Below are 120,675 nucleotides of genomic sequence, written 5' to 3' on the forward strand. Positions count from 1 at the left end.
GCAGCCCCAGGGCGCTGGGAATCACAGCTCACAGCAGTGGGGGAAGTCTCCTGAGCTTTGCCCCGGGAGCACCGGGCACAAAGTGGGGGAACAGCGGGGACCTCTGCCAGAGCGAGCATGTGAAGCCCAGCCCTCAAGGCACACAGCAAACAGCAGTCAGCACAGCCCAGATCCTGAAACAGAAGCAGGCGGAGTCAGTAAGCAGGAGCCCCCAGGACATGAGCCCATTGGGCTGAGGGAGGGGAGTGAAGAGAGTCTGCAGAGCTCTGTCCTCTGCCCCTGGAACAGGACTCTGGGGCTCTGACCACATTCAGTTCCTGATCCCAGTCTAGGCCCCCCCATAGAACAACAGGGCCCCCCCACCTTGGCCCCATGGCAGAGGGGGGTGCTTATGGTCATTCACAGACCAGGAGGGAGGACAGAGCCTCACACACTGAGACCCTTGTGGGAGTGTCCCAAAAGCTCAGGAAGTACTCCCAAAACAGGCTTAGGCTGGGAAAATGAGCAAGCAGAGAAACAAGAGGAACACCATTGAGAAATATTTTGCAAATGAACCCAAGAAGGATCAAATTACTCAGTCTGAAGATGAGGAAGTACAAGCTCCTGCATCTAAAGACTCCAAGAAAAACAGAAATTGGGCTCAGGCTATGAGAGAGCTCAAAAAAGACTTTGAAAATCAAATGAGGGCATTGGAAGAAAAAGTGGGAAAAGAAAGGAGAGAGATGCAGGAAAAACATGAAAATGAAGTCAGCAGCCTAGTCAAGGAAATCCAAAAAAAATGCTGAAGAAAATAGCATGCTAAAAACCAGCTTAGGTCAAATGGATAAAACAGTTCAAAAAAGTTATTGAGGAGAAGAATGCTTTAAAAAGCAAAATTGGCCAGATGGAAAAAGAGATAAGAAAACTCTCTGAGGAGAACAAATCCTTCAGACAAAGAAGAGAATTCAGGGAGATTGATGAATTTACCAGAAATCAGGAATCAATACTTCAAATCCAAAAAAATGAAAAATTAGAAGAAAATGTGAAATATTTCCTTGAAAAAACAACTGATATGGAAAACAGACTTAGGAAAGATAATTTAAAAATTATTGGAATACCTGAAAGTCATGATCAGGAAAAGAGCCTTGACATCATTTTCAAAGAATTACTACAGGAAAATTGCCCTGATATTCTAGAAGCAGAGGGCAAAATAGAAATGGAGAGAATCCACCTATCCCCCCAAGAAAGAGAACCCAAAAAACCAACCCCCAGGAATATGATAGCCAAGTTCCAGAACTCCCAAGTCAAAGAGAAAATATTACAAGCAGCCAGAAGGACACAGTTCAAATATAGTGGAGCTGCAGTCAGGATCACACAGGACTTAGCAGCAACTACATTGGAAGCTCGTAGGGCTTGGAATATAATATACCGGAAGGCAAAAGAGCTTAGAATGCAGCCAAGAATGAACTACCCAGCAAGGCTGAATGTCCTCTCCCAGGGAAAAAGATGGACTTTCAATGAACCAGGGTTATTTCAAATGTTCCTGTTGGAATGGCCAGAGCTGAATAGAAGGTTTGATCTTCAGATACAGGATTCGGGTGAAGCATAGAGATTGGAGAAGGGGAAAATATGAGGGACTTAATGATGATGAACTGCATGTATTCCTGTATAGAAAAATGACACTGATAATACTCATATGAACCTTCTTAATTAACAGAGCAGGTAGAAGGAGCTTTTATAGTTAAAGCACAGGAGAAAGCTGAATTTGAAGATAAAATATGGTGTAAAAATGGAGTCAATAGAAAAAAAGGGAAATGTAATGGGAGAAAGAAAAAGGAGAGGGGGAATAGGCCAAGATATTTCATATAATAAGATTTTTCTTTATTACAATGAGCTATTGCAATGATATGAAGGGGGGGAAGGTAAGGGGGAATGAGGGAAACTTCATTGTTATCAGAGGTGATTAGAAGAGGACACAGCATATATACTCAATGGGGTATAGGCATTTGGAGTAAGAAGGAGAGAGAGGGGACAGGGGGAAGGGGGGGTTATGAGTGATGGAGGAGAGGATGGACCATGGAGGGGAGAGTGGTCAGATATAACACATTTTCTTTCTTACTTCTTTCAAGGGGCTGGGATTGGATGGCCTGTCTGGGACCATAGGGCCAGGTGGATGCTGGACCTAAGGGGTGGTAGGGGGGCTTGGGGCCTCTTGGCCCCAGGGCCAGGGATCTGTCTGCTGCACCACTCAGATACCCTACAGCAGAGTCAGTGAAAGGAGAGAGAAAATATAGTACATGGTAGTGGAGAAATAAGAAAGGAGGGAGTTGCAATCAGCAATGGCAATGGTGGAAAAATATGGAAGCAACTTTTGCGATGGACTTATCATAAAGAATGTGATCCACCCATGACAGAGTTTTTGGTGTTGAAACAAAGACTGAAGCACGTTTTTTATTATTATTATTATTTTTTGGGGGGTGCAGGGCAAATGGGGATGCCTGGGGCCACATAGCAGGGTGATTGTTGCGTGTCTGAGGCTGAATTTGGACCTAGGTGCTCCTGGCTCAAGGGCCAATGCTCTGTCCACCTCCCAGCCTACCCTATTATTATTACTATTTTATTTTATTTTGGGTCTTTTTTTTCTGTTTTTTTTTTTTGTTTTTTTTTTGGTTTTTGCAGGGCAGTGAGGTTCAGGTGGCTTGCATGTCACACGGCTGGGTGACTGTTGGGTGTATGGGGCCAAATATGGGCTTGGGTGCTCGTGGCTCCAGGGCTGGTGCTCCATCCATTGCGCCACCTGGCCATACCTACAATTATTACTATTATTTTTTTAATTTTAATTTTTTTCTCTCCCCTTTACTTTATCGCTCAAGCAAGTCCATATTTATGGGAGGGATAGAAAACTCTTATAAATGAGAGCATTGAGAAGTTAGAATTGTACTGATAAAGATAAGAATTTGCAAACTTTTTAGACTTTTGAAAGGAAAATAATTTAAAGCTAATTTGAATATGACTTTTGGAATTTAAGAGAAGTATGAAGAAAATCTTATAGTCATAAGAAGGGATTTTTTAGCAACAATTGGTCTTAATTCTTTGTATTTTAAAATTTTAGGGAGTAAAGAAAACATACATGTGATTGAAATATGCTGGGTACAATTAGTAAATTTTGTATAAGAACAATTTAAGCTATACCTTTTTTGAGATTTCAAAATTGTTTTGTAATAAATTATGAATTGAAGTTTCATCTATCACATTTGTAAAGATTTGGTTATAAGAAAAAAAATAGAGGATACCTTGCCAATGGGTTATAGTTCTCAAGGTCTTTTGTGAAAGGCTTTTTCACCTCATTTTTATGAAAGGGAATATTGATATGTGAGATCAATATAGCTTATTTATTATCTGTCAAAAAGAGGAAATTATACATATAACTGTAACACTGTCATGGGTAATAAGTGTACATTGGGCTTTTGAAATTATTATATAAAACTAACTTTGATAGATTATCTTATTTTCTTTGAAAATAGAAGTGTATTTGAAAGAAGAGATAAAATAAATTATAAAGCAAAAGTTCAGAAGAAGTTTGCATGTAGAAGATACTTAATTGAAAGGTTAACTTTAAGAGAACCTGTTGTTTTAGGTTGCTTTAAGAGAATGAGATGTCAGAATGTCATGTTTCATGTAGGTTAAGAATTTAATGTTTACATTATATCTTAACTGCAAGATACCCTTTCCAATGATATTGAATAAATCTGAGGGGCTTTGGAAAATTAGGAAATTAGGAAATTAAAATTATGTAACCCTATTTAGATGATTTATCAATAAGTAAAATTGAGGGGTGTTATCAAACATGTGATCTGCTTTTGGAAATATGGACTATTTTAATATAATGATGTCAAAGCTGGAATTAATGATTGTTAATGAGGGAAATTATCAAAGCATGACCCTCTGGGTTTCCTGAAATTTTAAATGATGTGTTGGACCTTGCTCTAGATCCATAGGTCCAGGTATAAATTTAATAATGGAAAGATTATTTTGTGAAATCTAGTTCTTAATGTGTTGCACTTATTACTATTTTGTTAAATTTAGAGACCTCAGCCCCTGAATTTCCAAACCCCATCCTTCACTTGTCACCAGGTCCTGTCTGTTCTCCCTTGTAAGATTCCTTCACTAGATCAAAATGGGGAATACAAGAGCAAGGAAGGTAATGAACATTCCCAGATGGAAAAATCCTGTTCTGTCTCCCCTTCTCCCTGAACCAGCCTACCCCCACCTCGTAAGATTCCTTTGCTGAATAAAAAGGGGAGAAGAAGATAGCAGAAGAATGGTGGGAAACTGGAAGAAAAATTCTTATCTCAAAAACAATAGAAAAAGAGACAGTAAAAACTCCTGTAGTAGTTTTGAGTATCTCTTGGTTTTTGTTGACACATTTTCAGAGTGGGTAGAAGCTAATGAAACAGCCTTGGAAGTAGTTTAAAATTTCTAAATGGGCCCCTCCCAGATTTGATCTCCTGTTAGGAATCAGGTCAGACAATGGCCCTGCCTTTACAGCTAAAAATCTTTCAAGGAATAATCCAGATCCTGGGAGAACTTGACTGCTTTTGAATGTTTAGAAAGTAACCCTATTTAATGTATTCTGATGACAGGGACACTCAGAGTACATATATATGTAAGGAAGGGAGCTGATTGATTATGACCCCCCCCCCAATCTAAATCATGAAGTGGATTCACTTGGAGATCTAATTAGGTAAAACAACTATTTTAGATCACGGGACTTTTAATCAACTTTCTTTTTATATCAGATACCAGGATGGTCATCAAAAGGAAATGCTATTGGGTAAATGTCATGTTCTTGCAGCCAAGGAAGCCAAGATGTTGGGTGACTGGGATGGGCAGCCAAAGGGGCGATATCTCAGTATGGCTGAGGTTGGACCCTTTTGATTTGATTTCCCCAAAATTTGGATAATACCTCACCTGGAAGAATAAAGCTGGCCTAAGACATTTCACTTACCCATGTGACCTCTACCTGGACACTGACATTCAATACTTGTCAGTAAAGGAATTTTCCTTTAATGTCCTGGATCTTTATAGTTAGTTACTAAGCAAACTAGAAAAAGAAATTTTAGGTGAATTGGATCTAATAGCAGAGATAGGTTAGGTACGTTAGGTGTGTGGCTCTGACACCTGCTAACAGCTACATGTTAAGATAGGAATTAAGTTTCTTTAATTTTTAGAAGGGATATTTAGGTAAGAAGAAGAAGAATGGGAAATTCTTAGGATAATTACATTTTTAAGACCTAGCTTAAGGAAAGGAATGTGAGTCAGATAAGTCTATCAGGAAAAGGAAAATCAATGGTATATCTGAGAATATTTTGAAAAATTTCATTTTGGTTAAGGATGTTTGAGCCATTATTGTAATAAGAGCAAAGACTAAGGTTGTTTTATTTTTAAACCATACACTGGATACTCTGAACTAAGATGATTGTTGAACGTATGTTACAAGCTTAAGACGGTATGACACTTCTCATTGGGAGTTTGCTCATATAGTAAAACACTAATGAAAGTTTATTGTGTTAAAGTTAAGTATGTGCATCAATATGGCAATAAGGCAAAATGTAAATTGCAATAAGCTCCAAAATAGCATTGTCTTGTGATGAAAGTATGTGTTTTGATCTGAGTAAAATGTTAAGCAGTTTCTTTACCAGAAGACAAAGTCTCAAGTAGTCACCTGAGCTGGAGAGGACTTTTTGGAACAGATTCAGAAGATGCATAAGGACATCAGAGGTCTCCAGGAGAGAAGAGAAGGAGGAGAGGCAGGGTGCAGATGTTCTCCATTGAAAGAAAAGGAGGGAGACTATTGGGTTGTATGTTTATGTCCTATTTAAGGAGAGTCTTATCTCTGATTTAGCTGGCCTGTACAATTTAAAGAGATAGGTGGATTGAGATGTAATGATGGTACCTGGATCCCTTATAAAGATGCACAAAAAGGGGACTTATTAAGGGAAACAATGACTATGAGTTAATATGGACTTGCAAGGAAAATGAGAATGATGATCAGATGGACCAGCAATGTGAGTCTATATTACAGATATTTGAAGAAATCTCATCAAAATAAAGAGGAGGTATTGAATGGGATAAAATCTGAGATTTCTTCAATAGAATATTATAGATTAGAAATAGTTAAAGCTGTGTGTTATATCCCTTCTGCTCCTCCTCCCCTGACAAGCAATTAAATGTTACCTTGACAGAACGTAAAGAGTAAACTGACCTTGTCTTATCTGGACGGAAGTCCAGATGGTTCTACATTCCTTGTCCTGGAGGGGGAGAATCTGTCTCTGTTTGAATGATATACTTATTCTTTAGAATAATTTGCATGTATAGATTATGAAGACCACATGATCTCACTAGGATAAATGGCTCTTGGATTTCCTGCTCTTTACCCCCTTTTCTCTCTCCATGTTTAAGATGGAGCAAGGAGGTCCAATTCTCGAGAATTGAATAAAAATTTCTCTTCATACCTTGAGAAATATCCAAGTTTTATTTAAGTGGGTAAACTCATCCCACACATTATGTCCTCTCCAACATTTATTATTTTACTTTTCTGCCATACAAGCCAATCTGATAGGTTACTAAATGAAAGGTCAAAATTGTTTTAATTTACATTTTTCTAACTGTAGTGATTTAGATAATTTTTATATGATTATAGATAATTTTAATTTCTTCATCTGAAAACTACCTGTTCATTATCCTTTAATCATATATCAGTTGGAGAATGACTTGTATTCTTATAAATTTGGAACCATTTTCTATATATTTCAGAAATAAGGCCTTTATCAGAGATACTTGCTGTAAAAATTGTTTCCCCTCCTGTCTTGGTTGTATTGTTTTTGTTTGTTCAAATCATTTTTATCTTAATATAATCAAAATTATCATTTTATATCTAGTCATGTTCTCTATTTCTTTTTTAGTCCTAACTTCTTCCCTTATTCATAGATCTGATAGGTAAACTATTCCATGTTCTCTTAATTTTTTTATGGCATCACCCTGTCAAATCCTGTACCCATTTTGGTCTTATTTTGGTATACAGTGGAAAATATCGGTCTATACCTAGTTTCTGCCATATTTTTCCATTTTTTCTCCAGCAATTATTTTTTTCAAATAATGAGTTTTTGACTGAAAAGCTGAGTTTATCAAACACTAGATTACTGTTGTCTGTATCTAAGCTATTCCACTTATCACTACTCTATTTTTTAGCCAGTACTAAGTAGTTTTGATGATTACGACGTTATAATGCAGTTTGAGATCTAGCACAGCTAGGTCACTTTCCTTCACATTTGTTGTGATTAATTCTCTTCATATTTTTGATCTTTTATTATTCTAGATGAATTGTTATGATTTTTCCCCAACTCTATAAAATAGTTTTTTGGTAGTTTGGTATGGCAGCAAATAAGTAAATCAATTTAGGCAGAATTGCCATTTTTATTTACATTTTCTGAATTGTTTCAAATTGATTTTGTGTGAAAAGCAATCGTAATTTTTTCATGTAATTACTGACTCTCTCTTTGCAAGTAGACTCGTTATTTTTAAAAGTAATTTCTTTCTTTGTTAAACATAATTATTACTGTATCTTGATCTGAAAAGTATACATTTACCATTTCTGCCTTTTAATATTTCACTGTGAGATTTTTATGCCTAAAACATCAATTTTGTGTAGGGTCCATGTACCAATGAGAAAAGGCATATTTCTTTTTTTCTATTCAATTTTCTATTAAACTATATATTAGAAGACTATTAAATTTTCTAAAACTATACTCTTTTAACATCTTTCCTGTTTATTTTGTAGTTAAATTTATCTAGTTCTGACTTCCGGCCAAGATGGCAGAGAGAAGACAGGTACAGTTCTAAAGTCCCCTGATTTTTCCCCATCTATCATATGAAACAAACCCAATTTAAATTTATTTTTATTAAAGATATTATTTGAGTTTTACATTTTTCCCCCAATCTTGCTTCCCTCCCCCCATTCCCCAAAGAAAGCACTCTGTCAATCTTTAATTTGTTTCCATGTTGTACCTTGATCCAAATTGGGTGTGATGAGAAAGAAATCATATCCTTAAAGAGAAGTCTAAGAGGTAACAAGATCAGACAATAAGCTATCTGTTTTTTTTCTAAATTAAAGGGAATAGTCCTTGCACTTTGTTCAAACTCCACAATTTTCTATGTGGATACAGATGGCACTCTCCTTTTCAGACAGCCCAAAATTGCTCCCGATTGTTGCACTGATGGAATGAGCAAGTCCTTCAAGGTTGAACATCACTCCCATGTTGCTGTTAGGGTGTACAGTGTTTTTCTGGTTCTGCTAATCTCAATGAGCATCAGTTCATGCAAATCCCTCCAGGTTTCCCTGAAATCCCATCCTTCCAGGTTTCTAATAGAACAATAGTGTTCCATGACATACATATACCACAGTTTGCTAAGCCATTCCCCAATTGAAGGACATTTACTGGATTTCCAATTCTTTGCCACCACAAACAGGGCTGCTATAAATACTTTTGTACAAGTAATGTTTTTACCCTTTTTCCTCATCTCTTCAGGGTATAGACCCAGTAGTGGTATTGCTGGGTCAAAGGGTATGCACATTTTTGTTGCCCTTTGGGCATAGTTCCAAATAGCTCTCCAGAAGAGTTGGATGAGTTCACAGCTCCACCAACAGTGTAATAGTGTCCCAGATTTCCCACATCCCTTCCAACAATGATCATTATCCTTCCTGGTCATACTGTCCAATCTGAGAGGTGTGAGGTGGTACCTCAGTGAAGTTTTAATTTGCATTTCTCTAATAATTAATGATTTAGAGCATTTTTTCATATGGCTATGGATTGCTTTGATCTCCTCATCTGTAAATTGCCTTTGCATATCCTTTGACCATTTGTCAATTGGGGAATGGGTTTTTGTTTTAAAAATATGACTCAGTTCTCTGTATATTTTAGAAATGAGTCCTTTGTCAGAATCATTAGTTGTAAAGATTGCTTCCCAATTTACTACATTTCTTTTGATCTTGATTACATTGCTTTTATCTGTGCAAAAACTTTTTAATTTAATGTAATTGAAATCATCTAATTGGTTTTTGGTGATGTTCTCCAACTCTTCCTTAGTCATAAACTGTTCCCCTTTCCATAGATCTGACAGGTAGACTAGTCCTTGATCTTCTAATTTGCTTATAGTATTGTTTTTTATGTCTATGTCCTGTAACCATTTGGATCTTATCTTGGTAAAGGGTGTGAGGTGTTGGTCTAATCTAAGTTTCTTCCATACTAACTTCCAATTATCCCAGCAGTTTTTATCAAAGAGGGAGTTTTTATCCCAGTGGCCTGACTCTTTGGGTTAATCAAACAGCAAGATTACTATAATCCTCTCCTGCTTTTACACCTAGTCTATTCCACTGGTCCACCACTCTATTTCTTAGCCAATACCAAACAGTTTTGATGACTGATGCTTTATAATATAATATTAGGTCAGGTAGGGCTAAGCCTCCTTATTTTGCACCTTTTTTCATTAAGTTCCTGGAAATTCTTGACTTTTTATTTCTCCATATGAATTTACTTACAATTTTTTCTAGCTCATTAAAGTAATTTTTTGGAATTTTGATTGGTAGGGCACTAAACAGATAGTTTAGTTTTGATAGAATTGTCATTTTTATTATCTTAGCTCTCCCTATCCATGAGCAGTTGATATTTGCCCAGTTATTTAAATCTGATTTAATTTGTGTGAGAAGTGTTTTATAATTGTTTTCAAAAAGATGCTGAATCTGTCTTGGCAAATAGACTCCCAAGTATTTTACACTTTCTGAGGTTACTTTGAATGGGATTTCTCTTTCTAGCTCTTCCTGCTGTTTCTTGCTAGACATATATAGAAAAGTTGAGGATTTATGAGGGTTTATTTTATAACCTGCAACTTTGCTAAAATAGCTAATTGTTTCCAGTAGTTTCTTAGATGATTTCTTGGGATTCTCTAGGTAGACCATCATGTCATCTGCAAAGAGTGAGAGTTTTGTCTCTTCCTTCCCAATTCTAATTCCTTTAATTTCTTTTTCTTCTCTAATTGCTGAAACTAACATTTCCCCCTGCAGGGGACAATTATAGTAATCTGCTGTTTGAGAAACCCAAAGAGTCCAGCTATTAGGATCAAAACCCTCTCTTAAACTGGAAGTTAATATGGAAGAATCTTAGATTAGACCAACACCTAATACCCTTTAACAACATACAATCCAAATGGTTACAGGGTTTAGACATAAAATACAATACTATAAGCAAATTAGAAGATCAAGGACTAGTTTACCTGTCAGATCTATGGAAAGGGGAGCAGTTTATGACTAAGGAAGGGTTGGAGAACATCACCAAAAACCAACTAGATGATTTCGATTACATTAAATTAAAAAGCTTTTGCACAGATAAAACCACTGTAACCAAGATCAAAAGAAATGTAGTAAATTGGGAAACAATCTTTACAGGTAATGATTCTGACAAAGGACTCATTTCTAAAATATACAGAGAACTGAGTCATATTTTTAAAACAAAAAGCCATTCCCCAATTGACAAATGGTCAAAGGATATACAAAGGCAGTTTACAGATGAGGAGATCAAAACAATCCATAGCCATATGACTTTTCGCTCTAAATCATTAATTATTAGAGAAAAGAAAATTAAAACTTCCCTGAGTTACCACCTCATACCTCTCAGACTGGACAATATGACCAGAAAGGATGACTATCATTGTTGGAAGGGTTGTGGGAAATCTGGAACACTATTACACTGTTGGTGGAGCTGTGAACTCATCCAACCTTTCTGGAGAGAAATTTGGAACTATGCCCAAAAGGCAACAAAAACGAGCATACCCGTTTGACCCAGAAATACCATTACTGGGTCCTTACCCTTAAGAAATGATAAAAAAGTGTAAAAACATCAGTTGTACAAAAATACTCATAGCAGCTCTGTTTGTGGTGGCAAAGAATTAGAAATCAAGTAAATGTCCTTCAGTTGGGAATGGCTTAGCAAGCTGTGGTATATGTATGTCATGGAACATTATTGTTCTATTAGAAACCAGGAGGTATGGGAATTCAGGGAAGCCTGGAAGGATTTGCATGAACTAATGCTGAGTGAGATGAGCAAAACCAGAAAAACACTGTATACCCTACCAGCAACATGGAGGTGATATTCAACCTTGAAGGACTCGCTCATTCCATCAGTGCAACAATTGGGAACAATTTTGGTTCTGACTGCAATGGAGAGTGCCATCTGTATACAGATAAAGAGTGGTGGAGTTTGACCGAAGTTCAAGGACTATTTCCTTTAATGTTGAAAAAAAGAAAACAGATATCTTATTGTCTGATCTTGTTATCTCTTAGAATTTTTGTCTCTTCCTTAAGGATATGATTTCTTTCTCATCACACTCAATTTGGATCAGTGTACAACATGGAAACAAAGACTGACAGATTGCTTTCTTTGGGGGAGGGAAGTAAGATGGGGGGAAATTGTGAAACTCAAATAATCTTTTTTTTTTAGATTTTTTTCAAGGCAATGGGGTTAAGTGGTTTGCCCAAGGCCACATAGCTAGATAATTATTATTAAGTGTCTGAGGTTGGATTTGAACCCAGGTACTCCTGATTCTAAGGCTGGTGCTCTATTCACTGTACCACCTAGCCGTCCCTCAAATAATATCTTTAATAAAAAATATTTATCTAGTTCTACAAGGGGAAATTTAAGGTTGCCCACTAATATAATATTACTGTGTATTTTCTCTGTGATTCTTTTCTCATTTAAAAATAGGAATGCTTATTTGTAATTACACCCAAAGGGCAATAAAAATGTGTATATCCTTTGATCCAGCAATATTTCTACTGGATCTATACCCTGAAGAGATCATAAAAAAGGGTAAAAGCATCACTTGTACAAAAATGTTCATAGCAGCTCTGTTTGTGGTAGCATAGAATTGGAAATCAAGGGGATGCTCATCAAGTGGGGAATGGCTGAACAAATTGTGGTATATGGAACACTATTATTCTATTAGAAATTAGGAGGGATGGGATTTCAGAGAAGCCTGGAAGGACTTGCATGAACTGATGCTGAGTGAAATGAGCAGAGCCAGAAGAACATTATACACCATAACAACAACCTTGGGTGATGATATACCTTAATGGATTTGCTCATTCCATCAGTGCAATCATAAGGAACAATTTTAGGGTATCTGCAATGGAGAATACCAACAGTATCCAGAGAAAGAACTGTTTAAACAAAGTTTAAACAAAGCCAAAGAAGGTTATAACCTTCAACTTTTTAAAAAAAAAGTTGTCTTATGTACTATATAATTTTGCCATTTCTAATACTTTACTTTTTTCCTCAAGGATATGATTTTTCTCTCAACACTTTCAATTTTGATCAAGGTACAAATGTAAAGATTATCAGACTGCCTTCTGTCAGGGGGTGGAGGGAGGGAAAAGAGGATGGGGGAAAAATTGTAAAATTTAAAACCTTACTGAAAATGATAGGTAGGAAACTCCTATTGTATATGGGAAAACAAATAAAATATTTTCATAAAAAATAAAAATATGGACGCTATACTATTTGGAATACTTATTTTCATTATTGATATTACTTCATTGTCTATGGTACCTTTTAGCAAGATGTTTCTTTCCTTATCTTTTTAAACTAAATCTATTTTTGGTTTTGCTTTGTTTGAGATAACTTAGTACTGAATTTTTTTTTTTACTTCAGCTGAAGTGCCATACAATCTGCTGAAGCCTTTTATCTTAACTCTGTGTGTGATTCTCTGTTTCAAATATGTTTATTGTAAATAATATATTGTAGGATTGAAGTTTTCAATTCATTCTGCTATTTGTTTCCATTTTACATGTGAGTTCATTCTGTTTCTATTCCCAATTATGATAATTGTGTATTTTCCTCCATCCTATTTTACCCAGTTATACTTTTCTCTCTCTTTCCCTTGTCATCCTATGCCTCCCTCAACAGTGTTTTGCTTCTGATCACTGCCTCTCTCAATCTGCCCTCCCCCATTCTTGTTCTCTTCCCTCTTCTAATTCCCTATAAGGAAAATAGATTTCCATACTCAACAGAATGGTGCATTTTATTCTCTTTGAGTCATATTTGATGAGAGTAATTCCTTGTCTCAAGATCTAAGAATGATTAGTTATATCATGGCTCAGCCCTGTATGTCTTATAGACAGGTCTTATACACCTTCTTTTGGTGCAGAATGTTAAACTCTCCTTTTTAGAGGTATGGAGTGGCTTCTCTCTGCAGGGGGTCACTTTCCTTACTCTGAAATTAATTAAACTTCTATTTGTGTCCTGATTCTCTTGTCTGTAGTCTGCCTCCAGCCATCCCCAGGATAGAAGCCAGTTCCAGCAGAGTTGATCAGGGAAATGCATAGTTAGTAATTATAACTGTGAATGTGAGTAGGATAAGCTCACCCATAAAATGAAAGTGAAAAGAAGAATGAATTAGAAACAAGAACCCAATGATATATTATTTCAAAGAAACACACATGAAACAGAAAGACATACACAGAGTTAAAATAAGGGACTGGAGCAGAACCAATTCTTCTTTAGCTGAAGTGAAAAAAAGTGGTGTTAGGAATCATGATCTCAGAAAAAGTAAATAAAATAGTTGATCTAATTAAAAGAAATGAATAGAAAAACAAAAGTAGGAGTTCTTAAGAGGAACCACAGACAACAAAATAATATTAATACTAAATATATATACCCAGTGACAAAGCATCCAAATTCTTAAAAAAGAGGGAGTAAGAGAAAGAAATATTCATTAATGTTATGATAGTGGGGAACCTCAAACTTTTCCCTTTCAGAGCTAGATAAATCTAACCACAAAATAAATATGGAAGCAGTCAAGGAGATGAATAGATTTAGATATAATGGTCCTCTGGAGAAAACCAAATGGATATAGAAAGGACTACATCTATTTCTCGGGCATATTTTTCAGCACCTGTATAAAAATTTACCATGTTTTAAGGTATAAAAACCGCTTTAAAAACATAAATTATTAATTTACCCCTTTCAGGCCATAATGCAATAAAAATTACATTCAAGAAAGGACTTTTGAAACATAGGTTAAAAACTGATTTGAAACTAAATAGTTTAGTCATAAAGAGGTTCAAAGAAAAAATCACAGAAACAGCTAATGAGTTTATTGAAGAGAATGACAACATATAAAACAACATATGAAAATTTGTGGAATGTAGCTAAGTACTTAAAGGACAGTTTATATCTACAAACATGTATATCAATAAAAGTGAGAAAGCAAATACATGCATTGGGCAGGCAACTAAAAAAACTAGAAAGAGAATAAATTTTAAAATCTCAATTAAATTCTAAAATCGAAATTCTGAAAATCAAAGATGCTATTAGTAAAATTGAAAATAAAAAATAATTGAACAAATGAATAAAAATAATTAAATATAATAATATATAATATATAATAATAATAAAATTAATTTTAGGGGGGAAATAAATATATAAACAACTAAATAATTTGATTTTAAAAAGACCAAATTATCTCTATCAAAAATTAAGAGTAAATGCACCATCAATGAAAAAATTAAAGAATATTAGAAATTATTTTGCCCAATTATATACTAGTAAAATTGACAATCTCAATGAAATGGATGTATACACACACACACACACACACACACACACACACACACACACACACATACATATATGTTTTAGGTTTTTGGAAGGTAAATGGAGTTAAATGGCTTGCAATTATTAAGTGTCTGAGGCCAGATTTAAACTCAGGCACTCCTGATTCCAGGGCCAGTGCTCTATCTACTGTGCCACCTAGCCACCCCATGAATTTATTTTTTAATAAAGATTTTATTTATTTTGAGTTTTACAATTTTTCCCCTATTCTTGCTTCAATCCCCCTACCCCAGAAGGCAGTGTTATCTTTACATTGTTTCCATGGTATACATTGATCTGAGTTGAATGTGATGAGAGAGAAATCATATCCTCAAGGAAGAAAAATTAAGTATAAGAAAGCAAAATCACATAAGATAACGGTTTTTTTCCCTAAATTGAAGTTTATAGTCTTTGGTCTTTGTTCAAACCCCACAATTCTTTCTCTGGATACAGCTGGTATTCTCCATTGCAGAGAGCCCAAAATTGTCCCTGATTGTTGCACTGATAGAATGAGCAAGTCTATCAAGGTTGATCATCAACCCCATGTTGCAGTTAGGGTGTACGATGTTTTTTCTGGTTCTGCTCATCTTGCTCAACATCAGTTCATGCACACCTTTCCATGCTTCCCTGAATTCCCATCCCTCCTGGTTTCTAACAGAATAATAGTGTTCCATTACATACATAGCCCACAGTTTGTCAAGCCATTCCCCAATTGAAGGACATTCACTTAATTTCCAATTCTTTGTCACCCAAATAGGGCTGCTATGAATATTTTTGTAAAAGTGACGTTTTTACCCTTTTTTTCATAATCTCTTCAGGGTATAAGCCCAGTAGGGGTATTGCTGGATCAAAGGATATGCATATTTTTGTTGCCCTTTGGGCATAATTCCAAATTGCTCTCCAGAAAGGTTGGATAAGGCCACAGCTACACCAACACTAGCCCCAGGAAATGGATGAATATTTATAAAAATATAAATTGCCCTGATTAGTAGAAGAGAAATAGAACACTGAAATAACCCTGTCTTAGGAAAAAAACAATTGAATATGCCATCATTGAATTGCCTGAGGAAAAAAAATCCTCAGGAAAAGATGGATTTACAAGTCAATTTTATCAAACATTTAAAGGGGAAAAAATAATTCCAACATTATTTTAAAAGCTATTTGAAAAAATAGATAAAGAAGGAATTCTAATATCTTTGTTTTATGATACAAAAATAGTTTTTTTACCCAGGAAGAACAAAATAAAGAAAACTATACAGAATGATTTCCCTAATGAATATTTATTCAAAATTCTAAATGTAATACTATCAAGGAGATTATAGTAATATATCACAAAAGTCATATGGTCACTATGACCAGTTGGTATTTATACCAAGAATGCAGGGTTGGTTGAGTATAGGGAAAACTATCAGCAGAATTGACTATATCAATAAGAAAAACAACAAAAATAGTATGATCATATTAATAGATTCAGAAAAAACCTTTAGACAAAATACAAAGCGTATTCCTATTAAAAACACTTGAAAGCATAAAAAATAAATGGAGCCTTTCCTAAAATGATAAGAAGTATCTATCTAAAACCAAGAACAAGCATTTTCATAATTGGGATAAGCTAGATATTTTCCCAATAAGATCAGGAGTGAAGCAAAGATATCCATTATCACCAATATTGTTAAAGAGTACATTAGAAATGCTAGCTATAAGACAAGAAGAAGTAATTAAAGGAATAGAAATAGTCAATGAGGAAATAAAACTATCACTCTTTGAAGATATGATAATATACTTAGAGATTCTAAAAAGTCAGCTGATAAATTAGTTGAAACAGTTAACAACTTTAGCAAAACTGTTCAGTCCTTCAGACATGTCTGATTGACTGTTATCCCATTTAGCATTTTTTGGTAAAGATATTGGAGCGGTTTATGCTTTCCTTCTCTAGCTCATTTTTATAAATGAAATACTGAGGAAAAGAAGATTAAATGACTTGCCTTACATGCCTTGTAAATATCTGAGGCCAGATTTGAACTCAGTAAGTTGTTCACTTTATCAATTATCTGCCCTTAGAAAAGCTATAGTTTCTAAAATAAACCCACACAAATCATCAGTATCTCTCTCTCTCTCTCTCTCTCTCTCTGTATATATATATATATATATATATATATATATATATATATATATATATATATATATATATATATATCACCAACAAGACCGAGCTGGAAAAGATAGGAGATTAGGAGATAGGAGAAATTACATTTAACTGCAGATAGGGATTATATGAACACAATTATGAAACACTTTTCACATAAAGACAGATCTTAAATATTAATTGCTCATGGGTACACTGTCAGTATAACAAAAATGACAATTCTACCTAAATTAATTTATATATTCAGTGCCATACCAAACTATTAAAGAATTATTTTTATAGAGCTAGAAAAAATAATAACACAATTCATGTGGAAGAACAAAAGGCCATGATATCAAGAGATTCTATTAAAAAAAGCATGAAGGGGGCGGAGCCAAGATGGCCACAAGAAGTGATCCAGTCTTAGGCTCTCTCTGATAAAACTTGAAACTAAGGACTCTAACTAAACTTTCAAGAGACAGAACCCACAAAGGGACCCAGTGAGGCAGTTCTCCTACTCAAGGTAACCTGGAAAAGAGCAGAAAGGCTCTGCTCCCAGGGGTCGGAGGGGCAGCTCGCCAGAGGGGTGGCCCGATAAGAGGGAAAGAACTTCAGCCTCCCGGAAGCAGCCCCAGGACTCTGGAAGCCAGGCTCCCAGCAGTGGGGGAGTCTCCTGAGCTGCACCCCGGGGAGCATCGGGCACAAAGTGGGGAAACAGTGGGGGACCTCTGCCAGAGCGAGCATGTGGAGCCCAGCCCTCAGGGCACACAGCAAGCAGCTTGGTCTTTTGGCAGCCCAGATCCAGAAACAGAAGCAGGCGGTGCTGTAAGCAGGAGCCTCCAGGGCATGAGCCCATTGAGCTGAGGGAGGGGAGTGAAGAGAGACTGCAGAGCTCTGTCCTCTGCCTCTGGAACAGGACTCTGGGGCTCTGACCACATTCAGATCCTGATCACAGTCTAGGCCCCCCCATAGAACAGCAGGCCCCCCCCCCCCCACCTCAGCCCCGTGGCAGAGCGGGGCGCTTATGGTCATTCACAGACCACAGATAAAAAGATGGATTTACAAGTGAATCCTACCAAACACTAAAGGAACAATTAATTCCTATTCTACATATACTATTTTTAAAAAAAGGAGAGGGAATTCTGCCAAATTTCTTTTATGATACCAATATGTTGCTGATACCTAAATTAGGAATAACCAAAACAGACAAAGAAAATTATAGATCAGTCTCCCTAATGAACATTGATGCAAAAATCTTAAACAAAAATTTAGCAAAAAAAGATTACAACATATTATTACTAGAATAATATAAACCATGTTCAGATAAGATTTATAACAGGTGGGAAAGGATGATTCAGTATTAGGAAAACACTCATATAGTTGAACATATCAATAGCAAAACCAACAGAAATCATATAATCATCTCAATTGATGCTGAAGAAATCTTTGATAAAATACATCTATTCCTATTAAAAATACTACAAAAGTACAGGAATAAATGGAATTTTCCTTAAAATAATAAGTATATCTAAAATCATCAACAAATATTTTACATAATGGGTATAAACTTGGAGCATTTCCAATAAGATCAGGGAAACAAGGATTCCTATTATCACCATCGCTATTCACTGTAGCATTAGAAATGTTAGTGTTAGCAATAGGAGAAGAAAAAGAAATTGAAGAAATCCATGTTGGCATTGAAGAAGCAAAGCTTTCACTCTTTGCTGATGATATGATGGTATACTTAGAGAATCCAAGAAAATCATTTAAAAACTACTTGAAACAATTAACAAATTCAGCAAAGTAGCAGGATATAAAGTAAACCCACATAAATTATCAGCATTTCTCTATATATGAGCAACAAAGATCAAGAGTTAGATATAGAAAGAGAAATTCCATTTAAAGTAACTGTAGACAAAATTAAATACTTGGGAATACACCTTCCAAGACAAATCCAGAAACTGTATGAATATACCTATGAAGTAGTTCTCATCCAAATAAAGTCATATTTAAATAATTGGAAAAATGTCAGTAGCTCATAGTTAGGCAGAGCTAATATGATAAAAATGGCAATTCTACCCAATTTAAATTACCCATTCAGTGTCAATATTGATCAAACTACCACATAATTATTTTACCAATCTAGAAAAAATAGTAACAAAATTCATCTTGAGCAAAAAAAAGATCAAGAATATCAAGGGAACTGATGAAAAGAAAATGTAGAGGAAGGTGACCTAGCTCTCACAGATCTAAAACTATATTATAAAGTGGTAGTCATCAAAACTGCTTGGAACTGCTTAAGAAACAGAATAGTGGGGGGGGGGGGGCGCAGCTGGGTGGTACAGTGGATAAAGCACCGGCCCTGGAGTCAGGAATACCTGAGTTCAAATAAGGTCTCTGACACTTAATAATTACCTAGCTGTGTGGCTTTGGGCAAGCCACTTAACCCCATTTGCCTTGCAAAAAAAAAAAAAAAGAGAGAAAAGAAATAGAATAGTGGGGGCAGCTAATAAAGCACCAGCTCTGGAGTCAGGAGGACATGAGCTCAAATCCAATCTCAGACACACCTAGCTGTGTAACCTTGTCCAAGTCACTTAACCCTATTGTCTTACCAAAAATAAAAAGAAAAAGGAAATAAGAAATAGAGTAATGGATCAATGGATTAGGACAGCTTAAAAAAAAAAGTACTAAATGAAGACTAATCTTTTGTTTGATAAACCCAAAGACATTTGCTTCTGGGTTAAGAACTTACTATTTGAAAACTGTTGGAAAAACTTGAAAATGGTATGGCAAAAATTAAGCATGGACCCACATCTCACACCCTATAACAAAATAAGGTCTAAATGAGTACCAGGATTTAGACATAAAGAGCAACACCATAGATAAATTAATAGACCAAGAAATACTCTATTCATCAAATCTATGGAAAAGGGAGAAATTTATGACCAAGCAGAGTACAGTATAAATTGCAAAATGTCTGATTTTGACTATATTAAATTTAAAAGGTTTTACACTAATAAAACTAAAGCTTCCAAAATTAGAAGAAACAAAATTGGAAACAATTTTCATAGCTAGGGGGTCTGATAAAAAAACTTTTAAATATGGAGAATAAATCAAATTTATAAGGTTACAAGTTATTCCTCAATTGATAAATCTCATGTATTTCTTTCCCTTAATCCTAATTCCTCATATGGAAAATGACTAATCTGTAAACATGTTTAACACAAATATATATGTATAATATTCACCTCTGACTGTTCACCTCTGAGGGAAGGGGGGAATCTAAGGAGATTATGTAATTTAAAAATATGTGTATGAATATGGACAAATGTTGAAAAATTTTTATAACATATATCGGGAAAAATAAACTATCATTTAAGAAAAAAAAAGCAATGAGACTGTTTTAAAGGCCTTAACTGATCCAGGGAAATAAGGTTAGAATTATTGATGTCACTTCTTGTAACTATATATATATAAAACATTTAAGTTTAGTGCATAAGGAGACAGGGCTCTTCAAGCCTAAAATGTCCAGCTGCCTGGGCACTCCACCGTGCTCCACTTATTTAATGTTTTACCTTTGTTGAATATTTTTTCCATGTTATTAAACAAGTATTTTGTTAAATGTTTGATTGTTTATGAGAGGCTCATTTCCTTCTAGTTCTGAGTCTGAATCACAGAACAAGCCTGAGTTAGATCTCAGCCAAGAAAACAAGAATTTTTGTCACAGAATAGATCTCTGATCTCCTGACCAATGTAGAGGAAAGGGAATCCCTGGTATGTTCTCTGATGTTGGGAGCCTTACATGCTGGGGCTGGCTTGCTTTTGTCTGCCCATAAATTCTCTCAGTGGGCCTGGAAGTTCCCACAGATTCAGTGAGATTAAGAAGAAACTACCTGTGCATTTGTTATTAGAAAGAAATGCGAATGTTCTCTGGATCTGTGTGATAAAAGTAAAAAAAAAAATTGGTTGAATTTGCCTAATTTTGTATTTGGAAAGATTGTGATCTCCAGACCTTGTAAGGTAGATTAAAAAAAAAAGTTCAGCTTGGGCCCTCCTTGAAAATGAGTTTTGAGATTATCTAAGAATTATGCTGAATGGACCCTTTGGGACTCTTTATAGGACATGTAAGAGACCATTAAAAACTGTACCATGTAGACTTCGGTCCCAGTCTGTAATTCAGGTGCTGGGGAGGAACTTGAAGCAGTAGCCCAGAGAACTTTGCAGATTATTCAGCTTTTATCTGCAACCTCTCTAACTGCTTTTTGGGGAGAAAATATTAGCAAACCTTTGGAGCTGGTGGAATTATCTTGGGAAGAAGATAAAAACATAAAACATTTATTGGTAAAAGACCATTTCATCCTTTACTCTATATGCATATGTTTTATCAAATAAATATCAAAGGGCTTTTACAAATATCAAGGTATATCTGTATCCAGAGAAAGAACTGTGGGGTTTGAACAAAGACCAAGGACTATTACCTTTAATTTAGAAAAATAAAATTTATATCTTATTGTCTGATCTTGCTATCTCTTATACTTTGTTTCTTCCTTAAGAAATTTAGATCAGTGTATACCATGGAAACAATGAAGGGACTGACAGGTTGCCTTCTGTGGGGGTGGGGGAGTGGAAGTAAGATTGGGGGAAAAATTGTAAAAATTGCAAAACTCAAAATAAATAAATAAACAAACAAATAAATAAAATTGTAAAACTCAAAATAAATAAATAAACAAATAAAATAAATAAATAATAAATAAATAAAATCTTTATAATTCAAAACAAAATCAAGGTATTATGGGAGAAATGGTTTTCTGTGTATTCTAATTCTGATCAGAGTTGGGGTTTTTTGAGAACTTAAAGTGATGCTCAAGATGATAGAAATAAAGGCTCAGAATCAGAAAACTTTGTATCTATTCTCAACAGTCTGATCTCTTCACACCTCTTTTTTCCCCCTTAATATTAACTTTTGCCTCCCTTGCCAGCCTCCTATCAATCTGTGTTAGCACTCCTGATACTTATTACAAGGTTATTCTACATTGTTGTATTCTTCCTTTATTATCTGCCTTTTCTTCCATCTTTTCTACATATATTTTAAAAATTCACATTGAAGAATTCCCTCTTTAGAAAACCCCGTCATATGATTTTTACTGAGCTTGTTTTTTAATCTGCATTACAAGAGAGATCTTATTAAGTAAGGGAGGGTAAGGAGAGGGATTCATTCAGAGCTGTTTGGTGCTTCCTATCTCTAATCCTGCTAAGGGGAAGGCTAAGGCTGGTACGGCTTTTGAGTTCATGTTCTGAGCTGTAGGATGGCTAAAGTTGATTGAGGTGCCAATATGAAGAACTCCAGGAGCAGGGGTAGTGGTGATGGGTAAAGGCATGAAGATATAAGGTTGCCTAAAGTGTGTGGGGGGGTGTTGCAAACTGCTTTAGGTCAGAAACAATGTGGCCAAAGCTGTTGCACTTCCAACCAGGGTGAGAAAGGGAAAGAAAGAATGGGGGTAAAAAAAAGAGAGGAAGGGAAGGAAGAAGAAAAGGTAAGTAAAGGCATCATTTAAAGAAAATTTCTCTTCCCTATTAGAACTTGTTTCCAGCTTCTCGAACTTCCTGGAGTTTTATTTTTAAAAATTTATTTAAGGCAATGAGATTAAGTGACCTGCCTAAGGGGGCTTAATTTTTTTTTTTTTTTTTTACAGATTTTTAGTCCACGGTATCTCTTTATTTCCTTTGAAACCTTTAATATCTGCTCTCCTAAGAGCTAGGTTGTTCTGCTGATGAGCTCATCTACTTTCATGGTTTAATCACCTAGGTTTATTTCTAAATCTATATATCCATTGACATATCTTGAATCCTTCCTCCTCACTCCCTTAAATGCAGTATGTGATCCAGCCAAATTGGTCTAATTGTTTTGTATGTGACATTCCATATTCTTCCCCCAAGCTTTTGTGGTGGTGATCTACTGTTCACTCCACTCCTCTTCCTTTTGTAACTCTAACTTCCTTTAAAACACCTCATTACCCTAGCTGTTTATAACCCTTCCCCTGAACCTACTTTGCATTGATAATTCTGAATATGCTATATCATCAGCAGAAAATTTACCATTATTTCAATTACTAAAAAAAAACCCAAGAGGAGATTTATAGGCATTATCAGACTGCCAAAGGGGTCTGTGACAAAAAAAAATATTTTAGGGCTATTAAGACTCTTCAGCCTGGCATTTAACACCTTCTGAAATCTAGCTCCAAAGTATCTTTCAATATTTACATAACAGAAGCAGTATGGGGAAATGGATGAGTTTCTTCTGATGAACATCAAGGAGGCCAGTGTCATTGGATTATAGGGTATGTGGGGGTTGAAGTATCTATAGTATAAGAAGTCTGGAAAGTCAGGAGCATGGGTTATGAAGGGCTTTGAACAACAAGAGATTGTATATTTAATCCTGAAGATAAAAGGGGGGCAGGGTGGTGCAGTGGATCGAGCACTGGCCCCCGGATCAGGACCACCTGAGTTCAAATCCCACCTCAGACACTTAGTAATTATCTATCTGTATGGCCTTGAGCAAGCCACTAAACCCCATTGAGTTGCAAAAACTAAAAAACCCAAAAAAACTAAAAAAAAAAACCCCAAAGATAAAAGGGAATCAACAGTTTGAATTGTGTATATTGTATAGGGTAGGGATGAAAGGGGGTGGTTGGGGGTGGGGTAGGGCTAACCTGGGCTTTTAGGAAAATCATTTTAGTGATTGGAGCACTGATTGGAGTGGGGAAAAGACCTGGGGCATGCAGTCTATAGCTGGTGGCAGTCACCAAAGTGCAATCTTCTGAATTGGATCAGACAAGGGGGTAGGGTAGAGCATGTTCGGCCTTTTCCTTAAACATCTTGTATTCATTCGGTGCAAACTAAGGGAGAATCCTCTAGGAAGGACGCATTTTTATGGTAGAAAAGTATCGTACTTTTCTTAAACAAATGTGGTTTGTATATATTCAAATATATACTTTATTATATTATCTAATTAATATAATATTTATATATTTATGTATATATCACTTAATACACACATACACATGTATTTACTTACACAACTTTTCTCCACTAATACATTCGCAGTTTCTCATTCATCTACAAAAGATTTATTCTTTTTTTTTTTTTTAGTTTATGCAAGGCAATGGGGTGAAGAGGCTTGCCCAAGGCCACACAGCTAGGTCATTATTAAGGGCAGACTCAGGGATTCCACACTCCAGGGACTCCACCTAGCCGCCCCCCAAACAGCTTTATTTTCGATAACACACACACACACACACACACACACACACACACACACACACTTTGTCCTACGTCGCCATACAAAGTTTCTCCCCTCTTTCATTCGCATTCATTTGCACAAAAGCCTTCAAAAAACAAATTCTCCTTTAAAGCAGACAAACTTTCTCAGGCCCTTAAGACCTTCTCCCGGCTAATACTTAAAACGCTTTCCTGACGTCACCGCCTCTCACAGAAGCTAACAGCACTCCACCCGCAGCTTGGCTGTTTTGTCTCTGGGGGTTAAGGACAACAAAAACAACTAACAACCCAGACGTCACAGTTGGGCGGATCTAACCGCGGCAAATCAGCCAATGGCAGCCGAGCCGACTGTTGCACGCTCCAATCCGAGCCCGGGCTCGCCGGGTGGGCGCGGTTAAGGCGCTCCGCTTCTCTCCCGGAGGAGGCGGAGTCTTCTCTCTGCCCGGTAAGTTTCTTCCGGGACTGGGAAGAGCCAGCCCGAGTTGGCTTCGGCGCATGCGCGTCCAATTTTCAAAGTCTCGCGCCCCCCTCCCCCTTCCTTTCCCGCCTGGCCTCGGGGTCGGCCGTTAGACGGGGAGGGCTCCGGGGGTGCCTGCGGCGCGCCCTCCCCGGCCCCCCGGGAGCACCCGGAGACGCGCCTTGTGCCTCTCGGGGTGTGGGCCGGGCCGCGCCGTTCCCGCACCCCCGCGTCGCCCCCTCCCCACCACGGACTCGGGCGGAGGAAACAGCAGCAGTGCGGCGGCCATGGCGTCCCCGGGCCTGGTAAGTCGGCCCCGGCGGTCGCGGGAACTACGGCGAGAGGAAGAAAGGAACGGTGGGCGCCGCGGCCCGGCAGGGGCGCCCGCTGCGCTTCCTCGAGCCTCACTTCCTGCCTCCCCACCCTGCGGTCCGGATGGACGGAGGAGGCAGGGAGCGCGGGCCTGAGGGCCGGGGTGGGGGGATCGGGAAGCGGCGCGAGCCCGCCTCGCGCGTATCCGGGGCTGTGCGCGCTGGGTGGTGCTGCCCCAGCCAATCAGCGCCCGAGAAGCTCCCCGCTGCGCCGGGGACGCCTGAACACGGATGTCATTCTGTGAAGTGGGAGCGGCCCGCGGATGTTGACCCCCTTGCTGTTTCTGTGCTTGTTTTAGATGAACTGTTTTCTTTCATTTTTATTTTATATATTTCATTTTTATTTCATTTATTTACTTACCTTATTTCATTTTTTATTTTATGTATTCATTTTATTTTGTTTCATTATTTACATTTTGTTTCATTATTTCATGTTTATTTTATTCATTTCATTATTTCATTTTATTATGTTATTTATTTCATTTCATTTATTTATTTTACCTAATTCATTTCATTTCATTTATATCATTTTTATTTCATTTCATATTTATTTTATTTATTTCATTTGGTTAAATTATTTATTCCATTTTCTTTCATTGTTTCTTTCATTTTTATTTTATTTACTTATTCATTTCATTATTTAATTTTTATTATATTTTTATTTCATTGTATTTCATTTTTATTTATTTCATTATTTATTCATTTTATTTATTTCATTTTGTTTTATTTATAATTTTGTTTCATTATTTCATTTTATTGTATTTTTTATTTCATTTCATTTTATTTATCATTTTATTTCATTTCATTTTATTATATTTTTATTCATTTCGTTTTATTTCATTTGTCATTTTGTTTCATTATTTCATTTTATTGTATTTTTTATTTATTTCATTATTTCATTTCATTATATTTTTATTCATTTCGTTTTATTTCATTTATCATTTTGTTTCATTTCATTTTATTGTATTTTTTATTTATTTCATTTTATTTCATTTATAATTTTATTTCATTATTCATTTCATTATATTTTTATTCATTTCGTTTTATTTCATTTATCATTTTGTTTCATTATTTCATTTTATTGTATTTTTTATTTATTTCATTTTATTTCATTTATAATTTTATTTCATTATTTCATTTCATTATATTTTTATTCATTTCGTTTTATTTCATTTATCATTTTGTTTCATTATTTCATTTTATTGTATTTTTTATTTCATTTTATTTCATTTGTCATTTTGTTTCATTATTTCATTTTATTATATTTTTATTTATTTCGTTTTATTTCATTTATCATTTTGTTTCATTATTTCATTTCATTTTATTTATTTCATTTTATTTTATTTATCATTTTGTTTCATTATTTTATTTTTTATTTTTTATTTCATTTTTATTGCATAATTTATTTCATTTTATTTCATTTATATTTTATTTATTTCATTTTATTTCATTTATTTATTTCATTTTATTTCATTATTTCACTCTATCACATCATTTATTTAATTTCATGTTTATTCCATTATTTATTTATTTCATTTTATTTCACTCTTTTTGTGTGTAGAATTTTGCAATCATTTAACTGCTTTCATTTAAAAAAAATTTTTTTAATCAAAGATGTTATTTGAGTTTTACAATCTCTCCCCCAATCCTACTTCCCTCCACCCCACCACGGAAAGCAATCTGTCAGGCTTTACTTTGTTTCCATGTTGTACATTGATGCAATGAGAAAAAAATCATATCCTTAAGGAACAAACAAAGTCTAAGAGATAACAAGATCAGGCAATAAGCTATCTGCCCGCTCCCCCCCCAAATTAAAAGGAATAATCTTTGAACTTTGTTCAAACTCCATGGCTCTTTATCTGGAGTCAGATGGCATTCTCCATTGCAGACAGTCCCCAAATTGTCCCTGATTGTTGCACTGATAGAATGAGTGAGTCCATCAAGGTTGAACATCATCCTCATGTTGCTTTTGGGGTGTACAGTGTTTTTCTGGTTCTGCTCATCTCACTCAGCATCAGTTCATACAAATCCCTCCAGGCTTCCCTGAATTCCCATCCCTCCTGGTTTCTAATAGAACAATAGTGTTCCATGACATACATATACCACAGTTTGCTAAGCTATTGCCCAGCTGAAGGACATTCACTTGATTTCCAATTCTTTGCTACCACAAACAGGGCTGATATGAATATTTTTGTACAACTGATGTTTTTACACTTTTTTATCATCTCTTCACCCAGTAATGGTATTTCTGGGTCAAAGGGTATGCTCATTTTTGTTGCCCTTTGGGCATAGTTCCAAATTTCTCTCCAGAAAGGTTGGATGAGTTCACAGCTCCAACAATGTAATAGTGTCCCAGATTTCCCACAACCCTTACAACAATGATCATTATCCTTTCTGGTCATATTGTCCAGTCTGAGAGGTGTGAGGTGGTACCTCAGTGAAGTTTCAATTTTCATTTCTCTAATAATTAATGATTTAGAGCAATTTTTGATATGGCTATGGATTGCTTTGATCTCCTCATCTGTAAATTGCCTTTGCATATACTTTGACCATTTGTCAATTGGGGAATAGCTTTTTGTTTTTAAAACATGACTCAGTTGTTTGTATATTTTAGAAATGAGTCCTTTGTCAGAATCATTAGTTGTAAAGATTGTTTCCCAATTTACTACATTTCTTTTGATCTTGGTTACAGTGGTTTTATCTGTGCAAAAGCTTTTTAATTTAATGTAATCGAAATCATCTAGTTGGTTTTTGGTGATGTTCTCCATCTCTTCCTTAGTCATAAACTACTCCCCTTTCCATAGATCTGACAGGTAAACTGTAGTCCTTGATCTTCTAATTTGCTTATATTATTGTATTTTATGTCTTAATTCTGTAACCATTTGGATCTTATCTTGGTAAAGGGCCTGAGGTGTTTGTCTAATCTAAGTTTCTTCCATACTAACTTCTAACTTAAGAGAGAGTTTTGATCCCAATAGCTGGACTCTTTGGGTTTATCAAACAGCAGATTACTATAATCATTTCCTACTAATGCACCTAGTCTATTCCACTGGTCCACCACTCTATTTCTTAACCAGTACCAAATAGTTTTAATGACTGATGCTTTATAATATAATTTTGGTCAGGTAGGGCTAAGCTCCCTTCTTTTGCACTTTTTTCATTAAATTCCTGGAAATTGACTTTTTTATTTCTCCATATGAGTTTACTTACAACTTTTTCTAACTCATTAATTTTTTAGAATTTTGATTGGTAGGACACTAAACAGGTAGTTTAGTTTTGGTAGAATTGTCATTTTTATTATCTTAGCTCTACCTATCCATGAGCAGTTGATATTTGCCCAGTTATTTAAACTTGATTTAATTTGTGTGGGAAGTGTTTTAGAATTATTTTCAAAAAGTTTCTGAGTTTGTCTTGGCAAATAGACTCCCAGGTATTTTATATTGTCTGAGGTTACCTTGAATGGGATTTCTCTTTCTAGCTCTTCCTGCTGCACCTTGCTAGGCATATATAGAAAAGTTGAGGATTTGTGAGGGTTTATTTTATAGCCTGCAACTTTGCTAAAATTGCTCATTGTTTCTAGTAGGTTTTTGGATGACTTCTTGGGATTCTCTAGGTAGACCATCATGTCATCTGCAAAGAGTGAGAGCTTTGTCTCTTCCCAATTCTAAGTCCTTCAATTTCTTTTTCTTTTCTAATTGTTGAAGCTAACATTTCTAAAATGATATTGAATAGTAGTGGTGATAATGGGCATCCTTGTTTCATCCCTGATCTTATTGGGAATGCCTCTAGCCTCTCCCCATTGAATATAATGCTTGTTGATGGTTTCAGATAGATACTGCTAATTATTTTAAGGAACAATCCATTTATTCCTACACTCTTTCTACTGTTTTTAATAGGAATGGATGCTGTATTTTGTGTGTTTACCCTCCTATATCACCCCCTCCCCTTTCTTTCCCCTTTCCCATTTTACCTTTACCCTTCCCTTCCTTTTGTTAGTTCCCCTTTCCCCCTCCCACTCCCTTTCTCCGTCCCTCCTCCCCTTTTCCCCTTTTAATAATACTTGAAAGGTTAGATTTTTTTAAGTTAACTGAGTATGTGTGTAAGTTTACTTTAACCCAGGGCTGATGAGAAGATTCAGGTGTTTCTCATCTCCTCCCTTCTCCCCCCCCCCATTACCATAGGTATTTTGTACCTCTTAGTGTAATGAGATTTACCCCATTCAATCCCCTCCCTCCTCCTATCTCCTTCCTGTCCCCCTTTTTAAGGAAGTAGTGTTTTTAAAATCAATGTATCTGAGTCATAGAATATTCTCAGTATCCATCACTTCTAGCTATGTACATACATTCTATCTAATAGAGTTAAAATTCTTGATAGTTTATTAGAGTCTTTCTCCCAAGTGGGTTTATAGCCAGTTTCCTCCTATTGGATAGCCATCTCATGGATAAGTCCTGAATGTCCATCACTTCTGGCTAGGTATATTGTCTCTGTTAGAATTACAATTCTCAAGAGTTATGAGAATCTTTTTCCCCATGCTGGGATATAGCCCGTTTCAAATTGTTGTACAGCAGTTTTTTTCTTTTACTGCTCCCCCCCCCCTTTTTAAATCTTTTAATGTGTCTCTTGAAACTCCTGTTTGATGTCCAAATTTTCTATTTAGCTCTGGTATTTTCATCAGGAATTACTGGAATTCTTCCATTTCATTAAATTTCTATCTTTTTCCTGGAAGGGAAGGCTCAGCTTTGCAGGATAGTGGATTCTTGGCTGTATTCCAAGCTCCCTTGCTCTTCGAAATATCTCATTCCAGGCCCTTAGATCCCTTAATTTTGTTGCAGTCAGGTCCTGTGTAATCCTTATTGTGGCTCCTTGATATTTAAGTTGTTTCTTTCTAGTTGCTTGCAGGATTTTCTCTTTTATCTGGTAGTTCTGGAATTTGGCCACAACATTCCTTGGTGTTTTCATTTTGGAATCTTTTCCTGGAGGAGATCAATGTATTCTTTCAATAACTACTTTGCCCTCTGCTTCCATGATATCAGGGCTGTTTTCCATCACTAGATCCTATAATATTAAGTCCAGGCTTTTTTTTCCCTCTTCATTGTTTTCAGGAAGTCCAATAATTTTCAGGTTGCCCCTCTTTGACCTATTCTCAAGGTCAGTGGTTTTGCTGATGAGGTATTTTACATTTTCTTCTATTTTTTCAATTTTTTGATTTTGTTTAACAGGTTCTTGCTGTCTCATGAAGTCATTAGTTTCTGCAGACTCCATTCTTTTTTTGGGGAGTTTTCTTCATTTGCCTTTTGCAACTCCTTTTCCAATCGGTCAATTCTGCTTTTGAAAGAGCTTTGCATTTGGTCAACTGAGGTTTTAAGAGAATTATTTTCAGTTTGCATTTGCCCAATTGATGATCTGAGAGATTTATTCTCATTTTGTATTTGTCTAATTGAGGATCTGAGAGATTTTTTCATTTTGCATTTGACCAATTGTATTTTCTAATGATTTGTTTTCTTGTTGCAAGGTATTGTTTCTCCCAAATTTTCCAGTTGATTTTTAAACTCCTTCCTTATTTCTTCAAGGAAGTCTTTCTGTGCTGGAGCCCAGATCATATTCTCCTTAGAGATTCTAGGTGTCCCTGAGTTAGGGTCTTTTCCTTCCAAGAATTTTTCTATGGATCCACCTTTTTGCTGACCTTTCTTCATTTTGCTAAGACCTTAGGTTGGGGAGGGGCTGGTTCACAGTAATTTGGTGTTGGGATCCCTAGAGGCTTTATTCACTGAGTGCAATTTCTCTGGCTGGTCAGTAGGAGGTGCTTATTGCTTTCTCTGGAGTATCTGACCTTGATTGAGGCCTTCTCTCTTGCTTGAAGGGAGAGATTGAAGCTGTTGAATCCTTTTGTCTTCAATCAATGGTGGGTGAATTCTTCCCTCTCCCTGTTGTCAGCAGGTCTGGTTCTTCTGTTCACACTCCTGTGCCTGAGGCAGAAGTAGTCTTGTCATTGTATTTGGTCTGGGAAGAGGCCTCTGTAGCAATGGAGGCATGGACTCCTCAGAGCAGGGGAGGCCAGGGATGGTGTCCGCAGCTCTCCTGCACTGGAACTGGAACTCTCCCCCCCCAGCCCTGTTTGCAAGCTCTAGAGAATCAGTGCTAACAGCTGTGTCTCTGCTCCCTAGTTGGCTGAAGCCCCTGCAGTGTAGCCCCTTAGCTGATCCAGCAGGTCCGTCTCTTGGGCCCTCAGGCTCCCCTGCTCCAATTCAGCCATTCACCTGCCTGCACTCACCCACTGCCGTGGAAGACAAATCCTGAGGGAGATGTTCTTTCTCCTGGCTTTTCTTTCTGGGTTTTGTGGATCAGGTTTCTGTTAAGAGGTTTGTTTCATATCATAGATGGGGAAAAATCAGGATACTTTAGAACTGCGCCTGTCTTCTCTCTGCCATCTCAGCTGGAAGAAGTGCTTTTATTAATATGCCAGTCACCTCTATGCGCTTGGGGCTACACCCCAAGCTCCTTAGAGGATAAACTGGAGGTAATTATCCCTCTTTGCCCGGCCTGAGGATAAAGGGGTAGGGGAATAAATACCCCATTTCTATTGACTTGACCTCCTCTTCCGTTGAGTTGTCCCAGATACACTGTTCCCCTACCATTCCCTGCTTCATTAACAAAGTCTTCCCTTCATCTTAAGATCTGGAGATCATAGATTTAGCCCTGGAAGTGACTCTAGAAGTCATGTGGATTTTATAAATAAGGAAACTAAGACTCGGAAAGCTTTCAGTGACTTTACCATTTGGAAGAAGTTCAGATCTTCCAAACTCCAAGCACAGCACTTTCTTTTGGGCACCTCATTGCTCCTTACTTTTCTTTCTCTTGTGCCATAATGCAGACTCCGCTGAATTCCTGATCATTACCTCTCTCCCTCTACACCAATACTGAGACTTTTCATTGATAGTCCCCTTTTTTTGCTTTTTCACTGGTATTTCCCTGTTTTGCTTTCTTCAACAGATGCATGCTCCTTTATCAGTCTATCCAGGTCTATATTGTTCCCAGGTCAATCAAGTCAACAAAATATTAAATGCCTCCTGAGTATATGTCAGGTATTGTTTTAGATTCTGGAACTATTAAAATAAAAAAAAGTTCATTGAGGGGGGCAGAGGAAAGATGGCAGCAGCACAGGAATACAGCCTCTCTTTGGTGCTCTTTCCAAAATATTTCAAAAACCTTAAAATTCTGACTCTAACTAAAATATGGAGAGACAGAACCCACAGAAAGATTCAGTGAGGCAATTCTTCAGCCAAAGGCAACCTGGCAAATAGTGGGAAGACTCTGTTCCACCGGGTTGGAGGGGTAGATCATGCGGGAGTGAAGGAACTCCAGCCTCTCAGTAACAGCCCCAGGTGCCTGGGAGCATCAGTTTTGGGCAGTAGAAGCAGTTTCTGACCTGCACCCCAGGGAGCACGAAGCACAACTTGGAAGATCAGCTGGGACGCTCTCAGCAAAGCCCAGATCTCAGGAAATGGATGCAGGACTGTGGAGCCACTCAGCCAGATCCTCCAGGCAGCTGTGACTGGAAGTAAGGGAGTGGAGGGAGACTGTCAAGGTCTGTCTGCTGTCCCTGGAACAGGACTCTGGGGCTTTGACCACATTCAGACCTTGGTTGCAGTCTGGGGCCCCAGATGGGTGAGTTGTGGCCATTCAACAGATCAGGAGAGCAGTGAGAGCCTCACACACTGAGGTCCTTGTTGGGGGGGGGGGTCAGAAGCTCAGGAAGTACCCCCAAACAGAAAAAGCAACCTGACCATAGACAATTACTTTGGTCCAATGGAGGACCAAAGTACACAATAAGAAGATGAGAAAGTCCAAACTTCTGCATCTAAAGACTCCAAGAAATATAGAAGTTGGGCTTAGGCTATGACTGCTCAGAAAAGATTTTGAAAATCAAGTAAAGGAGAGAGGAAAAATTGGGAAGAGAATTGAGAGAGATGCAGAAAAAAACATGAAAACAAAGTCAGCAGCTAAGTCAAGGTGGTATTAAAAAAATGCTGAAGAAAATAACATGTTAAAACCCAGCTTAGGTCAAATGGATAAAACAGTCAAAAAAGTATTGAGAAGAATGCTTTAAAAAGCAGAATTGGCCAGATGGAAAAGGAGATAAGAAAGCTCTCTGAGGAAAACAAATACTTCAGATGTAGAGTGGAGCTAAAGGAAACTGATGACTTCATTTTTAAAGAATTTCTACAGGAAAATTACCCCAATATCCTAAAAGCAGAGGACAAAATAGAAATTGAGAATCCACCCCACCTCCCCCAGAAAGAGATTTAAAAAAAAAAACAGACCCCAGGAATATTATAGCCAAGTTCTAGAATTTCCAAGTCAAAGAGAAAATACTACAAGCAGTCAGAAGGACACAATTCAAATTTCATGGAGCTGCAGTCAGGATCACATAAGACTTAGTAGCAACTACATTAAGGGCTTGTAGGGCCTGGAATATAATATTCAGGAAGGCAAGAAGAGCTTGGAATGCAATTGAGAATCAACTGCCCAGCAAAACTGAACATTCTCTTCCAGAGGAAAAGATGGACTTTCATTGAAATGGGAATTTCAGATGTTCCTGTTGAAAACGACCAAAGCTGAACAGAAAGATTGATCTTCAAGGACAGGACTCAGGTGAAGCATAGAGAGGGTAGACAAGAAGGGTAAATTATGAGGGTTTTTTTAAAAGTAAATATAACATGATATAGGATCTACAACTTTCTTGCATCTGAGCCTTTTTTTCTGCTTTTTATGATTTTTTAAAAATTTTTATTAAAGATATTATTTGAGTTTTACAGTTTTCCCCCAATCTTCCTTCCCTCCCCCCACCCCCACCCCATAGATAGCACTCCATCAGTCTTTACTTTGTTTCCATGTTGTACCTCGATCCAAATTGGTTGTGATGAGAGAGAAATCATATCCTTAAAGAGAACAGAATTCTCAGAGGTAACCAGATCAAATGATAAGACATCTGGTTTTTTTTTCCAAATTAAAGGGAATAGTCCTTGCACTTTGTTCATACTCCACAGCTCCTTATCTGGATACATTTGGTACTCTCCTTTGCAGACAGCCAAAAATTGTTCCCAATTGTTGCGCTGATGGAATGAGCAAGTCCTTCAAAGTTGAACATCACTCCCATGTTGCTGTTAGGGTATACAGTGTTTTTCTGGTTCTGCTCATCTCACTGAGCATCAGTTCATGCAAATCCCTCCAGGTTTCCCTGAAATCCCATCCCTCCTGGTTTCTAATAGAACAATAGTGTTCCATGACATACATATACCACAGTTTGCTAAGCCATTCCCCAATTGAAGGACATTTACTGGATTTCCAATTCTTTGCCACCACAAACAGGGCTGCTATAAATATTTTTGTACAAGTAATGTTTTTACCCTTTTTCCTCATCTCTTCAGGGTATAGACCCAGTAGTGGTATTGCTGGGTCAAAGGGTATGCACATTTTTGTTGCCCTTTGGGCATAGTTCCAAATAGCTCTCCAGAAGGGTTGGATGAGTTCACAGCTCCACCAACAGTGTAATAGTGTCCCAGATTTCTCACATCCCTTCCAACAATGATCATTATCCTTCCTGGTCATACTGTCCAATCTGAGAGGTGTGAGGTGGTACCTCAGGGAAGCTTTAATTTGCATTTCTCTAATAATTAATGATTTAGAGCATTTTTTCATATGGCTATGGATTGCTTTGATCTCCTCATCTGTAAATTGCCTTTGCATATCCTTTGACCATTTGTCAATTGGGGAATGGCTTTTTGTTTTAAAAATATGACTCAGTTCTCTGTATATTTTAGAAATGAGTCCTTTGTCAGAATCATTAGTTGTAAAGATTGTTTCCCAATTTACTACATTTCTTTTGATCTTGATTACATTGGTTTTATCTGTGCAAAAACTTTTTAATTTAATGTAATCGAAATCATCTAATTGGTTTTTGGTGATGTTCTCCAACTCTTCCTTAGTCATAAACTGTTCCCCTTTCCATAGATCTGACAGGTAGACTAGTCCTTGATCTTCTAATTTGCTTATAGTATTGTTTTTTATGTCTGTGTCCTGTAACCATTTGGATCTTCTCTTGGTAAAGGGTGTGAGGTGTTGGTCTAATCTAAGTTTCTTCCATACTAACTTCCAATTATCCCAGCAGTTTTTATCAAAGAGGGAGTTTTTATCCCAGTGGCCTGACTCTTTGGGTTAATCAAACAGCAAGATTACTATAATCCTCTCCTGCTTTTACACCTAGTCTATTCCACTGGTCCACCACTCTATTTCTTAGCCAATACCAAACAGTTTTGATGACTGATGCATTATAATATAATTTTAGATCGGGTACTGCTAAGCCACCTTTGTTTGCATTTTTTTCATTAAGCTCCTGGCTATTCTTGACTATTTATTTCTCCATATGAATTTACTTACAGTTTTTTCTAGCTCATTAAAGTAATTTTTTGGAATTTTGATTGGTAGGGCACTAAACAGATAGTTTAGTTTTGGTAGAATTGTCATTTTTATTATATTAGCTCTCCCTATCCATGAGCAGTTGATATTTGCCCAGTTATTTAAATCTGATTTAATTTGTGTGAGAAGTGTTTTATAATTGTTTTCAAAAAGATTCTGAGTCTGTCTTGGCAAATAGACTCCCAAGTATTTTATACTGTCTGAATGGAATTTCTCTTTCTAGCTCTTCCTGCTGTTCCTTGCTAGTCATATATAGGAAAGTTGAGGATTTATGGGGGTTAATTTTATAACCTGCAACATTGCTAAAATTGCTAATTGTTTCCCAGTAGTTTTTTAGATGATTTCTTGGGATTCTCTAAGTAGACCATCATGTCATCTGCGAATAGTGAGAGTTTTGTCTCTTCCTTCCCAATTCTAATTCCTTTAATTTCTTTTTCTTCTCTAATTGCTGATGCTAACATTTCTAATACAATATTGAATAGTAGTGGTGATAATGGGCATCCTTGTTTAACCCCTGATCTTATTGGGAATGCCTCTAGCCTCTCCCCATTGAGTATAATGCTTGTTGATGGTTTCAGATAGATACTGCTAATTATTTTAAGGAACAGTCCATTTATTCCTACACTCTTTCTACTGTTTTTAATAGGAATGGATGCTGTATTTTGTCAAAAGCTTTTTCAGCATCTATTGATATGATCATATGGTTTCTGATAGGTTTGTTATTGATATAATTGAGTATACTAACAGCTTTCCTAATATTGAACCAACCCTGCATTCCTGGAATAAATCCTACTTGATCATAATGTATTATCCTAGTGATGACTTGTTGTAGTCGTTTTGCTAAGATTTTATTTAGGATTTTTGCATCTATATTCATCAGGAAAATAGGTCTGTAATTTTCTTTCTCTGTTTTAACTCTTCCTGGCTTAGGTAGCAGTACCATGTTGGTTTCATAGAAAGAGTTAGGCAGAGTTCAATCTTTCCCTATTTTTCCAAAGAGTTTATATAGGATTCGAACCAATTGTTCCTTAAATGTTTGGTAGAATTCACTTGTGAATCCATCAGGCCCTGGAGATTTTTTTTTTAGGGAGTTCAGTAATGGCTTGTTGAATTTCTTTTTCTGAGATAGGGTTGTTCAGGTATTTAATCTCTTCTTCATTTAACCTGGGCAACTTATATTTTTGTAAATATTCATCCATTTCACTTAGATTATCAAATTTATTGGCATAAAGTTGGGCAAACTAATTTCGAATTATTACTTTAATTTCCTCCTCATTGGTGGTGAATTCACCTTTTTCATTTATAATACTAGCGATTTGGTTTTCTTCTTTCCTTTTTTTAAATCAAATTGACCAGAGGTTTATCAATTTTATTGTTTTTTTCATAATACCAACTTTTGGTTTTATTTATTAATTCAATAGTTTTTTTGCTTTCAATTTTCTTAATTTCTCCTTTGATTTTTAAAATTTCTAATTTGGTATTTGATTGGGGATTTTTGATTTGTTCTTTCTCCAATTTTTTTAGTTGCATGTTTAGTTCATTGATTTCCTCTTTCTCCAATTTATTCATATAAGCATTTAGAGCTATAATATATCCCCTGAGAGTTGCTTTGAATGAATCCCATAGGTTTTGGTATGTTGTTTCATTATCATTATCTAGGATAAAACGGTTAATTCTTTCTATAATTTGTTTTTTGGTCCACTTACTTTATAAGATGAGGTTATTCAGTTTCCAATTTGCTCTGGGTCTATATCTCCTTGGCCCAGTATTGCATACGACTTTTATTGCATTGTGATCTGAGAAAGATGTATTCACTATTTCTGCCTTTCTGCAGTTGATCATTAGGTTTTTATGTCCTAGTACATGGTCAATTTTTGTATAAGTTCCATGTAGTGCAGAGAAAAAGGTATATTCCTTCCTATCCCCATTCAGTTTCCTCCATAGGTCTACCATATCTAATTTTTCTAACAATTTATTTACCTCCCTAATTTCTTTCTTGTTTTGTTTTATGATTTGATTTATCTAGATCTGATAACGGGAGGTTGAGGTCTCCTACTAGTAGAGTTTTGCTGTCTATGTCTTCCTGTAATTCTTTCAGCTTCTCCTCTAAGAATTTGGGTGCTGTCCCACTGGGTGCATATGTATATTCAATATTGAAATGACTTTATTGTCTATGGTACCTTTTAGGAGGATAAAGTTTCCTTCCTTATCTCTTTTAAGGCTATCTATTTTTGCTGCTGCTTTGTCTGAGATAAGGCTTGCTACCCCTCCTTTTTTTACTTCAGCTGAAGCAAAATATATTTTGCTCCAACCTTTTACCTTTACTCTATATGTATCTCTCTGCTTCAAATGAGTTTCTTGTAAGCAGCATATTGTAGGATTCTTGTTTTTAATCCACTCTGCTATTTGCTTATGTTTTAAGGGAGAGTTCATCCCATTCACATTCAAGGTTATGATTACTAATTCTTTATTGCCCTCTGTGCTATCTTCCCTCTGTTTGTATTTTCCCCCTTTTCCCCCCCTTTTTTCCATATTCCCCAGTATTTTGTTTTTGAATACCACCCCCTTCAGTGTGTTTGCCCTCCTATATCACACCCTCCCCTTTCTTTCCCCTTTCCCTTCCTTTTGTTATTTCCCCTTATTTCCTCCACTCCCCTTCCCTTTCTTTGTACCCCCCTCCCCTTTTCCCCTTTTATTTCTTGAAAGATTAGATGTTTTATAAGTTAACTGAGTATGTGTAGGTTGACTTTAAGGCAAGACTGATGAGAAGAAGATTCAGGTGTTTCTCCTCTACTCCCTTCTTCCCCTCTATTACCATAGGTTTTTTGTACCTCTTAGTGTAATGAGATTTGTCCCATTCAGTCCCCTCACTCCTCCCGTCCCTTTCCTGTCCCCCTTTTTAGGGAGGTAGTGTATTTTTTTTTAGATCATTCTATCTAAGTCATAGAAAATTCTGAGTGTCTGTCCCTTCTAGTTCAGTATATACTGTTGAATAGAGTCCAAATTCCTGAGAGTTATTAGAGTCTTTCTCCCCAGTGGAGTTAAATCCAGTTACATCCCATTAGATATCAGTCTCATGGATAGGTCATGGATGTCCATCATTTCTGGCTAGGTATATTCTCTCTGTTAGAGTTACATTTCTCAGGATTTATGAGAATCTCTACTGGCCCCCCCCCCCCCCCCCCCCCCCCCCCCAGTGCTGGGATATAGCCAGTTTCAACTTGCTGGATTGCATTTTTTTCCTTTTACTGCCCCCCCCTTTAACCTTTTTGTGTGTCTCTTGAACCTCCTGTTTGATATGCAAATTTTCTGTTTAGCTCTGGTCTTTTCATCAGAAATTTTTGGAATTCTTCCATTTTGTTAAATGTCCATCTTTTTCCCTGGAAGAGAAGGCTCAGCTTTGCAGGAAAGTAGATTCTTGGCTGCATTCCAAGCTCCCATGCTCTTCGAAATATCTAGTTCCAGGCCCTTCGATCCCCTTAAAGTTGATGCAGCCAGGTCCTGGGTGATCCTTACTGTGGCTCCTTGATATTTAAATTGTTTCTTTATGGCTGCTTTCAGGATTTTCTCTTTTATCTGATAGTTCTGGAGTTTGGCCACAGCATTCCTTGGTGTTTTCCTTTTAGGATCTTTTTTCAGGTGGGGATCGATGTACTCGTTAACTACTTTGCCCTCCGATTCCATGATGTCAGGGCAGTTTTCCATCACTAGATCCTGTAATATTAAGTCAAGGCTTTTTTTCTCTTCAATGTTTTCAGGAAGTCCTATAATTTTCAGGTTTCCCCTCCTCGATCTATTCTTGAGGTCAGTGGTTTTGTTGATGAGGTATTTCACATTTGCTTCTATTTTTTCTATTTTTTGATTTTGTTTAACTGACTCTTGCTGTCTCGTGGAGTCATTAGTTTCTGTAGACTCCATTATTTTTGGGGGGAGGAGTTTTCTTCATTAACATTTTCCAATTGGTCAATTCTACTTTTGAAAGAGCTTCCCATTTGACCAATTGAGGTTTTGAGAGAATTAATTTCTTTTTGCATTTCCTCATTTGAGGATCTGAGAGAATTGTTCTCATTTTGTAGTTGTCCAATTCTACTTTTTTTGTTTTCTTGTTGCAAGGTATTAATTGTCTACCCCAAATTTTCCAGTTGATTTTTAAACTCCTTCCTTATTTCTTCAAGGAAGTCTTTAAGTGCTAGAGACCAGATTGTATTCTCCTCAGAGGTTCCAGGTCTCTCTGGGTTGGGGTCTTTCCCTTCCAGGAATTTTTCTATGCATCCACCTTTCTGCTGACCCTTCTTCATTAGGCTAAGACCTTGAGTTTGGGGGGGGGGGGCTGGTTCACCTGGGCTTGGGATCTCTAAAGGCTTTACTGAGTGCAGTTTCTCTGGCTGGCCAGTAGGAGGTGCTGGTTGCCCTCTCTGGGGTGTCTGTGACCTTGGTTGTGAGGCCTTCTCCCTTTGCTTGAGGGAGTTATTGGAGCTATTGAATTCTTTTGCCTTCAATCAGTGGTGGGCTTTACCCTGGCCTGAGGTCATTCCTCAGCTGGGCTGGTTCTTCTGCTCACACACCTGGCCTGAGGCAGAAATAATTTGCATTTGTTTGGGAGGAGACCTCAGTGCAATGGAGGTACTGGCTCAGAGTTTCTCAGACCTGAGGAGCCCAAGCATGGTGTCCGCAGCTCTCCTGCACCAGACCTCTCCCCGCAGCCCCTTCCCCAAGCTCCAGCGGGACAGCACCAACACCAGCGCCTCTGCTTCCCCACGGACCCAAGCCCCTTTCGTCCAGTCCCACCGCTGATCCAGCAGGTCTGGCTCTCGGGCCCTCAGACTCCCGGTTCCGATTCAGCTGTTGGTCTGGCTGATCTTCCCTGGGAGCTCAGACTCACCTGCCAGTACTCAGCCAAGGCTGCTGCGGGAGACGAATCCTGAGGTAGATTTTCCTCTCCTGGCTTTTCTTTCTGGGTTTCCTGGTTCGGATTTCTTTTAAGAGGTTTGTTTCATGTGATAGATGGGGAAGAGATCAGGAGACTTTAGAACTGTGTCTGTCTTCTCTCCGCCATCTTGGCCGGAAGTCTTACGATTTTTTTAAAATAAAGTTTTTATTTATCTTTTTTTTTACATTGGTTAAATTTTTAACCTTTTGTCCTCAAAGAGAGCCATCTTTTTTAACAGAATTATTTTTAGAAAAAAGAAAATCTGAAAAACCCATACTACATATTGAAAAATTTGACATTGTATTCAGTGTCCCAGACCAAAGCATTCTCATTTCTGCAAAGGATTTGGGGGAGGTGTCTTTTCATGTCTCTGATAAAAAGTCCCAATAGATTGTTGATGATGTGGGATCAAAGACCAAGACTGCGTTTCCAGATCTTGGCATCATCTTCTAGTCAATCTGGAGAGTTAAGAGATAGACCAAAAAAAGTGGGGCTTAAAAAAGTCTTGCAATTCATCCACAGTTATGGGATAGAATATCGCTAATAATCCATTTGACCTTTTTCTTTTTTCATGGCCTTATATTTTCCTGTTTTCTTAGTCAGTCAGTCTTAATCTTATTTACCTCTCTGCTTTCTCCTTACCCACTGGCTAACATCCCTGCTGCCTACAAGTATAGCCAAGTATTTCCACCTGTTAAAAACAAAACAAAAAGTCATCCCCTCATCTTTTGTATCTTTTCCCTCTTCAGCAGCCAAACAAGGAAAAAATTCTTTTTACTGCTTTGCCTCTACTTCCGTTCTATTATTTCACTTTGTTAATCCTTTGTAGTTTTGCTTCTGACCTCACCCACTTGGAATGTTCTTTCTAAGGTTTCCAATATTCTCTTAAATTGATAAATTGATGACTTTTTCGTTTTCCTTGTGTTTGACATGAGTTTTCATGATACTGTATTTTCTTGGTTCTCCTATCTGTCTGACTTAAGCATTCTCAGTTTCCTTTGTTAGATCTTCAGCCCTTTGTATGGATAAATCCCCTACAGCTGTTTCTTCAGCCTTCATCTCTTCTCTTTCTCTCAATGATCTATGCAATCAGCTCCCACAGATTCAATTATCTCTATGCATATGATTCCCAGATCTATACACCTTGTGCTCATGATTTTTTTTTATAAAGCCATGAAGACAGGAAATAGTTTCTCTTCTGAGCTTCAGGCCTGCTTTACCAACTGGCTTGTCCCTTAGGAATCTTGGACTCAATGGGTATGTAATGGAGTGCATTGTCTTTCCCTAACCCCCATTTTTTGACAAAACTTCTCTGTTTCTTCCTGACACTCAACTTTATCTTAGACTCATCCCTTTATCCTCAGTTTCTTGTCCCTGTCTCAATCACTCGTCTTCTATTTGTTCATCTGTTGTTCCCTTTCCTCCACATAAGAACACTGTCCTACTTAATGAATGCCTTTCAACCAAATTATCAGTTTGACCTCTCAACTTTTAGTCTCTCTAAACAACCTGTCCAAATAATTTTCAGAAAACACAAGATCGATCTTTTCAAATTCTTACTTAAAACTGTTTCAGTGTTCCTTACCACTACCAGAATAAAATACAAACCTAGGTATTATCTCTAATGTTTTTTTTACAGTCTGGTTCTAGACTTATATCACATTATTTCCCTTACTGCATAGTATGTTTCACCCAAATTGTCCTTATTACCATTCCATGAACTCTGAGTGCCATCTGAGTGCCTTTATAAAGGCATATGTCTGTGTCTGGAATTCACTTCTTCACCTTTGTCTCATTTACTTCAAGGCTCAACTCATGTTACTTCTCAAGGGAAGCCTTCCCTGTTTTCTTTACTGTGGATGCTTGCTTTTTTTTTCAGGTAATGTTGTATGAGAATTCTTTGGGGAACTTGGTATAGGAAAAAGTACATATTCTTTGTTATTAATATGAAAAGAATTTCAGTGGAATTTTATCTTTTAAAAACCTGAAAAAGTGAGAATATTTTATTTAGTAATTTGTCAAATCCTAAAACTATGCTAATTTAAGAGCAAAGAATGTTAGAATGAGTGAACTCAAATGGATTTTTAGGTACAGGTTTTTTTGAAGAAATCCTGATTGCGTAGTAGGATTTTACTTATTTTAATTTTTTTCTACCACTTTCATAGTAGTTATAAAAATGGATCATTATTACTTAAATATGCTAGAGCTTCATCATCATCATCTGGGCTTTATATTTAAGACCTCTCTTAATTCTTTGATTTTTTTTTTGAAATCATTCTCTTTTGAAAACCTTTTGAAGAATCATTAATTGACAGAGACGTTGACTGGATAAATGCTAGGAATAACCACTTGTCTCATAAGAGGGAGATGAATGTTTTGAAGAGAACCTAACTTTTTTGGTCATTTCTTTAGTGATTTATCTTTATGGTTTGAGGCTTTTACTTTCCTTAGAAAACCTTAAAATATTTTTAGGCAGTAGTAGATAGAGAGCTAGACATAAAGAGTTTTAACTTATGACTCTGACAGAGCAAGTTACTTAAACTCTCAGTATCAGTAGTCAGACAACTTTTTAAGATTTACTTTTTTTTTTTAGGTTTTTGCAAGGCAAAATGGGGTTAAGTGGCTTGCCCAAGGCCACACAGCTAGGTAATTATTAAGTGTTTGAAACCGGATTTGAACCCAGGTGTTCCTGACTCCAGGCCTGTGCTTTATCCACTGCGCCACCTAGCCACCCCTAAGATTTACTTTTGAAAGGGGGGGGGGAGAATTCAGGTAATGAATATTCTGACAACATGATCTCCTGATATATCTGTGTTCCTGCATATTCATGCATTAAAATGTAAACTTCTTGTATTCAGATTTGGGTGCCACAGTTTAGTGAGGACTCTGATAAAATAGACAAATCTAGAGGATTGCATCCAGTCTGATTCCATGTCATATGAACGTCAGCTGAAAGATGAAGGGGGGGGGGCAGCTAGGCGGCGAAGTAGATAGAGCACCAGCCCTGGAGTCAGGAGTACCTGTGTTCAAATGCACCTCAGACACTTGATAATTACTGAGCTGTGTGGCCTTGGGCAAGCCACTTAATCCCATTTACCTTGCAAAAACTAAAAAAAAAAAAAAAAAAAAAAAAAAAAAAGGAAAGTTTAATGTGGAGAAAAGAACACTCTTCAAATAACATTCAATAACTGACTTCTAGTATACAAATTAATGTTTGGTTACAGAGGGCAGGACCAGGAGCAAAGGGATAAATTTAGGCTTATTATAAACTTTTAGGAATAAATAATTAAAATAATAAATAGTATCTATCTAAAATCATCATCAAATATTACATTTAATAAGAATAAACTTGGAGCATTTCCAATAAAATTAAGGGTAGAACAAGGATGCCCATTATCATCAGTCCTATTCAATATAGTATTAGAAATGCTAGCAGTAGCAATAGGAGAAGAAAAAGTGAAGGAATCAGAATTGGCAGTGAGGAAGCAAAACTTTTGCTCTTGGCAGATATGATGGTATATCTAGAGAATCCAAGAAAATTGTCTAAAAAAACTCCTTGAAATTAACAAAATCAGCAAAGTAACAGGTATAAGATAAAGCCACATAAATCATCAGCATTTCAATATATGAACAATAAAGCCCAAGCGCATGAGATAAAGAGAAATTCCATTTAAAATAACTATAGACAACATTAAATACCTGCCAAGACAAACCTAGAAACACTGTGAACACAGTTATAAAGCATTTCTCACTCAAAGTCAGATTTAAATAATTGGAAAAATGTCAAATGCTCATGGTTATGTTGAGCTAATATAAAAATGACAATTCTACCCAAATTAAATTGTTCAATGCCTAACTAATCAAACTGCCAAGTAACTACTTTACCAAACTAGAAAAAGTAGTAGCAGAATTCATCTTGAGCAACAAAAGGGTAAGAATAGCAAGGGAATTGAAGGAAAGAAGTAAAGGAAAGTGGCCTAGCCCTACCAGATCTAAAACTACACTGTAAAGCAGCTATCATCAAAACTCCCTGATACTGGATAAGAAATAGAGTAATGAATCATTGGATTAGGATAGGTTCTAAAGAAGTTGCAGTAAATGACTGCAGCAATCTGTTTGACAAACCCAAAGACATCAGCTTCTGGGATAAGAACTCTCTATGTGACAAAACTGGAAAATAGTTTGGCAAAAACTAGCTATAGATCCACATCTCACACCCTATACCAAAATAAGGTCAAAATGGGTACAGGATTTAGACATAAAGAGTGACACCACAGATAAATTAACAGACCAAGAAATACTCTTATCAGATCTATGGAAAGGGGCTAAATTTATGACCAAACAAGAATTAGAACACATGATAAACTACAAAAGAATGATTTTGATTATATTAAATCAAAAAGGTTTTACACTAATAAGATCATTGCTCCCAAAATTAGAAGGAAAGCAGAAAGCTGGGAAACCATCTTCACAACTTGGAGTTCTGATAAAGGTCTCATTTTTAAAATATAGAATTGCATCAAATCTGTAAGATCACAAGTCATTCCACAACTGATAAATGGTCAGAGGATATGAACAAATAGTTTTCAAATGAAGAAATTAAAGATATATATATATATATATATACATATGAAAAATAATCCAATCACTATTGATTAGAGAAATTCAGATTAAAACAACAATGAAGTATCATTTTCACCTATTAGGTTGGTCAAGATGAGAAAAAGGGAAAATGATCAATGTTGGAGAGGTTGTGGGAGGATTAGGACATTAATTCTTGCTGATGGAGTCGTGAAAGAATCCAACCTTTCTGGAGAGCAATATGGAACTTTGCCCAAAAAGCAGTAAAACTGGTCATACCCTTTTTTGACCCAACAATTCCAATTCTTGGTCTATATCCAGAAGAAATTATAGAAAAAGGGAAAAGTCCTACATGTTCCAAAATATTCATAGCTCTTTTTGAAATGGCAAAGAATTGGAAATTGAGGGAATGCCCATCAATTGGGGAATGGCTAAACAAATTATGGACATAAACACTATGGAATACTATATTGTTCTATAAGAAACCATACATCCATAGTCAGACCCTAGAGAAGTATGGAATGATGTATCGGATCTGATGCTAAGTGAAGAGAGTAGAACCAAGAGAGCAATGTACACATCAACAACATGGTGAGATGAGAAACCTTGATGGAAGCAACTCTTTTCAGCACTCCTTTTACAACTGTATTTGACTGGCTATGGACTATGTTATCTACATCCAGGGGAAGATAAAAAAATTTTCAAAAATAAAAAACAGCTCTTCAGAATCTGAACACTTTATAAAAGTTATCTCTTATGCATCTTTTTTCTTTAATCCTAATTCCTCATACTGAAAATAACCAATCTGTAAACATGTTTATCAAAAATATTTAGGTATAATGCTAACCTGAAGGGAGGAGGGTGGGAAGGGAGGGTGAAAGGAAATTTTGTAACTTAAAAATGTACATGTGTATATTAATGAAAATAAATAAATTTAAAAAATAGAAAGTTTTTTTTTTTTAATAATTGGAGCTGTCCAAAAATGGAATAGTCAACCTTAGGAACTAATGGCTTCCCTTCCCTTACATTGAAAATCTTTTGAAAAAGATCTGGATGACCACTTGTCAATTATTATAATGAAGGATTCCTTTCAGATGTTGGTTACATTAAGTGACAGCTAAAGTGTCTTCTCATTCTCAGATCCTGTGAATTCTGGTTTTCCAACCCAAGTTCAGCTCTTAGAACTTCATCATCTAGATCTTAGATTCTAGGACCTCTCTTAATTCTTTGATACTGAAACATTCTTTTTTGAAGATCTTTTGGATAATCAGTGATTGACAAAGATATTTGACTGGATGGATATAGGGATAGTCGCTGGTCTTATGGGTGGTTACTAAGGGATAGCCACTGGTCTTAAGAGGGAGATGAATGCTTGAAGAGGGACTATTTATCTTTATTTTTGGTATTGGAAAATCTAATAGCCCTGTTTAGTTAGAAAATAGAGTGTATTAAGGAGTCTTATTGTGAAATAAGACCACAACTTCAGATTGGTGTTTCTGACAGATTTGGAATAGAGAGAAGACATGAGGGAGATTATTTTGGCAGCTAAATGGAAATTTGGAGAAGGGGAGGGGGACCAATTAGGAAGACCAGTTCCAGTAATTGCCCCGAGGAGAAGTAATGAGACCTTGAACTAGAGTAGTTTGTGAACTAGAAGAGTGACTATAATGAGTGGAAGAAGAAGGGAACTGATGTTTGAGCTATTGTGGAGGTAAACTTGACATATTATGGGTATTATGAGTATGGGAACTGAGGGGAGAATCTTTAGGATAGATATTCTTAGCCTTTTTGGTATCATGGATCTCTTTGGCTATCTTACAAAGCTAAATTTCTTTGGAGGGTAATGTTTTTAAATTTATAAAATTAAATATATAGGATGACAAAGGAAACTAGTTAAATAATTTTAAAAGTACATAGACTGTGGCTCTATTATGACTCCCAGGTTATATATTAGGATGACTGAGAAGATTACACAACAAAAATAAGAATGTTTGAAGATGAGGGTTTAGAGGAGACAGCAAGGAGAAAAATCTTTGAAACTTGTCATAGGTGATAAAATTAAATATTTATAATTCAGCTGTATTTTAAAACATAATTCAGATATTAAATTTAAGTAAGTAAATTTCTTTTTCTTTTTTTCCTCCCAGGATCATCTGAAAATTAACTACAGAACAAGATTTTGCTGTACTTCTAGGTGATTTTTACAAAAGCTTTTAAAAACTTTATTTTTATATTAGTTTAATGAATAAACTCATTTGCTTTACTGAAGGAAGAAATATATTGTAGAAGTGTTTAATTTGTATAAAATTTTAACATTTTAGTGATGACTAGAAAAATGCTTTTAACTTAAGACAGAATCAGGTCTCAGTTAACAACACCAATAAAAGGGAATGTTATCCTCCTAAGTACTCTTCTACTCAGTTAAGTATTTATTTATTTGTACAGTTTCTAGTGATCATGGGTTGAAATATCTTGACCCAGCCACAATCTCCTTACATACCTCATTGGTTTTCTTATTGTTTATATAAAAAGTTGAATTAGATGACTTTCTGAAGCCCCTTTTAGCTCTCTGATTCTATTAAATACTTTTAGTTCCTGTCAGAAATGCAAATTAAGATTCTTCCTTCCCTAATTTCTTAAGACCCCATACAGTTATGGGTTTGTCGATTTTAGTTGTGTTTTTAATTTTTTTTATTTTTTTTTAGGTTTTTGCAAGGCAATGGTGTTAAGTGGCTTGCCAAAAGCCACACACACAGCTAGGTGTGTGTCTAAGGTGGAATTTGAATTCAGATACTCCTGACTACAGGGCCAGTGCTCTATCCACTGCGCCACCTAGCTACCCCTCTGTTTTATTTTAAATGAAAGTTTTAGTAAATATCAGAAATATTTTCCTTTAATGATACATGCCTTCACTCAAATAATTTAATATTTATTTCTGGATTTAGTACTTCAGACCGTGAAGCACTTTTTTTTTTGAGTATTCATGAAAAATGTCAATGTCTTTCTAATTGAATTTATTTAAGAGTTTTAAAGTAGAGTGATGGAATCTAGACTATAAACAATAATTTAAGTGTCTTAAGCATTTGATGAAAATAGATTTTTTAATTTTTTTTAACCCTCTCATGTCTTTTATTTTACTGTAGGGTTCCTGATACTGATCTATGGCAAGGTCAGAACATACTGGAAAATATACAAGATTGTTTTGAAGAAAAAAGTAAGTTTGCGTTTATTTTTTTTGTGGAGATGGTTGAAACAAATGATTTAATTTGTTTTACTATTAAAAATAAAATGTTTAAATGAACAATTTGTAAAAATGTATTTCTTCAGTTTAAAAATATAATCTGAAATCATTTATTTTGGCAGTTGATGTTTGTGCTTTTCACAAAGTACCTATTGAATGGGGATGATTTTTGTACTTGAATTTCCCCTCCAAGTACTTAATCCTAGTATTTAACTATTTTTGAAGATTAAGAGTTAAGTTGATAATAAAGCAGTTGAGGAAAAACAGAAGCAAAAGTTTTATTTTTAAAGCTTACAAAAGATATTCCTTTTATCACTGACATCTGTTCTGCTACCTTTTTTTTTTGTTTTGTTTTTATAAGGCATTGGAGTTAAGTGACCTTGTCCAAGGTCACACAGCTGGGTAATAAAGGTCTGAGGCTGTATTTGAACTCAGGTCCTTCTGACTCCAGGATTGGTACTCTATCCTATGCTACCTAGCTGCCCCTCTGCTTCCTTTCTGACTTTCTGATTCTCTCACCACAGCCAACATCAGGAAAAAGTGATATAACAGAAATTATTTGCTGGTTTTTCTTTGGAAAGATACTACAGGTCATTATGATAATGTATCTGACAACTATTAAAAAACTTTATATTCACTCTTTTAATGTTTTTTATAAATGTGCATACATGTTCACATTAGATTTATATTAAGTTGTATGCATAATCTCCAAGATTACTTAAGTACTTGAATTTGTTTAACTCTTAGTTCATAGAGATTGCTAAATTATATGAATCAAAAAGACTTTTGTATTTTAATCATTTACATAGTATTTTAAGTTCTAAATTTTAGGCTTTTTTTTTTTAAGGTTCTGACACTGGCTTTAATACTAATCCTGGAAGTCCAACTCTTTGTTCAACTCCTTGCAAATTAAATGATTCTTATTCATCACTAGACAAAGAGGTACGTTAAAAAGGTAATCAGTTAAAAAGGTAATCAATTTTAAGGATTTGACCTATGCTCCAGCAGAATTTCATGACTTATTTTTGCAAAATTATTCTGACTTTAACATTGACTTCTTGATAAATTCTGTGTATTTTATCAGGGTATAGGAGCATACATTCTGCATGCTTCAATTGTACATTACATACGTGGAAATTATATAAGATGCAAGAAAGCTTATAGTGAGAGCAGATTTTTTTTTTTAGAGAGGAGTAGGGATAATGAGATGTTGGTAATATTGGAAGGTCATATACAGCTCTGAGGTCAACCTGAGGGTACCACTTAAAATCAGCTTAATAAGACATCAGAGTTAATTTCCAGTTTTAAAAATGTTATTAATATTTTTTTACATTGTCTTAATTTCTCTGAGTCTTTTTTACTCCCTCTCACAGAAAGTTATCCCATATAAAAATGTTTTTTAAAAGTTGCAAACAAAAGAAAATATCATTGTGACATCTCTCTCTCTCTCTCTCTCTCTCTATATATATATATATATATATAGTTATATATTTATACATATGTACAAATCTGATATTATATGCAGATGTTTCATGATTGTAGACCTCTTAAGGACTGTAAAAGGGTTGGGTGGAGGTCCCTTCTCACACTTCTTTGGGTAATTTTATTAGTTGTAATTTTGTAGTACTTTTTATTTTTTAGTGGTTCTTTCCATTTACATTGTTATAGTCATACAGTCATGTAGACTACATGAAGTCATGTAGCTTTATATTTATGTGTATGTTGTTTTCTTGACTCTTATATTTCTTACAGCTTGGTTATATTCTATTTCATTCATGTGCCATATATTGTTTTTTCATTTCCTCATTTCATAGTTATCTGATGGGAGCACTGAATATTCCTTTAATTAAATTTATTTCTTTAAGGAGTATTTTGTAATTGAATTTACACAACTATTTCTGAGCTTTGGTAGATTGAATTGAATATCTTAAACATTTTGTAATTAGTGTGATTGATTTCCCTTTCTATTGTTGTCTATTAGATTTTATTGATATAATATGTAATATTGTATTAAGGTGTATTTATTATACATATTAAGGCACTATTGGAGCTATGAATTGTTCCACAAATTCTGGACGAAAATTTAGAACTGTACCTCAAAGGTCTCTTAAACTGTATATACCCTTTGAAACAGGCCTACCCTAACTAGTCCTATAACCCAAAGAGATCGAAAAGCAAAGGGACCTATTTGTATAAAAACATTTGTAGTAGCTCTTCTTTGTAGTGGCAAAATACTGTAACCACTGGAATGCCTGAAAAAATTTTAATATATAAATGGAATGGAATATTATTGTGATAACAAATAAACCATGAAGACATATAAACTGATGCAAAATGAATTATGTAGATCAAGGAGAATAACAACATTGAAAAGATAAACAACTTTGAAAAACAGTAATAGTTCTTATCAGTTCATCAATCAACCATGTTTCCAGGAGATCAGTGATAAAGCATGATATTCATTGCCTAACAGAATGGTGATGATGTGAAATGAGAAATATGTTTTTGGATATAGCCAGTTAGGGGAGTTTGTTTTGATGATTCATAGTCACAAAATTTTGTTTTTCTTTTTCTTTTTTTTTTTTATTGGAAGTGATGGTGATGGGTGTGGTGATGGTGGTGCTAACAGTATTAGAAAATTAAATCTTTTAGAAACAAGTTATTTGGAGATGTAGAAATGATCCCTCCCCCCTTGTTCTATAAAAATGATTACTTTTTTTGGTATTTATTATAGAATTAAAACAATAAAATTAAAAGTTTCTGACTTATTTTGGGGGTGGACCCTCTATAGGAGTCAAGAATGAGAAGGCGTGGATAGTAATCAGTCTCTTTTGGTGGAAGTTATGCCACACTGATGAGAGCAGAGATACATCCAAATGTTCTGTCTATCTATGAATCAGATATTTAGAACTTTACAGTTATATACTTGTAAAGTTTTATATATATGTATATATATAAAACTTTACAAGTTAAAGTCACCATATAAACTTTTAATATATATGTATACATATCTCTATATATAAAATTAATAATTTATTACTGTACTTATATTTTTAATTTATTTTAACTTTATTTAAGTAACTTAACTTCTCAGGATAAAATAACATTTAAAATAAAATCTTGAAGGGACTCTTAACCTGGAGTCCATGAACTTAAAAACAGTTTTAGTAATACTTTCAATATTAGTTTTTATAATCCTATGTATTTTATTTTGTGGATTTAAAAACATTATTTTGGGGCAGCTAGGTGGTACAGTGGATAGAGCACCAGCCCTGGAGTCAGGAGTAACTGGGTTCAAATCTGGCCTCAGACACCTAGCTGTGTGACCTTGGGCAAGCCACTTAACTCCATTGCCTTGCAAAAAACCCCCCCAAAACCCAAAAATATTATTCTGAGAAGATAGTATTGATTCATCAGATAGAGATGAGTCCATAACATACAAAAAGGTTAAGAAACTGGTTCAGAATTAGCGGTCTACTTTTCATAATGATAAATGTTAGGAAACTTGTTTGTCAAAATTGGCTATTTAATTCAGATTTTAAATATTGTTTTGAAATTGATTGAAATTTTCTTAATGTGATTTTTTTTCTATTCCTATGCAGTGCACGATATCACCTTCAAATTCTAAAAGGATTTCTTCAGTGAAAAAAAAAACTAAAGCCTCAGCCTTTTCACAGCAAACTTTTAAGTTACAAAAGGAGTCAAATAACATTTCAGGTTGGTAATGATTACACAGATTAGGAAGGGGTGGGGTGCATTATTTGAAGCAGGCTCTGAATTCAGGATTGACACTAGGCAAAATTTTGAATAAGCCAACATTTATTTTAATTCCAGGTTCTCTATTTGAAACCTTCCTTACTCCTTTGCATCTCCTCTGTTATTTGTTCTATTTTTGCTTTGGGTGACTGTTAACCTGCAAAAATGTTAATGATTTTAAGTGTCTTAAAGGCTCTTCGGGAGCCTATCCTGATTTTTTTTTTCTTTCTGACTTTTTGTACTCCAGAGCAAAAAGTTTAAAGGGTCATTCTCTTTGGAGCCCTCTGCTGAGATGGGTTCATGTGATGTTTTGTCAAATTTTAAAGGAAGAGAGACATAGGGAGATAACTTTTGGGTAGTCATTGTTCCTGAGTAAGTAGATAAAAAATGAAAGTGTTAGTATTCTACTTCTGAAAAGTTGCTGATCTATGACTATGTAGATTTAGTAATAATTTTTAAGGGATATAATGATGGGAATTAAGTCTCTAAATTCAAACTTAACAAACTAAAAGAATGCTTCATTTTATATATAGGTTGGAGAATCTAATTAAGGAAGCAGTTTTCTTTAAAACAGGCATTTTTAAAGTTTTTATATATAAATCTTTTGAATATTCTATATTGAGTTTTACTTTATTTTTACTATACTAAAGTTTTTTTCTTAGTTGATCATTTGTTCTTAGCCCTATCCTCTGAGATTCCTCAGAAATTATTACAAGATGATTTAATTGGTTTGAAGAATACATCAAATTTAAAATATGCTTCAAGTGAAGTTGAAGAATTTAATGAAATTCCTAATGAAGTTGTGGAAGAATTTTACTTAACAGTTGGATCACCTCGTCTTTTGGCCAAGGAAATGAAGATATTACCATTACCTCAGCAAGCTACTCCAACTACCCAACTTAGACGAAACCATGTATTTGGAAATTCAGTCATCCAACAATCTTTGCTTCCCAAATCAAATCTTAAAGCTAAAAAGAGGTAACCTTTTTGCACTTCTCAGATAATATTTTTATTTCCACAGGTTTTTTTATAATAATAGCTTTTGAGGGAAAAAAATTATACTTATGTATTGGCACCTGTATAGAACTCTGCAGTAGGAAGAAAGAACTTGGAATGAAAATAACTAGAACTTGGGGCAGCTAGGTGGCACAGTGGATAGAGCACTGGCTCTGGAGTCAGGAGGACCTGAGTTCAAATCTAGCCTCAGACACTTCATAATTAATTACCTAGCTGTGTGGCCTTGGGCAAGTCACTTCACCCCATTGCCTTAAATTTTTTAAAAAAAGGAAGAAAATAACTGGAACTTAAAGTTGTGGTACAAAAGAAAAGAATTGTGACATTTTGACTGCATATGTTAGCAAAAGCTTGAAAATTTAAAAAATATTTATTATAACCTTTAGTAATTGGATTACAGTGTAGTTGAGAGAGAATCAGTATTCAGAGGAGATCTGAAGTGAAATTTGTGATATTACCTAAAATTCTGATCTTTGTTTTTGAATATTCACCTAGGCATATATATTTCACAAGTTATACACATATCTTCATGTTTTATTTTTTTTTGTAATCCAAAGCTTAAACTGTGAAGATACAGCAGTTTGCTCTGCTGTGAAGAAAGCAGAAAAAGATGCTAGAGTGTCAGAAGAACGACAAAAAAGGAAACAATCAGAGTCTTCTGAGCAAATAACTCAAAATCCAACACAGAAAATTCAACAAAAAACTGAAACAAGATTTTCAACATTACTTTTAGAAGCAGCAAAAAGAAACTGTAGAAACAGGTAACTTAGCAATTACGTTTTGAGATAAGAAATAAATATATTTTATTTAAATTTCTATAATCATTTCTATAGTTATATTAGCATAAAATTAATGTTTCCCTGAAAAAATATGTGTATTAAGTAAATACATTTATTAAAGAAATATTAAGTGTTAAAGTATTAGGTTATTCCTCTGCCTTGGTGTAGCTTGCAGTTTCTTGGGGTAATGAGATGTCTTTATAAATATGTAGAACCAAGTGAACAAAGAACTTTGAATGAATAAAGTCATTTTGACTATTATAAATCTATAAATTAACTAAAAGAGTAGATGATGACTCTATCTACATCTAGATAAAGAACTGATAAATAGAAATATGTTTATAATGATTATATATATGTGTATGTATGTGTTTGTGTATGTTTGTAAATATACATATATATTAAAACTATAAAATCTGTGTCCAATAGTAACCATGTCTAGGGTAGCATAGGGAAGGGAGGAGAAAAATAGTTACATGATAACTTTCATTTATTTTAAAAGAATAGCAAGTTGTACATAGCAGGCTTCCAGTTTAATGTATAAACATTTTAAAAAATTATTCAGTGTTTTGGGAATTTTATTTATCTTGTATATTAAAAATAAATAAATAAAAATAAAATGAACATAGGAAATAGTCAGGTAAAGGGGAATCTATTCTGTTGAAGGCTTCGTGGAATTGGTGGCATTTCTGTTGAATCTTGAGAATTGATAGGGTACCATAAAGGCAGAAATGAGGATGTCATTTAAAAAAGAGATGGAGGAAAAATGTCTTTCTGACTATTCTTTGGACGTCAGGCATGAGATTCCCCTCTGACCAACTAATCTTTCAGTTCCATTGTGATGCTTATTTTTGGAAAAAGAAAACCTCTGGTTTTTTAGTTACATGTAATAGAGCATTCAGTCTTGAATCTGAAACTCACTCTCTTTTTTGCTCAGTGTTGTCCATAGATAAAGCCAAACAAATTCCCTTACTGGCTACATTTGAAAATATATATCTCATTCTGCAACTTGAGTCCATTGCTTTTTTATTGGGTGTGTAATATTTTTCATCATTGGGTGTGGTTGGTCATTATGTTGCTTCAAAGGTCTTGTGTCTTTGGATGTTTGTTCTTACAGTGTTGTTACTAATTGTGTTCATTTCACTCTGCATCAGTTCTTGTAAATCCTTTCAGTTTCTCTCAAAACTTTGCTTTTTTTCATTTCTTGTGGCATAGTACCATAATTTGTCCAACCATTCCTCAATTGATGACCATCATAATTTTTATTTCTTTGATCCTGAAAAAAATTTCTCTAAATAATTTTGTTCATGTTCTTTTCCTCTTTCTATGTGATGCAATTATAGAGTTCTGGAAAACCTGAGTTCAAAGTTTAAATCATCTCAGATATTTAATTAGCTTCTGATCCTGGGCAAGTTACTTTCAGAATCTGAAGAGTGGAGTTACAGTATCTACCTCACAGAGTTAAGGCATAAATGTGATGCCATGCAGATTACTATGTAAATCCTAGTTATCATCATCACCTTTATGGTCATCAGCATCACATTATTATTTCATTGATCCTTTGGGGGCATACAGTTGGTAGTTGTATCACTGGGTCAAGAGTTTACATAGTTGGGCAGCTAGGTGGTGCAGTGGATAGAACACTGGCCCTGGAGTCAGTAGGACCGGAGTTCCAATATGACTTCAGAACACTTAATTACCTAGTTGTGTGACCATGGGCAAGTCACTTAACCCCATTGCCTTGCAACCCCTCCCCCAAAGAAAAGTTCGCATAGTTAAATAATTTGGGGGGGCACACATCTAAATTGCTTTCCAGAATGACTGGACCAATTTGCATTTCCTTCAACAGTATACTGTGCCTATTTTTCTTTCTCTTTTCTTTTTTGCCAAGTTTGCTAATTAACTGACTAGGAAGTAGAACTTCAGAGTTGCTTTCATTTGTTTTTATGTAATTACCAGTCATCTGTCTTTTGACTGAGAAGGAAGAGAAGGGTATTTGATTTATTTGTTCTTTGGAGCCATTAGTTTTCCATTATATAGGATTCAGCCATCTTTTAGCAGTTTTTTAAATTTACATTGTTGTAGTCATTTTACATTTTGTTCTTTTGGTTCCATTTTTAAAATTTTCGATTTGACAAACATTAGTAAATATGAACATTTTCATATGCAAAAAATAAAGAATGAAGATTGTGTATGAAATGTTGAATCTCAGTTATGTATAGTTTTTTTTTTTCTAACCGATAGTATCAGCATTGTCTTGTTTGTGTGCTTTTCTCTTGGGAACTTCATCCTCTATTCTGTGTATTTTAAAAAATTTCATATGTCTATTTTAAATGTTTGTTGTCTGTCTTTTTTGCATCTGTGGTATTCTCTCTTTCATAACTTCATACATTATCGTCTTTGGAAATGTATGTCTATAGTTCATCATTTCTCTGCCAATAAATGAACTTCTTCTGAAGTTATGAACAGTCATTGTATTGATCAGATTTGAAAAACTTTTTTTACAGTTTTTTTAATCATTGCATAAATTATTCATCTATTTTTTTTCTGTTGTTTCCGCATAAGTCTTCATCTTTTCCATTGTCTCAAATCTGCCCTTTTCACCATTTTTTTTATGGTACAACAATGTTCCATTGTTGAATTTTCTGTCAAGGAATCTCATCTTTCTCTTAACCTTTTGAAATTTGTGCTCTTAAAATCTAGAATTCATGTCAAATTGTGTCTGAGTTCTCTGTCAACCTTTATTAAGATGGAATGGTTACTTCCCATTCAAGGTTTTCATTATTTTATTATTTTAACCTAGCAAACCAATTTTTCATTGTTGAGAATCAGATCTATAGTAGAATTTCCTCATGCTTGATAAGTTCCATCTTTCAGAGGATGAAACATTCATTAAAACACAGCAGGAAATTATTAGCAGCTCTTCTTTTGTCAGAGGACTCTCAAATGTCTAGATAATTGAATGATTCCTTTCATTATGGGTTGGGGAGAGGAATGCATAAAAAAAAAGCCACATGTATTGTAACCCTCTAGTTAGCCTCTAGTTTTTTTTCTTTCCACATTTCATAAGCCACCAATTGTTTTTCTTAAAAGTATGACAGCCATTTCTCTGTTTAAGAAACTTCAATGGTTACCTGTTGCCTTTAGGATAAAATACATCTTTTGCATTTAAAAACTTTTGTAGTTTGCTTTTAGCCTATTTTTCCAAATTAGTTTCACATTCTACCTCATATGCTCTTCATTTCACCTGAACTGCCCTACTTGCTTACATTACATGTTACATGTCTTTACCCACCTCTTTTCCCCTTTGTGCAGGCTTGTCCTATGTCGGGGATGTCTTCCTTTTTTACTCTTTACTTCTTGGAACTCCTATCTTCAAAACTCAACTTAAGTGCCACCTTCTTTACAAGCTTTTTCTAGATTATCCTCTCACTTGTATTATAATTCAGAACAATGTATGAGTGCATAAAAGATGTTAAAAATGCTTTCTCAGAACTGAAGAAGAGAAAACTATTTTTGATGAGGGAGGTTGTAGTAATGGAGAGGATGATGTGAGAAAGTATTGTGTGAAAGGTAATCTTTATTCTGAACCTAAAATAGGGTAAATTTTGTGTTTTGGATATGTAATCTTTCTGATGTAGTTTAATGTTCTTTTTTGTCTTTAAATTTTTTAATGTGACACAGTATTCCCTATTAGTTCTGTTCTTAGGCATGTGTCATCACCACAGATCCGTTCTCCTTCTCCTCTTAACTTAGAATCATCAAATGATGAATTTATAATTGATGAATCAGATTGCTCTTTCTCTCAAGATTGGATTTTAATACCTAAAAAGAACAGCAAATCTGTGAAACAGAGCAAGACAACCTCAGTGAAGAACTCCCAGAACCCAGAAAGAAAAAACTTAAGGATAGAGAAGCAACAAGGAGAAAAATGCACCTTAGCGAGTGATAAATACCCTGATACAGAGAATGGAATTTCAGATGTTATTAGTGGAGAGAAGACCTCACAATCCATAAAACATAAAGCTCGAGCTGTAGAGAAATCACAGTCCTCTAAGAGAAAAAAATTAGTCAATTTATCTGGTGAAATGGGACATGCTTCTAAATCCACAAGGCATGGAATATATACTGAAGAATCAGATCAATTTTTGGAAAATAAAAGGGCTATTGTGCAGCGTCAGAGTGAAAAATGTGAGACCCAAATAGATAATAGACAATCTAATGAAAGTCCAGGTAATTTTGCTGAAGAAAACCAAGACAGTTTCCACAGTGAGCAGGATATTGCCAAAGTAGATACTGCCTTCAAACCTATTAAATCCCAAACTATCTCAGTAGAGAAATCACAACCTCCAGAAAGAAGAAAGTTGAGGAAATGCCAGAAAAGGGATTACAAGCCCAAAGTAGGTGTGGAGCAGCATGACATGGAGCAGACCAAGAAGAAAAGACTTTGTGTATCACAAACAAATCAAGAAAAGCTACAAAAGGAGTCACACAGAAGTTTGGGACAACAGGAAGAAAGAGCAGAGTCTTGTCCCTCTGCAGAGCAAACACTGACTGCTACCGGTAAGTGTTTGACTGCCCAGGGTAGGGAAAATACAAAGATAAAAGTCTGCTGGGTATACTTTGTCACCTGGGATTGTATTAGAGACTAGAAAAATACCCAATAAAGCCTTCTCAGTGTGAATGAGAGGTGCAGTGGAGGTCTTGTGTTAAAGTCCCAACTCTGTCACTTATTCCTTATGGGTTTCTGGGCCAAGTCACTTAAACTTCCCTGGACCTCCTGACAGCTGTTTTTTTTAAATTTTGGTTGAAAGTTTTCAGTTTACCTAACTTTTCAGCTTTATAATACATTCTTCTCCTTAGTGCATTCTATAATACAACTGAGCAGACCTTACCTGGGACTTTTTTTTTATCTCCTGTCTACTTGACTTTATACTGGTTCTCCATCTTTTCTGGAATGCATTTCCTCATTGACCTCATCTGTTAGAACTTCTAGTTCTTTAAAGCTTAACTAATGTTATTCTTGTACATGAAGGTTTTCTATGACTCCCTTCTGCTGCTAGTTTTAATGTCCTCCCCTCCCCATCATATATTTATTTTACGTATACTTTATATATGCTTATTTGTTTTCTTCACTTGTGGTAAGTAAACTTCCTGAGGGCAGGGGGTTTCAATTTTTGTTTTTGTTACCCTATTATCTAGCTCAGTGTCTTGTAAATAGTAGATACTTCCTGTTGTTTTTTTGTTGGATTGTTTTGGCCTTGACTGAAGTACAGTTATTTTGCCTCTCTAACTTGTTATATGATCTTGGGCAAGTCACTTGACCTCTTCACCTTAGTTTTCCCATTCATAAAATTTCAGCTACATGATCAGTAATGTCTCTTCTAGCTCTAAATTTGTGATAGAATGATTTTCTGTTGACTGAAAATTTCCTATGCCTTTCCATCCTCTTTGACATCGGAGATTCTCATTTGTCTTTTGTTGCTTCCAGTCCTTCTGGTACTAGTTTAGTCTTTTGAAGAGTTAATTAGTTCAGTAATTTGATATCTTTGTTAATTGTTTTAGGCTTTCCTTGTTTGTCATCCCTACTTTTATCTGAGTCAGCTCCATCTAATGTACTGTGAATTATGTTCCTGCCAAGGTCCTAAGGCAAGCAGTGATCCTGAGCTATCTTTTCCATCTTGGCTCAACCATTCTTCATCTGTGTGAGAATGTCTCTTATGTCTTCTCTGTCTTAGATCTACCTTGTTCTTAAGCTACTTAAAGTTGTGATCTGAAGTGACATCCTTAAATTTCTTTTGCATCAGAGATCGCATTCCTTTCTGCATTGTTATCTGAGTGGATCTGTGGAGACACTAATTTTGTTCATAATCAGTAAATGTTTAAACTTCTGCTATGTACTTTTAAATGCTGGGAGTGGGGTGGGGTGGGCTAGTGTACAAAAAGAGGCAAAAAGAGAGTCCCTGCTTCAAGGAGCTCATAGTCTAATGGTCATACATTGATACATATTTTCACCCAAAATCCAGTATTTCCATTTTCTAGACTGTCTTCTTTTTATGATTTTTAAAAACTCTTCTCTACATATTTGATTAATATTTTCCTTGACTTATTTCAGTCATAATTTTTATTGAGTTTTTTGATTATTTAATGGTTATGTATAGCTTCAGTATTCAGGGCAGAATTTGTGGATTCCACAAGCTATTCTAAGCCATAGGGAAGAGAAAAAAACACTGAATAAAGGTAATTTGGGAATTAAAAAGGGATTAGGGAGAAAGATGAGAAAAGAAAAAATTAAAAAAATGAAGTAGCCCCTATTAGGGAATAGTAGTACTGTAACATCTTTAATGGATTCACTTGCTACTGTTCAGTGACAGCCCTATCAAAAATAACTTACCCTTGATTTAGAGCTCTGGGTTTTCCCCTTCCCCTTCAATAATTTTTTTGAAAGAGATTTTTCATCTCCATTGTTTCTCTGTGACTTTTCACTTGTTGTTCTGCTGGTAGACCTATATTAATTATTAGTTTTGGCTACCTACTTCAAGATGAATGTGTAAAAGATACTTTTGACCTAGTTTTACATATCATTAAAAGGAAGTACTTTTTATTATTTTTTGGACAGTTTGAATTAATTATTTGAATTAATCATTCAAAGTTTTATGAAGTTCTATAGCTTCATAACAGAGAATTGTAGAAAGACTAAAGGAGTCAGGAGAGATCTTGAGAAAATAAAATCCTACAGAATCCTTTCCCTCCCAATTTCATTGCTTTTAGGTAGATTAACAACACAAGGTGTAGGTAGTTATTTTTTCTGTTCACTTTTTCTCGCTAAATAATAGCCATATATTAACTGCTCATTAAATACTTAAAACTTATTTTTGGTTTATTTTTATATTATTACAATCTCTCCCTCCCCAAAAGATGAGAAACCTCAAGAAAAAGCGTGTACTTCAGTCTGTGTTCAGATTCCAATGACTCTGTCTCTGGGATGAATTGCCTTCTTTATCATAAGTCCACCAGAGAAACTTCAATATTTTTCCCATAGTTACTGTTACTGGCTATATTTCCCTCCATTCTATTCCTCCCCACTGTCACTTGAAAAATTTTTTGGAGGGAAATTCTTTCTTTTAACTGTCCAAATTTATTTGCCCATGAGTCTTGTTTTTTCATTTTATATATAGATTCTAGATTATCGGTGAATTTTGAAATAGAATGATCTTTGCTTCTTTCTCTTATTTTTGGTTTTATCAGCTAAAATAATACAGTTGAAAATCATCTTTTTCTTTACTAGTTGGTTTTGTATCCATCACTTCTTTAAAGTACTTCTTTAATTGTCCTTTGCATCAGGAGTGGATTTTTTTTAATTAGTTGATTTTAAACCTTTATAACTATTCTATTTACTTTGCTTTACTTTATTTAAATTGTATCATTCTTCTTTGATCTCTCTTAGTCTGTAGGTGGTGTCTCTTTATGAATGAAAAAGAATTTAATTATTTATGGATAAAGTACTGAGTTAAACACTGAGCATACATAAAGAAACATAAATGCACGTTGGAAAAATCACTTCACATTTCATCTACCTGAAGTTGAAAAAACTTTTTTTTAAAAAAAAGATTATTAATTTATATTGTAATAATGGGAAAAAACTCATATATTTCTTCTTTGCTCCTAAGAAAAAATATTGCATATATATGAATAGAAAGAGAGAAAATATTGATTATCAGTATTTTTTTTTGTAAGTATGAAGCATAACATTTTGGTAATTGGAAATTTTACAGAAAATTTAGTTCTCTTTTATGAAGACAAAATCAAAACTTAAGGGTGGGATTTTAGAAAGTTTCTCAGGGGCTGCTAGGTGGTGCAGTGGATAGAGTATCATCAGCCCTGGAGTCAAGAGAACCCGAATTCAAATGTGGCCTCAGACACTTAATAATTACCTAGCTGTGTGAACTTGGGTAAGTCATTATCCCCATTGCCTTGGGAAAAAAAAATTCAACTTCTTTTGTTGTATGTCCTGAGTGGCTTATGTCTTTTCTCTACTTTCTGAAAAATCCCATGTTGAATAAAGTAGGAATTATTTTTTGCATGTTTCTTAATTTCAGGAAAAGGAAAAAAAAATGAAGCTTCTCAGCAAATTCAGAAAAAAGGACATTTAAGTAAGACAACATCTACACAACAGATGTCTAAGAAGAGAGAAATTATATTGAAACAAAATGAAACTCAAACGTTTACTATTACTCGAAGTCAAAGAATTTCTAAACGTCCAGCTAATTGGTGGATAATTTCAACTGAAGAGAGTAAGTATTCCCATTTAATAATGAATGCAGTTTCTTCTATTCTGTGTTTTTCCTTTCATGCTTCTTTCATCTACTTGTACTTCTACAGACTTGGTTTCCTGCATATGAACTTGCATCCCTGGCCATCTTCTCCAACTTAAACTACATTGTTTCTTAGACAGACTAATCTTAGAGGAGATATAATCCTTCTTGTTCCTAATTGCCAGTGCCATACTTTCCCTTTCAGCATTACTTAGCATCTTCTCCCCTGAATTTATATCACCATTTTTCATTTTATTCATTCTTTTTTTTTTTCAGCATATTATTTTCTAACTCACTCCCCCCCCCCCCTCCTCCCCAGCTCTTGGCTTTGTTCAGAAGACTCTGGTTGCTCCATTTGTCCTTTAGGTTCGAATATAAAATTCTCTTGCATTCCAAGTCCTTTAGTCTCTCCCTCATTCCCCCTCCCCTTCTTTGACTCCCTTTCCAGTCTGCTAGCTATTTATCTTGATACTCAATTTCTCCTGGGAGCCTTTCTTGCTATCTCTTGGTTATTGGTTTCCAATTTATGTTGCATAGGACTTCTTTGTACTTAATTTGCTTACTGTTTATCCCATTACATTGTGAACTCTTCAAGAGCTGGAGCTATCTTTTATCTTTCTTTGTTTTTCCAGTGCTTAGCTCAGTGCCTGGCACATTTTTGTTGTTCAGTTGTGTTTGACTCATTATTACTCCATGGATCAAAGCATGTCAGGTCCTTGTTGGAAAAAAATATTCTTCAATAAAGAGAAACTAAGGCACAAAATTCCAAACCTGATCATGTTGTTATTATTAGCAAGCTTGGTAAATGCCAATAAATGAGATCCAGGGCTCCACTGCTAGCTTGGGGTCATAGCCATTGCTTCTTCCATGACATTATCCATCTCCTCTTCTGCTGTCCCTTTCCCTTTTTAGCTTCAGGTTTTCCTAGTATCAGAAATTTTCCCAATGAATCCTGTATTATTTGTCCAAAGCATTTCAATTTCAATTTCATTCAGTATTTGTCCTTTCAGTGAGTAGTCAAGAGTTAATTTCCTTAGGTACTGACTGATTTGAGCTCCTTGCTTGTCCAAGGGACACTCAAAAGTCTTCCCCAGCACCACAGTTTGAAAGTATTGATTTTATGACTCTCAGCTTTACTAATATAAACCAACTCTCATAGTCATAGTGCTACTGGAAAAACCATAGCTTTGACCATATGGAAGTCTATTGGCAAAGTGATGGGTCTATTTTTTTTTTTTAGCATTCTGACCAGCTTTGCCATGGCCTTACTTCCAAAGAGCAAGGCATCTCTTAATTTCATGGCTGCAGTCAATGGGCTATAGTGATCCTTGAAACTGAGAATAGAAAATCTGAGAGGGCTTCCATTTCTTCTCCCTCTATTTTCTAGGAAGTGATGGGACTGATAAAGTTTCAAACCAGTTTTCACACACCCCTTTTTCACTCTCATCAAAAAACTTCTTAATTCTTTTTCACTTTGTGCAACCAGAGTGTTATTATCTATGTTTCTAAGATTGTGGATATTTTCCCCAGCAACCTTAATTCTGACTTTTGATTCATCCAGCCTGGCTTTTTGCATGACATACTCTGTATATAAGTTTAATACATAAGGCGAGAGCGTACAACCCTACTATGCACCTTCCTTAATCTTGGACCAATCAGATGTTCTGTTTTGAATTCTGTTACATTTGGGGCTCATCTAGGTTTCTTAGGAGACTAGTAAAATAATCTAGCACTCCCATCTTTTTGAGGACTTGGCACATTTTGTTATGATCTACACAGTCAAAGGCTTTTAAAGTGTAGTCAGTGAAGCAGAAGGAGATGTTTTTCTGGAGCAAATTGTTTTCTCCATATCCTAATGAATGTTGGTAATTTGGTCTCTCTCTTTTTTTAAGGTTTTTGCAAGGCAATGGGGTTAAGTGACTTGCCTAAGGTCACACAGCTAGGTAATTAGTAAATGGCTGAGGTCAGATTTGAACTCAGGACCTCCTGACTCCAGGGCTGGTGTTCTATCCACTGTGCTGCCCCATAATTTGATCTTTAATTTCTCTGCCTTTTTGAAACCTGTTTTCACTTTTGGTGATTTTTGATTCACATATTGATGAAGGCTAGCTTTGAAGAATCTTAATTATAACCTAGTAAGGATGGGAAATGAGTGCAATGAATTGTTTGATAGTTTTAACAATCTTTGGCAATACTCTTTTTTTAGGATTGGAATGTAAACTGACCATTTCTAATCCAGTCACCACTGTTGATTTCTAAAATTCCAAATTTCCAAATTTGTTGGCATTTGAGTTGTTAAAACATTAACAATATTATCTTTTAGGATTGTAAATAATTCAGTTGGAATTCTATCTTCTATTAACCCCTGTTGTTAATATCTTCCTAAGACTCACTTTACTTCACTTTCTGTATGGTTCTGAGTCAATAACTACACTATAGTTATCAGTGTTGTAAAGATCTTTCATAAATAGTTCTTCTATCTATTCTTGCCACCTCTTCTTACCCTCTTCTACTTCTGTTAAGTCTTTACCATTTTTTGCAGACAACATTCCCTTTATCTCCAATTTTCTTGAAGACAAAAGTCTTTCTCATTCATTATATTTTTTCTTCTATTTTTTGCACTGATCATTTGACTCTTAGGTGTTATGTAGAATATAAAAAAGAATAAGACAGTTCTTATTGCTGAAATAGTATTTAGTTCAGAGAGAGGATATAACTACATGAAAATTCAGTAATCAGAATTGTTATCTTCAAAAACTTATTAGTTGCCTAGTTTTATTAATTTTTATCTAAAATAACTAGGAAAGACAAAAACATTATGTGATATGAAGATACGATGTATATTATAATGGCCAGATATACAAGTTTATCTGGAGTAGGTTGAATATAACTTCTAGACAGGAATATAACATTTGATTCAGAATTAATAACAGGTTGTCATTTGTAACTATCTACTTTGAAACTGAGTAATATTAAATACTGGAGAAGGGGAATTCTTATTTTTTTCTATTGTAAATGAAAACCTCCTTTTTTTGGTAGGTTCATTTTCTTTCTTTCTTTTTTTAATTTTTAAGGCAAATGGGGCTAAGTGACTTGCCCAAGGTCACAAACTAGGCAATTATTAAGTATCTGAGACCGGATTTGAACTCAGGTCCTCCTGACTCCAGGACCGGTGCTCTATCTACTGTGCCACCTAACTGCCCCCTGGTAGGTTCATTTTCATACCCTAAATTTCCTAAAAAAATTTTTTTCCAAGGCACTTGGGTAAATACAAACAATACTGAAGTTGTAACAATAATAGCCCTTGGAGTAATCCCCCCCCCCCCCCTTTTTTCCCTGATTGAGACTTTTTTTTTTTTTAGGTTTTTGCAAGGCAAATGGGGTTAAGTGGCTTGCCCAAGGCCACACAGCTAGGTAATTATTAAATGTCTGAGACCGGATTTGAACTCAGGTACTCCTGACTCCAGGTGTGGTGTGGTGCTCTATCCACTGTACCACCTAGCGAGACTTTGTTTTAAAGGTTCATAATGACAAAAAAAATTAAAGTGATGTGTTTTTTATAATTTTTTAAACTTTTATTGCTGAGTAATAGTAGATCAAGCAATTAACGAAAGCCTAGTTTATCACAGTTCTCTGCATCCAAATGTTTTGAATTAAATGTCACATTTGGATAGTATTCTATTTTCAGAGTGCTTTTCACATTCATTTGATCCATACAGCTATCAGGTAAGGTAGGTAATAGCATTTCCAATAACACATAATGATGAAATTAAGGTTCCTAAATAGTGAGTTGTCCAACTGCATATAACTAGGAGACAGCACAATTGGAACTTTTACCAATGGCTTCAGAATCATTATCCCATTATCCATTGCTTTTTCCTCAAGAACTGATTTGCAATGTAGAGTACTACAGATACTGTGAAGTTCTGCATAAATGTAAAAATCATTCTTGTTAATGTTGACAATTGTCATTAAATTTTTTTTTAGGTAATATGTCTTACAGTTCTACTTTAGAGTTACCAGCAAATGAATTAAAAAAGCTCAGACCATCTAAAGGAACAAAAAAGATACCTAGCAAGACTTTGGATAAAGGAACTATTCCACCTAAAAAGCAGAAAGCACTCATTTGTGACAAACCAAAAGAAGCATCTCTTCCAAAAAGGCCAAAAAGAAAGAAATTAACATATTCAAGTGTTGAAAATTGTGATACGGCCCTCCCAGTTCCCAAATTGGATGAACAAGAAGATTTATTGAATGAAACTCCAAGACAGAAAAATGTTGCCTTTTCTAGGTAATATCAGTGTTTCTTATCCTATGCAATTTGAACATTTTTCTTCTTGCAGCAAAAAGTACTTTTCTTAGTTGATAATATAATTTTAAAGTGTTTTGAAAACTCAGATATTTTCTATCTAGCATTTTTAAATATATTAAAAATTAGGCATTTTGTTTGATGTTATGACAATTTGTGACTTCAGTAGTATAGGTATTATTTTGTGATAAGAGTCCAAGGTCAAGACAGGTTAAAGAATTTACTTTTTGGCAAATTAAACCAAAGTTGCAATTATGACCTAGATATCCTCATGTTTTTGCTATTAGTTGTAATCCTATAATATATACATAAGAAATACTCCTTTTAAATGTTTTTTTTTCTGTTTAAGATCATAGATTCATAGATTTAGAATTTAGAACTTTAAGTTCTAGTCAAGGAACTTTATTTTACAGATGAAGAACTGAGGCCTATATTGGTTAAGTGACATGCCCAAGGTTCATATGTAATAAATGTCATGAGTGGAATTTGTACCATGGTGTTAGTCTACTAGAGCAGTTGATGATTTTACTTCTGAGTTATTTAAAAATTATATCTGACTTTAGAAGTAGTCAAACATTGAAGCCTAGTCTATGACTTGTCTATGTTCATATAACATGTTACTGGCTTTGGCAGCTTTAGAATCCATGTCTCTTGACTCTTAGTTTCCTTCCACTTAATATGACACAATTATGAAATCATCAGACTATGAATAACATCAGTATGGTTATGGATATGTATGAAACATTTTCTTATATTTTCTTGCAAGAACAACTTTCACTAAAAGCAAGAGATGTTCTTTATGTATATTCTTTGTATTGGACTTCACCCCAAACTCATAACTATTTTATTTGGAAAAGCTTATAAATGCTTTTGTTTTTAATCCAAGTTACAGTTAAGACTAATGCAGCATTTTACATATGCTTTAGCAGTTTTTGACAGTGTTGCTTTTAAGCGTACTAAAGGACTAGAACAAAAAATTAATACATTAAAATACTTTATGTGGTAGAACACCCAAAAATCAAAGACTGAAAGGTGTTTTATATATATATATATGTATGTATATGTGCATATATATGTGTAAAATCAAAATATAACAGCACCTATAAAACTGATTTACCGATTGTAACTTGAGATTGAAAGACACCTAAGAGAAAAAAAAATTGGTAAGAGTTTTTTTTAAAAAAAATTAAAATGAGTTTTGACTGAGATACTATTAAAAATATACTAAGACACGGGGAGACTAGGTGGCACAATGGATAGAGCACTGGCCCTGGAGTCAGGAGTACCTGAGTTCAAATCTGGCCTCAGACACTTAATAATTACCTAGCTGTGTGGCCTTGGGCAAGCCGCTTAACCCAATTACCTTGCAAAAACTTAAAAAAAAAAAAAGGCAAAACACTGAGACAACTAAATACATATATTTTCTTGAAATTAATATACTAATTCTCAAGGTTATAATGGATAGAAATTAAAATAACACTGTCTTTAAAACTATATTCAAATTAGTCATCTAGCTTTCTGTAAAATTCTGGGATAAACTGAATCCCAGTAGTTCAGAAATCCTATAATGGTCATTATACTATGAATCCTATGATTCTAGTTTCAGCTCTGCCATTTAACTAGCTGAAAGAAGAGGAAAGGTCACTTTCCCTTTCTGAACCTGTTCAAAAATGGAGTTTAGTTTCAGTTCTTCAACAGCAAAAGATGGAAGGCTCACTTAGTTACACACTCCCTTCATGTAACTTCTGCCAACCTGACTAAAAAGGATGGCAAATAATGCTATTAGAAAAATATTTCATAAATAATTTCAGTAGAATTTTTAGATGACTGGAAAGGCTTTCCATATGAGCCAGGGAGAGAGATTGTGTCTACTAGGAAAAGCTTAACTAATAGCCTATCTTAGGAATTAGACTCAATACCAGTTTGGCCAGAGAAGAACAAACAGAATACACACACACACACACACACACAAACACACACACACACGTATTTATGTATATATATGCACAGTTAATCACATGCAACACACATATATATAAACACATAAATATATAGACATTTTCCACCATAAAAATATTTTTATTATATGCATTCACACAAAGTTTATTCTTTCAAAACATAGCACTTGAGTGATCATTCCTTAGGCAATGAACTTTAGGAAAGAGGATGTGTTTTGAGGGTTTGAATATTAACCATGGACTTTATCCCAACTTGTTCTTTTCTTCCTTATGTTTTCTTAAAACAAACACACTATCAGAAGTTTCTGGTTTTTTGCTTCTTTTCCTTCCATCTGTCTGTCTGTCCATCACATATTGTGTACACTCTGTAGGCTCTGAGCTTGAAAGCAGGGGCTATATTTTTCATTTTTGTGCCCTATTCCTTAGCACATTGCTTTGCTTATTGTAGGAACTAAATTGAATTTCTCTGTAAAAAACATTTCACATAATGGGCCTTGGAGCATTTCCTACCTGTGTAAGTTAGTTCTAGTATCACAATATTCATTTCTCACCAGATCCTGGTTGAAATCAAATCTCTAAATATTCCTACTGTTTTGAAGATTCTGAGATCAATGCTGATCTTTAAAACTAGAGCAGAGCACCCATCATAAAGTTACTGAACATTTGTTGCCAGCAAGGAAAGGAATGGTAAGATGACATTTGTTTGGTTTTGTATGTACGAACTATTTAAATTTTTTATATTCACAGTCCTGCAGAATCCCCTAAGGAATGTGTCAATGATGTTCCAAATGGTATTCAGACTCCAGCAATGCGTGCATCAGATTCTAAAACCTTTATAACTTCAGTCATGGAAGAAAGGTATTGGCCACTAGAAAATTAGCCTCTCCTTTGATATTCAATAGTATGTCTTGTCTCTGATTTAGTGAATTAAAGTTATTGCTTCATTTTTAAGTGCTTTAGTTCAGGGCTGTCCAAAATATGGCCTGCAGGCTGCATATAGCAGGCAGTTAGATTTTTTGGTAGCCCTTATGGGTTTACTTAAATGTGAGCTACTGCAGAATTCTCACTGAAATGGCAAATCAAAATATATTGTCTGTTGCTTCAATAAAAAATTTTAAAAGTAAGGTTGGACAGCCTTTTTTTAATTTTTTTTATAGATCAATCCAATCAATACTTTTATTTACAACTTCAGAATCCTTTTAAGTTTTCTTTGCTTCTTGACAAACCTAATGTCTAATCACACTCCTGATTTCTCACTCTTTTTTTCTTCTTCAACCCTAAATCTTTTTTCTTTTTTTAATTTATTTTTTATTCTCATTTTGTACAAATGTTTTTTACATTAATAAAATATTCTTGTTTACAAGTAAACAAAATACCCCTCCTCCCCCATGAATATAGATAGACTTGCTGGCGAAAAAAGTAAAGGGGAGAGAAAAAAATTAAAATAAAAAAAATAATAGTAATAATTGTAGGTATGGCCAGGTGGTGCAATGGACAAAGCACCAGCCCTGGAGCCACAAGCACCCCCTCGTAAACCCAACAATCACCCAGTCGTGTGACATGCAAGCCACCCAATCCCCACTGCTCTGCAAAAACCAAAATAAAAGAAAAAAAAGACCCAAAATAAAATAAAATAGTAATAATAGTAGGGGTGGCTGGGTGGCAGACAGAGCATTGGCCCTTGAGCCAGGAGCACCTGGGACCAAATCCGGCCCCAGACACCCAAAGATCACCCTGCTATGTGGCCCCAGGCAGGCCATCCAGCCCCACTTGCCCTGCACCCTCCCCCAAATAATAATAACAAAAAATGCGCTTGAGTCTTTGTTCCAACACCAACAACTCTGTCATGGGTGGATCTCATTCTTTATGATAAGTCCATCACAAAAGTTACTTCCATATTTTTCCACCATTGCCATTGCTGATCACAACTCCCTCCTTTCTTATTTCTCCACTACCATGTACTCTATTTTCTCTCTCCTTTCACTCTGACTCTGCTGTAGGGTAGCTGAGTGGTGCAGCAGACAGATCCCTGGTCCTGGGGCCAAGAAGCCCTGAGCCCCCCTACCACCCCTTAGGCCCAGAGTCCACCTGGCCCCATGGTCCTGGGCAGGCCTTCCAATCCCAGCCCCTTGCAAGAAGTAAGAAAGAAAATGTGTTATATCTGGCCACTCTCCCCCTATGGTCCATCCTCTGCTCCTTTATTCACATCCCCACCCCTTCTTCCTGCTCCCCCCTCCTTCTTACTCCAGATGTCTATACCCCATTGAGTATATTTGCTGTTTCCTCTCCTACCCATCTCTGATGAGAGCAAAGGTTCCCTCATTCGCCCTTGCCTCCCCACTTCCATATCATTGCAATAGCTCATTGTAATAAAAAAAAAATCTTATGTGTATGTGAAATATCTTGGACTATTCCCCCTCTCCTTTTTCTTTCTCACATTCCATTTCCCTTTTTTTCTGTTGACTCCATTTTTACACCATATTTTATCTTTGAATTCAGCTTTCTCCTGTGTTTCAACTGTAAAAGCTCCCTCTACCTGCTCTATTAACTGAGAAGGTTCATATGAGTATTATCAGTGTCATTTTTCTATGCAGGAATACATGCAGTTCATCCTCATTAAGTCCCTCATATTTCCCCCCTCTCCTCCAATCTCTATGCTTCACCTGAGTCCTGTATCTGAAGATCAAACCTTCTGTTCAGCTCTGGCCATTCCAAAAGGAACATTTGAAATTCCCCTGGTGCATTGAAAGGCCATCTTTTTCCCTGGAAGAGGACATTCAGCCTTGCTGGGTAGTTCATTCTTGGCTGCATTCTAAGCTCTTTTGCCTTCTGGTATATTGTATTCCAAGCCCTACGAGCTTCCAATGTAGCTGCTGCTAAGTCCTGTGTGATCCTGACTGCAGCTCCACGATATTTGAACTGTATCCTTCTGGCTGCTTGTAATATTTTCTCTTTGACTTGGGAGTTCTGGAACTTGGCTGTAATATTCCTAGGGGTTGGTTTTTTGGGATCTCTTTCTCCGGGGGGATCGGTGGATTCTCTCCATTTCTATTTTGCCCTCTGCTTCTAGAATATCAGGGCAATTTTCCTGTAGTAATTCTTTGAAAATGATGTCAAGGCTCTTTTCCTGATCATGACTTTCAGGTATTCCAATAATTTTTATAATTATCTTTCCTAAGTCTGTTTTCCATATCAGTTGTTTTTTCAATGAGATATTTCACATTTTCTTCTAATTTTTCATTTTTTTTTGTTTTGAAGTATTGATTCCTGATTTCTGGTAAATTCATCAATCTCCCTGAATTCTATTCTTTGTCTGAAGGATTTGTTCTCCTCAGAGAGTTTTCTTATCTCTTTTTCCATCTGGCCAATTTTGCTTTTTAAAGCATTCTTCTCCTCAATAACTTTTTGAACTGTTTTATCCATTTGACCTAAGCTGGTTTTTAGCATGCTATTTTCTTCAGCATTTTTTTGGATTTCCTTGACTAAGCTGCTGACTTCATTTTCATGTTTTTCCTGCATCTCCTTTCTTTTCCCAGTTTTTCTTCCAATTCCCTCATTTGATTTTCAAAGTCTTTTTTGAGCTCTGTCATAGCCTGAGCCCAATTTCTGTTTTCTTGGAGTCTTTAGATGCAGGAGCTTGTGCTTCCTCATCTTCAGACTGAGTGTTTTGATCCTTCTTGGGCTCATTTGCAAAATATTTCTCAATAGTCTTCCTTTTGTTTCTTTGCTTGCTCATTTTCCTGGCCTGGGCCTGCTTCCTGAGCTTTTGGGACACTCCCACAAGGGTCTCAGTGTGTGAGGCTCTGTCCTCCCTCCTGGTCTGTGAATGACCATAAGCGCTCCCCTCTGCCACGGGGCCGAGGTGGGGGTGCCTTGTTGTTCTATGGGGGAGCCTAGACTGGGATCAGGATCTGAATGTGGTCAGAGCCCCAGAGTCCTGTTCCAGAGGCAGAGGACAGAGCTCTGCAGTCTCTCTCTCTTCACTCCACTCCCTCAGCTCAATGGGCTCATGCCCTGGGGGCTCCTGCTTACAGCACTGCCTTCTTCTGTTTCCTGGATCAGGGCTGGGGAAAGACCAGGCTGCTTGCTGTGTGCCCTGAGGGCTGGGCTCCATGTGCTCGCTCTGGTAGAGGTCCCCCACTGTTCCCCCACTTTGTACCTGGTGCTCCTTGGGGTGCAGTTCAAGAGACTTCTCTTCCCCCCCCCCCCCCCAGCTGCTGTGAGCCGCGGCTCCCAGCGCCTGGGGCTGCCTCCGGGAGGCTGAAGTTCTTTGGCTCTGGCTGGCCACCCCTCTGGCAGGCCGCCTCTCCGACCCCAGGGAGCAGAGCCTTTCTGCTCTTTCCCAGGTTACCTTGAATAGGAGAACTGCCTCACTGGGTCCCTTTGTGGGTTCTGTCTCTCGAAAGTTTAGTTAGAGTCCTTAGCTGATGAAGTTTTATCAGAGAGCTCCTAAGACTGGATCCCTTCTTGTTGCCATCTTGGCTCCGGCCCCCCCCCCCCCCCTTTAGATTATTGACCAACTTTGTCATCAATTTTGCTATTATCAACAAAGGATATGGGGGATTGGCTAAATGTTGAGAGGATGGAGAGTGGTTGACTTTAAGTTGGCAAGGGGAACCAAATGTACTCAGTTGAAAGACAAATTGGTAGGAATCGATTATATGAACTACTGTGACCAATTCTTAAAATCTAAATCCTAGCTTCTAAATTTAAAGATTTGCCACACAGTCAATTATGTACACTTATGATCCATAAGATTTGTAAAAGGCTGTTTTCTTCTTATGTCTTTATTAAGAATACTTGTGATATATATTGCCATATTATTTTTTAATTTAAAGTTTTATTGGATCTATGTTTTTAAAACAATAAAGAGATTGAAAATAAGATTTTGAAAAATAAGGTATGATACATTTTTTGTTTTTAATGAATTGTGCATTGATAAAATACTTGAAAGCAGTGCCATTTTGTTTTGGTTAAAACTCAAAAAGTAATATAGATTACATATGAGAAATGAAATTAATGTTAATCCTGATTTTTCATACTAGTAATTTCAGAATTGATTCATTTTTATTATGTGGTACATTCATGGATCTGTGATCTAAATGATGTGGGTGCTCCTCTCATTTATGTATGTCCATAACCTAGCTATGCATTTTCATCTGATGCATTTCTTGTTCATGTTCTATCTTTTGACATTTTTATAGTTACCAAGAAAACACTTAGATTTTGTATTGTTTATTCCTTGCTCTTAGGTGATTGACTTTTCTCCTTTTATTGTCATTCATATCCCTGATAATATTCTTCATATAATGCTTTTTCCATCCAATTCTTCTTTGGAAAAATGTTGAAGCCTTTTTGATGCCTACCATTTGTTCCTTCATTGTCCTTTTGATTGACCTGCACTTTATTGTTAAGAGATTATGATTATTCTATGACTAGGGGAATGATTTAGAAAAAAAGAGGCCATGTTTTTAGACCCTTAAAAGCACCACATGACTTTCCAGTAGCAATACATTCAAGCTCTTTCTTTCCCTCACCAATTCTGGGTGAAGATCTTTGCTATTCTGTAGGGTTCTTCTAAAATGGATAAGGAAAAGTTCAGTGTTTTGTTCTTATAGCTTCTTAACTTAATCTGGATAAAAGATATTCTTTATTCCTTTGAGGTTTTGTGTGTGGCTGAACTCTCTTAAGTGACTTTGGGTCTAATTTAGAAGACTTAATGTTTTATCATTCATAAAGAACAATATTTAGAGGAACTCATTCTACAGTGTTTCTTCCATTTAGACTGTTCATTGGACATCTCCCAAATAATTGATGGGCATAAGACCCCCTCCTCCTTTTATGCCTCACTTGATATTAATAATTTGAGGGTCATTGAACAAAAGTTATGTCTGCTCTTATTTCTTTCAAAGAATCTTGGGTGATTTTGTCATTTGTGGGAAACCTGTTGCAAGGGGAAAAGCCTTTAAAAGTGACATTCTGTCCTGCAGTCATATTCCCCCAACCAGTTATGCGACTGTATAATTATGAACCATAAGATTTGTGAAAGGCTGTTTTCTTCTTATGCCTTTATTAAGAATGCTTCCGATAATATATTTTTTACTTTCAGACTTCCTTCAGACTTTGTTTACTTAGCTAAACTGCCCCTTGAAAAGTACTGATAGGTTCTACCATGATGAAAAGCTAAATCTTAATCTACTAGAGCCTATTCTCAATTGACCCTAGCCCTTGACAACTTTTTGTCAAGTCCACAGTGTATTGAGGTATATGAGTAGTAAGCATATGCAATGTAGTATAGTGGGTGGAAGGGAAGATATAAAGATAAATGAACCACAATTAAGCTTAAAATTATAAAGTATGATTTTTATTGTATGATAACCAGTTATGAAATTTTTAAAGCATATAATTGTCATGTCCAAATATTTCATTACCCTTTCTTCTACGGTTCCTCTAGCATACCATTTGGTTTTTTTCTTCAATTTTGTTGAATTGGTTAGTTTGAAGTAAAATGATTTGTATTTCTCTTATTAATAGGGAGAATTTTGCATTTTTAAAAATTTTTTGCAAGGCAATGGGGATAAGTGGAATTTTGCATTATATTGTTCAGAATTTATTAAACTGCCTTTTTATAACTTTGGACCACTTAGTTTTTAATCTGTTTATATCATTTCTCTTTATGTCTTTATATCAGATTTTTATCCAGAGAGTTTAAATATGAATAAGTTTTTTTTCTAATCCGTTTCTCTTCATTCTTCATGCATTTGATTTTGTTGGTATAAATGCATTTATTTCTAGTAATGGAAGTAAAAGTATTTTTGGCATGCTCTTATCTCTATAGATTTTTAATTCATAAGAAAAAGTTATAATTCTTGAGAAGTGAAGTAACTTTGATTTTTAAAATGTTTGAGAATTCTGTTTTCTTTCCTTTCTAAAGTGGACCTCACAGGCTAAGGAATGTTTTGACAACTACACACAAAATCTTTGAAAATGAACAAGGAGGTGATATAAGTAAGTTAATATATATTTTTTTAATTTGTGGGGTCTCATACAAAGAAATATTCAGTGGTATTTTAGTAATATATATATATATATATATATATATACACACACACACACACATAATACTATAATACCTACATAGAATATATTCTAAAATATTATATATATGTGTATATATATTTAGAGTTCCAGAGCTTTTTCTCCTTTTATACTATCTATTACTTTGGTGAGCTTATCCTTTTCATGTTATAACTTCATCTAGCTACTCTATAAAGATGACTAACAAATCTAGACCTTCAACTATCTTTGCCATCTATTGCTTACCCCCCTCTAAAACTTCTTGTGTTCTTGACCCTCCATTTTCAAGTGCTTACTAACACCATATGGATATATATAATAAAACTTATCAGTTCTAACCCAAGTCTATCTTTCTATGCTTTCTTGTTTCTATGGAATTTCTAATGGAATTAATATTCTTCCTTTCAGGTCCTACCAAATTGTACTTTCCCTTATTTTCCTCCATACCCCATCTCCATTCACTCCTATTCGTTATCATATTCATTACTGTTCTACTTCCTTCTATATCAATTTAAAATTAACCATTCCTTTCAATTTTCACTAATTCCTTAGTTCATTCTCTCATTAACTCTCCCTTGTACCTTCTTTAATTTTCTTTCCATTTCAGTACATTTTAGTCATTCATGTTGAATCTCCCTTAAATTTTTTTTAAGTTGAACTTGCTGTTTTATTTACAAAGAAAAAGATTACATATGAAACCATACTTGATTAGTTTGCTTTTTAAAAAAGAAGTATGATATATTTACTTAAAGAAGTATACTTCTAAACTATAACAAGCTAGTAGCCGTATTTATTCTTTTTATGTCCTTTTTTATATATTTTTTGGGGATGCATTTTTCTGTGAGTTCCTTAAGAATCATGGATGGTTTTTTTGCTCTTTTGTTTGTGTGTATGTGTTCATTCCCTAGGAATTAGTCAGATAGCTTGGTAGTCACTTAATAAATGCTTATTGTCATTTGATGCAACATTTAAAAAATTTTGTATTAATGCTCTTTTTTAAAATATTCATATTACTTCTTATTGCTATACAACCCATCCCCCCACCATAATCCTCAGAATTAAATCATCTCCCTTGTATTGACTGTATGTATTCCAACCATATAAATTATAAGATCATAGATCTAGCTCTGAAGGGTCAGTAGAGGTTGTCTAGATCAGAAGTATCAAACATAAGGTTCCCACAAGCTGCATGTAGCCTTTTTAGTGTGTCCTGAATAAGAATAAAATGTTATTGGGATATTTGAATTACAAAATGTTTTACATATATATATATATATATATATATATATATATACACACACACACACACACACACACACACACACATATATGTTTACATATACATAAACATATATTTACAAAACTTGTCCTCATGCATGGTTTAGTGTTCTGTTCTTTGTACACATTGGTCTAGATCAGGGATAAGAATTCCAGCCCATAGGCCATATTGATATGACATTGCCAAGGCAACTGTAGGTGGGACTTGAAATTCAACAATTCTAGGAGCTTTTTAGAAGTGAGTTAATTAAATATTTTATAACCCAAAGATTGATGATATAAAAAACCAAATGGCCCTTGGCAGAAAAAGGTTCCCCAACCCTGGTCTAGAGCAACTGCTTCATTTTACACCTGCAGAAACCAAGGCCCAGAGAGAGATTGAGTGACTTGTTCAAGTTCACTTAGTTAATAAGTCTCAGAGGCAAGATCTGAATCCTAGGTCCTCTAACTTTAGAGTCATTGTTTTTTCCTGTACCACAACTAGGTGTAGCATGTAATTCTTGTTCATGCTCTTTGATAAGTCTTGCTTGAAATCAAAATCTGATAAAAGAAGGTTCCCCTTCTTATTAAACATTCAGTGACTTTCCCATTGCTAAATGAAAAGAGACTCAGACTTCTTAGCTTATTTCCCTTCACATAATCTTTGTTTCGTTATAATTTGACAAATAGTAAATTTACCAAGATAGTACTAACATTTCTTGGAAAATATCACATATGCCACTTTTTCCTATGAAAATCATTATTTGGTCAAGTCATTTATTAGTAGGGTTTAATAACATTATACTACTCTGTTCAGTTACTTCTGGATTTTATATGCCTAATTTGTTTCATTAATCAATTTTCCTAATTTTAACTAATATCAACTTGTTTTGATGTTTACTGGGAAACCAGATCATTAATGGGTTTTCACTTGGTCAAGAACAGATGTTCTAAGTTGGTCTGGTGAGTGTGAAATCACAAAGGAAAACCACTACTATCATAAAATGAAAACATTTACAAAACCACTTGTTCCAATTAATTTGCACTCACTATCAGGTTCACATTTGATTCATAGGAATTTTTTTTATTTTATTTTTTTTTTAGGTTTTTGCAAGGCAAATGGGGTTAAGTGGCTTGCCCAAGACCACACAGCTAGGTAATTATTAAGTGTCTGAGATTGGATTTGAACCCAGGTACTCCTGACTCCAGTGCTGGTGCTTTTATCCACTGCACCACCTAGCTGCCCTACTCATAGGAATTTAGACATCATTTTTGCCACCATGCCTACTACTGTTGCATATAATTTATGTTAAATTAATATTAATTTAACTTTGGATGTCTGATAGAATTCATTTGTAAATACAGTTGTATCCTAGTTTTTCTTTTGTGAGTCCATTTATAACTTCAATTTCTTTATCTAAAAAGAATATTCATCCAATTTATGTGTACTAGCAGTTAACTATCTCCAAAACTAATTTTAAATAATTTTCTTTATTCCTTTTTCATATTCTGAGCTATCTTTTTTTAATTAGCAATTGTTTTTCTTCTCTTTGGGGAGTTACAGTTATCTAAAAATTTACTTTATCATACCTTTTAAATAAAATTTTTTAAAAAACCAGCTAAATGCAAAGATATTAATTCTGTAAAGAAAAAAAACAAAATTGAATATAAAAAAGGTGTTCAATTGATAAATAAAACTGATTTTTTTTTTATTTTTACCCTGGTAACATGTAAATTTTCTTCTCCCTCTTTGAGAAAATAAGTCATTTGATAGAGGTTAAAAATGTGTAGTCATACAAAACATTTCCATAATAGTCATGTTGTGAAAGAAAGCAGATGTCCCCCTTTTTAAAACGTTAATTTAACTATGCCCAAAGGTCTATAAAATCATGTACATACTCTTTGACCTAGCAATACCACTACTAGATCTCCATTGCAGAAGAGAATAAAAATGTAAAGGATCTCTATGTTTAGAGGTATTTAAAGCTAGTCTTTTCTGGTGGCAAGAAATTGAAAATTGAGGCAATGGCCCATCAGTTGGGAGTGACTGAACAAATTGTGGTATATGATTATAATGAAATGCTATTCTGCTACAAGAAATGATAAACAGAATACCCTCAGAAATACCTGGACTTAGATGAGCTGATACATAGTGAAATATACTGCATATGCACTAACAGCAATATGGTAGGATGATCAGCAGTGAACTATTAGGGCAAGAATTCACTCATATTGGACAAATACTACAGGAAAAATGAGAAAGCCTTCTGGAGAAATTAAATTTATATCCACATAACCTATCATATAAACTATAAAATATTAAACCCCAAAACGGATACATGTTCTAAATATAAAAATGTAATACCAAAAACAAATGGTATTTAACCAAAGAATAGATTTGAGTTAAAAGTGAATAGTCTTATATGTATACTTGAAAGGTTTTTACCAAAACGAAATTATTGTAGTTAATTTGAAAGCAGATAACCTGTAAAACTATTAAGTGTATGATGTCTGAGATGCATGGGGAATTTATGCAAATGTGTAAGAACAAGAGCCATTTCCAAATAGATATGGTAAAGAGTTGAAACATGCATCTTTCAAAGGAAGAAATCTAAATACTGCATGACTATGGAGAAAAAAGTATTAGAAAATAACTAATAGAAATCAAAATAACTAATAGAAATCAAAATTAAAATAACTTTTGAGTGTTTACTTCACACCTAAATATTGGTAATGATGACAAAGATTAATGATAATTGTCTTGTGAACTCAAGTTGTGATTATTCAGGCAAGAACTCTCTAATGAGCTGTTGCTGGAGCTTTGAATTGATCCAACCATTTTGAAAAGCAATTTGGAACTATGCTCCTGGGTGGGATAAAAATCCACTTTAAAAAAATATTGAGAGACTCCTCTGAGCAAAAAGGGGGAAAAAAGTTTACTTTTCTGGAGAGAAGGGCACATTCTAAGTTTCACAAAGGTAGTGAAGATCAAGGAGTTCCCCCCTAATTGACAGTCAAACAAGATTATATGGCCCAGTGCAATCCTCTCCTCTTCCCTATCATCTCTCTGTTGTCTCATTGGTTAGTCTTCAGAGTTACAATTTTCAGGTGAAAAAAATCTACTCAGTGACAAAGAAAAGAATAAAATGTTTTCATAAAATATCACCTTACCATCCAGATGGTGAGAACATCAAAAAGACTTTTAATGACCTCCTATGTCTATCTAAATGAAATAAAATCTGAATATGCAAGTTCTTCTAAGAAAAGTCTACTCTCTAGGGAATCGCCCAGCTGCTGCTTCCCAACTGCTCAGCCTAGGGAAGGTAAGTAAGGGGGTGGGGGAAGACTGTTGAGGTCTGTCCCTGGGACAGGATTCTGCTGCTTTGTCCGTATTCAGACCCTGATCACAATCTGGGGCCAGGGACCCTCCTCACAGTTCCAGGACAGAGGGGTGAGCTTATGATCATCCACAGACCAAAACACAGGCAGGAGAGCTGTCAAAGCCTCACGTAAGAAGGAATTGAAGTCCTTGCAGGGGTGTCCCAATAATACCTAAAAGCTCAGGAAGCCCCCCAAAACCCAGCCCAGGCTGGGGAAATGAAGAAACAAATAAAGGAACCTGACCATAGGCAATGACTTTGGTTCCGTGGAGGATCCCAAAATATACACTTGGCACATGACAAAGTCCAAGCTTCTGTATCAGAGATTCCAAGAAATAGAGGAATTGGGCTCAGGCTGTTGCTGAGCTCAAAAAAAGATTTTTAAAATCAAGGGAGGTAAAGGAAAAATTGGGAAAAGAAATGAGAGAGATGTAGGAAACACATGAAAACAAAGTCAGCAGCTTAGTCAAGGAGATCCAAACATGTTAAAAACTAATTTAGAGGGTGGCTAGGTGGCACAGTAGATAAAGCACCAGCCCTGGAGTCAGGAGTACCTGGGTTCAAATCTAGTTTCAAACACTTAATAATTACCTAACTGTGTGGCCTTGGGCAAGCCACTTAACCACTTAACCCCTTAACCCCATTTACCTTGGAAAATCCTAAAAATAAAAACTAATTTAGAGGACAGTTAGGTGGCGCAGTATATAGAGCACTGGCCCTGGAGTCAGGAGTATCTGAGTTCAAATCCAGCCTCAGACACTTAATAATTCCCTAGCTGTGTGGCCTTGGGCAAGCCACTTAACCCCATTGCCTTGCAAAACTAAAAAACCAAACAAGCTAATTTAGGTCAAATGGAAAAAGCAATCCAAAAAGTTAATGAAGAGATTACCTTAAAAAGCAGGATGGGCCAGATGGAAAAGGAGATAAGAAAGCTCTATGAATAAGACAACTCCTTCAAATGTAGATTTGTGCTAAAGGAAGCTGTTGACTTTGCAGAGGAAGCAAGGGACAACACAATACCAAACAATGGAAAAATAGTTTATTTATTTTTGCAAGGAAAGTCTGAGGCCTTATTTGAACTCAGGTACTCCTGACTCCAGGGCCAGTGCTCTATCCACTGTACTACCTAACAGCCCCAAAAGAATGAAAAAATAGAAGAAAACCTGAAATATCTCATTGAAACAAACAACTGATCTGGAAAATAGATCCAGGAAAGACAATTTAAAAATTACTGGGCTACCAGAAAAGTCATGATCAGGAAAAGAGCCTTGACTTCATTTTTAAAGAATTTCTACATAAAATTGCTCTGATGTTCTAGAAACAGAGGACAGAATAGAAATTGGGAGAATCCACCAATGATCTCCTGAAAGAGATCCAAAAAAGAGACCCCCAGGAATATTAGAGCTAAGTTCCAGTCAAAGAGATAATATTAAAATCAGCCAAAACAAAACAATTCAGATATTGTGGAGCTTCAGTTTGGATCACACAGTATTTAGCAGCAGGCACATTAAGGACTTGTAGGGCTTGGAATATAATATTCTGGAAGGTAAAAGAGCTTGGAATGCAACCAAGAATCAACTACCCAGCAAAACTGAACATCTTCCAGGAGAAAAGATGGGCTTTCAGTGAAAAAGGGGAATTTCAAATGTTCCTGTTGAAATGGCCAGAGCTGAACAGAAAGTGTGATCTTCAAGGATAGGACTGGGGTGAAGCATAGAGAGAGTGGACGAGAAAGATAAATTAAGAGGGATTTAGTGATGTTGAATTGTGTGTATTCCTGCATGGGAAGATGATATAGATAATACTCATATGAACCTTCTTATTTATTAGAGCAGTTAGAAGGAGCTTATTTAGACAAGGCACAGGAGAGAGCTGAATATGAAGTGTTAATATATTATAAAATGGGGTCTGGGTGAAAAAGAAATATACTGGGACAAAGGGAAAGGAGAGGTAGAATAGGCTAAGATATTTCACGTAAAAGATTCAAGAAATAGCTTTTATATTCCTTGTATGGAAGGAAGGGAAGGTGTCAGGGAATGAGGGAGCCTTTGTTTTCATTGGAAATGGCTCAGAGAGGAAATGACACATGCACCCTATTAGGGTATAGACATCTAGGAGAAAAAGAGAGTAGGGGGACAGAGTGGAGAAGAGAGGGGAGGATGTGGGTGAGATAAAAGATTTTATACTTTTTGCAAGGGTGGTGGGATTGGGTGGCCTGTCCAGGACCAAGGGGCTGGGTGGTCACTGGGCTTTGGGGTGGAATATGGCCTGGCCCTGAGGCAGGTGCTTTGGCCACTGTGCCATTCAGCAGCCCCGTAGCACATATTTGAAGAGGGACAGAGTGAAGAGATAGAAAAAATATAATAGATTGTAGTGGGAAGGAATGGATGGAGGGAATTACAATCAGCAACAGCAGCTGTGGAAAAATATGGAAATAACTTCACTGGTGAACTTATGATAAAGATTGTGGTCTACCTGAGACAGAGCTGATGGTATCAGAACATAGACTGAAGAACAATTTTTTTTCCTCTTTCACTTTATTCTTGTGATTTTTTTTTTAATTTTGGGGGCTGGGGTGGATTATGTTTCCACAAGGCTATTTTTGTAATGTGTAAATAAAAAATTAAAAAAAAGTCTACTATCCTAGTCAGTGTGAGCCACCTGTTTGGAATACAAGGGCCTTTCCTCTAGAAATAGTTTAGGAATAATAGTTTGTTCTTTCTTTAATATTTATTAACCCTGGGGCTGGCTAGGTGGCAGTGGATAGAGTACCGGCCCTGGAGTCAGGAGTACCGGAGTTCAAATCCAGCCTCAGACACTTAATAATTACCTAGCTGTGTGTCCTTGGCCAAGTCACTTAACCCCATTTGCCTTGCAAAACAAAAACCAAACCTAAAAAAAAACATTATTAACCCTGAGAGGATTTCTCTAGGAAAATTAATCCTGAAGTGGTTTTATTGGGTATATTCCACTCACTCCCAAAGTCATTAAATTGTATATACCCATTGATGTAGTGATACTGACTGCTAAGCACATATCCCAAAGTAATTAGAGATGAAAGGCACCCATACTTGCAAAGGTTAACATTTTTTGTTTTATTGAAGGAGAGGGTCATCCGTTATTTGGGGAATGGTTATACAATTTATGACATATCAATATATGTTTTAAGAAATGATGTTAAGCAAGAGTGTTCATTGTGTTTATTTTAATTGGATATGCTTTTAGAGTCACAATTAGACAGTAAAATTAATAAAATAAGTGCAATCAAAATTATCTTTCAAAGGACAATTTGGTGATTTGCTTAACTCTAGAAATTCAATGAAAAACTCAAAACCATTTTAGTAACATAAGATTCAAATAAACTCATTGAAATTATTAGGTGATTACATAAAATTTATAAAGTTCCTTTTATTTTTAGCAAGCTTTTGAACATTATCTTATTTGTACTTCACAATAATTATATTGGGTATTTAATAGATAATCTTATCAAACTTCTTTTACAAATATGGAAATTGAGATTCAGAGTTTATGATTAAACTAATCATATATATATATATATATATATATATATATATATACATATATATATATATGTATGCAAAGTGTTTAAGGTATGATTTGGATATTGGTCATCCTGACTACATCTATAAGGTTCCTTCACTTAATTTATGATCCTTGACTCCAGGTCTAGCTCTCTGTCTACTGTTCAAGCATCATTTATTATGTTACAATAAAAATTATTTTTTTAATTCTTTATCCTGAAGAAAATACATAAAGAAAATTTCCAGAATGGAAAAACTGGGAATTTTATTTATAATCTTGGCTGTTCAAATATAGAACAGGCTCATCTTGTTACTTTAAAAGCTGTCCTGCCCTGTCATTCCTTCCAAACTTCTCTTTTTTTCTGTGCCTTGTTTAAAATGCAAGAAACCCCATCTTCTCTTTCATATTAATAGTAAAAATTACCACATATATGAAAATCTTAATAGATGTATGAAAAACTTTTAGCAAACTATATAGTATCCAATTTTTTTTTTTTTGGTTTTTGCAAGACAGGTTGAGTGACTTGCCCAAGGCCACACAGCTAGGTAATTATTAAGTGTCTGAGGTCGGATTTGAACTCAGGTCCTCCTGACTCCGGGGTCGGTGCTCTATCCACTGTGCCACCTAGCCGCCCCTTATAGTATCCAATTTTGAGAAAAAATACTTTCTAAAAAGAGTGGTAAGCGGTATTTAAATTCAGGAAATAGCTTTTAATAATGAAGATATAAAGTAGAGGTTTTTTCTGTAAAGTTAAGGGCAAAGCGAGAATGTACTATATTTTAACATGCTGGAAATGTTAGGTATATCAATGAAAAAGAAAAAGAAATTGAGAGAATAAGCACAAAGAGAAAATAAGATTCTTGTTCTTGCAGATATGATAAATATAACCTTTGCAAGTCACTAAAATAAAAAAAATGATTTAAGGAAAAAAGCATTGTAAAATAAAACCATTCAAATTATCAGCTTTTTTTATTTATTACTTGCCTTGCCTCCAATAGCAATTAAGAAATAGAGAATTTCTGTATTCTATAGGTAGTATAAAATATTTAGGAGACTACCTACCTAAACCAAAGAACTTTTAAGTATTAATTTTCTTAGGGGCGGCTAGGTGACACAGTGGATAGAGCACCGACCCCGGAGTCAGGAGGACCTGAGTTCAAATCCGACCTCAGACACTTAATAATTACCTAGCTGTGTGGTCTTGGGCAAGCCACTTAACCCCATTGCCCTGACCAAAAAAAAAAAATCTAAAAAAAAAAGAATTTTCTTGGCAGTTCTCTATTATGTACAGCTTTTCTTTTTTAAGTATATACTAACTTGTCACTTTTAAAGCTACTTGGCTGTAATTGCTTTTGGTTTCCCCCTACCTGGTTTCTTATTTTTGCATTTTCAATATTTTTAAAATGAAATTTATTACAATCAATAGCAATAATTTTTCCCCTTCCATTCTCTCCCCCGAAAAAAAGTTAGGAGAAGATGAAAACACCCTTGCAACAAATAATGCAAAGGGAACCAAGTCCCTCATTGATCTTGTGCAAAACATAAATCGCTTATTTTGTACCTTGAATCCCATTACCTTTGTTAATGGTAAGTGGCATACTTCATCATTAGATTCCTTGGAATCATGATTGGTCACTGTAAGAGTTATTAATTCTTTCAAAGTTATTTTCCTTTACAATGAAAAAATTAATTTTTAAGAAGATATTTGAAGACCTGTGTGGAATAAATTTTGTGGCTTTATCTTGTCCAAAATATGTAATTTTATTTCCTTCTGTTTTGGGTTGAACATTTATAAATAGATCTTGCCAACAAAATGTCAACTATTCATCGCACTACTAAAACGACACCTTTGGAATACTGGAGAGGGGATCGAGTAGACTCTGAAGGTACATTATTAGATAATATTTAATTTGATAGAAATGTATTTTATTTCATTTAGAGAGGAGTCATGTGATCTTTTATTTCTTTTCATTCTGCTGATCCTCAGGGGAAGGCATGAAAAATTTTTAACAATAGATAAATGACTTATCAAACCATTCTTTTTTCTTTTTCTTCTGACCTTTTGGTGACTTTAGGCAATCAGTAAAAATCTTTTAGTACTATCTTATAAGTAATTGTAAAAATTATGTAGTGAGAACTGAGGTTGAAACTAATGATTAAATTTCCTTGTTTATTTTAGGTGGATTTGTGACCAGTGAAAAATTATCTAATGACAGAATTTCATGCAAACAAATGTCCATCGGCAAAGGGAAAAAAGTTAATACAAAGCCTTGTGAAGATGAACAAAGTATGACTTTTAATTGCTTGAGTTTTTATTTATCTTCTTTTGAGTATTTTTTGAAGTGTTCCCTTTAACTTTATAGGAGTAATTAGCCAGTGCCTAAAGCTCTTAGCAGAGCCTGCCATCTAGTAGGCACTTTATGTGCCTATACTTTTCCTTCCTCTCCCTCCTTTTCTCTTTCTTTAAATAATTGTAGAATAGAAAGATAGCTGGATTTAGAGTCAGAAGACTTGGACTTGAATCTCTACTTTGCCACTTCCTGCCTTTATGATTTTTTTTTTTTGGCTCTTCTTTAAAAAGAGGTCAGGGCAGCTAGGTGGCCTCAGTGGATAGAGTGCTGACTCGAGTCAGGAGGAACTGAGTTCAAATCCAACCTCAGACACTTAATACTTATTTAACTGGATGACTTTGGGTAAGTCACTTAACCCTATTGCCTTGCAAAAATAAAAAAAAAGAGAAGGTGGGAGTAGATGAGTGGTTGAGATGAGTTTGTAACCTGGAGTCCATGAATTTGATTACTGAACTATTTTGAAAATCATATTTTATAATTGTTTTTATATGGAATCATCATCTGTTTTAATATTAAAAATATTATTCTGAGAATTACTTCATTGGCCTTCACAAAGAATGTCAGAAGGGATCAATGACACAAAATTTGAGAACACCTGGAGTAGGTATTATAAAATGAAGGGATTACACTAGATAATTTCTAAAGTCCCTTTCATCTCTGATCGTCTTATGTCATATATCATTGGTTGCCAAGGAATGAGATATTCCATGTAGACAAATTTCTACAGATTTAATCTTTGTTAATATAAAAACTTATTTTAGCACCATTTGGTTAAAATTTTAGAAAATATATGTGGTCCTGTCTTAAGAGGTATTTTGAACATAATTTAAATGGTTTTTAATTACACAGGTTCATGATTATAACTTAAATTCTTATATTATGGTTGTCAGTAGGGGCTATTAAGATGATAAATGACTCTGGATTCGAACTTTTCCTATTTTCTCCCTTATTATCAGTTCCTAAGATTACTCTTACCTGTCAGTATTCCTGTTTTTAGCAGTAACTTATTTTCCTTTCCCTTTAGTCTACAGCATCTACTCTTTTATGGGCCGAGAAACCAAATAAACAATCTTGTTAGAATGGTGTCAAACTAACAGACTACCTTCTGTGGGCGGTGGGGGAGGGAAGAGGGAAGCGAGATTAGAGGAAAAATTAGAAAGGTAAATATATAAATAAATTTATAAAAGGAAAAAAGAAAAAAGAATGGTGTCTAAAATAAATATAAATTGGCTTAAGGGGTTTTTCCTGGGAATTCAAGCTTTAGTTCAGGGTCTTTGTGACATTTATTTTGACTCTTCAGTGTTTATTTTTCTTACCATCTAATTTTCATTAACTTTTAGTTGGAGTTTGTTTTTTGATTTTCACTTATATTTGTGGACTTTTATCTCATTTGTAAAGAAATAAAATAACTTTATAATATTATAAAAATCTTTATAGACAGTTTGGAAAGTTCAAATGGTGTTAACCTTTTCATTGTTGTCCATTTTTAAAATTTGATTCTTAGGAAAAACACTTCCATTTTTGGTATTATTAAAAAAATCATGGAATTTTAGAGCTGGAAGTGATTTTAGGACTCATATCACATGCTCTCATTGTACAACTAAGTAAATTAAAACCTAGAGAAGTTAAGTGAATCACCCAAGATCATTTAGTTAGCTAGATAGCAAATCAAGACTAAAACACAACTTTCCTGACTCCAGTTCAGTACAGTAATTTTTCTATTGTACTATACTTGAGAAAAAGATTTAAAGTTTTTTTGTTTTTTTTTTTAGACTGAACACTTGCAATTTGAAAAGGTTACTTTGCTTTGGGCCCTTAGAGTTATTATACTCTTACATAATAAGATTCTTTATAATTTGAAATTATATGTGACTGCATCATTAGATAGCTAATTTTAAGTATTTATGTATTTTTATGATATTTTACAGAAAAGAAAGCAATTGCTGCTCTGAATATATCTCTTGGAGATCCTTTTAAGCCAACTTGTGTATTTGACCCAGCAGAAGACCAAATGGTTTTCAGGGGTAAGGTGTTGAATAAACATCAAGACTAACTTCTGATTTATTTTACTGGTATGACATTTTAAATTATTTAGTAATTCATCAGTTACCCAACAAGCCTATGTGCACCTTGTTTCCTAAGTCATACACAGAAAGGCAAAAGCACTTTCTTGTCCTCCAAAAGCTCATTCTAATGAAACAATATATAAATAACTAGATACATATAAATATACATACATATACACACACACACACACACACACATACACATTGTTAAGTTGAACGTTATCTTAGAGGTAAGGCACTAGCAGTAGGGTTAGCTGCAGAAAGCCTTTGTAAAAGGTAAGAGTTGAACTTATTTTTGAAGGAAGTAAGCTAAGAGGTAGAGGCAGGGAGAAGGAACATTCTAGACATGTGGGATAGTTGAACTTAGAAGGGAGGTGGGATTTTGAGTGGCAGAGATGAGCAGTGGACTGAATATGAGGAATGGAGATGGAAGATGGAATTTTGTAAATGAAGAACAGTAAGTAGTTACACATTTGGTTAGAACATAGTGTGTGTGAAGGTAAAATAGTAAGTAGTAAATTAGCTATCATCTAATTGTGAAGGACTTTGAATGACAGAGGAATTTATATTGACTGCTAGAGCTTTTTCAACAGGTGAATGGCCTAGGCACACTTGCACTTTGGATGTATTACTTTGGAAAATGGAGAATGGATTGATGAGTAAAGAGTTTTTTAAGATAAGGAGACCAAGTGAGGAAGCTATTTCATTAGTCCACATGAAAGATTATTAGAACCAGTAACTAGAGTGGTGAGTGAAGAGAAGACAACAGATGGGGAGAAAGTATAATAGCATCAGCAGAACTTTTGATAACTGATTGATTAGATATGGGAGAGATGGAAAAGTTGAAGATGACTTTTTAATTGTGAATTTGCATTAGTAGAAAGTTGGTGTCCTTGTTAAAAAATAAAATAGTATAAAAGAATTGTAATTTGGGGGGAAAGATGATGAGTTGTTTTAGACATACTGAATTTGAGATGTCTTGGTAATGGAATATCATGGATTAAGACCTTGAAAGAACCCTAGAGGTCTTTTAATCTATCTTTTTTATTTTATAGATGAGATGCCCATATAGCTATTATGTTACAGAGCTAGCATGTGAACCCAGGTTCTCTGATAACAAAACTAGCACACTTTCTTTTGGGCATTGTTGCTTTAACCTATTGTACAGGAGGGGAAATAAGTAACAAACAGTTGATGAAGGTTGTCTGAAGCTCAGATGAAAGAATGAGTCTAAAGAATATAAGCAAATTGCTTACCTTTTTTCATCTGTCAAAGAGGACTTTCGATTAGGTAGCTATTTCAGTTCCAAATTTATAATCTTGGAATTTAAATCTGATATTTTACTATAGCATGAGATCATTCAGAGTAAGAGAGAAGAGAAAGGGCTACTGGACAATACCATGAGTTATATCCACAATTAAAGGGTAGATCAAGGATGATGATGATGATCAAAAAAAGACTGAAGGAACTAAAATAATGAAAAAGTAACCAGCAGACCTATTAGACATTTTTTCATAGCAGACCATTTTCTCACAGCACAAACCATTTTCTCAGTCACAAACTGCATGAAAGGTAAAGAGGATACAAATCTTCATTCTTTTAATTGATGAAAAAGCATTTGCTTTGATAAAGCATTACAGCTCTTCTCTAATAGCCTCCCATGAATAAAATAAGATTTTACAAGATTACTTGCTTAACCTCTAAAGAATAAAAATTATGGGTGGCTTAAAAGGCAATAGAGATAGGTATAAGAATGAAGGTGTGTCATAATATCAATTATGTGGAAAAAGTGACTTATAAGAGGGAATATAATCAGAATAAATGAAAAAACAGGCATTCATCTTGATCAAGTTATGCATCTAGAAGTATCTTTGAATAAAAGAGAAATCATTGGACCCTAGGAAATTTGGATAAAATCAGAATCAAGAGATATAAAAACTATATCTACTGGAACATTTTCTGGTCAATATATTGAGCCTTAAAGATATTTCAGCATAAGGAGGATGCAATTTGAGTGACAGGCAAGGGAAGAAGTAGAAGTATATGATCATTAATGCAAACAAGTGCTTAACTGAGTTGACTTCTATCTAGAAGGAACTTTAAAATCCATCCTCCTCATTTTGTAGCAGAATGGTGAATTGTCTTTTGTAATGTGGCACAAAAAAATTAGCCAAACTGAAATTGGAACCCAGATCCTCTGACTCTAGATAAAATGCTGTTTCCACTGTTTCCATGCTATTTCTCTAGTATACTTTATGTAATTCATATGTTATGTCTTTCTTTGCTCTTAGACCTTGTGAAACTTAATGGTACACATGACTTTTGTATTCAGGATGACACATTGAAAATGTTTAAAATTTTGAATACTTCATTGTTTGCCACTGGCACATTGATCTTAGAGCCCCTTAAAGAAAAGGGAAACCAGTATGTCTGTTCAGATACAGTGGTGAGTATCCATTTTCTTCCTAGGTTGTTTGGAATTATAGGTTGAATCTAATTTTAATGAGCTTATTAAACACCAGAAATAATAATGTATTGAGATTTTTCATTTACAATTAACCCATTCTACCAACAAATATTTTTAACATATTTAGTGCTATGCTACAGGATTGAAAATAATTATGAGATGTTTTTTATTCATAAGGAATTGAATAGAATCATAAAAAATGGACATGATTTTATCTTGATAGGAAATCACTTATGAACAGTATAGTAGTTATTTATCAGCAGTAGTAGCCAGTTTTATCATTAATTTGTTAGAAAAGGGTAAAAAACAACACTAATTTAGAAGTATAAAGATATAAAGTTGTAACATCCTATTATAAAAGTACTGGCAAGCAAAAAAGTTATTGATGCTGAAAATAGATGATAAAGAAAAAGGCATCAACCTTATCACCATTTCTTAAAAAAGACAATTAGGTATATAGCAGTTCTAACACTGAGGGAGACCTAAGGAGCCCAAGAGACTGCCTTAGCCAGAAAACACTTGTTCTTTCTAAATGAAATAACATGGCAGCATCAGTTTAGAATATAATCTGGTTTTCAAAGGAAAAAAGATTTGAAGTGTTACATAATGAAAATCTTGGGGAATTTAAGAATAAGTAAAGAACAGGGGTGATAGAGAAAGGACCCTAAGCAGAGAAAATGTTGTGTTTAAATAATTTGAAGTAGTAGTTCAACTCTATGCTCTTGAACAAACCTTGAAAATATTGTCCTTTATACATACTGTACTATTTCTTTGACTTAATAAATTGATTTAGGCAGGCTAATTTATCTTATTCATATGCTGGGTGACCTTTTCCCCACCTCCACCAAATGACATGATTCCTCTCATCTTTTGCCAAAATCTCTTTTCAAGCTTCCATTTTTGTATTTTTCCTCTAATCCTCCAAATTTATTTGTCCTCAGTATTCTTGATGTTTAGCTCCCATTTCTTCAAATACATTATCACATAATTGTGGCACTCCCTTCATCTTTGTAGGACATGGATCATTTTTATTTTCTTTTATTATTCTATGGATTTACTGTCCTTATTCTTTTTCAAATTCCTCAAGAGCAAGAGTTCTTATTTGAGATAGTATGGCTTCATCAATAATAAGTCATGGCCTATGACCCAGCATTCCCATTGCTATGTATGTACCCCTACCCCCAAAGAAGGAAGAGGTTAAATAAATATACACATGTACACACATCATGTGTGCAACAGAATAGCATTCCTTTTTTTTTTTTGAAGTAGCAAAGAACTAGAAACATTTCTGAGAGTTTCATTTTTAAAAAATCATTGATCCTTTGGAGAGAATCAAGAGGAAAGGTTAATCAGTAAAATGATAAAAGGCCCAGAGCTCATGCCATTCGTTGGAGGATCAGTTGAAACAATTAGAGATATTTAACTTTTTAGAAAAGAAGATTTAAGGGGAATGACAATTATATTAAAATATTTGATGGACTTAAGGAGTATTATGCTAGTACCAGAGAGCAGCACAGCTAGGAGTAATTGTTGTAGAGATGAAAGTTGTAGAGATGCAGACTTATGCTTGATTTAAGGAAAGAATTTCATAACATTAGAGCTATTGCCAAAGTGTAATGAGGTGCATTGGGAAAAAAATGTACCCCTTCAATAGATAACTTAATGCAAAGACTGGCTGATTAATTGTAGAGCGGATTAATATTGAATTCAGTATAGAATAGTCGGAATTTCCTTATAACTTTGAAATACTGTGACTTGTTTTAATTTTCAAACAAATTTTGAAGTTCACTGTGTGGATTATTACTTAAAAACATTCTTTTAAGAGTGTTAAATCTACATCAGTGTTTGTAATAAATATAATGATACTCTGTAAAATTGGCGTTTCAGTTTATGTAGGCCAACCAAAAATATTTAAACTTACATGAATCTACAATAATGACTAATAACTAAAATATAGAAGTGTTTGTGTTAGGTTTTTGATTTTTTTGAACATGATGGACAGTAGGAAATATGTTTTATGCTTTAACTGGTTCCATGTAACATTTACTCTATAGAGGCAGATTTCTTTAAAATTAAAAAAACACTTTAGCTAACTTTCTGATTCTTTTAGATCATATAAAAGCTTTTTTTCCCCTTTAGTGTAAGATTTTAAATAGATCTATTTTGATGTCTTTTTTATGTAACTTTTGGTTCCTTGGGTGTAAGAGAGGTTCTGTTTTTTAAATTAAGAGGATGCTATCCAAATATTATGTGTTTCTGGTTTTTTTTTTTTGTGGAGCCCCTGTGTACCTTTATATAGAATCTGTTGTGAATAATATTTTGATTCATTTGATAGTGTGCTGTTATCAGCATCTTAGCACTTCATTAAATTTAATAATTCTGTCTTATTAGTGCTGTTATTGTTACTGAACAGAAGGGCATAAAATTAATTTATGATAAAATGGTATCTGGAAAAAGAATAGTTGAACAAGCAAATCATTAAGATTTAAGTATCTTAAAGAAAAATATTTACTGTAAAATAATATTTTTTTAAAATTCTAATTTAAAGATTTGATTTTATATCTTAACAGGTATTCTATGTTGTCAGTGGTGATCTTATATGTACTTTACATGAAACATCTTACAATTTAACTACTGGGGACAGTTTCTATGTTCCTTCAGGTAAGATTTAAAAAGAATTGATTTCTACCAAAAAAAAAATTGATTTCAAAGGAATTGTAACATTTGCCATATGAGAGAGAACGTGGTGGAATTAAAAGTAATGCTAAATAGGAACTAAATAGACTGGTATATATTTAAAATACACAGAGAAAAATAATTGTTAACACAATGAGCATGGAAAAAGAATATAGAATTTTCAGATAGAAGAAAAAAATATTAACTCTGATATAGTCATGCCTGACTGGTTTTCATGTTTCATTTTTACCTTTTTGTTGCTGCTTCAAATATATTATGTGCATATATAATTTTACATATGTATTCATTTAAATAAATGTATATTTTTATTTTAATTCTATTTTAATTTTATTCTATTTTTAGAATAACATTTCACTTCCCAATGTGTAAATTACCCCAATATGTATATAATACAAGCTCCTGCTCTAGCTTTATATATTTCACTCAGTTTGAGCCTGATTTCTTTTTATTTTCCATTATCCAAGCTAATTTAGAATTAACCTGTTTTATCAGTCCAATATGACCTTTGCTGTCCTAGGACTGTTGATTAAGTCTTTGAATTTCAAAGGACTTTGCTTTTCTAAAGCCATACCATTCTGAGTATGCTCCATTTTGCTTGATCTCAGAATTTAAGCAGGGTCAGGCCTGACTATTACTTGTATGGGGAGACTGTCAAGGAATGTTGGGTATTATGAAGTTTTGCTTTTAAGTGGCAGTGTTCAGTAGATAGGACATGGACTTGGAATCAGGAAGATTTTGCTTTAGATAACTTATTGATTGTTTGGTGTCTATGCTTCAAGTTACTCCTGAAAAATTAGAGGCTTTGACCTGATAGCTATTAAGTTCCCCTTCATTTTTAATCTATGATCCTGTGATGTACTTTATAAAAAAGTGTGAATTGAGGTCCTGTTCATTGGAATTAAGCAGATTAAAGATATTAGCATGTATTCTTAAGTATAGAAAAGTATAGAAAAGGTGGATCAAGTGAGATCAGTTCTTGATTCAATTTAAATATGAAGGAAAATTTCATAATTTTACTATATTTTTCCTTACTTTACTTCTAGGCAATTTTTACAACATAAAAAATCTCCTGAATGAAAGAAGTATTCTTCTTTTCACTCAGATAAAATGTCAAAGACCAGAAAAGTAAAAACCTACATGTGCCTCCATAGCATTCTTCTATAGGTGGACCAATTTTCCTGGGAGTCACTTTTTTGTGAATTTGGAATTCTATTTTGTGTACATAATACATAAATATATTCAAACTTTCCTTATGTGTCTTGTTTTTTTTTCTCTTTACCATGCATGCATACATGATCTTAGTAACATGGTAAGACAACAAAATTACTAGTAGAATAAAGTTTATTTTTGTCAGAAGGAAAATAGTTGACTTACTCATGCATTTTTTTTTCCTTTTCTTTAAATTGTTATTGGTTAAGTAATCTGATGATAGGGAATTGTCTAATTTTGATAAAGCAACTATTTGGGGGGAAATAACAGAGCAATTTCCAACTTTATTTTTTATATCCTTGAGGCAGTACCATATTTGCCTTCATTGTATTTTGACTTATATTTTATCCTTTAATAGGATTGTGCCTAGGTATCAGGGTCTCAATAGTTTCTGAGTTATACAGTACTGTTATATCATTAATAATGAATGTGGTTTTTATGGCCAAAGGGCAACAAAAATGAGCATATGCTTTAAACCAGCAATACCACTACTGGGTCTATAACCTGAAGAGCTAATGAAAAAGGGTAAAAACATCACTTGTACAAAAATATTTATGGCAGCCCTGTTTGTGGTGGCAAAGAATTGGAAGTCAGGTAAATGTCCTTCATTTGGGGAATGGCTTAGCAAACTGTAGTATATGTATGTCATGGAACATTATTGTTCTACTGGAAACCAGGAGGGATGGGAATTCAGGGAAGCCTGGAGGGATTTGCATGAACTGATGCTGATTGAGATGAGCAGAACCAGAAAAACACTGTACACCCTAACGGCAGCATGGGAGTGATGTTCAACCTTGAAGGACTTGCTCGTTCCATCAGTTCAAAAACAAGGGACAATTTTGGGTTGTCTGCAATGGAGAATACCATCTGTATCCAGATAAAGAGCTATGGAGTTTGAACAAATTTCAAGGAGTATTCCCTTTAATTTAGGGGAAAAAAACCATATCTTATTGTCTGATCTTGTTATCTCTTATACTTTTTGTTTCTTCCTTAAGGATGTGATTTCTCTCTCATCACACTCAATTTGGATCAATGTACAACATGGAAACAAAATAAAGACTATCAGATTGCTTTCCATGGGATTGGGGTGGGGGGAGGTAAGTAAGATTGGGAGAAAAATTGTAAAACTCAAAAGTCAAATAAAATCTTTAAAAAAAATAATGAATGTGGTTTTAAAATGCTACTTTCAAACTGTCATGTGTATGTTACTTTAAATGAGATATATTTTTGCCAATGACTTTGAAATGTAAGCTATGTTTTTAATCTAAAAATATTCTAAAGCTAATAGAATTTTTAGCTCGATTTTTTCAAAAAAATGAAGTCTTGTTAATGAAAAATTTATTTTCTTTAATAAAAGATTGAAATAGGACTTTTTTCATAATTTAACATCATTTAGTTCCACTTAATTTCAATAAATACTAAAGATTATTGTGTTGTAAAGCATTGTGCTAGATAATGGTGATTAAAAAATAGACAAAACAGCCCCTCTTTTGGCAGAACTTAGATTCTCCTGGGAAAGATATAATACATACACACAAATAGAGGAGGAAGGGAATGCTAATAACTGGGATGGGAAGATTAGAGAAGGCTTCATCAACAAGGTGAGTTTACCACTGAAGTAGACAAGGATTACCTGGGATACAATTGAACAAGTACATTCCAAAACCGTTTAATCATTGAATGGGCTTTTTGTCAAATGCTTAATACATAGTATGAACTGTTCAAAGCTCTGGGAATGTAAAGAAAAATAAAAGTTTCTGCCCTTGAGAAATACACATATTAAAATTATTTAATAGTCTGATATTGTTCAGATGTTCAGATGCAAGGGGTTTGGCATGGAATAAATTCATGAACTTTTTATTAGTTTCCTAGTATATTTTAGGTTTTAGGGAATCAGACAAAAATTGAATATTTGCTTCAAAGAGCATACTTAAAGTATGGGGAGGCAGTATGTTAACATACATGTATATACAGAGTAAATCCAAAGTACTTTTGGTCAAGGGCAGGTGCTAGCAACTTGGCTGTTTAGGAAAAGCTTTATTAAGAAGGTGGTAATTATTAATTCTTGAATGAAATGAGAGATTCTAAGTGGAATAAGTGCATTCCAGTCATGGGGGTCAGCTAGTGCAAAGGTAAAAAAGTTGGAATGTTAAATAAAAGAAATCATTAAGCATTTTAAAAATACTATAGGTCAGGAATGTGCTGTGTTAAAAGTTAAAAAGAAAAATAGTCCTTGTCCTCAGGAATATATGTGTTAATTCTTAAGAGATTAGTTAATGAAGGGTAATTTAGAGATGATAGCACTATCTGGGAGGACCAGGAAAAATGCATTTGGGAGAGTTGGTTTAGATCTGCGTTTCAAAGGAAGTAAAAAATTTTAAGTAAGTTGAGAGAAAAAGGGAAAGGAAACATTAAGAACCTGCTATGTGTGAGGCTTTGTGCTAAAGCAGTATACAAACACCACATTTGATCCATATAATTATCCTGTGAATTTCTCTTTCATTTGTGGTGTGATAGGGAGCCAATGCAGTTTACTGAGTATGATTTCAAGCACATATACTTCAGTAAAAGCACTTTGATGACAGTTAGATGAAGAATGGGTTCGAGTAGGAGGAGGAGACAGGAAAACCAAATAGATGGCTATTGCAATGTTACAGACAAGAGATGACAGGGTTACTGTATGGTAGAGAAAATGTCTTAAGTGTCTCTGAAAGTAGAAAAAAATTTTGAATTTAGAAAACCTCACAAAATGAGCATTGTCATACACACACGTGTGTGTGTTTATATATATATATATATATATATATATATATACATATATATGAAACAATCTATTACATAAAATTTGATTTTCACACAGATGTAAATTAAAAATGTCTTATCAAAGTATCTGGCTTGCCATGTGATATTGACCTTTTAGTTTTTGCTGTGCATGTAATAGATGCTTCAGTTACCCCCCCCCTTTTTTTAGTGGGGCTGGTGGTAGCATAGTTATGATAAGCTCAGTGCCTATTTCTCTCCCACTCCAATCATGGAAAATGAAAAAAAAATGAGAAAATAGGAAAAACCAATTCCTTGTACCAGTGTGTAATCAAGCAAAATAAATGATCATATTAGCCCTCTCCAGAAATGTAAACCTAATTCTATACATTAGATCCATCAACTCTTTGTCATGATGTAGCTTGCTTACTTCATCATCTGTCCTCTAGAATTGTGATTGGTCATTGCTTTGACTAGTTAAATTTTTCAAAATTATTTTTCTTTATTGTGTTGCTGTATTATTGTTTCTGCTCAATTTATTCTATATATTTGAACCTTTCTTTTCATTATTTTTTTAAGGTTTTTTGCAAGGTAAACGAGGTTAAGTGGCTTGTCCAAGACCACACATCTAGGTAATTATTAAGTGTCTGAGAACAAATTTGAACTTGGGTACTCCTGACTCCAAGGCTGGTGCTCTACCTAGCCGCCCCTTTTTCATCATTTCTTGCAAGCATAATTTCATTATTTTTTCCTAGCTCAATAAAGTAATACTTTGGTGGTACTTAATAATTAAGTGAATTTAATATTTCTACAGTTACTTGGGTTTCTCTTTACCTCTGTAAAGAGTGTTTTATAATTATTTTCATATTCTTATTGTAGGTCTTGGTATCCCTATTCAATATTTTATAAATTCTGTAGTTTTTTTTTATATTTTCCTGATGGATTTTATTTGCAATGCCAGTATGCTTCTTGTTTGTCCTTTGTTTCCAAAGAAGACCCTGACATCAGGAGTTGATGCCATAAATTGAATTTAAGTCAGGAACTGATTTCTAACCTCCTGAAGCCATTTAGATCCAGTGAACAGATAAGGATCAGGATGACTGGAAATGATCTTGGATACAGTGGGAAACCTTGGCTATGTTTAAAGCCAAGTCCTTTCCAGGTCATGATTTGATTGAGGCAACACCCATTCAGTCATTAAGATTAGGTAAGAAAGAAATGAGGTAGAGATTTCATGAATGACTACTTCTAAAAAGGGGGGGGGGGGAAGGAATGTTTTTTATTGAGAGGGTAAGACCCTCAGGCTATCTCAGTGATTCAGGCAAGTGAGAAAGAAAAGAGACTAGCTGTCTCTTAGATAATAGTAAGCCAAAATGCTTATAATTTGTGTAGAATCTTTTTCTATCATACAACTTTGCTGAAGTATTGTTTGAGTTAATTTTTTTGTTAATACTTTGGAGTTCTCTAGACCATCTTTTTATCTGTAAAATTTGAAAGTTAAATTTTTCTCTTTCTGTATGCATGTTCCCTGAATATGCTTTTCATGTCTTATTTCTATAGATAGCATTTTTTTTGCATTATATTAATGTGATGATGATAATAGGCATTTGCTTTACTGTCTTAGAAAGATCTATATTATCTATAATATTAGGTCTTAGTTTTAAATAAATACTTAGTAAATTGGGGAAACTCTTCCTAGCATTCTACTATTTTAACAGAATAGTTTGGGATTTAAAAATTTTTTCCAGTATCTATTGATAAATTATGTTATAATTTTTATTACATTGAACCAACCCTATATTACTAGTGTAAGTCCAAGATAATGAAATTGTGTAGTCCATTTGAAAATATATTTGATTTTTTAAAATTGATGTTCATTGAGGATATAGGGTTTCCTTGTAATGCCATCAATAGGCCTTTGAGGTATTCCTTTGGATTGGGACTTTAGACTCCCCCTTTCACTAGAATTTTTCCCTCTACCTCTTCCACACTGAGGCACTGTACCTTTCTGGGGTTAGACAAGCCAGAGGTGATATGATAGGGATTTAAGTCAAAAATGAATCACCCATCCAGGCAAGAAGTTATTGCCCTCTGCAGTCTATTTTCTCAATTTTCTCAGTTTTAGTAAGCTATCAATAAATGTGCTTTTAACTTTATTCAGTTCTTTGATTATCTCCTACATTGGGGAGCAATTCCAATAGCTTCCACAAAGCATAGATGACTTTATTAACTAATACAAATGTTTTTTAAAATGATGCCATTGAAAGAAGGAAAATGTACTTTTTTGGCTGTGGAGAATAAAGAACAAAAAACAAACAAGCTTGGAAGTCATTGTCAGAATCCCTCCTAATTCCTGAGCTGCTGATGTTATTTGCATGAAAGATTCACTTTAAATAATTGATTTCTTCCAGTTTTTTAGTTTAACTTCCTTGAGGGCTTCCTTCCTCTGGTGACCTCTTTGGATTAACTTGCAACAGTTGCTAGTTTGAATAAGCTTTCTCACTGCTTAATCAGTTTCACACCATGGTTTTAAAGACTCAGTTAATTCTGTTGTGAGTAGTTAGAGAACATATTTTTTTTTAAAAAAAGAATTTTATTTGTGCCAGGAGGAGAATACAACTAAGGCAAATAATTTAATAAACTAGTTTCAGGTGTTTGTTTTTCTGCACAGTCTGGTTATTAACAATGCCTGATGAGCCAAAGGGATAGAAGTTATTTCTAGAAACCAAATGCTTTTACACTATATTTTGTGAAACAAGACTTTTTCATGACATTGAAGAATTTGGTGACCAGGAAGAGGCATTTTAGCATATAAGATTCTTTGAACATTTTATTTGTTGAAATATTGTTTTTCTCATCTGTACTTAATGGCAACACATTACAGTAAGTTAAGAAATGCTATGAAAATAGCTTGGTATCACATATTTTGCAAAGCCAATATTGAATAACCTCCAGGGGAAACAATTCTATCTTTGCATCAACTTAACTAGATCTCATAGGATCCTGTACTTAAAACTTAAAGTTAATTGCATGGACAAGACTTAACAATTCTAATGTAGATGCAACTGTTAGAATGCTTTCTATAAAAGTACATGAGACTTTCTATTTCCAGTGAACAAACCACAAATGGTTCTGAGATGGTTTCAGCAGTGGAGGCTTCAACAGAGGCCGGGGTTGTGGTCAAGGTTAAGGTCATAGTCATGGCTGTGGCCATGGGGCTTGGAGAGGAAATGCCAAAGACAAAGAGTGGGTTCCTTTCACTAAGCTGTGCTGCCTAATCAAATACATGAATATCAGATCTTTGGAAGAGATTCTTTTCTCCCTAACTATCAATGAGTCGGAAATCATAGATTTCTTCTTGGGATCCTCATTGAAAGATGATGTTCTGAAGATCTGCCTGTTCAGAAAGCAACAAGAGCTGGACAACATACCAAGTTGAAGGCTTTTGTGGTCCTTGGTGGCTACAAATGTTCGAAAGAAGTGGCCACAGCTATTCATGGTGCTTTCATTCTGGCCAAGGTTTCCATTGTTCCTTTGAGATGTGGCTCCTAGGAGAACAAGATTGGCAAGTCTCAAACAGTGCCCTGCAAGGTCATGGGGCGTTGTGAATCCATTCTGGTTCACCTGTTCCCCACCCCTAGAGATACTGGCATTTTCTTAGCTCCTGTGCCCAAGAAGGTCCTGATGATGACTAAGACTGATGACTGCTATATTTTGCAAGGAGTTGTACTGCTACTCTGTGCAACTTTACTAAAGCTACCTCTGATGCCATCTCCAAAGCACAACTGCCTTCCCCAGACCTGTGGAAGGAGATTTTATATTCACTAAGTCTAATTAAGAATTCACTGACCATCTTGTGAAGACTCACACATGTCTTGTCCAGATGACCCTGGCAGCTACTTTGGCAACCACATAGATGCTTTTTGTAAACAAGGAAAAAAACTGAACAAGCATTGTTTTAAAAAAAAGTACATGGGCTAGGATGGCTAGTGATCTAGCTGTTTAATAATGCCTTCTCTGAATAGTGAGCATAATATATTCCTCAAGGAGGGTCAAGAACTTCATGAATATTTCTGACCAAAAAATGAAATACTGAAGAAAAGGAAATTTCGTAAACCAGAGGATAGCAAGTGAAATATTAGGGAAAAATGTTATACCAATGACTGAATAATCTGTTCCTTCTGTGCTGCCTGTTAATGTATTCTTCTCTGTGCTGGTATTATAACAACAAAAGCACTATGTTAGTTAATCTTTTCCTTTCTGGTTCAAATCCCATTATCTAGATAAATACCTCTCCCTTTTACAGAAGCCACCTGGAACCTGGATATCAAAGCTATCTTGACAAAAAAAAAATGGATGTTGGGGTAAACGGGCATCTCAGATAGAATTGATTGATCTCTGGTGACTCAGAAATTACACACACATACACTGAGATAAGGGACACTAACTCGACCCTGGATGCTTTATTGATCCCTTGGGACATGCAGTAAGCTTAGGCTTGGTCTGGGTATTAGCCCTTTCTTAGTGCCTCCCTAGAACCACCTACCTTTTCGCCAGCATATCTCCCATGGCCTGCTCCCCTTTATGCACCCTGGCTTTTCTCCTTGCTGGTTGTTGCTGATCAGTCCATTTGCAATACCTTTGCAACTGTCCTAACTTAATGATTTTCCCCTGCTGGTTCCGACAAAATACACTGCCAAATTTCCCTAATGGATCCCCTCAGGGGATTAACTCAGATATAATAACCTTGCAATTGCCTTTAATTTTTTAAATTTTAATTTAGCTTTTGCTAAATTTTCCTTAAAAATATAGCCTATATTAATGCTTAATTTCTTTGTTACTTTAATATATATATAGTAATGCCTAAACTTTTTTTTTTCTGTTAATAAATGCCTCTGGCAAGATTTGGTGTTTTAAGTGAATTCATTGATATGCTAGAACCCTAAACTACATCACCCTTGAGACATTTCTCCAGTAACAGTCACATTGAGGATAGTGTGTATAGAAAATAAAATATCAACATTTGTGAATAGTATAAATCATTGTGATTTTAAATTGTTTTATCAGTAGCAGCCAAATTTAATGGATTGAGAGGCAATTTGAAAATTTCCATTCAAGATTCACAATTGAAGAAATGTTTAACGGAAGAGAGGCAATTTTTTTCTTTTTGGTGGTATGGGGGAGTTTAAAAATTTATCATTTAAAGATAAAGGTGGAAATAGTTTAATAATTTTTACTACCGATGACCCTTATGGTCATCAGGTGACCCAATTTTTCTCTTGACTGAAAAGGTATCTCATAGCTCTATCTTATGCAGCACTCTCATTTAAATCTTTTAGCCTCATGTTCCATCCTTCGAGGACTCTGCTCTTTGCTAAATAATCTGAAAATAAATCTGAGTCAAACAAATTCTAGGTAAAGCATGGCCTGTTCCTTTTAAAGAGGTATAGTGTCTTGGTCCAAATGAAATGGCAAAATGGGTAAGCAGTGACAAAATTTGTTTGCTTGTATGGGTTTTCCTGGCAAAGATACTGGGGTGGTTTGCCATTTCCTTCAGCTTTTTTTTTTTTTTTTTTTTTTTACAGATGAGCAACTGAAGCAAATGGGGGTTAAGTGATTTACCAAGGGTCATATAGTTAGTAAATGTCTTGAAGCTAGATTTGAAGAGTTTTCCTTATTTCAAGCCCAGTGCTCTATCCACAGAGCCTCCTAACTAAATGAAGGGAGATGGGAAAGGCTTAATAAAGAAGTCAACTATTTTTGTCCCAGGATTTACTCTCTGACCCAACAAATAGACGTATAAGCAGCTTCCAATGTTTCTGCTAGTCTTGCTATAATCCTAAGCAATATGAGGACTGTTCTCAAACCAAACCAATAATGTAATTTAAAAATGAATCACAAAACATGTACTTTCTCATTAGGACAATGTTGTTATTAATTTGTAGCTGAGAGGAAGAATGAGAATTCACTCTTAAATGAATTTTTTTTCTTTAGTTGCCCTGGTCTACTTTTTAGTCCATTCAATTTAATTTCTCCAATTGAGTGCCAGATCATTAAAATATAAGGCAGTTTTGATGTTCTAAAGATGGAAAAAAGACATAATTGAACATCAAAGGAAAAAGGTACTTAAAAGTCTTGAATCATACCTGGAAGGACTGTGAAATTATTCCACGGGGCTCATCTCATTAAATGATTCAGATAGTGCTACACACATGTGTAGTGAGTATTTCTTCACTGCCATTTCATCTCCCTAAGTATTTGAGCCCTGAAAGCTCCTGAGGGTTCTGAGGGTGGGGGAGATGAATATGTGGGACACTGGAAAGTTGTACGTTCCCACACATATTCACAACAAGAAGATAAAAGATATGTTGGTAAAAAAGTTATATGTGCCTATTTGTAGGCCCATGGGGGTAGGGGGGCTTTTGCTGTTCTGTTCTCCCATTCAGAATGAAAGAAAAATAAAATCCCTATTACAAATTGCATACAGTCAAGCAAAATGAATATATTAAAAAATTGACTCATTCTACCCTTTGAGTTCTTCACTTCCTATCAGGAAATTGGGATTGTTTTATTATTTCCCTGGAATCTTAGTTGGTTATTACATTGATCAGAGTTCATAAGTTTTTCAAAAATTGTTTTTTATCATGTATTGAATAAATTGTTCTCATTCTATTTGCTCTGCATTGGTTTATATAATTCTCAGATTTCTGAAATTTTGCCCATTATCATATTCTCCCATTTATGGGTATCTCCTTATATTTCTATTCTTTGACACCTCAAAAATAACTATAAATATTTTTGTACCTCCTTACAGCTTGTTTTTCCTAGGAATATTTCCTTTTCCTACTTTTCCCCTGCCAAAATAAGATTGTCACCAACTTGTATATGTGAATTTTCCCTCTGACCAGTTCAGAGATAAGGTTCAAATATCAGCTGCTCCCCCCTCCTTGTTGATATAGATGTGTCCTTGCATACACTATATAATGAGATAATTTTCCTTAAATTTACTTTCCCTCTTCATTCTTTTAGGATCATCATGTCATAATCAAACTACTCTCTCTTTATATAAAATTAAATTCCCTCTTTGACTCCTGATAATAGGGTTTAGGGGCCACATTTATAATCTCCCTATATTAGTATTTTATCCTTGTTTTTTCTCTTAGGGTAGTTCATTTGTATTTACCTTTTTGTGTTTCTCTTTACTCCTGTGCATAAACCTCAAAGTTCCTACAATGTTTTAATCTTTTCAACCAACATTTATTAAAGATCCATGTGCCAGGCAAAAAAGATAGTCCCTGCTCTCAAAGAGTTTACAGTCTAATGGGGGAGACAACATGCAACAAATATATGTGAAGCAAACTAGAGGATGAAATACATGGTTTGAGAAAGGCATCTCATAGAAGAGGTGTGGGGGTTTGATTGAGACTTGGTCAGCTGGGTATATGAGATTTTTAATTTTTAATTTATATTTTATTTTTGTCAAATGTTTATACATTATCAAAATATTCTTGTTTAAGAGTAAACATAATACCCCCTTCCCCCCAAAAAATATAGACCCTCATGAGCAATAAAGAGGGAAAAAATTAAAAATAATAGGAGCAGCTGAGTGGCACATTGGATGGAGCACCAGCCCTGCAAAAACCAAAAAAAAAAAAAAACCCCAAAATAAAATAATAGTAGGGGCAGACAGGTGGCGCAGTGAACAGAGCACTGGCCCCAGAGTCAGGAGCACCCAGGTCCAAATCCGGGCTCAGACACCCAACAATCACCCAGCCGTGTGACCCCAGACAAGCCCATCCACCCTGCCAACCCCCCCCCCCCATAACAATAACAAATAACAATAATAATAAAAGATGTGCTTCAGTCTATGTTCCAACATCACCAGCTCTGTCATGGGTGGATCACATTCTTTAGGATAAGTCCATCACAAAAGCTACTTCCATATTTTTCCACTCTTGCCATTGCTGATCACAACTCCCTCCATTCGTACTTCTCCACTACCATACACTCTATTTTCTCTCCTTTCACTCTATCCCTCTTAAATGTGCTGTAGGGTAGCTGAGTGGCACAGCAGACTAATCACCAGCCCTGGGGCCAAGAGGCCCCTGAGCCCACATAGCACCCCTAAGGCACAGCAACCACCTGGCCAAGTGGTCCCAGACAGGCCATCCAATCCCAGCCCCTTGCAAGAAGTAAAAAAGAAAATGTGTTATATCTGACTACTCTCCCCCATGGTCCAACTTCTCTTCTATCACTCACATCCCCCCCATCCCCCATCCTTCTCTGCTTCTTATTCTAGATGTCTGTACCTCATTGAGTATAAATGCTGTTTCCTCTCTGAGCCACCTCTGATGAGAGCAAATGTTCCCTCATTCCCTCTCACCTTCCCCCCTTCCATATCATTGCAATAGCTCATTGTAATAGAAAAGAATCTTATTATATGAAATGTCTTAGCCTATTCTACCTCTCCTTCCTCTTACTCCCATTACATTTCCCTTTTAGTCATTGACTCCATTTTTACAATATATCATCAAATTCAGCTCTCTCCTGTGCTTCATCTATAAAAGCTTCTTCTACCTGCTCTATTAAATGAGAAGTCTCTTGTATATTATCAGTATCATTTTTCTATGCAGGAATACATGCAGTTCATCATCATCAAGTCCCTCATATTTTACCCCCTCCAATCTCCATGCTTCACCTGAGTCCTGTATCTGAAGATCAAACCTTCTGTTCAGCTCTAGCCATTCCAACAGGAATATTTGAAATTCCCCTGGTTCATTGAAAGTCCATCTTTTTCCCCTGGAAGAGGACATTCAGCCTTGCTGGGTAGTTGATTCTTGGTTGCATTCTAAGCTCTTTTGTCTTCCAGAATATTATATTCCAAGCCCTATGTAGTTTAATGTAGTTGCTGCTAAGTCCTGTGTGTTCCTGACTGCAGCTCCACAATATTTGAATTGTGTCCTTCTGGCTGCTTGTAATATTTTCTCTTTGACTTGGGAGTTCTGGAACTTGGCTACAATATTTTTGGGGGTTGTTTCTTTTGGATCTATTTCCAGGGGAGATTGGTGGATTCTCTCAATTTCCATTTTGCCCTCTGCTTCTAGGATATCTGGGCAGTTTTCCTGTAGGAATTCTTTAAAAATGATGTCAAAGCTCTTTTCCTGATCATGACTTTCAGGTATCCAAATAATTTTTAAATTATCCTTCCTGAATCTTTTTTCCAGATCAGTTGTTTTTTCAATGAGATGTTTCACATTTTCTAATTTTTCATTCTTTTGGTTTTGAATTATTGTGTCCTGACTTCTCATAAAGTCATCAGCTTCCTTCCGCTCCATTCTAGATCTGAAGGATTTCTTTTCCTCAGAGAGCTTTCTTATCTCTTTTCCCATCTGGACAAGTCTGCTTTTTAAAGCATTCTTCTCCTTAATAACTTTGAACTGTTTTTTCCATTTGACCTATGCTGGGTTTTTTTGTTTGTTTTTTTGCTAGGCAATGGAGTTAAGTGGCTTGCCCAAGACCACACAGCTAGGTAATTATTAAGTATCTGAGGCCGGATTTGAAAGCAGATACTCTTGATTCCAGGGTCGGTGCTCTATCCACTGCACCACCTAGCCACCCGCATGCTGGTTTTTAACATGCTATTTTCTTCATTCTTTTGGATCTCCTTGACTAAGCTGCTGACTTCTTTTTCATGTTTTTCCTGCATCTCATTCTTTTCCCAATTTTTCTTCTATCTCCCTCACTTGATTTTCAAAATCTTAGCCCAATTTCTGTTTTTCTTGCAGTCTTTAGATGCAGGAGCTTGGACTTCCTCATCTTCTGACTATTTTGATACTTTTTGGGGATCATAAACAAAGTATTTCTCAATGGTTTTCCTCTTTTTTTTTATCTGTTTACTCTTTTCCCCAGCCTGTTCCTGGTCTTGGGTGCTTCCTGAGTCTTTGAGTATTATTGGGACACCCCACCCAGATCTCAGTGTGTGAAGCTAGTGTGTGAAGCTCTGTCCTCTCTCCTAGTCTGTGAATGATCATAAGCATACCCCTCTGCCACGGGGGCTGAGGTGTGGGGGGCTGTTGTTCTATGGGGAGCCTAGACTGTGATCAGGATCTGAATGTGGTTCAGAGCCCCAGAGTCCTGTTCCAGGAACAGAGGACAGAGCTCTGAAGTCTTTATTCCCATACTGACCAAGTACTCAAGGCTATGTTGCCTGGGGGCTCCTGCTTACTGGTTCCACCAGCTTCTGGTTCCTGGATCTGGGCTGCTAGTGACCATGCTGCTTGCTGAGTGCCCTGAGGACTGGGCTTCACATGCTTGCTCTGGCAGAAGTCCCCTGCTGATCTTCCAAGTTGTGCCTCGTGCTTCCAGGTATAGGTAAGGAAAACTTAAAGCACCCTGGGGCTGCCTCCAGAAGGCTGAAGTTTCTTCACTTTGGTGGGCTGCCCCTCCAACTCCATGGAGTGGAGCCTTTCTGCTATTTTCCAGGTTACCTTGGGCTAGATAACTGCCTCACTGGATCCCTCTGTGGGTTTTGTCTCTCTAAAATTTAGTTTGAGTCCTTATAAGTTTTGAGAGAGCACCTAAGAGAAACTCTTCTCCTGTTGCCATCTTGACTCTGCCCCGCCCCACACACACACACCTGGGTATATGAGATTTTAATTAACTAGCACCTCTGATGTGAGAGCCTGCTGAGCCCATTTCAGGGCTATTCATCTACCTTTGGGGTTTGCCTGAGTCCAAAAAGCTGAGGCATGAACAGTGATGACACCCAATAAATGGGTTAAACCAAGTGAAGGATAGGGAACAGACTTCAGATTGTTGAAAACTCTGTGGAATGGATGGTTGCCAAGAGTTGTTCCAACTACCATAAAGGCAGGTGAAGGTGTTGTGGAATGCTTAAAGCTTGGTCAGATATTGAACATACCCAGGTCATCCATTGCATCCTTGAGTCAAGGTCTTCTTTGAAAATGAAAGATAAAAAAGGCAAGGAAACCAATAGTTGGAATATTATGGCAATTTCTTAAAATAAGACAACAGTGAAATTTGCCCCATTGATTTTCCTTTCACTTGAACATGTAAAGGCCAGTGTAGGGTTATTAATTGATCTTTTTTAATATTATTGTGCTCAGAGAGTAAGGAGGTTCCAGGAGAGGGAGAGACATGGAATGGCAAGTCAGTGGAGTAATCAGAACACACAAGTATATAGGGACGTGGTTTTTGGTGCCCCCAAACAATTACAATTTATAATATCAAAGATATAAATCACCATAATATCTAATAAAGTTTGAAATAGTGTGATTATCAAAATGTGACAGACTTGATGTGAATACATGCTATTGGAAAAATGACACTGATCAACTTACAAAATGGAGGGTTGTCAGAAACCTTCAATTTGTAAAAGAAAACAAAACTGCAATATCTGCAAAGTGCAGTAAAGTTAATGCATCTCCATATATGTGCATATATGTGTATATATTATATGTGGTAAATGTATAGTGTATTAAAGTAGTTGTTTGGGATGCTGAATTAATCTTTTTATACTGGTGTGAGTATGATACTGGGTAGCAACTGATTTTTCTACCATCTATAATGGGATCTGTCCAAGGCTGGAAAAGATACATTTTCAGGAATTTGGAGATATTGCTTGGATTCTTGAGCAAGTGCAATCCTGTAGAGGGATCATTTAGTTAATGGGGAAGTTTTAGGAAGAAGAGAAAGGGAGGAAAGATCAAAAGATTGAACCACAGACTAGGATGGTCCTGAAAGCTAAGAAAATGACATTAGATTTGCAGATGAGATGGCCAATAATAATATGGAAGATGGAAACCAGATAGATGAGACTAGAGAGTCATTAAGACTACACAGTTGAGAATTTTATCAATGAAAGAAAGGAAATAAATGCTGCAGGAGGAGCTGCAGGTCAGAGAAAATGGTTTTCTTAATATTTTTAATTGTGAATTTAAAAATTTGTAAAAACATTTAAATATATGAAAAAGGAAAGATTGTATAAGACTGAACATATATGTATTTTTAAAAATGTGTTTAAGAAGGTAGTTACCAAATTATATTTTCCCTTTTCAGCTTGTTTTTTATTTCTTCCTTACATTTTAATTTTTAATGTAATATTTAAAATTTTTTAACATTTTATTTCTTTTAAAAATATAAAAAATAAATTTCAAACATTTAAAACAATTTTGAGTACCAGATTCTCCCCTTTTTCCCACCAGTGAAAAGATGATCAGTTTGATATAGGTTATATATGTGCAACATGTAGAGAACATCTTTCTAAATTAGTCATTTTGAGGAAGAACCAAAAAAAATTTTAAAGCATTTCTTGCATTCAGATGATCTGTAGTTAGACTTTATCAAGCTATTTCTCTGGAGATGATGGAATTTTTAATCATAAGACTTGGAATTATCTTGGATAATTGTATTACTGAGAATAGCTAAGTCATTCATAGATGATCTTCTTACAATATTGCTGTTACTATGTACAATGTTCTGGTTCTGTTCATTTCATTTGCATCAGTTCATGTAAGTTTTTCCAGATCTTTTTCTGAGAGCAGGCTGCTTTTTCCTGTGGCACAATAGTATTCCATCATAACCATATACAACAACTTGATCAGCAATTTTCCAATTGGTGGGCATCCCCTCAATTTCCAATTTTTTGCCACCACTAAAAAGACTTATAAATATTTTTGTACATATAGGGTCCTTTTTTAAATCTTTGGGATATAGCTCTATTAAGAGCTTAGTCAAAGAGAATGCATGGCCCTTTAGGTACAGTTCCAGATAGCTCTCTAGAATGGTTGAATTAGTATACAACTTCATCAGGAGTACAGTGGTATTTTAATTTTCCCATTCTCCAACATTTGTCATTTTCCTTTTCTGTCCAATAGGACAGCCAATCTGTTTGGTGTGGAGTAGTAGTTCAGAATTGTTTTATTTTTCATTCCTTTAATCAGTAGTTCTTTAGAGCATTTTTTTCATATGACTATAGATGCTTTACTTTGTTAGAAAACAGCCTGTTCATATCTCTTGACCATTTATCAATTGGGGAATAACATATTCTTATTAATTTGACATAGTTCTTTATATTTATTTGAGAAATAATGCCTTTATCAGAGAAACTTGCTTTATTTTTTCATGATTATGTTTACTGTGTATTTTCCTTCATCCTATTCCCCCATTTATCCTATCTCCTATCACTCTGTCCATCTTCAAGTTTTTTTATTCTTTTACCTAGCCCAATATACCTTCCTTTCTATCACCTCTTCTCTTCTCTTATCCCCTTCCTTTCTTGTTTTCCTGTAAGATAAAATACATTTCTATATCCAATTGAATGTGTATGATATTCCCTCTGAGCCAATTCCAATAAGAGTATGGTTCACTTCCTCCTTCTCCATCTTCCCCATCTTCCCCTACACTATAAAAAGCTCTTTTGTACCTCTTTGATGTGAAATAATTTATCCCATTCTACTCCTTCCTCTTCTCCCAGTGCATTTCTTTCTCACCTCTTAATTTAATTTTCTTAGATAATTATCCCATCATATTCACATCTGTTCCTTCTGTCTATGCATATGTCTTCTAACTACCTCAATAATGTGAGTTTTAGGAGTTACAAATATTATTTTCCTTTTGGGGGGTTGTCACATTTTTAAAATATTTAATATTCTCATTTTGTACAAATAATGTTTTTATACATTAATAAAATATTCTTGTTTAAGAGTAAACAAAATACCCCCTGCCCCCCAAAAATACAGACTTGCTTGAGAAGTAAAGGGGAGAGGAAAAAATTTAAATTAAAAAAAAGATAGTAATAATTGTAGGTATGGCCAGGTGGCGCAATGGACAGAGCACCAGCCCTGGAGCCAGGAGCACCTGAGCCCATATCCAGCCCTGTACACCCAACAATCACCTAGCTGTGTGACATGCAAGCCACCCCAACCCCACTGCCCTGCAAAAAACAAAAAAAAAGACCCCAAATAAAATAAAATAGTAATAATAGTAGGGGTGGCTGGGTGGCAGACAGAGCATTGGCCCTTGAGCCAGGAGCACCCGGGTCCAAATCCGGCACCAGACACCCAAAGATCACCCTGCTATGTGGCCCCAGGCAGGCCACCCAGCCCCATTTGCCCTGCTCCTTCTAACTGCTCTTATGAATGAGAAAGCTCATATGAGTTATCAGTGTCTTCTTCCCATGTAGGAATACAAGAAGTTCAACATCATTAAGTTCCTCATAATTAGTCCTTCTTGTCTTGCCTTTTTTTATGGTTCTCCCAAGTCCTGTATTTGGAAATCAAATTTTCTGTTCAGCTCTGGTTGTTTCAATAGGAAAGTTTGCTAGTCCCCTGTTTCACTGAAAGTTTTCCCCTGAAAGAGGATGTTCAGTTTTGCTGGGTAGTTGATTCTCAGTTGTAAACCAGGATCTTTTGCCTTCCAGAATATCATATTCTAAGGCCTACAAGCCCTTAATGTAAATGCTGCCAAATCCTGCATAATCCTGACTATAGAGCCACAATAGTTGAATTGCCTGTTTCTGGCAGCTTTTAGTATATTCTCTTTCACTTGGGAGTTTTAGAATTTGGCTATAATATTCCTGTAAGTTTCCCTTTTGGGATCTCTTTCAGGAGATGACCAGTGAATTCCCTCAATTTCCATTTTACATTCTGCTTCTAGGATCTCAGGGAAACTTTGCTGTATTATTTCTTGAAAAATGAAGTCTAGGCTCTTTTCCTGGTCGTGATTTTCAGGTAGACCAATAATTTTTAAATGATTTCCCCTGGATCTGTTTTAGAGGTCAACTGTTTTTCCAATGAGATATTTCACATTTTCTTCTAAGTTTTGGTTCTTTTGGTATAGTTTTGTTTTTTCCTGATTTCTCACAAACTCATCAGCTTCCTTTAGTTCCATTCTATATGTGAAGGAGTTATTGTCTTCAGAGAGCTTTTTTATTTCAGCTGGCCAATTCTGCTTTTTAAGGCATTCTTTGCCTTATTTGCCTTTTGCATTGCTTTTTTCATTTGTCCTAAAATGGTTTTTAACACTTAATTTTCTTCATTTTTTAAAAATTTCTTTACCAAGCTGCTGACTTGGTTCTCATGATTTATCTGCATTACTCTCATTTCTCCCAATTTTTCTTCTACCTCGTTTAATTGCTTTTCTTTTTTTTGCAAGTGAACTTTAATTTATTATTACTATTATTACAATAATTTTGTTATGAGTAAACATAATCCCCCCAAGAAGATGAGAAACCTCAAGAATAGTGAGAGAGAGAGGGGATGGTGAGATGGCGCAGTGGATAGAGCACCAGCCCTGGAGTCAGGAGTACCTGAGTTCAAATCTGACCTCAGACACTTAATGATTACCTAGCTGTGTGGCCTTGGACAAGCCACTTAACCCCATTTGCCTTGTGAAATCCTAAAAAAAAAAACCACGAATAGTGAGAGAGAGAGAGTAAGAAAAGTGTACTTCAGTCTGTGTTCAGATTACAATGGCTCTGTCTCTGGGGTGAGTTGTTTTCTTTATCATAAGTCCACCAGAGAAGTTGCTTCAGTATTTTTCCCACAGTTGCTATTACTACCTGTACCTCTACTCTATTCCTTCCCACTCTCATTTATTCTGTTTTCTCTCTCCTTTCATCCCGGCCCTGTCCAAAAATGTGTTGTATCTTAGTACCCTCTCCCACAATCTTCCCTCTCTTCTAGCACCTAGTCCCCCCTTCCCTCCCCCCAATTTCCCCTTATCCCATCCCTTTCTTCTCCTTTTTTTCTAGGGTAAGGTAGATTTCCTCACCCTATTATGTGTGTGTGTTATTTCCTCTCTGAGCCATTTCTGAGGGGAATGAAGGCTCACTCATTCCCCGTTGCCTTCCCCCTTTCCACGCCATTGAAAAAGCTTTTTCTTGACTCTTATGTGAAATTTCTTACCTTCTTCTTCATCTCATTTCCCTTCCTCCTAGTACTTTCCTTTATCATCCATTGACTCCATCCTTTTACTATATTATACCATTATATTCCGTACCTTCCTGTGTCCTGTCTATATATGCTCCTTCTAATAGCTCTTATAGATGAGAAAGTTCATATGAGTTATCAATATCTTCTTCCCATTCCATAATACCAATGGTTCAATATCATTAAGTTCCTTATAGTTAGTCCTTCTCAGCCACCCCCTCTATGGTTTACCAGACTCCTGTACTTGAGATCAAAGTGTTCAGCTCTGGTTATTTCAATAGGAAAGTTTTAAAGTCCACTGTTTCATTGAAAGTCCATCTTTTCCCCTGAAAGAGGATATTCAGTTTTGCTGGATAGGTGATTCTCTGTTGTAAACCAAGATCTTGTGCCTTCTGGAATATTACATTCCAATCCCTATGAGCCCTTAATGTAGTTGCTGCCAGATCCTGAGTAATCCTGGCTATGGAACCTCAGTATTTGAATTGTTTGTTTCTGGCAGCTTTTAGAATTTTCTCTTTGATTTGTGAATTTTGGAATTTGGCTATAATATTCCTGGAAGTTTTTCTTTTGAGATCTCTTTCAGGAGGTGACCAGTGAATTCCCTCAATTTCTATTTTACCCTCTGCTTCTAGCATCTCAGGGAAATTTTGCTATATTATTTATTGAAAAATGGAGTCTAGGCTCTTCTCCTGATTGTGGCTTTCAGATACCCCAATCATTTTTGAATTATTTCTTCTGGATCTGTATTCAAAGTCGGTTGCTTTTCTGCTGAGATATTTCACATTTTCTTCTAATTTTTGGCTTTTTCAGAAGAGTTTTATTTCATCTTGATTTCTTGCAAAGTCATCAGCTTCCTTTAGTTCTATTCTGCATTTGAAGGAGTTATTTTCTTCAGAGAGCTTTTTTAAATCTCCTTTTCTGCTTTTTAACTCATTCTTTTCATTTGTCTTTTGTTTTTCTTTTTCCATTAGGCCTAAACTGGTGTTTAACATTATTTTCATCAGTATTTTTTGTATTTCTTTCATCAAGCTTTGATTTGTTTTTTTATTCTTTCTTTTTTATTGAAGATTTTATTTATTTTGAGTTTTACAATTTTCCCCCTAATCTTACTTCCCTCCCCCACCCCCCACAGAAGACAATTTGTCAGTCTTTACAGTGAATGTGATGAGAGAGAAATCATATCCTTAAGGAAGAAACATAAAGTATAAGAGATAGCAAGATCAGACAAGAAGATATCAGTTTTTTTTCCTAAATTTAAGGTAATAGTCCTTGGTCTTTGTTCAAACTCCACAGTTGTTTCTCTGGATACAGATGGCATTCTCCATTGCAGAGAGCCCCAAATTGTCCCTGATTGTCACACTGATGGAATGAGGGAGTCCATCAAGGTTGATCATTGCCCCCATGTTGCTGTTAGGGAGTTCAGTGGTTCTCTGCTTCTGTTCATCTCACTCAGCATGTTGATTTTGGCTTTCATGGTTTTTCTGAATTGCTCTCATTTTTCCTCCACCTCCCTTAATTGCTTTACAAAGTCTTTTTTGAGCTCATCCATAGTCTGAGCCCAATTTATATTTCTCTTGGAGGTTTTGAATACAGAAGCTTTAATTTTGTTGTCATCTGAGTATGTGTTTTGATTTTCCATGGGACTAAAGTAATTCTCTATGATCAGATTCTTCTTTTTCTGTTGTTCACTCATTTCCTCAGCCCAAGACTAATTTAAAGCACTTCCAAGGCTTTGGGGTTTTTTTGTGGGGGGGGGGCACCCCACTGGGACCTTTATTCCTCCAAGGTATTATGCTCTCTTGTCTGTGCTTTGATATGTAGATGACCACCGCACTTCCCTCTGCCCTAGAACTGTAAGGAGGGGCCTTGCTTGGCTCTCTTAGTATGGAAGTCCAAATTGCAACTGGATCTGAATGTTGGCACACAGCAGAGTCCTGCCTCCAGGGAGAGCAGAGAAATTTCTGCAGTCTTTCCTGACCCCCTTAACATTTGTGGGTGTGCTCTAGAGATGCAGGTTGCTTTCTCCAGATTCAAGCTTTAGGTTCTGCAGCTGGTGCTCTTTCCCTCCACAATTATTCTGGTATAGCAGAATTCTCTCCCCACCCCTCCAAGCTGTTCCAGGGCTTTGCTGTGATTGGGACTTTTTTCCAACTCCTGGTCTTTCCCCACAGAACTTTTAAGTTATCCTGAGCTGAGAAAATGTATCACTCAGTCTTTCTGTGGGTTCTGCCCCTCTTAAATTTTGGCCCAAGTCATAATTGGTTTGCTTTTGGAGTTTTGGAATTTTTCCTGGGAAGTGCTGCCTTCATGCTGCCATCTTGGCTTTGCCCCCCTAAATTGCTTTTCAAAATCTTTATTAAACTCATCCATAGTCTGAGCCCATTTTCTATTTCTCTTGGAGGTTTTAGATACAGAAGCTTTAATTTTGTCATTTTCTGAGTGTATTTTGATCCTCCATGGTTTCTTTTTCTGTTGTTTGCTCATTTCCTAAGCCTTTGATGAATTTCCTCACTTCCAAGGCTTTGGAACACTCCACTGGGATCTTAATTCTTCCAAGGTCTTATGAGAGGTTCTGACTGCTCTCTTGCCTGTGCTTTGCTATGTTGACAAACACAGGTGCTCCCCTCTGCCCTAGAGCTATGAGGAGGATCCCTACTTCACTATGGTAGTGTGGGGATCCAAACTGCAATCTGGATCTGAGTTTGGACAAACAGCAGAGTCCTACCCCAGGGAGAGCAGAGGGACCTCAGCAGTCTCCCCCAACTGCTTATTGTATGAGGGCTGGGAGCTCTGGAAGTGCTGGGTGGCTCTGCTGATTCCCACTGCAGATTTTCACCGCAGGTCTACTCTGAAGGGCACTCTGCTTCGCAGTCACTCTGCTGTGGCAGGGTTCTCTCACCATCCCTTTGGGCAATCTATGGTGATCTCTGGGCCAAGAGGTCTGGGAACCACCCTGCCACAGACTCAGGTGCCCCCAGGGACCCAGGCAGAAGGCTGGAGCTGGTTTGCTCCAGCCTGGCTGTGCTGCAGCTCTTTCCCAGTCCAATGAAACAGACCTTTCCTGCATATCTTCTATGTTGTCTTGGACTGGGAAACTGCATCACTCAGTCTTTCTGTGGTTTCTGCCCCCCTCTAAATTTTGACTAGAGTCATAATTTGACAGCTTTTGGAATTTAGGAGGGAGTAAGTTTCTGGAAATTCCTGCCTTCCCACTACCATCTTGGCTCTGTCCCCTCTTTCATTTTTAAGAGTGGATGTATATAATCTAAAAGAGGGGACCTGGGGGAGAGGGGAAGGAGACAGACCTCTAGGAATCATACACCCCCCCTGACTCCATGGCTGGTGCTCTATCCACTGTACTACCTAACTGCCCCTGGGCCATACACTTTCTTTTTTTTTTTAAGAAAGATTTTATTTATTTTGAGTTTTACAATTTTCTCCTGATTCTTGCTTCCTTCCCCCCCACCCCCCACAGAAGGTATTCTGTTAGTCTTTATATTGGTTCCATGTTATATGTTGATCTCAGTTGAATGTTATATCAGAGAAATCATATCCTTATGAAAGAAAAAAAGGATGACAGTAAAATTACATAATAATATAACTTTTTTTCCTAATTGACAGTAATAGTCTTTCGTCTTTGTTCAAAGTCCATCATTCTTTCGCTGGATACAGATCGTATTCTCCATTGCAGATAGCCCAAAATTGTCCCTGGTTGTTGCACTGAAGGGATAAGCAAGTCCATCAAGGTTGATCATCACCCCAGTGTTGCTGTAAGGGTGTACAATGTTTTTCTGGTTCTTCTCATCTCACTTAGCATCAGTTCATGCAAATCCTTCCAGGTTTCCCTCAATCCCCATTCCTCCTGGTTTCTAATAAAACAATAATGTTCCATGACATACATATTCCACATTTTGTTAAACCATTCCCCAATTGAAGGACATTCACTTAATTTCCATTTTTTTTGCCACCACAAACAGGGCTGCTATAAATATTTTGTACAAGTGATGTTTTTACCCTTTTTCATAATCTCTTCTGGGTGTAGACCCAGTAGTAGTATTGCTGGGTGAAAGGGTATGCACATTTTTGTTGCCCTTTGGGTATAATCCCAAAGTCCTCTACAGAAAGGTTGGTTGAATTCACAGCTCCACCAACAATGTATTAGTTTCCCAGATTTCCTGCATCCTTTCCAACATTGATCATTGTCCTTTCTGGTCATAATGGTCAGTCTGAGAGGTGTGAGGTGATATCTCAGAGATGCTTTAATTTGCATTTCTCTAATAAAGATTTGGAGCAATTTTTCATATGAAGTTTTGGATTGCTTTGATTTCCTCAGATGAAAATTGCCTTTGCATATCCTTTGACCATTTGTCAGTTGGGGAATGGCTTGTTATTTTGAAAATTTGACTCAGCTCTCTGTATATTTTAGAAATAAGTCCTTTTGTCAGAAATACTAGTTGCAAAAATTGTTTCCCAATTTACCACATTTCTTTTGATATTGGTTACAATGGTTTTGTATGTGCAAAAGCTTTTTGATTTAATGCAATCAAAATTATCTAGTTTGTTTTGAATGATGTTCTCTATCTCTTCCTTGGTCTTAAACTGTTTCTTTTTCCATAGAGGTAACAGGCAAACTGCTCCTTGATCTTATAGTTTGCTTATAATATTGTTTTTTATGTCTTAATCCTGAATCCATTTGGATCTTATCTTGGTATAGGGTATGAGGTGTTGGTCTAATCTAAGTATCTTCCATACTATCTTCCAATTTTCCTAACAGTTTTTATCAAAGAGAGACTTTTTAATCCCAATAGCTGGACTCTTTGGGTTTATCAAACAGCAGATTACTATAATCATTTCCTGCTATTGCATCTAATGTATTCCATGAATCTATTTCTTATACCCTAGAGTTTTGATGACTGATGCTTTATGATATAATTTTAGATCTGGTAAGGCTAAGCTGCCTTCTTTTGCACTTTTTTTTATTGAGTCCTTGGAAATTCTTGGCTTTTTATTTCTCCATATAAATTTACTTCCAACTTTTTCTAACTCATTAAAGTAATTTTTTGGAATTTGTTTGGTAGGGTGCTAAGTTTAGTTTTGGTAGAATTGTCATTTTTATTCTATTAGTTCAACTTATCCATGAACAACTGATGTTTGCCCAGGTATTTAAATCTAATTTTATTTGCATGAGAAGAGTTTTGTAATTCTTTTCAAAAAGGTTTTTGAGTCTGCCTTGGCAGGTAGACTCCCAGGTATTTTATTTTGTCTGAGGTTACTTTGAATGCGATTTCTCTTTCTAGGTCTTTCTGCTGTATCTTGCTAGTCATATATAGAAATATTGAGGATTTATGAGGGTTTATTTTATATCCTGCTACTTTGCTAAAGTTGCTAATTATTTCTAGTAGTTTTTAGATGACTTTTTGAGATTCTCTAGGTATACCATCATGTCATCTTCAAAGAGTGAGAGTTTTGTTTCCTTGTATTGTGATTTTAAATGAGGTTCAGATTCATTCCTGCAAATGACACTCTCGCTGACACTCATGAGAATGAAAGTATTTTAATTACACAACACAAGGAATAGATTGATTACAATAACATCCAATACAGCAACTAATACATTAAAGACAATGGGTTAGTAATACTATAATCAAAGTAGAAGAAAAAGATAAAGAAAGATAACATCACCAATTCGGGGGAGCACCAACTCTGAACAATCAGTGGCTGGGGGGATCCCGTGTTCTTTTTCCATCTTTTCTGTTAAGTCCCGATTTGGGAAAGAAAGAAAGAAAGAAAGAAAGAAAGAAAGAAAGAGAGAGAGAGAGAAAGAGAGAGAGAGAGAGAGAGAGAGAGAGAGAGAGAGAGAGAGAGAGAGAGAGAGAGAGAGAGAGAGAGAGAGAGAGAGAAAGAAAGAAGAGCCCCAGGCAGAATCAATTCTCCATGGGTGAGATTCCCGCCAATGCTTGGAGCCTCAGAGTATTTATCAGTGGAGAACAAAGAAGGCTAGTTGCTAATTTAGTTGAGAGGGATTCCCTTAGTTGGGAGGGATTCCTGAGTTCCTTTAACAGAAATATGGGAAAAGTCTACAAGTCTAGCAGTTTGAAGACTTCAAGGAAATGCCATAGGGGGCCGGAAGATTTTACTTTGAATAAGGTCAATACTGTGAGAATAGCCAGTTCTCCCCAGTACTACCTGTGTATTCCAACTGGCTCCTGGAGTCTTTGGAATGCGGCCAAATCACGTATCACCTATGGAATGTCCGGAGACGGGGGGGGGGGGGGGGGGGGGGGGTAAATTCGTGAGGAAGTCACATCCTCATACAGGCTCGAGAGAACTTACGTATAAGAAAACTTCATTTTCTTATTCATTTGGCCTTAAGGTCACAAGAAATGTATGAGGATGGGACTATAGGAGTAAACCTATTGTAAATTTGTTTCATTTTAATATACATATAAAAATTACAAAGGTATAATAATAACAAGAAAATCATTAACAGCAATATAGGAATAGCTAAACTGTTAAAATATCTAGTAGTAGTTACTGATTTAAACAAGAAATCATACCAATGGTGATTAGTATCAGAAGTTACTAAATGAGAGGCCTTGACTAAATGTCCTGCAACTATGTGAGTCTGTATTCGATGTTCATTCAAAGCACGCTGATTGGACTCTAACAGCTTTTTCAGGACACGAGATTGATTAAGAATAGCAATCAAAGGTTGTAAAGATAAAGAAGTATGGGGAAGAGGTAACAATTTGGGTACCCAAGTTAAATTCTTAACAACATCTATATCAAGGGAAAAGTAAAAATCATCACCCTGCCAGTATAAAAAAGAGATGTTAGTAAAATTTCCAGAAAAGGGAGGTTTTTGAGAGACAGAAGCTAAATCAGTACTATTATTAGAGGTTAAACAAATGTGTTGAGAGGATACTTAATATAACATTGAAAAGTTAGAAAGAGGATAGACAGTTAAGTCACAAAGGTTAGAGGAGAGTGAGAAAAGGCAAGGCTCCAACTGCCTATTCATCATCTCACTCAGGATGCCTTTGTGAGTGAAAGTACAGTCCTGTAAAGTATAAGTTACATTGTCTTGATCTATACAGTTACTATTTATACGTGGTAAAGCAAAATAATCATGTAACACAAAAGGAATCACATGGAATTGACATCATTTTTCATATATGAACTTGATAATATACTACAGTCCCACTACACCAAAGGGAGGTACACTGAGCTTGTTCAGGCATGATCTGTTTCCAATAATTTGCCATATAGGGTAATGCTACATCCCAAATGTTAGTATCTCCTTCTTGTAATAACCTCTGAGCGTTCTCTTTTTGTATTAAAGTGTACATGTTTTGCAAAGAACATTTGGTCCAATTAAACAGGGCACTTTTATTATCAATCCATATATTAGCTAGAATGCTATCATTAAAAACTTGTAAGAATTGGCCTTGGTATTTTAAAGTATTTTGGTGTGGCAGGATCGTTGTGGGCAACCAATTAGTATTAATTGTCAAAGCTTGAGATACATCCTGCCCAGCACCGTGCAATCTGCTGGCCAAGGTCTCAAGATCTATAGAATTTACTATACCCAAACCTGTTCCTGCCCCGCCAAGTAGGGTGTCATACCAGGCTCTTTTAAATCTAGTA

At 35.5% G+C, this 120,675-nt stretch overlaps 1 protein-coding gene across 7 annotated transcripts; it reads left to right on the forward strand.

Annotated features, from left to right (window-relative positions):
• The first annotated feature begins 24,611 nt into the window (after nucleotides 1-24,611).
• On the forward strand, nucleotides 24,612-94,358 carry CENPC (centromere protein C). 7 transcript variants are annotated; one of them, XM_074229333.1, is made up of 18 exons: nucleotides 24,613-24,846; nucleotides 47,047-47,093; nucleotides 48,043-48,113; nucleotides 48,988-49,082; nucleotides 51,743-51,857; nucleotides 52,547-52,874; nucleotides 53,468-53,671; nucleotides 57,387-58,252; nucleotides 61,789-61,983; nucleotides 65,992-66,295; nucleotides 69,019-69,129; nucleotides 75,206-75,279; nucleotides 85,328-85,414; nucleotides 85,708-85,815; nucleotides 87,808-87,903; nucleotides 90,237-90,391; nucleotides 92,983-93,073; nucleotides 94,153-94,358. In XM_074229333.1, the coding sequence occupies exons 1-18, from the start codon at nucleotides 24,829-24,831 to the stop codon at nucleotides 94,236-94,238; spliced, it is 3,051 nt and encodes a 1,016-aa protein (XP_074085434.1). In that variant the 5' UTR covers nucleotides 24,613-24,828; the 3' UTR covers nucleotides 94,239-94,358. The 7 variants fall into 7 exon arrangements, with proteins under 7 accessions (XP_074085437.1, XP_074085440.1, XP_074085441.1 ...); XM_074229334.1 differs by having other exon boundaries at nucleotides 52,559-52,874; XM_074229335.1 differs by having other exon boundaries at nucleotides 52,577-52,874.
• The last annotated feature ends 26,317 nt before the right edge of the window (nucleotides 94,359-120,675 follow it).

The sequence above is a fragment of the Macrotis lagotis genome, chromosome 3, assembly GCF_037893015.1.
Source record: "Macrotis lagotis isolate mMagLag1 chromosome 3, bilby.v1.9.chrom.fasta, whole genome shotgun sequence".
NCBI lineage: Eukaryota > Metazoa > Chordata > Mammalia > Peramelemorphia > Peramelidae > Macrotis > Macrotis lagotis.

Excerpts from the sequence above, each read along its gene's own strand:
- CENPC (XM_074229333.1), top strand. Across the intron at positions 66,296-69,018 it reads AAAAATGTTGCCTTTTCTAG|TCCTGCAGAATCCCCTAAGG; the intron begins GTAATATCAGTG and ends TTATATTCACAG. Across the intron at positions 85,415-85,707 it reads GGATCGAGTAGACTCTGAAG|GTGGATTTGTGACCAGTGAA; the intron begins GTACATTATTAG and ends TGTTTATTTTAG.